At 41.6% G+C, this 132194-nt stretch overlaps 2 protein-coding genes and 3 long non-coding RNA genes across 8 annotated transcripts in view; 3 read left to right on the top strand and 2 right to left on the bottom strand.

The window, feature by feature from the left end:
- The first annotated feature begins 29803 nt into the window (after window positions 1-29803).
- On the top strand, window positions 29804-31859 carry LOC134032469 (putative ATP-dependent DNA helicase Q1). Its single transcript, XM_062476438.1, has 3 exons — window positions 29804-30273; window positions 30413-30492; window positions 30789-31859. The coding sequence occupies exons 1-3, from the start codon at window positions 30053-30055 to the stop codon at window positions 31136-31138; spliced, it is 651 nt and encodes a 216-aa protein (XP_062332422.1). The 5' UTR covers window positions 29804-30052; the 3' UTR covers window positions 31139-31859.
- A 71-nt stretch (window positions 31860-31930) lies between these two features.
- LOC134032434 (uncharacterized) lies at window positions 31931-35706 on the bottom strand. 2 transcript variants are annotated; one of them, XR_009932019.1, is made up of 7 exons: window positions 35646-35706; window positions 34723-34946; window positions 34505-34581; window positions 34165-34342; window positions 33929-34005; window positions 33434-33814; window positions 31931-33231 (listed from the first exon to the last, which is right to left on the bottom strand). It is a non-coding gene; the product is annotated as an uncharacterized LOC134032434 (long non-coding RNA). The 2 variants fall into 2 exon arrangements; XR_009932018.1 differs by having other exon boundaries at window positions 31931-33814.
- An 829-nt stretch (window positions 35707-36535) lies between these two features.
- On the top strand, window positions 36536-114706 carry abcb7 (ATP-binding cassette, sub-family B (MDR/TAP), member 7). Of its 3 annotated transcripts, XM_062475800.1 has the most exons (16): window positions 36536-36721; window positions 37396-37473; window positions 39353-39430; window positions 40413-40532; window positions 48217-48349; window positions 57251-57519; window positions 58166-58254; window positions 58483-58570; window positions 69632-69806; window positions 70058-70215; window positions 81397-81560; window positions 86351-86480; window positions 86988-87159; window positions 93708-93811; window positions 113176-113283; window positions 113865-114706. In XM_062475800.1, the coding sequence occupies exons 1-16, from the start codon at window positions 36572-36574 to the stop codon at window positions 114087-114089; spliced, it is 2241 nt and encodes a 746-aa protein (XP_062331784.1). In that variant the 5' UTR covers window positions 36536-36571; the 3' UTR covers window positions 114090-114706. The 3 variants fall into 3 exon arrangements, with proteins under 3 accessions (XP_062331784.1, XP_062331785.1, XP_062331786.1); XM_062475801.1 differs by lacking the exon at window positions 39353-39430; XM_062475802.1 differs by lacking the exons at window positions 69632-69806; window positions 70058-70215.
- A 12767-nt stretch (window positions 114707-127473) lies between these two features.
- The window catches only part of LOC134032466 (uncharacterized), an 18158-nt gene continuing 13437 nt past the window's right edge, over window positions 127474-132194 (top strand). Inside the window, exon 1 of the long non-coding RNA XR_009932025.1 lies at window positions 127474-127576. This is a non-coding gene — a long non-coding RNA (uncharacterized LOC134032466). The remainder of the gene's footprint in view (window positions 127577-132194) is intronic.
- LOC134032510 (uncharacterized) overlaps window positions 131857-132194 on the bottom strand; it is a 4627-nt gene continuing 4289 nt past the window's right edge. Inside the window, exon 3 of the long non-coding RNA XR_009932026.1 lies at window positions 131857-132002. This is a non-coding gene — a long non-coding RNA (uncharacterized LOC134032510). The remainder of the gene's footprint in view (window positions 132003-132194) is intronic.

Here is a 132194-nt window from a genome sequence, read left to right as displayed (position 1 = left end):
CTGGTCAGAGATTGCTTTTTGCTTTGGAAAGTTGCTTGTTTAGAGAGTTGTCAAGTCAGAGAGACTTCTTGTTGAAATCATTGTAAATGTTGTTATTATTTTGTTAGAATGGTTTGCTTCATAGTGAACCCTTTTAATAGAGCAGTTAGTGGTGCAGCGTTTATTCGAGGGTGGCGTTCATTCAAGGGCAACGTTTAATTGGTAAGAGAGATTCAGTGAATTGTAGCTGCAGTGCAGCCATAGACAAATACAGAATAGACAAGGAAGTCAAACAAAAGCCCAGTGTAAAATGTATGCCGCGCGTGTCTCTACTTTGTGTACAAATCTGACGCAGCATGCCGTAACATTCTTACAGCTTTCAAACAGAAACCTGTGCAGAAAGCACTCACCACCAGCAACAGATCTATAGCACGCAAACTTGGTGTTGATGAAAAGCACATTCAGGAATGGTTAAGTCAGCTACCTCGCCATATTGTATACAATATGTATAACTATCTATAGGCCTGAATGCAATTGTCGCAATTGCATTATAATAATGTATAATTTTTTTTCAAGCAATGTCTTAATTTAGAATTATATAATTGTATTCAGAATTATTACGTGACTTTATTTTGAAGGCCTTTTGGGACGCTCATGAGTGAGAGAGTCGACAACAGCAAGCGAAGCACAGACAATTTAAAGCTCTGATAAAAGTTTCAAGTTCAAGTTTATTATCATATACTCATAAACAGCATTTATAAGTAATGAAATTCTTTGTGCTCAATGTCCGTTCAACTTGCAGAATAAAAAAATTTAATACTAAAGAATGGAGAAAAAGGGTAGAAAAAATAAGAAAAATTGTAGTGCAAAAAGATATTTCAAGGACAGTTCAGCATCCTGATGGCATGTGTGAGAAAACTATCCCTGTATCTGCTGGTACAGGACCTTATACTCTTGTATCGCCTTCCAGAAGGCAGGAGGGAGAAAAGACTGTGGCAGGGATGACTAGGGTCAGAAATGATCCACTTGGCCTTTCTCCTGCACCGCTGGCTGTAAAGGTCCTGAATGGATGGTAATGCAGTCCTTGTAATACGCTGTGCAGATTTGACCACTCTTTGTAGTGTCTTCCTGTCCTGGGCAGTGCTGTTGCCAAACGCCACCAGTCAGTATGCTCTCAATGGTGCACCGGTAAAAATTGGTCAGTATAGTGCAGTCCATGCCAAATTTCCACAGTCGCCGCTGAAAAAAGAGCCTCTGTTTCGCTGTCCTTGTAACCACACCAATATGGTGGTCCAGCTCAGATCCTCACTGATGTTGATACCAAAAAATCTGAAACTTTTGACTCTCCACAGCTGTGCCCGCGATGTGAATGGGTGCATGTTCTCCCTGCAGCCGCCTGTAGTCCACTATCGACTCCTTGGTTTTTGCTACATTAAGCAACAGGCTGTTATGCTGACACCAGGATGTCATTGTTGCCACCTCTGCTCTGTAGGCAGACTCATCACCATTCTTGATGCAGCCGATAATGGTGGTGTCATCAGCAAACATAATGATAGTGTTGGACCTTTTTGTGGCTGCACAACCATAGGTGAACAGAGAGTACAACAGTGGGCTTAACACACAACTCTGTGGGGCACCAGTGCTGAGTGTTAGACTGGTGGGGTGATGTTACCTAGCCGTACTGCCTGTGTCCTGTCCAGCTGCACATGGAAGGACTGATGTTCCGGTCCTGTAGTTTTATGATGAGCCTGGATGGTACTATGGTGTTGAAAACGGAGCTGAAGTCGATGAAGAGCATCCGCACGTATATGTTGTTCTGATCCAAGTGAAAGAGAGCAGTGTTCAAGGCCAAAGCTACAACATCATCTGTAGACCTGTTTGGCCTATATGCAAACTGGAGTGGGTCTAATGCAGGTGACAGGCAGGATGTAATGTGGTCTTTGACTAACGTCTCAAAGCATTTCATCACAACAGGGCAACAGGGCGGTAATCATTGAGACAGCTCACTGATGGTTTCTTAGAGACTGGGATGATGGTGGCCCCCTTGAACCTATTGGGGACGACAGACTGCGACAGGGAGAGGTTAAAGATGTCAGTGAACACCTCTGCCAGTTCAGGAGCACAGGCCTTGAGAACACAGCCAGGGATGTTGTCAGGTCCTGGAGCTTTATGCACATTCACTCTAAGTGATAAGTTTAAGGTTGTTATAGAGGTTGTTAGCAATCTAACGAAACCTCTATTCCCTTGTGTAGGCTACAGCATGCAGCCAACAAAGTATGTTGTTTTGTGTCTGTATTTGACTTTGGTGAATGTTATTTACATGCTGCGCATGTCATTGCATGTTCATATTAAGCTAATGTGGTCTTTATTTTCTCATTACAGCGTGAGTTTAGTTTTAACGGTGGATTTGGAGAAAAAGCTTCAAATAAATCTGTAGCAAGAAAGACACTTGTGCCTGCCAGTGTTTCATGGGATAATAGTATGCTACACTTGTAAATTACTTGTGTAATAAATACTGTGTTTTAATTTAACCAATTAAATAACCGTTTTCTGATTTTTGTGGGGAGGCGTTTAATTGAAGGTGCCATTTATTACACAATGTTCATTTTTGGTGCAGCGTTTATTCAAGGTCAACGTTTAATCAAAGAAAAACTGTAGTTTTCTTCCCAGCATGGGAAGGCCAAAGGATGTTTACAATTGTAGTAGGCCATTGATATGTTTTAAAAGTTCAGGGATGTAATTTGTTGGATAAGAAGCCCCCATCCCCCACTCCAGAGACAATTGATGACAGAGAGGTGCTGACATTAAGTTAAACATAGTCATGCGTTAAAGAGTAGAGTAAAAAATAGAGACAAAATGTGTACATGGATGTTGAAACTCAGTGCTCTGAGTTTGTGCATGTCAGTTTAGACAAACGTAGCCTTTTAAACCTCTAGGTTTAATTCTCTCTTTTATACATTTAAAGTTGGATTTGACATTTAACAGACATTTAATCATTTAGCAAGTTGTTTGACTCAAAAACCATAACGAAGTACATATGGTGTAAAAAGTCTGCAGTCAAATTTGGCGAAATTGCTAGCTTGGATGTTATCTTTACATATAGATGGGTTGGTGGTTACAAACAATGAGGATGCGCACGCAGCTTCAAGGCAGAACAATGCCTACCATTTCACCTCTAGTTTATATGTTCCCACCCCCCCCCCCCTTCTGAATAAAGTTAGATTGATCTGATTTGTTGATATCTGTTGCTATGAAAACCATTTTAGCCAAGCTAACTAACATTGTTTTTAGCTAGCTGACATTACCATTCAATCACTAACAAAACACGAATAGAAATACTTTGCTAACAGTCCTCACGTGTAATCAAAAGCTTGTAGTGAGATCACATGCATGACCCCCCGAGACAAGCTTTCATGTTTGCATCGCTAGCATCTCGTCATATTACACAGCCGGAAGACAGCTAGATAATAAATATTGTAGCGTCAGCGCCCTTGGGTACCCAGCATGCAGTGCACACCAAAAACGCAAATAGCTGTGGAAAATAGTTTGGTTACAACAGCTGTGCAAGGGATTTCAGTTGTTGTGTTCGTTCACTTAAATGTGTGTAATGTTATTGTTTTTTACTTAAGATAATACTGTTGGTCACCCTGATTGTGCATGTTGTGTAGTTTAATGGGATCAGAGAGTCTGACCATGACAAAGTATTGTTAAGCTGCTGTACCATCACAAGGTACACTTGCTAACAGCTGGACATTAGCTATACCTTGGTCCAGTTCCCTACATGACTCTTGACAGTTGTTTGACTGAGACTCTAGAGAGAGCTCAATTCAGGTAGAGTTCTAATAGCCATGGTCTTCTAACCAGTTTCAGTTTTGAAAACAGTGTGACTGTGTATGGTATGTTTTTTGGGCTACTTCTAATACTCATACGGCTGCCGCATTTATGCCTTGGCATGACCTGCGCTGGGATAGAGGGAAACAGCATGGATAGGGAAAGTGTGTGGGCAGAGCAAGCAGTAGTAGTACATAACCTACACACTTCCTTTAGTGAAGTGTATCCTCACTTTCATAAAGTTATTGTTGTAATCAAAGCTTTTAAAGAATGGATCTCTGCATGATGGGCCTGACCAGAGCACAGGTGGCCTGACACAACACGCTTCAAAGTTGTCACTTTCAAAAGGGTGGCATTTTAACCCTGTCAGTCCAACATTTCTAAAAGTTGGTACGCATGCCTTATTGCCAATGGGGAACAAATAAGTCTCAAGAACCCATAATGTCGGCAGCATGGATATTTCTCTACAGTGACAATTTGTGAAGAATTTCAAAAAATGACTTCAAATCAGCCATTCATCCAATTGTCTTGAAATGTTGTGTACATGTATGAAATACATGTCTGTGTCATGTCAATTTTGTAATGGTTTGCAATGCTGAGGAGGAACCCGCCATTGCTGCCTGCAGCTATATTTATTATTATACTTCTTAAGACTGGGTGTCTATGGCAGGCCCTAGAAGCGCTTGGTCGAAAGTTGTGAAATTTGGCACACTCATTGGGGACAGTCCCCTGGTCCAATTCACAAAGTTTCATGTCCCATACTCGGACACTCTAGCGCCACCAATGGGTCAAAGTTGGACTTGTGTTTACACACGCAACTTTTAAACCGTATGACCCATTTTCAAAAATGAGGTACCATTGGATTCCCTGGATCAAGCCGAATTCAATGCACACCATGGCGTCAATTTCCGGTTTATAGATTTTCCGCTATTTCCGGTTTTATCAAAAACCTTTGAAAGCCTACTCCTCCTACAATCTTTGTCAAATCTTCTTCAAAATTACCAGATATGCTCTTCAGACCAAGCCGCACAAAAGTTATGGTAGAGCATTTTGATACCCACAAACGTTTGTCCGTGACAGCCAATCAAAATCAGCAGAAAAGCCACCAAACAGGAAGTGAAGTCATATCTCAGCAGTTGTTTGAGGCAGTGAAACTAAATTTGGTACGCCGCCTCGGAACCTTATTCTGAGGATGTCCTCCAAAGATTGTGTCATGTGACTAAAAGGGGGCGTGGCCGGAAGCATAAACGTGTTTACGCTAATAACTGTTGAAGTGTTTACCTTAATAAAGTAATTTCTTTGTCTGTTGATGTCTTGTGAGATATCAAGCCTGACTATTAATAACTTTTCATAAAATTCGAACGGACGTGGCCGCCATTTTGGATTTCATGGAAAAGTGTAAAAACCTTTTGCACGCCACAATTTTTGTCCAATGTTTACCAAATTTGGCAAAGATGATCTTTAGACCCAGTTTGACAAAAGCAATCAGATGAATTTTCAATTTTCAAAAACGTTTGTTCGGTAGAGACGATCAAAAGCGGTGGCGAAGCCGCCAAACGAGGCGCAAGAGCATATCTCAGCAACCATTTGCGCGATTGTCACCAAACTTGGGTTTCATCGTTCCCATGAGGAGCAGAGGAGGCCTGCAGTGTTATACCAGAAAAATAACTTTGAACTCTCAGTACTCTTGAACACAAACATATATTTCAACCAAACCAAACTATGGAGGCCATGTCCTGCTCTGGACTGCTTGGCCCCTCCATTGCTGCTTGCAGCTATATTTATTATTACACTTCTTCTGCCATTGGAGTCTATGGCAGCCCCTAGAACCATATGGTAAAAAGTTGTGAATTTTGGCACACTCATTAAGCACAGTCCCCTCTTTATATTCACCAAGTTTCATGTCTCTCATTGGAGCACTCTAGCGCCACCAACTGGTCAAAGTTGGACTTGTGTTTACACACAACTTTTGAACCGTATGACCGATTTTCAAAAATGAGGTACCGTTGGATTCCCTGGATCGAGACGAGTTCAACACACCCTATGACGTCAATTTCCGGTTATATAGATTTTCCGCCATTTCCGGTTTTAGCAAAAACCTTTGAAAGCCTACTCCTCCTACAATTTTTCTTCAATCTTCCCCAGAATTGGAACACATCATCGTCAGAGCAACCCTCACAGAATTTATCCAAAGATTTTTGATTTTCAAAACCGTTTGTCCGGTACAGCCAATCAAAATGGGCAGCAAAGACACCAAACAGGAAGTTGGGTCATATCTCAGCCAATCCTTGAGAAATCAACACCAAACTTGGTATGATGACTCGGAACCCTCATCTGAGGATGTCCAAACAATTTGGTGTCATGTGATCACTGGGCGTGGCCGCAGGATGCAAAAATGTGTTTTGGCCAATAACTGTTGATTCGTTTGCCTTTATTAAGTGATTCCTTTGTCTCATGATATCTTGGGACATCCCGTGTGTGACACATGATAACTTGTGATAACAGCCGAATTGATGCGGCCGCCATTTTGAATTACTGAAAAAACGTTTTTTCTGTACTCCTCCTACAAATGTTTTCCAATCTTCACCAAATTTGGCAGAGATCATCTTCAGACCAAGCCTCACAAAAGCCATCATATGTTTTTTGGATTTTCAAAACCATTTGCCCGGTACGGCCAATCAAAATGTGCCGTTAAGCCAGCAAACAGGAAGTTGGGTCGTATCTCAGCAAATCTTTGATGGATTCGCACCAAACTTGTTGCGTGTACTCGTAACCCTCTTCTGAGGATGTACAACATGTTTTATGGGTCATTCGATTGCTTGGCCACCTCATTGCTGCTTGCAGCTATATTTAGGGTTCCTCCGGTAGGAGAACCCTATTGTTATTGGTGGTATTATTATTTTTTACCCATGGGAGTCAATGGCAGCCCCTAGACCAGTACCGTAAAAAGTTGTGAAATTTGGCATGTTGAAACTGCAGACCATTAGTAACTACCATACCAAACATGGGCCGTGTGAGACAATAGGTGGCGCTACAGGCCACGCCCCAATATGTCAATTTTCAAATTGATGCCATTTGCAGGCCATAAGTCCCAAAATTCTGAAATTCATTACATATGCCTTATTTCTCATGAGGAATAAAAAAGCCTCAAGAAGCTATAACGGCCGCCATATTGGATTTTTCTGTACAATAAAGATTAAGGAAACGCGTTTTTTCCCTACTCCTCCTACATTTTTGGTCGAATTTTCTTCAAAATTGCCATAGATGATATCCAGACTGAGCCTCACAAAAGTTATCGTAGGGATTTCTGATTTTCAAAACCGTTTGTCCGGTAGAGCCAATCAAAATCTGCAACAAAGCAACCAAACAGGACGTTTGGTCAAATCTCAGCAAATCTTTGAGATATCAACACCAAACTTGGTATGTCACGTGGAAGACACTACAACATGTTACCATGTGCAAAGGCAACTTCATACCTCAAAAAATGATTGATATAAAGCAAATTGAATTTATTGCTAATGCTAAAATAATGCTTTACACATCCGCCGGCCAAAAACTGATACTCTGATTCAATCACTAGTTCATATGAAGACTCTTGAGAATGTTGAGTACACAAATCTGAGAAAAAGTTGACTGTAACATGAAAACTCGATTTTTAGTGAATATTTGAAACATGCATGCTTGGCTAATTTCTAGGGCTGTTTCCCCAAATCCTCTCTCCCTTTGCTCCTGTGCGCGCGTGCTCCACATTCTCACACACACAAGGGGCCAGAGCCCCTTGACACACGCGCGAGCTTGGTACGACGCACAAGAAGAAGACCATTTTATAGTTGGAGAAGACTTGAAGACAACGACTGACGAGACTCCTGCAGCCCTCAGAGATTTTCATTGTTACATTTGACAGTGAGTAATAAGAGCCTACAACGGCAGTACAAAACATGTATTTTAGCGTTTGTATTCGTATGATAACTTGAAGACTTTTATACTGTTGTAAACAGGATAGCAGCTAATCTATCTAGGCTAGCTGAGCAAAGGATTTCTCTTTGTACAGGCAGTATTACAGGCTAGCAAGCCGTACAATCTTTAACATTATACTTGCTTCTGTGAGACGCGTTTGAAATTTGTATACTGTGCATAACTATGCGGTTGGGTTGTTCTATTTCTACGGTCTTCACATCGTAAGTTATTCTTTTCCAAACTGTAGCTAGGTAGCCTAGTTTGCTGCACAGATAGAGCTACCTAGCATTAAACAAGTAGCAATGGTACCATGGTTGTTTTGCTTGCTAGCTTTGTTTGGGTTCATGGTTTGATCGTTTAGGAGTTCCATTGAAAGCCTATAGAGCTACAATACGTTTGTAATCGGCATGTTGTACTATGCTGCACGATTTCCCATCTCTTGATAACATTTTATATTTGTATCAATTTTATACACTAAATTGCCAAAGTATTCGCTCGGTTGCCTTTACACGCTCATGAACGTGAGTGACATCTCATTCTTAAACCATAGGATATGATGTCGGACCACCCTTTGTAGCTATAATAGTTTCAACTCGTCTAGGAAGGCTTTCCACAAGGTTTAAGAGGTTTATGGAAATGTTTTACCATTCTTCCAGAAGTGCATTTGTGAGGTCCAACATTGATGTGGAACAAGAAGGTTTGGCTCGCAGTCCCTGCTCTAATTCATCCCAAAGGTGTTGTATTGGGTTGAGGTCAGGACTGTGTGCAGGCCACTCAAGTTCGTCCACACCAATCTCGCTCATCCATGTGTTTATGGGCCTTGCTTTGTGCACTGTTGCACAGTCATGTTAGAACAGGAAGGGGCCATCTCCAAACTGTTCCCACAAAGTTTGGAGCATGAAATTGTCAAAATGTTGGTGAATTATTGCATTTCAGGAAATTAACTTATGGGTAGGAAATATTTAATGGATTGGGCTCGGCGGGGTATTTTGTCATCCATCCATTCCTACTCCATGCTCTTGATTATGTAATTGACCTACAGGTACATCTTCTAGGCTATGTTTATTTGTTTTAATTTTCTAATGTGAGTCAGTGGCTTGGCAGTATTTTAACAGTAAGGTTTGGTTATTTGTGTTAAACTGTGATGATTCTTTTGGTGAAACATGAATTTAAAGTAAAAACCATTTGCAAGATAAATTGTTCTCAATTGGTCTTAATTTGTATTTATAGTCGAGTCCGTTTCTCTATGTTTACATTTTACAGACTTAAATTTGAATGTAGACAGTGTAAATTGAATAAAGGTAAATAATGGATGTCTAAATATTTTTTTTAAGTACAGAGATTGGTGTTTTGAGAATCCTAACCCTTTCAATATTTTCTTAAAGGTCTGTATACTAGAACTGTTGAGTATGAAGTTATGATAATGTAAGACTATGAAATTGTTAAGCAGTAGTGTGGTATGTTACATTTCATAGTTTTTGATGGTTTTTCTATGTGTTTTTTAGATGCCATGTTCCAGCAAGAGATCCAGGGACCAAGGATCCACTGTTGAGGTTAGACTTCCTTGTGGGAAAAAATGCTAAACCAGTGTGTTTAAGTGATAAGATTAATTGAGAAAAATGAATGTGAATGAGCATTTTTAACAACGTCTTTGTTACGGACCCATGTTTAAAATGTCCTAATTCAGTCTGTATAGTTGTGGTTGTGTGTTTTTTCTTTTCTACCCTCTTTCTTTCTATTCGCTGCATGCAGGTATGGTCTAGTCAGCGTTTGTTGGCGGTTGGCTATCAGTCTCCCTATCTCGTGATTGGCAATCAGCCGCGCACTTCCAATCAGCGGTTTAGTTGTCAACATAAAATTACCACACTGGTCAGCTGTTTCAGAGATTGCTTTGGAAAGTTGCTTGTTTAGAGAGTTGTCAAGTCAGAGAGACTTCTTGTTGAAATCATTGTAAATGTTTTTATTATTTTGTTAGAATGGTTTGCTTCATAGTGAACCCTTTTAATAGAGCAGTTAGTGGTGCAGCGTTTATTCGAGGGTGGCGTTCATTCAAGGGCAACGTTTAATTGGTAAGAGAGATTCAGTGAATTGTAGCTGCAGTGCAGCCATAGACAAACACAGAATAGACAAGGAAGTCAAACAAAAGCCCAGTGTAAAATGTATGCCGCGCGTGTCTACTTTGTGTACAAATCTGACGCAGCATGCCGTAACATTCTTACACTTTAGCTTTCAAACAGAAACCTGTGCAGAAAGCACTCACCACCAGCAACAGATCTATAGCACGCAAACTTGGTGTTGATGAAAAGCACATTCAGGAATGGTTAAGTCAGCTACCTCGCCATATTGTATACAATATGTGTAACTATCTATAGGCCTGAATGCAATTGTCGCAATTGCATTATAATAATGTATAATGTTTTTTCAAGCAATGTCTTAATTTAGAATTATATAATTGTATTCAGAATTATTACGTGACTTTATTTTGAAGGCCTTTTGGGACGCTCATGAGTGAGAGAGTCGACAACCTAACAGCAAGCGAAGCACAGACAATTTAAAGCTCTGATAAGTTTCAAGTTCAAGTTTATTATCATATACTCATAAACAGCATTTATAAGTAATGAAATTCTTTGTGCTCAATGTCCGTTCAACTTGCAGAATAAAAAAATTCAATACTAAAGAATGGGGAAAAAGGGTAGAAAAAATAAGAAAAATTGTAGTGCAAAAAGATATTTCAAGGACAGTTCAGCATCCTGATGGCATGTGTGAGAAAACTATCCCTGTATCTGCTGGTACAGGACCTTATATTCTTGTATCGCCTTCCAGAAGGCAGGAGGGAGAAAAGACTGTGGCAGGGATGACTAGGGTCAGAAATGATCCACTTGGCCTTTCTCCTGCACCGCTGGCTGTAAAGGTCCTGAATGGATGGTAATGCAGTCCTTGTAATACGCTGTGCAGATTTGACCACTCTTTGTAGTGTCTTCCTGTCCTGGGCAGTGCTGTTGCCAAACCATGTTGTAATGCCACCAGTCAGTATGCTCTCAATGGTGCACCGGTAAAAATTGGTCAGTATAGTGCAGTCCATGCCAAATTTCCACAGTCGCCGCTGAAAAAAGAGCCTCTGTTTCGCTGTCCTTGTAACCACACCAATATGGTGGTCCAGCTCAGATCCTCACTGATGTTGATACCAAAAAATCTGAAACTTTTGACTCTCCACAGCTGTGCCCTCGATGTGAATGGGTGCATGTTCTCCCTGCAGCCGCCTGTAGTCCACTATCAACTCCTTGGTTTTTGCTACATTAAGCAACAGGCTGTTATGCTGACACCAGGATGTCATTGTTGCCACCTCTGCTCTGTAGGCAGACTCATCACCATTCTTGATGCAGCCGATAATGGTGGTGTCATCAGCAAACATAATGATAGTGTTGGAGCTGTTTGTGGCTGCACACCATAGGTGAACAGAGAGTACAACAGTGGGCTTAACACACAACTCTGTGGGGCACAAGTGCTGAGTGTTAGACTGGTGGGGTGATGTTACCTAGCCGTACTGCCTGTGTCCTGTCCAGCTGCACATGGAAGGACTGATGTTCCGGTCCTGTAGTTTTATGATGAGCCTGGATGGTACTATGGTGTTGAAAACGGAGCTGAAGTCGATGAAGAGCATCCGCACGTATATGTTGTTCTGATCCAAGTGAAAGAGAGCAGTGTTCAAGGCCAAAGCTACAACATCATCTGTAGACCTGTTCGGCCTATATGCAAACTGGAGTGGGTCTAATGCAGGTGACAGGCAGGATGTAATGTGGTCTTTGACTAACGTCTCAAAGCATTTCATCACAACAGGGCAACAGGGCGGTAATCATTGAGACAGCTCACTGATGGTTTCTTAGAGACTGGGATGATGGTGGCCCCCTTGAACCTATTGGGGACGACAGACTGCGACAGGGAGAGGTTAAAGATGTCAGTGAACACCTCTGCCAGTTCAGGAGCACAGGCCTTGAGAACACAGCCAGGGATGTTGTCAGGTCCTGGAGCTTTATGCACATTCACTCTAAGTGATAAGTTTAAGGTTGTTATAGAGGTTGTTAGCATTCTAAGGAAACCTCTATTCCCTTGTGTAGGCTACAGCATGCAGCCAACAAAGTATGTTGTTTTGTGTCTGTATTTGACTTTGGTGAATGTTATTTACATGCTGCGCATGTCATTGCATGTTCATATTAAGCTAATGTGGTCTTTATTTTCTCATTACAGCGTGAGTTTAGTTTTAACGGTGGATTTGGAGAAAAAGCTTCAAATAAATCTGTAGCAAGAAAGACACTTGTGCCTGCCAGTGTTTCATGGGATAATAGTATGCTACACTTGAAAATTACTTGTGTAATAAATACTGTGTTTTAATTTAACCAATTAAATAACCGTTTTCTGATTTTTTGGAGGAGGCGTTTAATCGAAGGTGCCATTTATTACACAATGTTCATTTTTGGTGCAGCGTTTATTCAAGGTCAACGTTTAATCAAAGAAAAACTGTAGTTTTCTTCCCAGCATGGGAAGGCCAAAGGATGTTTACAATTGTAGTAGGCCATTGATATGTTTTAAAAGTTCAGGGATGTAATTTGTTGGATAAGAAGCCCCCATCCCCCACTCCAGAGACAATTGATGACAGAGAGGTGCTGACATTAAGTTAAACATAGTCATGCGTTAAAGAGTAGAGTAAAAAATAGAGACAAAATGTGTACATGGATGTTAAAACTCAGTGCTCTGAGTTTGTGCATGTCAGTTTAGACAAACGTAGCCTTTTCAACCTCTAGGTTTAATTCTCTCTTTTATACATTTAAAGTTGGATTTGACATTTAACAGACATTTAATCATTTAGCAAGTTGTTTGACTCAAAAACCATAACGAAGTACATATGGTGTAAAAAATCTGCAGTCAAATTTGGCGAAATTGCTAGCTTGGATGTTATCTTTACATATAGATGGGTTGGTGGTTACAAACAATGAGGATGCGCACGCAGCTTCAAGGCAGAACAATGCCTACCATTTCACCTCTAGTTTATATGTTCCCACCCCCCCCCCCTTCTGAATAAAGTTAGATTGATCTGATTTGTTGATATCTGTTGCTATGAAAACCATTTTAGCCAAGCTAACTAACATTGTTTTTAGCTAGCTGACATTACCATTCAATCACTAACAAAACACGAATAGAAATACTTTGCTAACAGTCCTCACGTGTAATCAAAAGCTTGTAGTGAGATCACATGCATGACCCCCCGAGACAAGCTTTCATGTTTGCATCGCTAGCATCTCGTCATATTACACAGCCGGAAGACAGCTAGATAATAAATATTGTAGCGTCAGCGCCCTTGGGTACCCAGCATGCAGTGCACACCAAAAACGCAAATAGCTGTGGAAAATAGTTTGGTTACAACAGCTGTGCAAGGGATTTCAGTTGTTGTGTTCGTTCACTTAAATGTGTGTAATGTTATTGTTTTTTACTTAAGATAATACTGTTGGTCACCCTGATTGTGCATGTTGTGTAGTTTAATGGGATCAGAGAGTCTGACCATGACAAAGTATTGTTAAGCTGCTGTACCATCACAAGGTACACTTGCTAACAGCTGGACATTAGCTATACCTTGGTCCAGTTCCCTACATGACTCTTGACAGTTGTTCGACTAGAGAGAGCTCAATTCAGGTAGAGTTCTAATAGCCATGGTCTTCTAACCAGTTTCAGTTTTGAAAACAGTGTGACTGTGTATGGTATGTTTTTTGGGCTACTTCTAATACTCATACGGCTGCCGCATTTATGCCTTGGCATGACCTGCGCTGGGATAGAGGGAAACCGCATGGATGGGGAAAGTGTGTGGGCAGAGCAAGCAGTAGTAGTACATAACCTACACACTTCCTTTAGTGAAGTGTATCCTCACTTTCATAAAGTTATTGTTGTAATCAAAGCTTTTAAAGAATGGATCTCTGCATGATGGGCCTGACCAGAGCACAGGTGGCCTGACACGACACGCTTCAAAGTTGTCACTTTCAAAAGGGTGGCATTTTAACCCTGTCAGTCCAACATGTCTAAAAGTTGGTACGCATGCCTTATTGCCAATGGGGAACAAATAAGTCTCAAGAACCCATAATGTCGGCAGCATGGATATTTCTCTACAGTGACAATTTGTGAAGAATTTCAAAAAATGACTTCAAATCAGCCATTGATCCAATTGTCTTGAAATGTTGTGTACATGTATGAAATACATGTCTGTGTCATGTCAATTTTGTAATGGTTTGCAATGCTGAGGAGGAACCCGCCATTGCTGCCTGCAGCTATATTTATTATTACACTTCTTCTGCCATTGGAGTCTATGGCAGCCCCTAGAACCGTATGGTAAAAAGTTGTGAAATTTGGCACACTCATTAAGCACAGTCCCCTCTTTATATTCACCAAGTTTCATGTCTCCCATTGGAGCACTCTAGCGCCATCAACTGGTCAAAGTTGGACTTGTGTTTACACACGTAACTTTTGAACCGTATGACCAATTTTCAAAAATGAGGTACCATTGGATTCCCTGGATCGAGACGAGTTCAACACACCCTATGACGTCAATTTCCGGTTATATAGATTTTCCGCCATTTCCGGTTTTAGCAAAAACCTTTGAAAGCCTACTCCTCCTACAATTTTTCTTCAATCTTCCCCAGAATTGGAACACATCATCGTCAGAGCAACCCTCACAGAAGTTATCCAAAGATTTTTGATTTTCAAAACCCTTTGTCCGGTACACCCAATCAAAATTGGCAACAAAGCAACCAAACAGGAAGTTTGGTCATATCTCAGCAAATCCTTGAGAAATCAACACCAAACTTGGTAGGATGACTTGGAACCCTCTTCTGAGGATGTCCAATCAATTTGGTGTCATGTGATCACTGGGCGTGGCCGCAGGAACCAAAAATGTGTTTTGGCCAATAACTGTTGATTCGTTTGCCTTTATTAAGTGATTCCTTTGTCTCATGATATCTTGGGACATCCCGTGTGTGACACATGATAACTTGTGATAACAGCCGAATTGATGCGGCCGCCATTTTGAATTAATTGAAAAACGTTTTTTCTTTACTCCTCCTACACATGTTGTCCAATCTTCACCAAATTTGGCAGAGAGTATCTTCAGCCCAAGCCTCACGAAGGCCTTCACACGATTTTTAGATTTTCAGAACCGTGTGCCCGGTACAGGCAATCAAAATGTGCCGTTAAGCCAGCAAACAGGAAGTTGGGTCGTATCTCAGCAAATCTTTGATGGATTCGCACCAAACTTGCTGCGTGTACTCGTTACCCTCTTCTGAGGATGTCTAAAATGTTTTATGGGTCATTTGACTGCTTGGCCACCTCATTGCTGCTTGCAGCTATATTTATTATTACACTTCTTCTGCCATTGGAGTCTATGGCAGCCCCTAGAACCGTATGGTAAAAAGTTGTGAAATTTGGCACACTCATTAAGCACAGTCCCCTCTTTATATTCACAAAGTTTCATGTCTCCCATTGGAGCACTCTAGCGCCAGCAATGGGTCAAAGTTGGACTTGTGTTTACACACGTAACTTTTGAACCGTATGACCGATTTTCAAAAATGAGGTACCATTGGATTCCCTGGGTCAAGACGAGTTCAACACACCCTATGGCGTCAATTTCCGGTTATATAGATTTTCCGCCATTTCCGGTTTTATCGAAAACCTTTGAAAGCCTACTCCTCCTACAATTCTTCTTTAATCTTCCCCAGAATTGGCACACATCATCGTCAGAGCAACCCTCACAGAAGTTATCCAAAGATTTTTGATTTTCTAAACCGTTTGTCCGGTACAGCCAATCAAAATCGGCAGCAAAGACACCAAACAGGAAGTTGGGTCATATCTCAGCCAATCCTTGAGAAATCAACACCAAACTTGGTATGATGACTCGGAACCCTCATCTGAGGATGTCCAAACAATTTGGTGTCATGTGATCACTGGGCGTGGCCGCAGGATGCAAAAATGTGTTTTGGCCAATAACTGTTGATTCGTTTGCCTTTATTAAGTGATTCCTTTGTCTCATGATATCTTGGGACATCCCGTGTGTGACACATGATAACTTGTGATAACAGCCGAATTGATGCGGCCGCCATTTTGAATTACTGAAAAAACGTTTTTTCTGTACTCCTCCTACAAATGTTTTCCAATCTTCACCAAATTTGGCAGAGATCATCTTCAGACCAGGCCTCACAAAAGCCATCATATGTTTTTTGGATTTTCAAAACCGTTTGCCCGGTACGGCCAATCAAAATGTGCCGTTAAGCCAGCAAACAGGAAGTTGGGTCGTATCTCAGCAAATCTTTGATGGATTCACACCAAACTTGTTGCGTGTACTCGTAACCCTCTTCTGAGGATGTACAACATGTTTTATGGGTCATTCGACTGCTTGGCCACCTCATTGCTGCTTGCAGCTATATTTGGTGGCCAAGCCGCGAAGCGGCGAAGCCACTTAAGTGTTTCTACCTTTTCTTATTGGGTGTGCTCAAGCCTTCGGCGAGAGCACAACCTTTGTTCTCTCACATATATATTATTATTATTTTTATTTCTTTTTGCCCCCCTAAAACTCAGTCCATATTTGGCCTACATAGACAACGTAGGTGTCAAAAGTTTAGTCTTGGTAGCGATTGAGTTTCTTGTATTGGGATTTATGTTCCGTTGCACGGTTTAAGTAGAAATGACGTTTTTGTGTCGAAAAGTGAAGCTAACGGTGGCTAACTTGCTAACCACAGTCAATGACGCTACTTACGTCACTAACGTCACGAAAACTCGCGTGACTACCTCTAGCAGAATATTAGTTTAGCAGCTCGTTAACTTCTGGGAGATAGCTAGGCTAACTATAGCTTTACTGCAAGGCAGCTGCAGAAACCCCACAAGCAAAGAGGCCAGGTGATAACTATTTACTAATTTTACTTTGTGATATGACACACAATTGTGATGTGTAATGTACAATATAAGCTGATATTATTAAGGAAGTACATCTACTTTCGGAAACAGTAGTCTACTATGTCACTGAAGTATTAGCATCATGACATTAGCCTGTGTTGCCCGGGCAACACATACTACAGTGGTCTATGATGCATCTGTTTTCAATCGTTAAAATAAACATTCCTCACAAATACATTTTCGTTGTAGGATTTATTATGACATTACATTACAAGTAAACGATTTGTGGGTGAAATTATAATTACCTGTGGTTTCAAACCAGTGTTGCTCACTGCAACGCTGTAGCCTACCCGAGACACTACAAAAACATCTACACAGCTGTACAGTAGGAAGTCAAACGGCGACAGAACATGTTCGGCACTCCCCTTACTTAAACCAAAAGTCTATCTAACTACTAACCTTAACTTCATTGCCACAGCCTAAACTTTGTCAATCTGTTCATGAAAATAATTAATTTCAGCCTAAACCGTACAACGGAACGTTAAATCCAATTCAACCAACGCAATCGCTACCAAGACGAACGAACACAGGAGTAGTCTAGTACTGTACCGTAGTACCGGGGCAGCTTCTCCACACAGGGCTATATCGCACTTGGCGTTGTTACTGACAATGATCGCTACCACTGAGCTTTTTATGAAAGCGATTTTCCACTAAATAAATGTCAAGCTTATTTACGTTTTTGGGGGCATATTTTCAGTTAGCAGATGGTACTGTTTGAATCGCGATTCCATCTTCTACTGCCGGTAACGTCGTAGAATAATCTTCAAAGGGGGTTCTTTATTCATGAATGAATGCAATATGAGTAGACTAAATTCCTTAAAATATCACGAGAAGGGAAAAACTTAAAAGGACGTTTAAGTCATAGAGATTAGGTCAATTTTTACACCGCTCTGCCAAATGTATTCGTTTTGATTCAACGATGAGGCTGCCTCTTGCAGGGGAAATGAGAAGACATCTATTTCATTCTACACTTCACTCGTATTTTCAGTTGTAAATGAGCAGCAAAGAAAAAAGCTTTTAAATCTATGTAATCTTTATAAATAATAAGTATGCATTTTTATATAAAATATACAGAAATATCAGTTGTAAAAATGTCATTCAAAAACGGACCCCTGTGCAATCGACGCAAGCAAGCACACCCTACAATTTCCCCAGAAATTGTACCCTCTCTAGTTGGTGGCCAAGCCGCGAAGCGGCGAAGCCACTTAAGTGTTTCTACCTTTTCTTATTGGTGGCCAAGCCGCGAAGCGGCGAAGCCACTTAAGTGTTTCTACCTTTTCTTATTATTATTACACTTCTTCTGCCATTGGAGTCTATGGCAGCCCCTAGAACCGTATGGTAAAAAGTTGTGAAATGTGGCACACTCATTAAGCACAGTCCCCTCTTTAAATTCACCAAGTTTCATGTCTCCCATTGGAGCACTCTAGCGCCACCAACGGGTCAAAGTTGGACTTGTGTTTACACACGTACCTTTTGAACCGTATGACCGATGGTACCTCAAAAATAAGGTACCATTGGATTCCCTGGGTCAAGACTGAGTTCAACACACCCTATGGCGTCAATTTCCGGTTATATAGATTTTCCGCCATTTCCGGTTTTATCGAAAACCTTTGAAAGCCTACTCCTCCTACAATTTTTGTCAGATCTTCTTTAAAATTACCAATGATGATCTTCAGACCAAGCCTAATCAAAATAATTTTGATTCTCACAACCGTTTGTTCGGTACAGCCAATCAAATTCAGCAGAAAAGCCGCCAAACAAGAAGTGAAGTCATATCTCAGCAAATCTTTGAGATATCAACACCAAACTTGGTATGATGACTCGGAACTCTCTTCTGAGGATGTCTACACAATTTGGTGTCATGTGATCACTGGGCGTGGCCACAGGGAGCAAAAATGTGTTTTGGCCAATAACTATTGATTTGTTTGCCTTTATTAAGTGATTCCTTTGTCTCATGATATCTTGGGACATCCTGTGTGTGACACATGATAACTTGTGATAAAAGCCGAATTGATGCGGCCGCCATTTTGAATTCATTGAAAAACGTTTTTTCTCTACTCCTCCTACAATTTTTGTCATATCTTCTTCAAAATTACCAGAGATGATCTTCAGACCAAGCCTCACAAAAGTTATCCCATGGCGTTTTGACTTTTAAAACCGTTTGGCCGGTACAGCCAATCAAAATCGTCAACAAAGCAACCAAACAGGAAGTTGGATCAAATCTCAGCAAATCTTTGAAATATCAACACCAAACTTGGTGTGTCACGTGAAAGACACTACATTATGTTCCCATGTGAGAAGGCAAATTGATATCTTAAAAAATGATTGAAATAAAGGAAATCAAATTTATTTCTAACGCTAAAATAATGCTTTACACATCCGCCAGTCAAAAAAATCTGATTCAATCACAAGTTCATGAAAACTCTTGAGAATGTTTAGTACACAAATCTCAGAAAAAGTTGACTGTAAGATGAAAAGTTGAATTTTGGTGAATATTTGAAAAATGCATGCTTGGCTAATTGTTAAGGAAATATCCAATGAAATGTCTCCCCTGCTCCTCAGCGCGCGCTCCACATTCTCACACCCTCAGCCTTTCCCTTGACACACGCGCAAGCTTGGCGAGACGCATACTCAACATTTCAGGCAATTGTGGGCTGACCAAGCCCCCACTCATTGCTTGGTCTTTAGCAAAGGCCCATGTGGATCTTGATGGTATTGCATTTCCGATTTTGTATGCAATGGTAAAAAGTTCTCAAAATCCTGAAACATTGATAGTATAGGCCAAGAGTAACTACCACACCACAAATGGCCCAATATCACCCATAAGTGACGCTACAGGCCACGCCCTCATACACAAAGATACAAGGCTTTCTGGAATGGGTAGGCTCACCAAGCCCCCTCCCTTCACTCCTTGGCTTGAAATAAAAGCCCTTGTGGATCTTGATGGTATTGCATTTCAGATTTGGTATCCCATTGGTAAGTCTACAGCATGGATGTTTCTATACAGTGACAATTTTTGAAGAATATACATTTTTCAATGGTTCGCAATGTTAGGAGGAATCCGCCATTGCTGCTTGCAGCTATATTTAGGATTCCTCCGTAAGGAGGAAACCTATTGTTATTGTTAGTTTTATTATTATTATTATTATTAGGATTCCTCCGTAAGGAGGAAACCTATTGTTATTGTTAGTTTTATTAGGGTTCCTCCGGTAGGAGAACCCTATTGTTATTGGTGGTATTATTATTTTTTACCCATGGGAGTCAATGGCAGCCCCTAGACCAGTACCGTAAAAAGTTGTGAAATTTGGCATGTTGAAACTGCAGACCATTAGTAACTACCATACCAAACATGGGCCATGTGAGACAATAGGTGGCGCTACAGGCCACGCCCCAATATGTCAATTTTCAAATTGATGCCATTTGCAGGCCATAAGTCCCAAAATTCTGAAATTCATTACATATGCCTTATTTCTCATGAGGAATAAAAAAGCCTCAAGAAGCTATAACGGCCGCCATATTGGATTTTTCTGTACAATAAAGATTAAGGAAACACGTTTTTTCCCTACTCCTCCTACATTTATGGTCTAATTTTCTTCAAAATTTCCATAGATGATATCCAGACTGAGCCTCACAAAAGTTATCGTAGGGATTTCTGATTTTCAAAACCGTTTGTCCGGTAGAGCCAATCAAAATCTGCAACAAAGCAACCAAACAGGACGTTTGGTCAAATCTCAGCAAATCTTTGAGATATCAACACCAAACTTGGTATGTCACGTGGAAGACACTACAACATGTTACCATGTGCAAAGGCAACTTCATACCTCTAAAAATGATTGATATAAAGCAAATTGAATTTATTGCTAATGCTAAAATAATGCTTTACACATCCGCCGGCCAAAAAACTATACTCTGATTCAATCACTAGTTCATATGAAGACTCTTGAGAATGTTGAATACACAAATCTGAGAAAAAGTTGACTGTAACATGAAAACTCGATTTTTAGTGAATATTTGAAACATGCATGCTTGGCTAATTTCTAGGGCTGTTTCCCCAAATCCTCTCTCCCTTTGCTCCTGTGCGCGCGTGCTCCACATTCTCACACACAAGGGGCCAGAGCCCCTTGACACACGCGCGAGCTTGGTACACGCACAAGAAGACGACCATTTTATTTTATCGTTGGAGAACTCCTGCAGCCCTCAGAGATTTTCATTGTTACATTTGACAGTGAGTAATAAGATCCTACAATGGCAGTACAAAACATGTATTTTAGCGTTTGTATTCGTATGATAACTTGAAGACTTTTATACTGTCGTAAACAGGATAGCAGCTAATCTATCTACTGTAGGCTACCTGAGCTAAGAATATCTCTTTGTACAGACAGTATTACAGGCTAGCAAGTCGTAAAATCTTTAACATTATACTTGCTTCTGTGAGACGCGTTTGAAATTTGTATACTGTGCGTGACTATGCGGTTGGGTTGTTCTATTTTTACATGTCATTGTTGATGTAATTTAAATTAGTACGGTGAGTTCCAAATGTGTCTTTCGATTAAACACTGCAGCGTGTATTACACAATGATCATTTGTGGTGCGGCTTTTATTCGAAGGCAACGTTTAATTAGTAAGACAGATTCAGTGAATTGTAGTTGCAGTGCGGCCATACACAAACAAATAGACAAGGAGGTCAGATAAATGCCGAGCAAGCTATAACCCTTAAGGCTAGTTTTTGCTTTTGTGGACGGCGTTTCAAATTTATGTACTGTACCTACCTACGGTTGGGTTATTCTATCTTTAGCTACATGTCATTGTTGATGTAATTTTGTTTGTTCGTTCCAAGTTTTTCTGACGGTCTTCACATTGTAAGTTATTCTTTTTGAAACTGTAGCTAGGTAGCCTAGTTTGCTGCACAGTTAGAGCTACCTAGCATAAGCAAGTAGCAATGGTACCATGGTTGTTTTGCTTGCTAGCTTTGTTTGGGTTCATGGTTTGATCATTTAGGAGTTCCATTGAAAGCCTATAGACCTACAATACGTTTGTAATCGGCATTTTGTACCATGCTGCACGATTTCCTATCTCTTGATAACATTTTATATTTGTATCAATTTTATACACTAAATTGCCAAAGTATTCGCTCGGTTGCCTTTACACGCTCATGAACGTGAGTGACATCTCATTCTTAAACCATAGGATATGATGTCGGACCACCCTTTGTAATAGTTTCAACTCGTCTAGGAAGGCTTTCCACAAGGTTTAAGAGGTTTATGGAAATGTTTTACCATTCTTCCAGAAGTGCATTTGTGAGGTCCAACATTGATGTGGAACAAGAAGGTTTGGCTCGCAGTCCCTGCTCTAATTCATCCCAAAGGTGTTGTATTGGGTTGAGGTCAGGACTGTGTGCAGGCCACTCAAGTTCGTCCACACCAATCTCGCTCATCCATGTGTTTATGGGCCTTGCTTTGTGCACTGTTGCACAGTCATGTTAGAACAGGAAGGGGCCATCTCCAAACTGTTCCCACAAAGTTTGGAGCATGAAATTGTCAAAATGTTGGTGAATTATTGCATTTCAGGAAATTAACTTATGGGTAGGAAATATTTAATGGATTGGGCTCGGCGGGGTATTTTGTCATCCATCCATTCCTACTCCATGCTCTTGATTATGTAATTGACCTACAGGTACATCTTCTAGGCTATGTTTATTTGTTTTAATTTTCTAATGTGAGTCAGTGGCTTGGCAGTATTTTAACAGTAAGGTTTGGTTATTTGTGTTAAACTGTGATGATTCTTTTGGTGAAACATGAATTTAAAGTAAAAACCATTTGCAAGATAAATTGTTCTCAATTGGTCTTAATTTGTATTTATAGTCGAGTCCGTTTCTCTGTTTACATTTTACAGACTTAAATTTGAATGTAGACAGTGTAAATTGAATAAAGGTAAATAATGGATGTCTAAATATTTTTTTTAAGTACAGAGATTGGTGTTTTGAGAATCCTAACCATTTCAATATTTTCTTAAAGGTCTGTATACTAGAACTGTTGAGTATGAAGTTATGATAATGTAAGACTATGAAATTGTTAAGCAGTAGTGTGGTATGTTACATTTCATAGTTTTTGATGGTTTTTCTATGTGTTTTTTAGATGCCATGTTCCAGCAAGAGATCCAGGGACCAAGGATTCACTGTTGAGGTTAGACTTCCTTGTGGGAAAAAATGCTAAACCAGTGTGTTTAAGTGATAAGATTAATTGAGAAAAATGAATGTGAATGAGCATTTTTAACAATGTCTTTGTTACGGACCCATGTTTAAAATGTCCTAATTCAGTCTGTATAGTTGTGGTTGTGTGTTTTTTCTTTTCTCCCTTCTTTCTTTCTATTCGCTGCATGCAGGTATGGTCTAGTCAGCGTTTGTTGGCGGTTGGCTATCAGTCTCCCTATCTCGTGATTGGCAATCAGCTGCGCACTTCCAATCAGCGGTTTAGTTGTCAACATAAAATTACCACACTGGTCAGAGATTGCTTTTTGCTTTGGAAAGTTGCTTGTTTAGAGAGTTGTCAAGTCAGAGAGACTTCTTGTTGAAATCATTGTAAATGTTGTTATTATTTTGTTAGAATGGTTTGCTTCATAGTGAACCCTTTTAATAGAGCAGTTAGTGGTGCAGCGTTTATTCGAGGGTGGCGTTCATTCAAGGGCAACGTTTAATTGGTAAGAGAGATTCAGTGAATTGTAGCTGCAGTGCAGCCATAGACAAATACAGAATAGACAAGGAAGTCAAACAAAAGCCCAGTGTAAAATGTATGCCGCGCGTGTCTCTACTTTGTGTACAAATCTGACGCAGCATGCCGTAACATTCTTACAGCTTTCAAACAGAAACCTGTGCAGAAAGCACTCACCACCAGCAACAGATCTATAGCACGCAAACTTGGTGTTGATGAAAAGCACATTCAGGAATGGTTAAGTCAGCTACCTCGCCATATTGTATACAATATGTATAACTATCTATAGGCCTGAATGCAATTGTCGCAATTGCATTATAATAATGTATAATTTTTTTTCAAGCAATGTCTTAATTTAGAATTATATAATTGTATTCAGAATTATTACGTGACTTTATTTTGAAGGCCTTTTGGGACGCTCATGAGTGAGAGAGTCGACAACAGCAAGCGAAGCACAGACAATTTAAAGCTCTGATAAAAGTTTCAAGTTCAAGTTTATTATCATATACTCATAAACAGCATTTATAAGTAATGAAATTCTTTGTGCTCAATGTCCGTTCAACTTGCAGAATAAAAAAAATTAATACTAAAGAATGGAGAAAAAGGGTAGAAAAAATAAGAAAAATTGTAGTGCAAAAAGATATTTCAAGGACAGTTCAGCATCCTGATGGCATGTGTGAGAAAACTATCCCTGTATCTGCTGGTACAGGACCTTATACTCTTGTATCGCCTTCCAGAAGGCAGGAGGGAGAAAAGACTGTGGCAGGGATGACTAGGGTCAGAAATGATCCACTTGGCCTTTCTCCTGCACCGCTGGCTGTAAAGGTCCTGAATGGATGGTAATGCAGTCCTTGTAATACGCTGTGCAGATTTGACCACTCTTTGTAGTGTCTTCCTGTCCTGGGCAGTGCTGTTGCCAAACCATGTTGTAATGCCACCAGTCAGTATGCTCTCAATGGTGCACCGGTAAAAATTGGTCAGTATAGTGCAGTCCATGCCAAATTTCCACAGTCGCCGCTGAAAAAAGAGCCTCTGTTTCGCTGTCCTTGTAACCACACCAATATGGTGGTCCAGCTCAGATCCTCACTGATGTTGATACCAAAAAATCTGAAACTTTTGACTCTCCACAGCTGTGCCCGCGATGTGAATGGGTGCATGTTCTCCCTGCAGCCGCCTGTAGTCCACTATCGACTCCTTGGTTTTTGCTACATTAAGCAACAGGCTGTTATGCTGACACCAGGATGTCATTGTTGCCACCTCTGCTCTGTAGGCAGACTCATCACCATTCTTGATGCAGCCGATAATGGTGGTGTCATCAGCAAACATAATGATAGTGTTGGACCTTTTTGTGGCTGCACAACCATAGGTGAACAGAGAGTACAACATTGGGCTTAACACACAACTCTGTGGGGCACCAGTGCTGAGTGTTAGACTGGTGGGGTGATGTTACCTAGCCGTACTGCCTGTGTCCTGTCCAGCTGCACATGGAAGGACTGATGTTCCGGTCCTGTAGTTTTATGATGAGCCTGGATGGTACTATGGTGTTGAAAACGGAGCTGAAGTCGATGAAGAGCATCCGCACGTATATGTTGTTCTGATCCAAGTGAAAGAGAGCAGTGTTCAAGGCCAAAGCTACAACATCATCTGTAGACCTGTTTGGCCTATATGCAAACTGGAGTGGGTCTAATGCAGGTGACAGGCAGGATGTAATGTGGTCTTTGACTAACGTCTCAAAGCATTTCATCACAACAGGGCAACAGGGCGGTAATCATTGAGACAGCTCACTGATGGTTTCTTAGAGACTGGGATGATGGTGGCCCCCTTGAACCTATTGGGGACGACAGACTGCGACAGGGAGAGGTTAAAGATGTCAGTGAACACCTCTGCCAGTTCAGGAGCACAGGCCTTGAGAACACAGCCAGGGATGTTGTCAGGTCCTGGAGCTTTATGCACATTCACTCTAAGTGATAAGTTTAAGGTTGTTATAGAGGTTGTTAGCAATCTAACGAAACCTCTATTCCCTTGTGTAGGCTACAGCATGCAGCCAACAAAGTATGTTGTTTTGTGTCTGTATTTGACTTTGGTGAATGTTATTTACATGCTGCGCATGTCATTGCATGTTCATATTAAGCTAATGTGGTCTTTATTTTCTCATTACAGCGTGAGTTTAGTTTTAACGGTGGATTTGGAGAAAAAGCTTCAAATAAATCTGTAGCAAGAAAGACACTTGTGCCTGCCAGTGTTTCATGGGATAATAGTATGCTACACTTGTAAATTACTTGTGTAATAAATACTGTGTTTTAATTTAACCAATTAAATAACCGTTTTCTGATTTTTGTGGGGAGGCGTTTAATTGAAGGTGCCATTTATTACACAATGTTCATTTTTGGTGCAGCGTTTATTCAAGGTCAACGTTTAATCAAAGAAAAACTGTAGTTTTCTTCCCAGCATGGGAAGGCCAAAGGATGTTTACAATTGTAGTAGGCCATTGATATGTTTTAAAAGTTCAGGGATGTAATTTGTTGGATAAGAAGCCCCCATCCCCCACTCCAGAGACAATTGATGACAGAGAGGTGCTGACATTAAGTTAAACATAGTCATGCGTTAAAGAGTAGAGTAAAAAATAGAGACAAAATGTGTACATGGATGTTGAAACTCAGTGCTCTGAGTTTGTGCATGTCAGTTTAGACAAACGTAGCCTTTTAAACCTCTAGGTTTAATTCTCTCTTTTATACATTTAAAGTTGGATTTGACATTTAACAGACATTTAATCATTTAGCAAGTTGTTTGACTCAAAAACCATAACGAAGTACATATGGTGTAAAAAGTCTGCAGTCAAATTTGGCGAAATTGCTAGCTTGGATGTTATCTTTACATATAGATGGGTTGGTGGTTACAAACAATGAGGATGCGCACGCAGCTTCAAGGCAGAACAATGCCTACCATTTCACCTCTAGTTTATATGTTCCCACCCCCCCCCCCCTTCTGAATAAAGTTAGATTGATCTGATTTGTTGATATCTGTTGCTATGAAAACCATTTTAGCCAAGCTAACTAACATTGTTTTTAGCTAGCTGACATTACCATTCAATCACTAACAAAACACGAATAGAAATACTTTGCTAACAGTCCTCACGTGTAATCAAAAGCTTGTAGTGAGATCACATGCATGACCCCCCGAGACAAGCTTTCATGTTTGCATCGCTAGCATCTCGTCATATTACACAGCCGGAAGACAGCTAGATAATAAATATTGTAGCGTCAGCGCCCTTGGGTACCCAGCATGCAGTGCACACCAAAAACGCAAATAGCTGTGGAAAATAGTTTGGTTACAACAGCTGTGCAAGGGATTTCAGTTGTTGTGTTCGTTCACTTAAATGTGTGTAATGTTATTGTTTTTTACTTAAGATAATACTGTTGGTCACCCTGATTGTGCATGTTGTGTAGTTTAATGGGATCAGAGAGTCTGACCATGACAAAGTATTGTTAAGCTGCTGTACCATCACAAGGTACACTTGCTAACAGCTGGACATTAGCTATACCTTGGTCCAGTTCCCTACATGACTCTTGACAGTTGTTTGACTGAGACTCTAGAGAGAGCTCAATTCAGGTAGAGTTCTAATAGCCATGGTCTTCTAACCAGTTTCAGTTTTGAAAACAGTGTGACTGTGTATGGTATGTTTTTTGGGCTACTTCTAATACTCATACGGCTGCCGCATTTATGCCTTGGCATGACCTGCGCTGGGATAGAGGGAAACAGCATGGATAGGGAAAGTGTGTGGGCAGAGCAAGCAGTAGTAGTACATAACCTACACACTTCCTTTAGTGAAGTGTATCCTCACTTTCATAAAGTTATTGTTGTAATCAAAGCTTTTAAAGAATGGATCTCTGCATGATGGGCCTGACCAGAGCACAGGTGGCCTGACACAACACGCTTCAAAGTTGTCACTTTCAAAAGGGTGGCATTTTAACCCTGTCAGTCCAACATTTCTAAAAGTTGGTACGCATGCCTTATTGCCAATGGGGAACAAATAAGTCTCAAGAACCCATAATGTCGGCAGCATGGATATTTCTCTACAGTGACAATTTGTGAAGAATTTCAAAAAATGACTTCAAATCAGCCATTCATCCAATTGTCTTGAAATGTTGTGTACATGTATGAAATACATGTCTGTGTCATGTCAATTTTGTAATGGTTTGCAATGCTGAGGAGGAACCCGCCATTGCTGCCTGCAGCTATATTTATTATTATTATTCTAGTTCAATGGCAGCCCCTAGAACCCTTGGATAACTTTTTGTGAAATTTAGCACACTCATTAAGGACAGTTCCTTATATACCTACACCAAGTTTCATGTATCCCATTAGACCACTCTAGCGCCACCAATGGGTCAAAGTTGGACTTGTGTTTACACACGCAACTTTTGAACTCTGGTTTTGGCAGAGTCTTGGGTCTCGGAAAATATCCTTATATTTTGGATTGGACGTACAGTTTTGCGTCTAGGTTATCTTGTTTGAGGTGTGGATTCTAGCTACATTTCTCTTATTCTCTGCCCTCAGCGCGTTAGCAATCATAGCTGCACCATCACCGTAACGACAGACACGCACCACTCAGTCTCTCACACAGGTGATTGGTACGTTTACTTGACCATGAGAAACACGATTACTAGCAATTGTCGGTTTATGCCAATAATACGATTACTCCGTTTACATGTGTAATTAGTTATGCGATTACTCAATAAACACGTCTACATGATTCTTTTTTATTAATCGTTGTATGCTCCACGGACAAAACTTGCACCATCATCCTTCTGCAACAAAGTGTCGCCGTGTCTTCCTGTATCGGCCCTACTGCTGTATGTTTCATTCCATCAACACATTGAATCCAACTAAGAAAGCCGAGTAAACGCATAGGCTACATCTGCTACTGCTAATACTATCCCAACTATAATTTAATCTGTTAAAACGATAATATTCTTGTTACGACTAGCTAGCCTACTTCTTCTTCTGTTTAACAGTTCAGCTTTCAGCTTCTCCCACATTGTAGGCTATTTTAGCTCTTAGCTTTGTTAAGATGATGCAGTTCAGCTTCCACACTGCCTCTTTTGTGTGACTCACACATTTTTGAAATTCATTTCAGCTTGCGGGTATTTTCTAATTTCTCACTTTTATACTTTTTAAAATATTAAGGTTTTTGTGCAAATTATTCTCCCTTTAAAAGTAATGGTAAATCCTTTCAAATCATTGTTGGAATGCTGCTCCAGTCCCTTTCAAAAATACCTTTCGGTTGCTTTGAAGCTTCAGCTTATAACTTTCTACTAAATTTTCACTATTTTCAGCTTTTTTAGCATGGTCAGCTATCACCATTCAGGTTTTCAGCATTCTCACTGCTGTTTCGCAGGAACAGCCTTTTCTAGTTATTTTTATTGTTTATTTTCGCCCCCCTAAGGATCAGTCAATATTTGGACTACATAGACAATGCCTGTGTCAAAATGTTCGTATTGGTCTCGATTGCGTTGCTTGTATTTTTATTTATGTTCCGTTGCACGGTTTAGGAGGTTACAATGTTTTTGTGGCAAAAAGTGCCTTTAGTCAACGAAGGGTACTCAGTGCTAGCTACGTCACCACGTCACCACACGTTGGCAACGATGCATAGGTTGATGTGCAGTTGCACAGCGAGTATCGTGCTGTGGTGTACTAGCAGCACATGTACATTTAAGCAAATCAAGACCTGCATGTACAGTAAGTAACATCACATTAAATAATGTATTTAAACTCAAGCTTGTGTGGTGCGTCGCTGTCTTCAATGCCACAGCCTAAACTTTATGTCAAAAGAAACATTCTAATTTCTGGCGCTTTCAAACAATCCCCTCAGTGACGTTTGGCTAGCAACAGCAGCTAGCTTTCTCGTAGACGGTACTGTTTGAATCGCGATTCCATCTGAAATACTGCCGGTGACAACGTTGTTACAGTAGCTTGTTTCAAAGGGGGTTCTTGAGTAGGCTAAATGCTTGAAAATATCACTAGATGGGAAAAACTTAAGGGGACCAACCGACGCAAGTGAGCACACCCTACAATTTCCCCAGAAATTGTACCCTCTAGTTTAAGTTGGACTTAGAATTTTCACCCCACAATGGCGGTGCGCTAGCCTGGCTCTGCCCTCCTACGTACTTCCGCTCAAATGTATTTTTGCTTCTGTACATAGGTCTGGCCATGAGGTACGTAAGTCAGATTCTTCAGGTTGATTTTCTACCGGCGAATCAGCGAACCAGCGAACAGAGGGAGTGGCTGAGAACGATGATGTTGATGTTGTGCGCTAGTTTGTGTTGTAATTCCGTAACGGCGGCGGAGAAAGATGCGAGCAAAGCCATTCGGTCCGTTGTGGCAACGCTGCCGAATATCCAACAGCTAAAGCCGGAGCAAGAACAAGTTTTGCTGAGTTTTGTTGGTGGCCATGATGTTGTGGCCCTCCTCCCACGGGGTTCGGGAAAAGTTTGATTTTCCAGCTCACTCCGTTAGTGGTGAAGGAGTTGGCTAAGGCGAACGCTAGCGATTCAAAGCCGATAGTTGTTGTTGTCTCCCCTCTTGTTGCACTAATGGAGGACCAAGTAAAGGAGGCAGAAAAGTTGGGAGTTTCTGCTGGGCAGCTTGGTGTGCACGATGACCGTGACGTTTTGGCTGGACGCTTGAGCCTGGTGTTTGGGAGCCCCGAGTCCTGGCTGCTAAACAACAAATGGCGACGAATGCTAGGCTCGACCATATACCAGGACAACCTCATTGGTATCGTCGTGGACGAGGTCCATGTTACATACAAATGGTAAGTTATCACTTAATACGGCAAAACAATATAAGTAGGGCTGTTTTTTAATACTCGATAGCTTAGGCTAATGTTGTCATTCGAACTTATGATATAAGATTCATGAGGAATATTGTACTCCCCATTTTGTTTCACTAAGGGGCGAGGCTTCCAAAGGCGAGTCGGCATTCCGAGACAGTTTTGCAAAACTCGGAGAGCTGAGATCTATCACCAAGCAGGGTGAGTTGAATGCACTGCCCTCGGTGTTGCTCCTATCTAACGTGTTGTGGAATATCTCATTTGTATGCTATTTTAACGTCAATATTCTGTGTATGTATAATCTCAGTTGCAAATATTAGTTACTGTCCCTGAAATGAAACAGAATTGCGTGATTACCTGGTTTTAGTGCATTCATGTTCATAGTGCTGTTCATTAAGTCCTCCCTGCCATAGCCTATAACACAAACACTTGACAACTTGTTTGGAATGTTATAAAATGGGGCAAGTGTTTATCTTGTTAATTTTTCATACTCCCAGGTAAACCTGTTTTGGCGCTCACTGCCTCAGCTGACATCAAGTCCAGAAGCAGAGTCATCAGACTACTCCATATGGACAATGCCTTTCAAATCATCGCTAGTCCCAACAAGACAAACATCCGTCTCGGATTCTGCAAGGTGCCCAGCCATCAAATGAACTGCCTAGACTGGATAGTTCAGCATGTAAAAGACAAGGGTGCAACCATGCAACCTGTCTTAATTTACTGTGGTAATGTACGGGGCTCCAGGGGACCTAGAGGCAATTGTACAACAAGTGGGCAGAACTGGAAGGGATGGTCAGCCATCATATGCCATCCTTTACAACACCGGACAGTATTTGAAGGTGGATGAAGAGGTTAAACAACTGCTTGCTGTTGGAAAAAACACGTTTTAGGAAATCTCTCTATGCACATTTTGAAGCAGAACCCAGCTATGTAGAGCCATGTCATCTCTGTTGTACATACTGTCAGACTGTTTGCTCTTGTTCATCTGGCACATGTACAGAACCCACGCCAAATTATGAACGGATTGAAGATGAACCAATTAATCAGAGATCTAGGTATGTGGATGCAAATGACAAATCTTTGATTGCAGATTTGCTGAATGACTACAGGGGTAGTTTAATCAAATCCTCTAATCGACTGTACACCTCACATGCAGCTTGCACTGGATTCAGTCAGCAACTGGTGGATGCAGTGTTGACCCATTGTCAAAACATATTTGACCTGTCGTACAATATTGCTAACCTTCCTGTGTTTAGATTGGACGATGCAAAGAAGATTTTAACTATCATTAGTGATGTTTTTGGGGATATTGATGTGGATCTGCAATATGATTCAGGCGGGTATTTAACTGACCCAGATCTCTATTACAGTAACTACTTTGACGATGATGATGCTGTTGTTGAAGATGCACTTAGTGGACATGTCAGTAGCTGTGATGAACAGAACACTTTGAACCACTTTGTGTACCCGTGCAGGAACATGGTTGGTGTGTCAGTTGTACATATTGTTTTAAATGTGTGTTTAGGTGTAATTTGTGCTTTTCTACAAAACTGTACATATCCAAAATAAAAGAGTAAAATCACATGCTTGTAAGACCATAATTAAGGTATAAAATAAGCGATAAGACATACTATGAAAAGGTGTTTATTATAACTGCAAATGGAGTAAGAATATTCATTACAAATTATTTAAGCAAAAAATACTAACATTATATACAAGGACACTTAGTGTATAGACGTTATTTGTCTGTACATAACACAATAAACTAAACAATATTTACACCAACATTGTTTGTAGGCATTCTATGACAGAGCTTCAAAGCTGGCCCATTACTAACCAGGCAGGTAACAGATTAAATTGCTACAGCCCTCCAGTCTTTCAGCCTGGAATGCATCCATTGCCATAAGTGCTTATAATTTAGCTGGGACAGAATGTTTTTGTCAAAGTTAGGTAATGCAGAGACGTGTCTTCCCGGTTGGTGGATGAAAACTTCTATCTTCTGAAATACCTCAAGTACAGTTAAAATGTTTGTTTTTTTTAGATCAGCTGCATGGTGGATGCCACTAGGCTTGGATAGCTGCAGCTCTCTGTCTGTTGTGTCCATCAGGGTTTTTAAGACACCAACAGATCTGCTGACCCTGTCAGCTGTTTACTCAGTAAGGTTAGTGCCTTTGTTCTTCAAAAAGGATTTCAGAAAGTTGTTGAGGTGCTCGAGGTGCAGATCAAGAGGTATATTATTCCCTTTCCCACCCCTGCTATTCCAGAATCGGTTCCAGGTTACATCATGTGCAACCCGAGGGGACAGTGTTGCATTGATTTGTACTGTTAAGAGGAAAGTGCTGTAGGCATATTGAGTGTGCCCGTAAGCCTTGTAAATCAGTAGTGCCACCTTGTACAGCCTTATCAAGTGCTCCCCATCTCCCTCTTTCACCGCATCCAACATATCAAAGATCAGAAATCCAAAGCTAAGCCTCAGTATGATCTTTTTTGTAGTCATTCGAGCCAGAAGAAGCAGGCTCAACAACTGGCATAGCTGCCACCACAAGATTGTGGACTTTCTTCTCGTGGGTCTCTCTGGCCTTTTTATAAATGAACCCTTTGGTGCAACCTGGCTCACGACAAGGGAGCATCTCCTTCTCAGTGCGTTGTGCCCTTGCTGCTTCAGTAACACCAGCTGACAGTCCAGAAATGTCTGTAGACATCAAAAACCTGTCAACGACCTCTGCCACAGAGTCATGGAGCCAGGTCCTCTTCTGTTCTGCATCCTTCTGATTCCTTGATGTACTCCTTTAAATACAATGTAACAAATACAAACCTGCAACATCATCCAAATGGAAATGTTCCATTGCTGCTGCAAGGAAAAGTGCTGTGGTGTCAATCTGCACAAACTGTTTGTAAGCGTTGTATGCAGCATTTGGGCCTTTTTTCACATTGCTGCACCTGCAAATCACATAGCAGTTATTAAAAAGGCGTATGAAAAATCTGCTTGTTAAATTTAATTCATAGTTTTTAAATTCATGACAGCATGTTTTTGTTAATAGTACCAATAACTCGGGATGCAACGATACAATTTTTTAAGGACCGAGTACGAGTACCGATATTTTTTTTAAAGGTAATTGCCGATATAGATAACGATACCTACATTTATTGATTCCGTTTTTTTTGGTGATGTGGCAGTTTTCCAAGCGCAACACAGTGAGACTAAAGAATGTAGCACAGCTTATTTGTTACACAAATGAAAAAAGTATTATTTTTATGTGCTTATCACAAATTCTGTCAGTTACTTCACGGGAGGTATTGGTCTTTGGTATCGGGGGTATTATAACGAGTACAAGTACATGAGCTTCGTACCGCGCCCGATACTGGTATCGGTGCATCCCTACCAATAACACCTTTTTTACATAAAGCATCAACGAAAAGTAGCCAAATTCATGGTGGCTGGGCTCTCTTGGAAACATGCACACAGTTCATACATCCACGCCAACGTCATGGTTGGCGAAGACCATTTTTAGGGGAAGACTCCCTGGGAAACATGTAGAGAGAAATGCATTTTAGAATAAGATACATACACAGTAATGAAAGGCAATATGACATTAATCTGCAGACACATGGTTTCTTTTGTTTAGTGACTGAGTACCTCAAGAGATTCATGTTGGCGAGGATTGTGCCATGGTCTTTGGCAGAAGCTTCATTAAAGAAGATCTGATGATATATCTGTAATGCATTTCAAAAACATCATCTATGAACCAGTCCTTAGAAAACAGAAGACATCATTACTTCTTTAAGCCTTGGAAAGCAGTATTTAAAGTGTAATTTTAGTAAATTACAATAGTATATCAGGGTGCATGTAGTTAATGATTACAGTATACTGACCTCTTAGAGATTTCGAATTGCGTGCCAGTCTTCGAATTTGAAAACGAGGCCTTCCAGGCGGTCCTCCTCGGTCTCCCCATCAGCAAACGCCAACTGGATATTCCGGCAATTTCCCTCTGTGAGCCTATCACCACCGATCAAAATCTTCTCAAGCCCATCAGGACATCTTGGAACATACCTAGAGAGGAGAGAACATACCTAGTTAGAACTAAAAGACTAAACGCTTTAGACTAAAAGCTTGATTTTCACTAGCGCTTTCAGTCAATGGATACGTCTAATCCATGTATGGCAAACTGTCCCAGGGTACACAAAGCAGTTATTGATCTTGCATGATATTTACTCTTTTTGAAGGTGCTGGAGCACATCCACCAAGTCAGAAGTTTTGGTTTCATCCTTGAGTAGAAGTCCAAGTGGGTACTACAAAAGTGTAATATTACAATTATGTGTCAGTGTGTGAAAAAGTTAAAGCCTGCTAATAAGTGCATTTCATCTGCAACTTGAACTGTGAAATAACAAAATTATTAGTTTATTTTCTTATTTTAAAGACATTAAACTTACATGAGTGGATGGCTGGATCATTTCTTCAGAGAACTGGTGGGGGATGTGGTGAACAACCACACTGGAGAGGGTCTTGAATGATTCCAAATAAGTTGTTAGGATTCGGCTCCCCAAAACAACAAATTCCAGACGCATACTGGCTTGTGTGTTTGGTCCAATTCCCGAGATCATAGTTGATTAAAGAATTTGTCGGTTTCAACTTGTCAAGGTGTAGTGAGATGACTCTGTTGATGACACACATGTGGTGGATCCAGTGTATTAACTTGTAGGTTTGGCTGGTAGACTGATGATGCGTCTGAATGTAAAAGTCCAGGTTGTCGAATATGATCGAATATGTTTGAGGTGCCGATGAGGTTAGAAGTGCTGAGACAGACAATGGAGCAACACCCAAATTGGTCATGTCTTGGTCTGACACTGTACTGAATGTGAAGGCATCAACGGCATCCACCTCCTTACCATAACTCAAGCTTATTTACGTTTTTGGGGGCTTATTTTCAGTTGGCAGATGGTAGTGTTTGAATCGCGATTCCATCTGAAATACTGCCGTTGACAGCTTTATTACAGTCGTTTGTTTCAATTTTTTTTTTATGAATTACGCAATATGAGTAGGCTAAATGCTTGAAAAATGTGACTAGAAGAGAAAAACTTAAGGGGACGGACCCACCTGCAACCAACGCAAGCAAGCACACCCTACAATTTCCCCAGAAATTGTACCCTCTCTAGTTTAGCTTGCTTTGCCGAGCTAGAACAACGACGGACCAGATATTCAAGTTTACAGTTTCTTTAATCCGACACAATACTTAAGCAGGAAAACACGAAGCAAAAAGAACAACGTATACGCCCTGCACGTATAATACTACAGTACTAATGGTATTGATTTTCGTAAAGTTCACATGTATCTGCGCCTTCTTGATCGGACTTACCACATTCTGACAGTTTTCTGCAATGCCTTAGCTCCAGCTCACAAGCTCGCGACTGGTTGTCGCAAAGTATGACGTGTACAGCTAGTTGCAAGCTATGGTTGCAAACATGCACGAGTTTCGGAGCTAGGAACAAGCTTCTGCGCAAGACCGGACGACTCAGTCTGGAAAGATGGCGCGGTCCATGCATTTCGCGCTCTCGCTTGCCTCACTGCGCCACTGAGCACTTTTCATAGAAATGAATGGCAGAAACAATGGTGCACCTTTTCTGGCAGTGTCCCTACACCACCACTTTCTGGAAAGATCTCTCTCGATACATTTCTGATAAACTTGTCTTTGATTTTTCTATGTTGTGGAAATATGTACTGTTTGGTTTCCATGACAACGAAAGTAAGAAACAGAAAGAAATATACCTAATTAATTTATTGATCATTTTAGGGAAATATCATATCAACTCTAAACCTGTATTGCTTTTGGTAGGGAAACGGAACAGTACATCAAAACCATCTATGATTCAGAAAATAAGAAAGCTGCTAAAACCATTCAGTTATGCTCTATTTTTTATGTATATATTTGAAACTCCCCCTGGCTCTCCTCGACTTTTTTTTGTAATGACTCTGTTTGCTTGTCTTTACTGTTTGTATCGTGAAGATTTAATAAAGATTTATATATATATATTTTTTTAAATGAATGGGGACGTCATGTTGGAAGAAAAATCTAGCTGTGTCTATTAATATATAAGTCTATGGCCTCACTGCGCCACTGAGCACTTTTCATAGAAATGAATGGGGACGCCATCTTGGAAGAAAAATCTAGCTGTGTCTATTAATATATAAGTCTATGGGCCAAACACAAGGAAGAAGGAAAAAGCTGACACACCGGATGTGACGATGTCAATTTGCCTGTGAGAAACGCCTTCTTTCATCAAGATGGTGTCACTGTTGGTCCCTCTGCACCGTGGTTTTTGCTTTCAGAAGCGAAAATTGACACTATTACTTCATCAGACTAGTTCATATCATGTGTGTTGCCAAAGCTACAAACAAAACGCGAGGCATCAGAAACAACAAAGAACCTATTCGGTAAGCCTTTTTCCGAAAGTAGAAGAAGGACACTGTTTTTGCTAGAGCAGTCCTATCAGGAAGAACATATTGTTTCCTAGCAAAATTATACTTATTGTCAACACAACTTTTTTCAGTGCAGATTTGCAGAATAGCCACCTGAGACTCATGATATGTACTTCTGCTAAATGTCTTTGTTATTCTAATCAAGGAAATATTTAGCGTGACAACAGGCTGGCTAGCTAGCTACCTACCTAGCTAATATGGCACCGGCAAACGTGTTGTGGGCCCCAGTCACGTGTTTTCGAACTGTCAAGTTAACTTTTCTGTACAAATTCTACACAACGTCCCTTTAGATAAGGCAGTGGCGGTACCACCCCTGGTCCCGCAGACATTGCGTACACGTGACAGGCCTCTGGACTGTGATATCAATTACACGTGTGTGTGCACTTGGACACATTTCTGTGCCCAAATGTTCAGCAATACAGATCTCACCATGAAAACATTATTGTCATTATTGTTTAACATGAGCTTGTTTTTATATTTCAATGAACATTGTTTTTTGAAAGTTTAGGTAGCCTACTGTACGTAGAACTCAAACAAGCTGAACTAGACTAGTGCACATTCACCCTTTTATCTGTTCCTTTTGGTCCTGGGTAGATGTTTGTTAAACCAGGCTTTTGTTTGTCTTTCAGCTGAGTCCTAACCTAAGAAGAGCAGTATGGACGGTCAACAGAGTGGAAAATAGTTTACACATTTTGAAGGCAGCTAAGGTAAGAAAAAGTAGGCTACACAAATAGAATCCTCAGGGTTGGGATGGTATCTGCACATTAATTAATCATAACCTGCTCATTAGTTAATTACTAGGTTTGTACTGTGCACATTTTATAGTTTCTTTATGTTCAATCTGAACGACAAAATTCTGCACTCTATAACCATAGCGGTGTAAGCATCAGTTTTACATTACAACGTAATGGCCATTGACAGCCATCCATGTAATACGATCTAGAATATTGTTTTGATCGGTACAATAACTTAATTGGAAATTATAGAATGCTGGTTGTAATATCTCTAAATAATCAACATAGGTTATAGGCCATGGTAAGGCACAAGCTCCAGGAATCTCAGGTCCTTTGATTTATGCATCAAGATGTTGTATATTTACAAACAAATAGTCCTACCACATTTAGATAATTATTTTGAACCTTACAAAAAGGGAATAAGGAAATAATCCTAAATGTCTAAAAAGTGAAGGGTCTTAATTAGGGCTGGGCGGTATGGCCTACAATGTATATCACGGTATAATTTTTAAGCGTGGATGGTAACGGTACATATCACAATATATTATTTGTACATAATTTCTAGTCCACTCGTTTGAATAAAATGCAATCCGCACTGCTGCGGCTAATCTACAGCACTTGGACGGATTTGGATGAGGTACGGCATGAGTACGGCATGAGTTGAATTTTTCCAACTTTTGCAGTGCTTTGCCACAGAAGATTAGCTAATATGTAGCTTTCAATGTTTATGGGATCACAAGAGAACTTTAGTTCAATATTTGTAGTGAGCTATCTATAACAAATTATGACATGGCTGAATACTCTATTCTGTTGGCCTACAATAAAAATGTCACAATTCAAACCAACCTTGCTTGCATGGCTAATCTTCTATGCTGCATTGTTGACGTCTGTAAACGTTGGAAGTTGCGTCACAAAAGAAAAAAGAAAAGAAAAGCCCAAAAACAATGCTCTACGTCGGCAATACTCTTGATGGTGCAAAACATTGTTTGCTTGTTTTGCTTGTTGCTTGCTTTTTTTTCCACAGGTACACTTGCACTTATAGCAGTTCATGTTGTTTAATTGTAACTTGTTTAACTACATGCTCTTATGGTTCTTCCCTTTGGCACTTATTTTTGGTTGTTCACAATGTGTGCTTCATGTTTTGGCTACTCGCAATGTTTTGTGGCTATCTCGTTGTTATGATCAGTGACCTATGCACTTTGTAAAGCTCTCTCTTGGAAGTCGCTTTGGATAAAAGCGTCTGCTAAATGAATAAATGTAAATGTAATGTAAATGATTGCGTAGATTGATTGCTATTTGCGTTTAAAGTTCCGTATGGTAATTTGATGCTGTGCCTGGTGTGAATGGGCCAATGACAAATCAAATTTCTGGAAGGCTCTGCCGTGGTTAGAACGGTCTAGTCAAAGTCTATATCGTAGGCCAAATTCATACTGGTATTTTTCAATACCGTTCATACTGACCAACGCTAGTCTTAATTTTTTTCTGAATGCAATGTATGTCTTTAAAACATGTCATCAAAAAATTATAGCAAGAAAACATTGTTTTCTGGTCATGATTGTTCTTTTACCCCAGTCTCTAACACAACCCTCCATTATTCTCTCATTCATAAAATTTGTAAATACATTTGTCCCCCCCAAAAAAACACACACAAAAAAGAAAAACAATAGATTTGTTATTATTGGATTACTTTACAGAAATCCATGTCTGTGTTTACATGCCTTCACCAAGTTGATGTAGTCTATTAAAACTGTGATGACTTTTAAATCAGTTAGGTATGAGCCCAAGTTCATGGCCCTGACAGTACTAATGTGTCATAAATATACCTACATTGCATGCTTTTTGTTTGTCTCAGAATTTGCAGGTCACAGAGAAGCGAACATGTTGGCATGGACATGCAGGGGGAGGGCTAAATGCAGATCCCAAAAATGTGGTAATTATGCAAACATACATTAATTTTAAAAAATTAACCTTTTCCAAAACCACACTGATGGTCCCTAGTAATTACACTTTTTGGAATAGGGTGTGCAAGCAGTTGCACACCAAACCTCCTAATCTGGAGTAGTTCAGGAAAGTAGCTAGCTGTATATAAAGCTAGTATTGGTGTTTAAATGCAGAATGTTGGAAAAAGAAACACAGATATTAGTAATCATATGATCATATGTCTTATTATTATTATTTTTTCAGGCAGTACTGCATCACTTATAACATGATAACAGTAGATTACATTTGTTGGCGTTGTTTCGTGTGTCTTGTGGAGGCGCCATGTGGCATTGCTGTAGCGCCGTGATACCATATTGGCTGGATTAGAAGCATTACACCCTGGTCTCAGAGACAGGTGTCAGGTGTCAGGTTAAACCCAGACAACCATGTTTGCCCCAGTGGGGAAGGTCCCTTAACAGGGGTGACAGCCCAGGTGCCTCTTGGGAGCTGTTGTGCCTGGCAGCATCTTTGAGTCAACCTGGAGACTGAGCTGGTTTTGCAGCTCACCGACCTCCCAGGGGACCAAAGCTGACATTTGCCGTTTCATGTGGATGTCCAAAGAGCAGCTTGCTGCAGCGTCTGTGTGTGTGGTTGTCTCCAAATTAAAGAGAATAAAAAAATACAAATAAACTATGGAAGAACTGACAATCATTAAATGTCTATGAAATGTCAGTATTGTTGTACAATCAACTGTAGTATTTAATGAGAGGCAGACACCATTAGAGTAATTTACCTGAACCTGAACTTCTTGCTTGACAAATTATGAGAACTTATTCCGGAGAGGGTCATTTACAATCAATTACAGATTTGCCTTTTTTACTTCTTTACTTTAAGCTCATATTTATATGAACATTTTTTTTTTCAGTTGCACATTCTTAAACAAAGAAACAAAAGTCTTATCTTAAAGGGTTGTCTTTGTGTTCTGTGTTTAGCTGAAGGAGGTGAACTCAGCCACCATCTTGTCTGCCATGCTGTCCTATGTGTGGCCCAAGGACAGACCAGACCTTAGGGCTCGGGTTGTAATTTCCCTGGGCCTGCTAGTTGGAGCTAAGGTAAGGGTTAGGGACAGCACACAACACTCACACAACAGCCCACACAGTGCAAACAACCCACTCGAAAGTCTGACTGGAGTCTGGGTAGGGTAGGCTAGGACAGCATACACACTGCTCACACTTTTAGCATGTCAAGGCAATTATACCTCATTACCTTATTTACTATAGTTAAAATGTCTACTCTTAATTAGCTACTACTGTTACGTATGTTTGATCGTATATCAAATATAGCTTGACGATCCTATAAAGCAAATTCCATGATTTGCTTCTCAGTACATTATATACAGTACGTGTGAAATGAGTTCCTGAAGCATGTGCAAAGCGCAAAAACTTTGTCGCACTGAAATGTGTAGTTGAAGTGAAGACCGTAGAACAGTTTCTCTTCCGTTTTCAGATCAGGTTTTAATGGGCGGAGACAAAAAATGACCGTTCTACGTCACTTTGACCGATATACGTCAGATCACTGGCTCCTCCTGCTGTACTGTTATTGTAGCCTACATCAGCTAGCTAGCTAGCTTCAGGATGTCTCCCTCCACCCACAACTGCATCTTCCTTGGATGCAAGAACTTCAGCTGCGCTGCAACGCAAACATTTCCCTATTGATGAGGAAAGGAAAAATAGGTGGATTGATTTTGTGAAGAGCCACGCTGATGGAAAGCTTCGGATAAACTCCACTCTCTGCAGTGACCATTTCACGGCGGATAGTTTTAACATTGACCAGAGACAGATGGGGTTTACGGACACACGGCTTCTCTTGCAGCGCGGAGCCGTACCGAGCATCGCCCTCCCGGCCGTTCCTCCTCTGGTCGCACCTGGACCATCCACCGCCGCCAACAGTTCATCACTCAGTTCTGTGTCCTTGTTGGGTGTGCTCAAGCCTTCAGCGAGAGCACAATCTTTGTTCTCTCACATATATATTTATTGGGTGTGCTTTGCCTTCGGCAAGGGCACAACCTTTGTTCTCTCACATATATATTATTATTGGGTGTGCTTTGCCTTCGGCAAGGGCACAACCTTTGTTCTCTCACATATATATTTTTATTATTTTTATTTCTTTTTGCCCCCCTAAAACTCAGTCAATATTTGGCCTACATAGACAACCTAGGTGTCAAAAGTTTCGTCTTGGTAGCGATTGAGTTGCTTCTATTGGGATTTACGTTCCGTTGCATGGTTTAGGCTCAAGTTAAGTTTCTGTGGCGAAAAGTGAAGCTAACGGTGGCTAATTTGCTAGCCACAGTCACTGACGTTACTAACGTCACTAACGTCACGAAAACACGCGTGACTACCTGTAGCAGAACATTCGTTTCGCATCTGTTAACTTGGGGGATAGCTAGGCTAACTATAGCTTTACTGCAAGGCAGCTGCAGAAACGCCACAAGCAAAGAGGCCAGGGTGACTATTTACTCATTTTACTTTGTTATGTGAAACACAATTGTGAAATGTAATGTACAATATTAGCTGATATTATTAAGGAAGTAGGCCCACATCTACTTTCGGAAACGGTAGTCTACTATTTCACTGAAGCATTAGCATGACATTAGCCTCTGTTGCCCGGGCAACACATACTACAGTGGTCTATGATGCATCTGTTTTCAATCGTTAAAATAAACATTCCTCACAAATACATTTTCGTTGTAGAATTTATTATGACATTACAAGTAAACGATTTGTTGGTGAAATTATAATTCCCTTTGGTTTCAAACCAGTGTTGCTCACTGCAATGCTGTAGCCTACGCGAGACACGCTACAAAAACATCTACTGTACACAGCTGTTTAGGAAGTCAAACGGCGACAGAACATGTTCGGCACTCCCCTTACTTAAATCAAAAGTCTTTCAATAGGTGAAACTATCTGACTACTAACCTGAACTTCATTGCCACAGCCTAAACTTTGTCAATCTGTTCATGAAAATAATAAACCTAAACCGTACAACGGAACGTTAAATCGAATTCAACCAACGCAATTGCTACCAAGACGAACACTGCAGTAGTCTAGTACTGTACTGTAGTAGTAGAATTTACCGGGGCAGCTTCTCCACACAGGGCTATATCGCATTTTGCGTTGTTACTGACAATGATCGCTAGCAGTGAGCTTTTTATGAATGAGCGATTTTCCACTAAATAAATGTCAAGCTTATTTACGTTTTTGGGGGCATTTTTTCAGTTAGCAGATGGTAATGTTTGAATCGCGATTCCATCTTCTACTGCCGGTAACGTCGTAGAATAATCTTCAAAGGGGGTTCTGTATTAATGAATGAATGCAATATGAGTAGGCTAAATGCCTGAAAATATCACGAGAAGGGAAAACTTAAAAGGACGTTTAAGTCATAGAGATTAGGTCAATTTTTACACCGGTCTGCCAAATTTCTTCGTTTTGATTCAGCTATGAGGCTGCCTCTTGCAGGGGAAATGAGAAGACATCATATTTAATGCTACACTTCACTCGTATTTTGAGTTGTAAATAATCAATCAGAAAACAAAAGAACACGCTCACACGTCGAATTGATAGGCTCCCAATTTGATAGGAGCTCTGAAAAAGAGCAGTTCTGAGCATCAAAAAAAGATGCTTTTAAATCTATGTAATCTTTATAAATTATAAGTAGGCCCTATGCATTTTTATATAAAATATACCAAATATCAGTTGTAAAAATGTCATAAAAAAACGGACCCCTGTGCAACTGACGCAAGCAAGCAAGCACACCCTACAATTTCCCCAGAAATTGTACCCTCTCTAGTTATAATTATTAGTGCTGTCAAACGATTAAAATATTTAATCGCGGTTAATCGCACATTTGTATCTATTCTAAATGTCCCTTGATTTCTTTTTTTGTCCAATAATTTTTTTTAATGCTCTTATCAACATGGAAAAGTGGATCGGATTGCTTGGTGCAAATGTTTTTTTTTTAATTGAAAACAACATTGCAATCGCCTGGCTTTGACGAGGTGGCGGAGAATTCGCATCAGCTGTTTGCTTGGCCATCAAGTGGTATTTCAGACTGGACGTGCTGCGATGATAGCTCAGTTCACAACGACAAAACACACAGATCACTTTGGTCTTGTCAATGGAACCATTTGGCAACTTTTTAAAAGTAAACTTTCCATTCAGAATCTTATTGGCATCCATTTCGGCGTCTCGCGCTCGCCATCCACTCAAAACGTAACGTTAGCTTACTACTCTTTAGCCGGCTCGCAAGCCCAAACAAGTGTGTGCGGCGTGCCTGTTTTGTTTCCGGTCTAGCTAGATCCAGTGTGGTGTTGTAGTTTTTCTAACGTCAGTAGTTGTTGCAACAGCATGTGAAAAAAACTACAACGTTTGCTAGGCCAAAAAGAACGTTAGTCGCGCGATAAAAAAAATGTACACCGTTAAAATGGGTCTGCTTTAACGCCGTTAATAACGCGTTAAACTGACAGCACTAATAATTATACTAATTTAACATATTTGTCTTTTTTTTTTTTCATTTGAATTTGTACGTGTAGTTAATAACACATTCTTCTGTAGTGTGGTGAACTTAAAACTCGTTTTCAATTCCACTTTACAGGATCTTTAAAAGCTCCTGGCAGAAAAATAAATAAAAATAAGGCACACATTTACAGCTTCCAAATAGTCATATTCTGATCCTAATCAGCATGATGTCTCAGATCTTCAAAGGATCTGCAGAAAGACGGGGTTACATGTAGTGCAGGTAGTCCAAAACCACTATTACTCCTCATACAAGATCCACAGGTTTTAACGAAGTGAAGTTAGATACATAGAATATCTTAAAGTATAACTGAATAGGCATCCCTCTGTGAATTGAGGGCAGGTAAATGTTTTGGGGTGTATGGATTTATGATTTATTTTGGGCCACAGGTTATTGGGTGTGCTCACGCCTTCGGCGTGAACCTTCTCATGTAGGTTAGTGCATGACATGTGCATCAGCAGATACTATTTTAAAGAAATTCCTGCATTAAAATAATGTATCATGACAGTTTGTATGATTTGGTCATTTATTATCACACTAGCATTTAATTATCACGGCAAACAATTACACTGCACTAAACTGTAAGTGTAAATGTAAAGTGAAAACTAGAGAGGGTACAATTTCTGGGGAAATTGTAGGGTGTGCTTGCTTGCGTCGGTTGCACAGGGGTCCGTTTTTTAATGACATTTTTACAACTGATATTTCTGTATATTTTATATAAAAATGCATAGGGCCTACTTATTATTTATAAAGATTACATAGATTTAAAAGCATCTTTTTTTGCTGCTCATTTACAACTCAAAATACGAGTTAAGTGTAGAATGAAATATGATGTCTTCTCATTTCCCCTGCAAGAGGCAGCCTCATAGCTGAATCAAAACAAATACATTTGGCAGACCGGTGTAAAAATTGACCTAATCTCTATGACTTAAACGTCCTTTTAAGTTTTTCCCTTCTCGTGATATTTTCAGGCATTTAGCCTACTCATATTGCATTCATTCATTAATAAAGAACCCCCTTTGAAGATTATTCTACGACGTTACCGGCAGTAGAAGATGGAATCGCGATTCAAACATTACCATCTGCTAACTGAAAAAATGCCCCCAAAAACGTAGATAAGCTTGACATTTATTTAGTGGAAAATCGCTCATTCATAAAAAGCTCACTGGTAGCGATCATTGTCAGTAACAACGCAAAATGCGATATAGCCCTGTGTGGAGAAGCTGCCCCGGTAAATTCTACTACTACAGTACAGTACTAGACTACTGCTGTGTTCGTCTTGGTAGCGATTGCGTTGGTTGAATTCGATTAAACGTTCCGTTGTACGGTTTAGGCTGAAATTAATAATTTTCATGAACAGATTGACAAAGTTTAGGCTGTGGCAATGAAGTTCAGGTTAGTAGTCAGATAGTTTCACCTATTGAAAGACTTGATTTAAGTAAGGGGAGTGCCGAACATGTTCTGTCGCCGTTTGACTTCCTAAACAGCTGTGTAAGTTAGATGTTTTTGTCGTGTGTCTCGCGTAGGCTACAGCGTTGCAATGAGCAACACTGGTTTGAAACCACAGGTAATGATAATTTCACCAACAAATCGTTTACTTGTAATGTAATGTCATAATAAATCCTACAAAGAAAATGTATTTGTGAGGAATGTTTATTTTAACGATTGAAAACAGTTGCATCATAGACCACTGTGGTATGTGTTGCCCGGGCAACAGAGGCTAATGTCATGCTAATGCTTCAGTGAAATAGTAGACTACCGTTTCCGAAAGTAGATGTGGGCCTACTTCCTTAATAATATCAGCTAATATTGTACATTACATTTCATAATTGTGTTTCACATCACAAAGTAAAATGAGTAAATAGTTATCACCCTGGCCTCTTTGCTTGTGGCGTTTCTGCAGCTGCCTTGCAGTAAAGCTATAGTTAGCCTAGCTATCCCACAAGTTAACAGATGCGAAACGAATGTTCTGCTACAGGTAGTCACGCGTGTTTTTGTGACGTTAGTGACGTAGTGACATTAGTAACGTCAGTGACTGTGGCTAGCAAATTAGCCACCGTTAGCTTCACTTTTCACCACAAAAACGCAATTTCTACTTAAACCATGCAACGGAACGTAAATAAAAATACAACCAACGCAATCGAACCTTTTGACAACGCCGTTGTGTATGTAGTCCAAATATTGACTGATCCTTAGGGGGGCGAAAATAAACAATAAATAATATATATGTGAGAGAACAAAGGTTGTGCCCTTGCCGAAGGCAAAGCACACCCAATAACAAAACCAGTCAGTATGATGACTTGAGCGAATATCATTCACGTCTTACTAAAACAGCGGCCACGCGAAAGGGAATGAGGAAACTGTTTCCTCTACTAAAAAATACAATGCGGGTCACGTGAAAAAAGGATCCAGAGACTCGTAGAAAGACCGAGTCGGGAAATGAACGAATCGTTTGTTTCCTCCAGTACAGAGCCTATGCAGGTCACGTGAAAAATGATCCAAAGACTCGTAGAAAGACCGAGTCGGGAAATGAACGAATCGTTCGTTTCCTCAAGCTACCAGTACAGAGCCTATGCAGGTCACGTGAAAAATGATCCAAAGACTCGTAGAAAGACCGTTTCGGGAAATGAACGAATCGTTTGTTTCCTCCAGTACAGAGCCTATGCAGGTCACGTGAAAAATTATCCAAAGACTCGTACCCTCTCTTTGAGAGGACTCGTTACTCCCGAGTCCTTGTAAGGATTCGTTCAAAATGAACGAATCGTTCACGAACGACACATCACTAGTACTAGCAGCACATGTACATTTAAGCAAATCAAGACCTGCATGTACAGTAAGTAATGTCACATTAATGTATTTAAACTCAAGCTTGTGTGGTGCATCGCTGTCTTCAATGCCACAGCCTAAACTTTGTCAAAGGAAACATTCTAATTTCTGGCGCTTTCAAACAATCCCCTCAGTGACGTTTGGCTAGCAACAGCAGCTAGCTTGCTCGTAGACGGTACTGTTTGAATCACGATTCCATCTGAAATACTGCCGGTGACAACGTTGTTACAGTAGCTTGTTTCAAAGGGGGTTCTTGAGTAGGCTAAATGCTTGAAAATATCACTAGATGGGAAAAACTTAAGGGGACGAACCCACCTGCAAGCGAGCACACCCTACAATTTCCCCAGAAATTGTACCCTCTAGTTCTGTTGTCCTGTTCGGTTGTTGAGGTGGCAGAGTGACTGGTGTTGTCTTTTGCTTTCATGGGCCTCATTGTCTAGTAACTGTAAAGGGATATGAGGAAGCTACAGAGAACGGCACCCTTTATTACACATTCAGCCCTAGAGATTTAATGGTTACATTAAATATTCCTCTTTACTGTAGGCTATATGTAGCCTGGCTCTGCCCTCCTACCTACTTCCGCTCAATTTTTCTTTTGCTTCTGTACTAGGTCTGGCCATGAGGTTAGTAAGTCAGATGTCTCCGCTTAATTTTCTACCGGCCAATCAGCGAACAGAGGGAGTGGCTGTTGTGCGCTAGTTTGTGTTGTAGTTCCGTAATGGCGGCGGAGAAAGATGCGAGCGAAGCCATTCGGTCCGTTGTGGCAACGCTGCCGAATATCCATAAGCTAAAGCCAGAGCAAGCTCAAGTTTTGCTGAGTTTTGTTGGTGGCCATGATGTTGTGGCCCTCCTCCCTACGGGGTTCGGGAACAGTTTGATTTTCCAGCTGCGGCAGATAGTTCTCTTACAGTAGTGGTGAAGGAATTGGCTAAGACGAACGCTAGCGATTGGTTATGGCAGATCAGAGTGGCTCTGGGCAGATCCAATAGTTTTAAACTTCAACAGAGTACCCGCCTACAAGGAAGTCAACGCTTGTCAATGGAGCGAGGCCAGACTCTCTGTACAAATGAAATGTACGAGAGTCTGGTTAGGACCAGGCTAGGCTATATGTGCCTCAATTTCAAGTTTGACAAGTATAGTCTTCAACTGAAATTGCGCTTGATTACAAAAATTGCTGTTTTCTCAGACTTTTTTGTATGTCAGTCCTTGTCTCACACAGCTGTCTGCCCTTTTAATTAGCCCTAATAACCATCTTTGGCTCCAGAACAACACACACACACACAGCCATAATACACACCAATACACAGCCTAGAAGCACACAATGGTACACAACATTACCCAAAACACTTACTCATTTACTCACTTACACTCTCTCTTGATATCTTTCCCTCTCTCCAGATGACCAACATTATGGTGCCCTTCATGCTTAAGTATGCAGTAGATGAGCTCAACCAGATGTCGGGACACATGTTGAACCTGAGTGACGCGCCAAGCACTGTGGCTACCATGGCAACGGCCGTGCTGATTGGCTGTGAGTCCCAGACTGTGTGTCTGTTTGTCTGTATGAGCAGGTGGCACGTTCATCATAGAAATTAATCAAGGGGACTTCATATTTCATATTTTACAAATGACCTCTCAACACATCAGTGCTGCTCTGCTCCTCCAGTCCTCCACTCTATTATTTACTTCCTTTTTGTCAGGAGTTGAGTTAACTTCAGGTAGGCTGCCTGGGCTGACTTTATCCAGCCATTCAAACCCGACAACATACGCTTTGCTGCAGCACACATTTTATTAGTTTTACCAGATAAATCCAGTAGGATGGAGAGTCTTAACAAAACCCTGCACTGCTTCCAGCCATTTAAAATGAGAGCACTTACAGTGAGGGAAATCCATTAGCATTTTAACGAGTGAAATAAGTATTTGACTGCCACCTTAATCAGATTTCTGGCTCCCAGGTGTCTTTTATGCAGGTAACAAGATGAGATTAGGAGCACACTCTTAAAAGGTAGTGGGAGGGAGTCAGGTGGCTGAGCGGTGAGGGAGTCGGGCTAGTAATCTGAAGGTTGCCAGTTCGATTCCCGGCCATGCCAATGACGTTGTGTCCTTGGGCAAGGCACTTCACCCTACTTGCCTCGGGGAGAATGTCCCTGTACTTACTGTAAGTCGCTCTGGATAAGAGCGTCTGCTAAATGATTAAATGTAAATGTAAATGTCCACAGAAGCAATAAATCAGATTCCAAACTCTCCACCATGGCTAAGACCAAAGAGCTGTCCAAGGATGTTAGGGAGAAGAGATCTGACTTGCTCTGGTGAAAAGGGGCCGTTGTCGGCATTCCGTATTTTCCGCTAGGAGCCGTAAAAGTTGTATATATTATTTCAGTTAAATTTCTTGCATATTACAAAAGTTAGTGTTGAAGTCACTCAATATAATAAACAACATGTTTAGGATCACAGAATACTCGTATACCTAAGCTTCCAGTTCAGTTGTGGGCGCGTCAAGTAGGGCTGAACGATTAATTGCATTTGCGATAATATCGCGAAGTGACAAAACAAGATTTTGTAATCGCAAAGGCTGCGATTTTACTTTGGTGCACGACACGTTACACTTTACCTTGACCGTACGATGGCTTCAGGCTCGACAGAACCTGACACTACAGACACTTTGCCAATTTTGCCTTTAAAAAATATGCTGCGTAGTGTCAAGTATTGTGCAAAACCTGCCTGGCTAACACTGCTACCTCACAGGGCAACACCACCAACCTAATTCGGCCCTAAAAAAACACCACAAAGCAGGGCTCAAGTGTCACGCATTGAGCGTGACAGTCACTCATTTCGCTCCTTTGTCACGCACTCCCGCCACACATTGTATTTCTCACGCGGAAAAACTATTTATAATATATTTAATATGCCGCAGCGCTCAACCGATCAAAAAACAGAAAGGGGCTACACAATAGCCAATCAGAAAATAGCACTATTGTATCTGGGTAAGATTTAACTCAACAACCAATGAAAAAAGCATATCCTGGAATTGTTCACGTGATTCTGCTACAACATCTTCCGAAAGTTTCGTTCACCCACAGAGGAAACCACTGGAGCTCAAGCATCACTTTGAGCACAGAGTGGGCTAAGTCATGATCTCCTGTTTTAATGTTACAACACATTCACAACTTGTTTGACACAAACAATGACAACTTGACTGCTGTTAGAAAATGTTTCACAGATAATTAGCATCAGTTTTTCATGTGTCTGTAACTTAGCCAACAGTTTTACAGCCTGTTCACTGACAACACCTGCTCAGAACAAGTATTCTAGGCCTAGTCATATTTTCGTTATCACACGATGACTGACATTGTCACATTATAAACATCTCTCCAAATAGGCTTAATAATTTTATTAGCACTAAATACATTTAAGTGTATTGCATAGTTGATGTTATAGGTCACTTTTAAAATCATGTCATATTTTATAATTATATCCTGGCCATGGATGCATTAATCATTGCATCTGTCTTTCAAAGATGTCAGGTAAAAAGTAATTAATTAATTAATTGGGGTGGGGGGGCGGAATGTCACTCTTGCCTGTCTTCAAAACTTGAGAGCCCTGACAAAGCCATGTACGATGCATAGCTAAAATGCTGAACACCAGTGTGTTTCAACGCCTAACTCCATATTCATGTACGAAATTACTCAAGCAGTAACAGCATTCATCACGAAAGATATGATGCCCCTCGGTGATACACATACAGTAGGATCACTATGGCTGTCAGTGCTATTATGTTTCTGTTAGACTACTGACAGGATCAGAAATGTTCAGACAGTGTTTATTTTAATTTTAAGATTTAACCTTTAGATGCGTGAGTTCTAAATATTTCCGACAGTCCCCACAGCGCAAGGTTTTTTCTCACTCAAACGGTAGCTAGCTAGCTTGGTTAAGAAAGTACAACCCACATATTAGCCTACGTTTAGCTTTGATTTACCAAAATATTTTCGAAGAGGTACAGGCGGAATGTTTTCCTTAATTTTTCTGAACTTTGTGTGTAATGTTGCTGACTGGAGATCAGTAGTATATAGCCTATCTATATTTATTAATAATAAATCATATAATAATCGTATATAAAATCGCAATTGCAATATTAGTCAAATTAATCGCAATTAGCTTATTTTCTGAAATTGTTCAGCCCTAGCGTCAAGCGTGATTGATTTGGATCACGGTGCAGCCGGTTTTCACTAGGCTACTTTTAGCGCATTTGATAAATCAAGCCTATCTACAACAACTAGAAGGGCAAATAATAGACGGTTAACATTATGTCATAACAGAAGCAAACTCTACCCCTATTTCCCAACTCCATTCAGCAGGCTATCTTTCTAGCACAGTTCCCTAAATTGATCAGCCTAAAATAGCTGTAATGTGAAATGTAACGTATGTATGCTGTGTTTGTCTGTACAAAGTGCGATATCCCATCCCCCCCTCCTAATCATCAGTAGTTTTGTCAACTTTCAAGCATGCCTTCTGCTTACATTTTTATCATACATTTGTTTTAGCCTACATCCACAGACTAAATAGAATGAATAGGCAAATGTCAAAAAAAATACTGGGTGATAAAACACAAATCTAGGATAAGTCAAGAAAGCAGGATCCTGGAATTTGATAGAAGGCGAATATATATCTTTTTTTTTCTTCTCTGTGGTGAAATGATCGATGCTTCTAATGACTAACACAAAAACATCTAGCGAGGGTACAATTCCTGGGGAAATTGCCTTTTTATTTCTGGGGAAATAGTGGGGTGTGCTTGCGTCGGTTGCAGATGGGTATGTTTTCAGGTTGTGATATCAACACCCTGTATTTTTGTACGGCCTTCGACTGGTTAGCTCCTGCGATTCCCACACAGCAGAAGTCTAGTAGTTGGCTAGCTCTACAATTTACCGTGGCTAGGTCGGAATCTAGGAGCAAAACGGAACACAGCTGCCAGCTGTAGGTATATGCAGGTAGCAAAATGGTGTTCACTTCACTTAAGTACTGAACCAGACTATTTTACTTACTGTAATATAATCCTAAACCGTGCAACGATACAGCGACACAGCACATAAGCTTGAGTTCAAATACATTATTTAGGTGTCAGAAAAGTTGAAGATGTAACCCTTTATTCTCTATAGCAGGGATGCCAGGGTGAAATTTGGCAGTGGGCCAGATTTTTTTCAAGTGAGACCTCAGGGGGCCGGATTACACTTTCGGCCAAACACTGACTCAACACATGGATAGGTAGGCTATTTGAAACTATTCATGAAGGCCTACACATCAATAAGAAATTGCATTGGCACCAAAATATTCTCACAATGAGGCCTACAATTACATAGCCTAAAGCAGGAGACAGTTACCCTCTAAAAACGTACAATTTTCGTATCCATGCAAGTAGCCTACATTTATAAATTAGAAAAGCACATTTCCTGTAAATGACACAAGCGTAAACTGTTAATTGCTTTTATTATATTTATTTAAGGCCTGCACATGAAAACACTTCAGCTACTTGTCGAAGCCAGACACCTTTTAAGTTTCACCAGCTTGTCCATATCGGGGGACAGTTTCTGGGCAGTGGCTATTTTCATGAAATCATTCAGATGTCCATGAGTCAGGCGATTTGCGCACTTTCGACTTAATAGTATTCATCACGGAAAAGGCCTGCTCACATAAATATGTTGTCCCAAACATACAAAGTATTTTACCTGCAAAGGCCGTGAGCATTGGGTACTGTGGTGGCAAGGATTGATAGAATGATTCGATTGCAAGAGATGCGTAGTTATCCTTCAACGGTGCGCAACACTGCAGTTCCATTTGGATCGCCTCTGGGACCTCGGAATCGTGAATGGAGAGCGAAAAAGCGCAAACTCCTTTTCCAGTTCAGTAAAAACCGCAAATCGATTGTTAAACTCATGCCTGAGTCCGGAAAGCAAGTTTGCGTACTTGTCCATACTCTGATGATTGACAGGCTGAGATTTTAGACAGGGGAAGTGGGCTGCATTGCGCTTGGAGAGCTACGTCTTCCATAACTCGAGTTTACTTTGAAAAGCACGAACACTTTCATAATACTCTGTGACGAGTTTGTTGCGGCCCTGCATAGTAACATTCAACACATTTAGTTGTTCCCTAATGTCCACTAAAAAGGCAAGATCTCTGGTCCATTCTGGGTCGTCCAATTCCACCACAGGCTTCTTCCCTGCATGAACTCGGCTATCTCTGTGCGTAATTTGTAGAACTGTTTGAGCACTGCGCCTCGGCGTGATAGGGAAGGCCATGATGAATGTCGTTTTCCAATAAAAAAGCGTTGAATTGCCTATGGTTAAGTCCTCTGGCTCTGATCAAATTCACATTGTCAATAACAACACGCATGACATGGTCCATTTTCAGACTGTTGCAGCACAAAGCCTCTTGGTACATTATACAGTGAAAGTTCCAGAATACTTGCTCTAGATTAGCCGCATTTACCTTTTCTCTCAACTTCACAACTACTCCTACTTTTATTCCTATCATAGAAGGCGCACCGTCGGTAGCCACACTGACAGCGCGACTCCAGTCCACCTCCAGTTTGTCCAGGGCCCTGACAAGGCTAACAAACAAGTCGTTAGCTGTGGTGGTGTCTTCATTGGCATGACACAAACTCCTCAGTGACATTCAGGGAAACACCCCCCCCCCCCCCCTGAATAAATATCACTAATTGGGCTACATCAGTCACGTAAGTGCTCTCGTCGAGAGCAATAGAGAATGCGATGAATGACTTAACCTTGTCTTTTAGTTGACTCTTCAAATCACCAGAAAGTTCTTCAACTCTCTCCGTCACTGTAGGCCTCGATAAGCTTATGTTAGCTAAAGCTTGTCGCTTGTCAGGACACACTAGCTCGGCTGCCTTTAGCAGGCAGGTCTTGACAAATGCACCCTCTGAGAAAGGCTTGGATGCCTTAGCAATTTCCCAAGCGATGATGTAGCTTGCCTTCACTGCCCCTTAAAATGAAATGTATTGTCATTTATAGGTATAAGAAATTGAGACACTTCTCTTTCAGAAACGGTGAAATAAAAAACTAGAGAGGGTACCATTTCTGGGGAAATTGTAGGGTGTGCTTGCTTGCGTCGGTTGCACAGGGGTCCGTTTTATAATGACATTTTTACAACTGATATTTCTGTATATTTTATATAAAAATGCATAAGGCCTACTTATTATTTAAAGATTACATAGATTTAAAAGTATCTTTTTTTTGCTGCTCATTTACAACTCAAAATACGAGTGAAGTGTAGAATGAAATATGATCTTCTCATTTCCCCTGCAAGAGGCAGCCTCATAGCTGAATCAAAACGAAGAAATTTGGCAGACCGGTGTAAAAATTGACCTAATCTCTATGACTTAAACGTCCTTTTAAGTTTTCCCTTCTTGTGATATTTTCAGGCATTTAGCCTACTCATATTGCATTCATTCATTAATAAAGAACCCCCTTTGAAGATTATTCTACGACGTTACCGAAAGTAGATGTGGGCCTACTTCCTTAATAATATCAGCTAATATTGTACATTACATTTCACAATTGTGTTTCACATCACAAAGTAAAATGAGTAAATAGTTATCACCCTGGCCTCTTTGCTTGTGGCATTTCTGCAGCTGCCTTGCAGTAAAGCTATAGTTAGCCTAGCTATCCCCCAAGTTAACAGATGCGAAACGAATGTTCTGCTACATGTAGTCATGCGTGTTTTCGTGACGTTAGTGACGTAGTGACGTTAGACGTTAGTAACGTCAGTGACTGTGGCTAGCAAATTAGCCACCGTTAGCTTCACTTTTCGCCACAAAAACTTAACTTGAGCCTAAACCATGCAACGGAACGTAAATCCCAATAGAAGCAACTCAATCGCTACCAAGACGAAACTTTTGACACCTAGGTTGTCTATGTAGGCCAAATATTGACTAAGTTTTAGGGGGGCAAAAAGAATAATAATAATATATATGTGAGAGAACAAAGGTTGTGCCCTTGCCGAAGGCAAAGCACACCCAACTAAGAGTTGAAGAAGATATCATGTATAAAAATAAAACAAACCTTTGTGTGTAACCTCGACATTTGGAGAATACGGCTTGCTGTTTCTGTAGCGATGATGCTAGCTTGTTTAGCTTTTGAGTCCGAAGTTGCCCTGTGTACTCGCCGTATTTCTCGGCGTGGGTCTCGTAGTGTAGTGTTGTACTCTTTTGCTACAGCCACTTGTTGAGAAAAAATGAGGCACACGGGTTTGCCTCCTACTTCCCAAAATAAATACTTTTCTTTCCATCTATCCTGAAAGATGCAACCTTCAGTGTCGACCTTCCTCTTTTTTGATAACATCTCGATCAGCACTGCCGGCGCTGCTTCAGCTGAGGCGAGAAGTAGCAACAGACCAACTGACGGATTCCACCGAAAATTTAAATAAAAATAACATTTAAAATTATATTCTCCCCTTATCACCCGTGGGCCGGATGAGAGGTACAGTTGGGCCGGGTCCGGCCCGCGGGCCGTAACCCTGGCACCCCTGCTCTATAGAATGATACTGTGTTCAACATTCCATTTGTGCAGAGAGAAGCTACCTCTAAGTTAACTGTAGGCTTACTTAATCATAAGGGGGAAGGGTGAGCATTTGTTACTGACTAAGACTAGAGGATCTAGCACAAAAACTATCAGACAAACTGTTCTGCAAGTAATAAACTTCCTTGACTTCTTCGCCGACTGACTGGTCCCATCCACTATTTGCCAAAAATATCCATCCATGTTGACAAAAAGCAGCTACCTTATTGGTGTAGAACGATCACGTGTCGAACCGTGCCACCAAAATCCTATTACGCTCTGAAGAAACTAGTTCTGCATAAAACATAGACGCAACGATAATCGACTGGAATTTCAGCGACAAACTTTTTTTTGGTAGCTTAGCACGAATCGTTCTTTTTTATATGCTAAAGATTGTGTAGATGCCAGACTGTGGAGCGGGAATCATTTTCTAAGAGACTTTTCCTGGTTCACCTTGCAGCCTATTTGAAACAAGTTACTGTAACAACGTTGTCACCGGCAGTATTTCAGATGGAATCGCGATTCAAACAGTACCATCTGCAAACTGAAAATATGCCCCCAACAACGTAAATAAGCTTTAAATCTATTTAGGGAGAAATGGCTAATTCAAAAGAAGTTTGCTACGAGCAAGCTAGTTGCGGTGGCTAGCCAAACTTCACTGAGTGAGGGGATTGTTTGAAAGCGCCGGAAAAGAGAATGTTTGTTTTGACAAAGTTTAGGCTGTGGCACTGAAGCCAGCGACGCACCACACAAGCTTGAGTTTAAACTTTACATACATTCTTTAATGTGACATTACTTACTGTACATGCAAGTCTTGATTTGCTTAAATGTACATGTATGATGCTGCTAGTAGTAGCAAAGAGTCAATATAAGTTCTTTGGTAGTAGTACACCACGGCACGATACGATACTCGCTGTGCAACAGCACATCAATCCATGCGTCGTTGCTAACGTGTGCTGACGTAGATAGCACTGAGTACCCTTCGTCGACTAAAGGCACTTTTTTGCCACAAAAACTTTGTAACCTCCTAAACCGTGCAACGGAACGTAAATAAAAATACAAGCAACGCAATCGAGACCAAGACAAACATTTTGACACAGGCGTTGTCTATGTAGTCCAAATATTGACTGATCCTTAGGGGGGTGAAAATAAACAATAATAAATAATAAATATATATGTGAGAGAACAAAGGTTGTGCCCTTGCCGAAGGCAAAGCACACCCAATAAATATACATGAGAGAGAACAATGGTTGTGCTCTTGCCGAAGGCAAGCACACCCAATTACACCCTGTCTGAAGGCGTGAAAAGGTCTAGAATCTAGGTCTATGGATTTCTCTGCTAGAGAATTCCATGTTTACCAACATTCAGCTACGTTTATCTTCTTAAACTATTTTCAGATTTCAATGTATGACACATAATTTGAAATCTTACAATCTGCACTTTCACAGTCCACACTCCACTCCACTCCACACAAATTGGAGTGGAGTGGAGTGTGGACTGTGAAAGTGCAGATTGTAAGATTACCTTGGCCGACAACGGCCCCTTTTCACCAGAGTGTGATCTGCGCTTTAAGCACGCACATACACACTGTACTCATGAGTCAGACATGTAATTCTCAGACAGACCGGGTTTGGTTTGTAGTTCTACATGCCCATTTGTGTATAGATTGTGTATTCAGTAGTGACTGTGATTTGGCAGGGTATGAGACGATAAATATGGCAATGTTAGCTGCAACTTGTGTCTTGTTAGTTACTTGTGTCCTTAGTGTCACTCTTATTCCCTACTGTCTCTCTGAACACTATGACCTCCTCCCTATCTTTGACCTTGCATCTACAACCCCCCCCCCCCCCCCCCCTTCCTCCCAGACGGAGTTTCGCGGGCTGGTTCTGCCCTATTCAACGAGCTGCGAAACGCTGTGTTTGGGAAAGTGGCTCAGAATTCCATCAGGCGCATTGCCAAAAACGTCTTCCTGCACCTGCATAACCTTGACCTAGGCTTTCACCTGAGCCGCCAGACAGGGGCGCTGTCCAAAGCCATCGACAGAGGCACCCGCGGCATCTCCTTTGTGCTCAGCGCCCTTGTGTTTAACCTTGGGCCCACCATGTTCGAGATGGGCCTCGTCAGTGCAATTCTGGTGGGTACAGAAGGGCAACAACTACAGGCAGGAAGTGCGGTAGACAAGGGTATGGTAGGAGTAGATGGTCAACCTGGGCCTCCATAGCACCATCCTAGTACAAAAAGCTAGAGCGGTCAGCTGTCATGGACGGCAACTCGGTACAGGTTAAGGTTAAAGTTAGTCTTAACCACAGTTAGGGCACAGAGCTGCAAACACCAATATTGTTTATGGATTCAAAAGAAAAAACGGAGAGAGAAACAAGAAACTGCATCCAGCCTGTTCTCTTATGTTTATACAATGATATGATATTCTCCAAGTTACCCCATAGAGCCAGATGGTACAACTATTGCTTGTCAGATGGGTCAGACTTTTATGGTCTCACTTCCAGTCAGGAAGGTAGATACTGCAAAAAATATATAATTCCAGGCCTTTTTGCCTACTCAGCAGTCCACAGAGTTTAGTGGTGATGAGTCTCAATATGTATGAATATATCAGACTTTTTATATAGAAACATTTGGTGTTCTAATTTGGTTGTTGGACTCATTTACTGAACGTCAGTTTATTCACACTACTATACGTAGCTAATTACATCCCTACTTGATTTCCCCCTCTTTTTTTCTCTCCATCTTGTATTTTTGCTTCCGCTGTTGTCTTTTATCTTCAGTATTATAAGTGTGGAGGCCATTTTGCTGCGGTTACCCTGGGTACCCTAGGTGCATACACTGCATTTACAATCGCAGTCACACAGTGGAGGTAAGTTGTATTATCGTTATTCTATAGTATACTTTTAACCAGGCTATTCAAAGATAATGATTCGCCTGTTTATAGGGGCTGTTTCTGCAGCTCAATCTTGCTAAATATGAACTATTGTAAATTGACATGGGAATAAATAGGGACACCAAAAGAGTAGGGTGTTCAGCAGATTCCACCTGACTTGTGCAGTAGTCATATTGTCCATCAGTCATTCATCTTGTTTTTCAGGACTCGTTTTAGGATAGAAATGAACAAAGCTGATAATGAGGCAGGAAATGCTGCCATCGACTCCCTCCTGAACTATGAGACTGTCAAGGTGAGACTCCAATCATCCCCCCTTTTCTCTCCTTTCTCCCCTTCATATCCAATGTCAATGGTCAAGAGCTGTGTTCAAACCAAACATCAACCTCGCTACGTTTAAACACATGCTTGTAACACGTTGTTGAGTCTTTTGAAGATATCTCTCTAATCATGCTAGGTAGTGTTGTCACGATACCAAAATGTGGACTTCGATACTGATACCAAGTGTAATATCGCGGTACTCAATACTGAAACGATACTAATGATTTTATTGAAATGGAGTAATTTGACAAGGGTTTAGTCTTTTATTTTCAATTGGAACTTTTTACAATGTGTATAGAAATGTAAGCATAAATAATATGGTTCTATTAGAGACTGTGGTAAAGATTAAACTTGTTATACATAATGATAATTGTAAAATAATGAATAAAACGACTTTTCTAGGTGTGCTTCTCAGGAGTAAATCCTAGTGCGTAACTGGGGGGGTGGTGATGTTGTTCCTCTTATGTCATTTCACAGAACATTTTTGAACTTTTGGAAGACAAGTTGTTGGTTGGTTTATAATTTCTTTTTTTATAACATGAACAAACAACACAAATGCTAGCCAAAAAAAAAGATTTGTATTTCTGAAAAAAAAAATTCTAAAGTGGCTTTTGAACCGGCTATTATCCATCTATTAGTTCCTTTCTCTAACCCAGGGGTGTCAAACTCATTTCGGTTCAGGGGCCACATACAGCGCTATCTGATCTCAAGTGAGCCGAGCCAGTAAAATAATTTCAAAATAACCTATAAATAACGTCAACTTTAGCTTTGTTTTTCAATATTATGCCTTAATTTATCATTTAGCCTACATATGTGCATTATAACTCACAGATCACAGTGGATCTACAAAGGCACAAAACATTTATTCACAGATAGGCCTATGGAACTGAAAACATTGCATTTCACTTTGATTAAAACAATTTGTTTATTTTAATGTACAGTAGATACATTTTCACATCTGATCACCTGAATTATGACACTATTCACAAACTAAGGTGGGAGCTATGAAGAACGTTATCACCCTGCCTTGTAAATGTATTAAATTTGTACATTTCAAAAACCCATAAAGGTGATAGCAGTGCATGAGCAATAGTGTTACACCAGACCAAACTATTTTGTGCTGAAGCTGCTGACAGATATTATACTGCACAATGTTCATGGTCTTTAAATATTACCTTTCCACAGTAAATGTTATTTTTCACAGAACTGTATTCTTCAGTGCAAAACATCTCTTAAATAGCATTACAGGAATTAGACTTGACCCACTCGCTGTTTAACCCCCTCCCCTCTCTTTCCTGTCACTGCGGCCTTCCGGCTGCTCCTGAAACTGGGCATATTTTAGCCTTCACGATTGCATCAATATCAGCAGCCAATTTCATAATTTCATTTAAGTGCTTGTGTGTTAGCCTTGAGCACAGCTTTGTTTTATTGATGTTCATCACAGAGAAAACCTGTTCACAAAAATAGGTAGTACCAAACATGCATAAAACCTTTGCAGCCAGGGCTGTTAATTTGGGGCACCCTGGCAAGAGATACTGATAAAATGTGTCCAAGCCCACCGAGGCCAATTTGTCCTTCATACCTGAATCACACTGCAAGTCAATTATTTCGAGTTGGATGTCAGCGGGCAGATCAGAAGCCTTGACTGTGAATGGCGAGTGAAAAACTGCAAATTCTGTCTCAAGTTCACTGAAGACTTGAAACCGTCGCTCAAACTCCCGCAGCAATCCTGTAATCTTGTCTTTGTATTGATCCATGTCAGCATTAAGTCCGGTGGCACGCACATCTCTTAGACAAGGGAAATGAGCGGTGTCACCACTAGATAGTTGTGTCTCCCAAAGTGACAGTTTCAACTTGAATGTGCGTATGCTGTCATAATACTGAGTGACAACTTTTTTGCGGCCCTGCAACTGAGAAGACTGTCAAACTGACGGTGATTAAGACCTCTTGCTCGGATGAAATTAACAGTGCGGACAACCACCTCCATGACATGATCCATTTTTAATGATTTGCAACACAATGCTTCCTGGTGTAAATAATATGAAATGTCCAAAAATCTTGTCCTCCATTTGTGGCCTGTACTTTTTCTCTGAATTTTGTCACAACGCCTGCTTTTCTCCCGATCATTGATGGCGCACCATCTGTAACCAGGCTGACGGCACGGGACCAGTCCACTCCGACCCTGTCCAGCGCTCCAACGAGAGAGCTGATAATGTCATCCGCTGTTGTAGTATCCGTCATGGGTACCAACCCAAGGAACTCCTCGGTGACTCTCAAAGTCTCATCAACACCACAAATGAATATGGCCAGTTGAGCAACATGTGTAATATCGGTGCTCTCATCAATTGCAGCCGAAAATGCAACAAATAACTTGACTTTGTGATTCATTTGGCTGTCCAAGTCTGCCGAGAGATCTGAAATTCTATCTGCGACAGTGTTCCTGGTTAGGCTAATGTTGGCAAAGGCCTGTCGCTTTTCAGGGCACACTATTTCTGCAGCCTTCAGCATGCATTTTTTCACGAACTCACCTTCAGAAAATGGCTCGTTTCCTAACGCTATTTCCTTAGCAATAAGGTAGCTAGCTTTCATCGCTGCATCACTGACCTCTCAGCTACGTGTAAAAACAGACTGATGTTTCTTCAGACCTGCTAACAATTCATTTATCTTCTCTATTCTCAGTTGTCCTCGCAAATGGTTTTATTTTTCACCATGATGAGTCTCATAGTGGCGCCGAATATTATATTCCTTGAGCACTGAAACTTGCTGATTACACACCAAGCACACAGATTTCCCATTAACTTCTGTGAATAAATAAGAATCAGTCAATTTTTCTTGGAAAACTCTTCTCCTTTTTGACAAAGACATTGTGGTAATGAGGGTGCAACCGTGGGTGATTTTGACAACGAGCTTAATAACGATAAGGCAAGATTGCCAGCACGTGCTGTTTATTTCCGGATCTCTCGTTATGTCAGTGCGACCTCTGCTGGACAAATTTGGAATATCTGTTCCTTATTTTAAATTTTGGATGTCGTCTCGCGGGACGGATTTAACCATCCAGCGGGCCGGTTTTAGCCCGCGGGCCGTATGTTTGACACCCCTGCTCTAACCACTGGGATACCTAGCGGAACATTTGCACTTATCCTTGATCTTTGCCTTGGGCAATCGAAATCCAGGATCAGTTCAATGTTTAAAAAATAAAATAATGACTGATTAGATACAGATAGGAGTTTCCATCTTCTCCAAAATCAAACATTACTAAATCATTGTAAAATAAATTTAACAAATGTAATTACTGTCCCTTTGTACTTTATCCCGAGGCTGGGGACATTTGGGTGTTGTAGCAGCAGAGAGACATGCAAAAGATAGGGCTAATAAAATTATGAATACAAATGGACAAATAGTAAACATAATATAAAACAACTATATATAAACTATTAAGCAATAAAACACCTTAAGAATATTGTCACATATTGGCCCTGTATGATCTCTTTCCCTGCCTGATCCCCACTTTCAGCTCTTTCGACACTTCTCATCTCATCACCTTCTCTTCTCGTTCAACAGAGGATTCAGATTGCTGGTAATCCAGTGTTTATTATGAGGCAAACGGCCAACTCAAAATGTAATTTTGATGGCAGACCTTAATACAGGGTTCCCGCAGGGTCTTACAAAGTCTAAAATTCTGAACTTTAAATTAAAGGACTTAAAACGTCTTAAAAACTGCCAGATTTTCATCCCAGGTCTTAAATTTCATTAACCCTTGTGCTGCCTTCGGGTCACATGACCCAAAGGTTCACAACGAACCATCGTTGTGTTTACCCAATTTTACCCAATACAAAAACAAATAAATAGCATTTTCTTTTAACCTTCGCAATGTGGGGGGTCTGAGACAGCCCGACGGTTAAAAGAAAATTCCTCACTTTGTTTTTGTATGCGGTAAAGTTGTCGCAATACGACGGTGGGTCACAATGACTGATGGGTCTGAATGACCCGAAGATAACACAAGGGTTAAGTCAGGTCTAAAAAAGTTTTACTCTCGTGCATTTCCAGAAACGCTGGCCGCAGAAAGTTATTACAATGTAGAAAAAAAGTTGTAGCCTACAAAGCGGACCTCTAGAGTCTTTGCTACAAACAAAACCAACAGAACGCTGCCCTCAGAACGTTGGTTCTGTGTGTTTGTAGTTCTTTCTGGGTGATATTGGTGTTGGTACGTACGCTGTGATAAAACTACAAATCCCGTGATAAATGCAATACCTGCCCGCGAAATACGTCTGCATCTCAGAGTTTGTTAAAGTTTGGCTACGTGTGGAAAATGGGGAAAGTATACATTCATCGAGACATTGCTCGCTGCAAACTTTGCCCCAAAAATATTCAATTAGGTTACTAATGTGATTGCTTTATCTGTAAATTAAATTTATGCTTTTTCAATGACTGAATTCATTGAAATAAAAAGATTTCTTTTTTTGGTAATGCGTCGTGTTGGTTTTAAAATTTAAATCTTTATGGTCTTAAAATGTCTTAAAAAGGTCTTAAATTTGACTTACTGAAACCTGCAAGAACCCTGTTAATAATGCACATTCTGACGGCCAGGGGCGGACTTACCCATTAGGCAAACTAGGCAACCGCCTGGGGCCCCCAGCTGCCAGGGGGCCCCTTGAAAGACTCCATAAAAATACTATATGATCAATAATGACTATAATAATACAAATCAATTAAGTCATAACCTTCCCCAAAAATATCAACAAAGAGCGTTTATTCTATTTGTGTAAACGCAGGCTTCCCCTCCCACCCGATACTACTGTGGACTATTCCATCGATTGCAGCAACTGCGCAGCAAAGCACGCAATTTCAGTTGGTTAATGCAAAAAAAAAGAAATGCTAAATGAAACGGAACTCCCCGAGCGGAGCACAAAAGAGAAAGACAAAAGAGGAGAGTAAACAAGTAGTTGCCAAACTGAAACTACTGAAGGAAATGTCATTTTTCTCTCCACTGGTATCCAATGATGCAGCAGCTAGCACAAGTGCTGCTCAGTGAAGTTTGGCTAGCAACAGCAGCTAGGCTAGCTTTCTTTAGCACAATTTACCGCTAGCTAGATAACGACCCATTTATTTGAATATGGTGTGTTGGAGCAGGGAAACATCTAAAACATGCAGGACAGGTGGTACTTGAGGACCGGTTTGAGAACCACTGTTCTAGGGGATTCAAAATCCAGGTACTTTCCATCATAGACAATTCTCCCATATTAGGCCCACTCTGACCTTGAACAGCCAGCTGTAGTAGGCTCCTGGGCATAAGGCCACAAATGTCTCATAAGTTATAGCTGGGCTTCCTGGTTCTTTATGGAAGCACAGACATGTTCTTCTACCCCACATATTCTTCTCCCCCACTCAGCCCCTAATTATCCAAATCTTAATATTTGGGCTTTATTTCTTCTACCATTGTCTAAGGATAACAATAATCAGTCAACAGCTTTGCATCTGGTTTCCGATAATATAGCACGTACTAAAAGTGATTACAAGTTTCATTAAATCCATAATCATTACCCATCTTCATAATTACAACAGTGTGATGTTTTTACTACAACACCGCCTAAATAAGTGTCAGTCAGCAGATGGTACTGTTTGAATCGCGATTCCATCTGAAATACTGCCGGTGACAATGTTGTTACAATAGCTTGTTTCAAAGGGGGTTCTTAATGAATTAATGCAATATGAGTAGGCTAAAAGCTTGAAAATATCGCTAGAAGGGAAAAACTTGCCATAGGTGTCATAGAGGTTAGGACCGTTTTACACCGGATTGCCCAATATCTTCGTTTGATCCAACTTTTCAACTGAGGCTGCTATAGCTTATCACTATTCCCTCTTGCAGGGGAAATGAGAAGACAACCGTTTCATTCTACACTTCACTTTTTGTATTTTGAATTGTAAATGAGCAGCAACAAATGTATGCTTTTAAATCTATGCAATCTTCATAAATAGTGTAGGCATACGCATTTTAATGTAAAATATACAGAAATATCAATTGTAAAAATTAGTTAATAAACGGACCCATCCTCAACCGACGCTAGCAAGCACACCTTACAATTTCCCCAGAAATGGTACCCTCTCTAGTTATTATTAATTATTATATTAATAATTATTATATGGATTGAAACCAGTGAGAATAGGAGTTAAGGGGGCCCCATGCCTGTCTTCGCCTGGAGCCCCCAAATCACTAAATCCGCCACTGCTGACGGCATTTGCAGTGCCCGTGTCTTGACATGGTTGAACTAAGAAGCTCTTAGCGTTAAGAGCTTCTTAACGAATCTGGCAAACGCGGCCAATGCCATTACAATGATTTTAAGGGTGTGAGTGTTATCAGACCCTACGTTTTACCGTATTTTTCGGACTATAAGTCGCTCCGGAGTATAAATTGCATCAGTCAAAAAATGTTAAATGAAGAGGAAATAAACATATAAGTCGCACTGGACTATAAGTCTCATTTATTTCGAAATTTATGACACAAAATCCAAGACCAAGAACAGACATTTCATCTGGAAAGGCAAGTTATTCAACTACACAATACCACACAGAACAACAGGCTGAATAGGTGTCCGGTATGTTAACGTAACACATTAACAGTTATTCAGCTACACGATAGCATAAAGGCAGGGGTCGTCAAGTTTGATCAAAAGTGAGATCCACCGAGACGAGCTTTCACGTGTGTTTGCGTCTATTGTTGCTAGTCACGAACGTACGGTCGCAGAGAACCTTCACTCGTGCGACCATTAATGAATACAATGTTAGCAGGACAACTTGGCTTGCGTTGCCTTCTCAGCGTGAGAAATGCTAGGTGTGGCGTGAGAACGCGTGAAAGGGCTGAAATGCGTGTGTCTCACGGTCAATGCGTGAGGCTTGAGAACCCTGAATAAAGAACATACCTGGGAGGCTGAATAGGCTAAATTAACATAACAAGCTAGCGAGTCCAACAAGCAAGTTACCGGTAAGCTAGTTCACCAAGCTCCCGATCTCATTCCACATTATTGAATCCGTTGAACTCGTTGGTTACATTTAGTCATTTAGCAGACGCTCTTATCCAGAGCGACTTACAGTAAGTACAGGGACATTCCTCCGAGGCATGTAGGGTGAAGTGCCTTGCCCAATGACACAACGTCATTTCGCAGGGCCAGGAATCAAACTGGCAACCTTCTGATTAATAGCCCGATTCCCTAACTGCTCAGCCATCTGACCGGTTCATGTCAGTCAATATGAATTAATATTTAGAAACATGTTAAATTATATATATTTTGATATATAAGTCGCACCTGACTACAAGTCGCCGGACCAGTCAAACTATGAAAAAAGTGTGATTTATAGTCCGGAAAATATGGTATATTTATTCTATTTTGTTGTTGTAAATGAAAAAAACTTAAGAATAATCTTTTATTATGATTATTCTACGAGCAGGCAGATGTGGCGAACATAATATTTGTACATTTACCCCAAAATGGCGTCTCAGCATATCATTGCACTCTTGATGTTCTACTGTATGGACATTTGTATAAACAAAGTTTTTAGCGTGTCAATAGTATGTGTAAACATTATTTGGTCAACGAATGTTCGAATGGGTAAAGCTTAATGACTTCCTGTCTCTCTTTCTCCAGAGTTCTCCCCTTAATAGCAAAGAGTTTAGTATGAACTAGAAATAACGTTTTATTGTTGCTTAATGGCATAGAAACACACCCATTCGTCTGGTGCATCTTGTTTTGCTTGATCATCCAGAGTTTCTTCAACTTATTTAGAGTCAACATGTGGAAAAGTCCAATTTATTGGGCATGGTTTGGAAAGGCACACACCTGTCTGAGGTCGCACAGTTGAAAATGCACATCAGAGCAAAAACCAAGCCAGGTTGGTCTAAGGCAGTGGTTCTTAACCCTGGTCCTCAAGTACCCCCTGTCCTGCATGTTTTAGATGTTTCCCTGTTTCAACACACCTGATTCAAATGAATGGTCATTAACAGGCTTCTGCAAAATTATATTATAAGTTTAGCTAGCTTTCAAATCCTGAGGATAGCCTACTGTAGCAGACCTTTGTATGTGACAACGGACAAGGGTGTTTTGTCCCTCGGGAGTTGCCGTAGGCTTGATGCTTAAAGCATTACGTGAAATCAGTGAGGGCTGTTCGAATGGCGATGTCAAGAAGAGCAGTGGTAAAATACAAGTTATGAAAAGAGACCGCGTCCGTGTCTTATTGTCCACACTATCATATACAATTACATCTAAAACGAACTTACAAAGAGCTTGGTTAGACTACCAAAGTTGAATTAGTAATGTTGTTAGCGATGCTAGTGTTATTTTGCTAGCTATCCTAGCCTATAACATTTCACTGGGTTTGCAGCAGTTTGATTAACTGAAATTATTATGAAATGTTATGTTCTACTAGCCATTTGCCTACTTTAGCAAGTCACTGTATTTCCAAGCCCTGATAGTGTAACTGAGAAAACATTAAATAATTCCTCTTTCAAGTAATAAGCCCCCGTTCAAGTGTTGAGCATATAATTAGCTGCACAGTCAGTAGAAATCTTGAGAGAAGCCACTTGTTTGTTCTAAAACCGGACTATAAGCCACTTCGAAATATAAGCAGCACAAACACAAGAAAACTGTAAAATCGGAGTACATGCCGCGGCTTATTTTCCGTAAAATACTGTAACTACCCATTCATTAGAATCAAGTGTATTGGAGCAGGGAAACATCTAAAACGTGCAGGACAGGGGGTACTTGAGGAGCAGGGTTGAGAACCACTGGTCTAAGGCAGGGGTGTCAAATCCTGGTCCTCAGGGGCCGCTGTCCTGTATGTTTTAGATGTTTCCCTGCTCCTGCACACCTGATTCAAATGAATGGTCGTTATAACAACTCATTCATTTGAATCAGGTGTGTTGCGGCCCCTGAGGACCAGGATTCGACACCCCTGGTCTAAGGAATCTAGAGGAGGGTGCTGAAAATGATCTGCAACAGTGAGGATCCTGAAGAACATCATAAATTCTCAAACTCTAACCACTGAATTTTTAAAATGAAATGAAAAAGTGAATGGGGTTTAAAAAGTGCAATCATCTTTGTCTTACTATCCAAAAGCCCTTCATTGGATACATATATGGTTTGTGGTACAGCTGCAGTATGTCATCAGCTATGTCATTGTTACCCTTATCTCTGATGTTATGAATGTTTTTGCTGTGTTATTTTGGAACAAATGTGTCAGTGCAGCTGGATTTGGCATCAAGCCTTGGAGAGTGTGCTGTATATGTAATAAGATATCGCCCACTCAGAAATCTGTTCCATTTTGACTAAGGGGCTTGTTCAGAACCTGAGCCCTATTCCTCTCACTATCTCTGTCTTGTTTGCTTTCTCTCTCCTCTTTTTTCTCTAGTTCTCCTTCCTTCTAGTTCTCTCTCCTTCTTTTCTGGTCTCCCGGTGATCCAGCCTCTGTTGAAAGTCAATCAACTTCTCGTTTGCATTGTGGGAAATAAACTTGACCAGATGAATCCTAGATACATAGAGACTTATAATTTATATATATATATATTAGTGCTGTCAAACGATTAAAATATTTAATCGCATTAATGTCATAGTTAACTCGCACATTTTAATCTATTCTAAATGTCCCTTGATTTCTTTTTGTCCCATAATTTTTTCTAATTTTAATGCTCTTATCAACATGGAAAAGTGGATCGGATTGCTTGGTGTAAATTTTTTTATTTATTGAAAACAACATTGCAATCGCCTGGCTTTGACAAGGGGGCGGAGAATTCGCATCAGCTGTGTGCTGGGCCATCAAGTGGTATTTCAGACTGGACGTGCTGCAATGATAGCTCAGTTCACAATGACAAAACCCACAGATCACTTTGGTCTTGTCAATGGAACCATTTGGCAACTTTTTAAAAGTAAACTACAGAATCTTATTGGCATCCATTTCGGAGTCTCGCGCTCGCCATCCACTCAAAACGTAACGTTAGCCTACTACTCCTTAGCCGGCTCGCAAGCCCAAACAAGTGTGAGCGGCGTGCCTGTTTTGTTTCCGGTCTAGCTAGATCCGGTGTGCTGTTGTAGTTAACGCCATTAATCACGCGTTTAACTGACAGCGCTAATGTATATAATTTCTGTGGTTGTTGTTTCTGTTTTTAAAGGTCCCATGGAATGCTGATTTTGGATGCTTTTATATAGGCCTTAGTGGTCCCCTAATACTGTATCTGAAGTCTCTTTCCCGAAATTCTGCCTTGGTGCAGAATTACAGCCACTACAAGCAAGTCCCACAATGAGCTTTCCTTAGGACGTGCCGTTTCTGTGTCTGTAGCTTAAAATAAAATGCGGAGGACAGAGGCGGGGCTAACTGCCATGCTTCGGTCGTTTGCAAGCCATGATGTCTCTCCAGAAAAACAGTCGTGCCTGCACGGTCGTAGCTCATTTTCTCATTGGCGGGCCAAATTCTCTGGGCGGGCAAAGCAGAGAAAGGGGAGGTAACATTTCCCCTTAGGACGACATAAGGGGAAAATTCCAAAACGGCGCATTTGAGCTTTCATTTTCTCAAATGCGGAGCAGGATACCCAGGGCTTGGTTTACACCTATCGCAATTTCTAGCCACTGGGGGACCATGGGCAGGCTAGGGGAACTCATTAATGTAAAAAAAAACTCAGTGAAATTTTCATGCCATGGGACCTTTAAGATAAATGATGAAATGCTTTTTCTACACCCACTGCTACAAATTTGTATATCAGCGTGTGCGTACAAGCATTTGTGATGCAAATACATTTCCAGGGTGACTGGTGTGTCTACTAAGTAGATTTAGGCTCTGTGTTTTGATCGGCTGCTGGCCTGCAGATGACCATGCTATCAGATTACTGACAGACAAACACATAATTAGGCTGTCTTATTCGAAATACATTGACCATCCTATGTGTAATAATACTTACGTGATTTAGGCTAGTCAACTGATTTCATTTTCTGTTTTCTTTCCCTCTCTGTGCCCATCCTCCTGTCTCTGTCATCAATCCTTGTCTCTCCTCTAGTATTTCAACAATGAGAAGTATGAAGCCGAGAGGTACGATGGCTATCTGAAGACTTATGAGTCCTCCTCCTTGAAGACCACCTCTACTCTGGCCATGCTTAACTTTGGGCAGAGTGCCATCTTTAGTGTAGGACTCACTGCCATCATGGTGCTGGCAAGTAAAGGAATCATGGCCGGTGAGTTACAGGAGGAGAAGTGGTTTTGTAAGGTTATTGGAACCCTTGTAGAACTACACACTTTAGAATCATTTTAGAGATATCTGTTATTGACAGGCTACTTTTGGAACCAGCTTTGATGTGGAAGTATCCAGACTGCATCCCAGTTTAGTTGAGGTTACTCACACCCCCTTTTGTCACCCCAGGAATGTGGGCATGGTTGGCACTATTTGAAGTTGTTCTGTTGATAGTTTTCTGTATATTTGTTGCAGGGACAATGACGGTGGGAGACCTAGTAATGGTGAATGGGCTACTCTTCCAGCTGTCCTTGCCTCTCAACTTTTTGGGCACAGTCTACAGAGAGACCAGACAGGCCCTCATAGACATGAACACACTCTTCACACTGCTCAGTGTGGACACCAAGATTAAGGTAATGGAATGGAGGTTGGAGGACTGGAGGATTAGCAGCTTGATGACTGGAAGGTTAGTGCTGGGGCAGGGACTGGGTTTTGGCTAGCGGAGGGCTAGAGGGTGGGGAGGAGAAACTGTATGGTATCATCAGGTGAGTGTGATTTGATGGCCAAGGTCAGTGATCTGATGAAGATTGAAAAGAGAAGGGGTCTCAGGACAGATCGCTATGAAACTCATGTAGCAAGGGGTAAGGTTAGGTGCTGAAGTTGACATTTTATGTAGACTTGGAAGGACCTACCAATCGGGTAAGAACTGAACCAGGAGAAACCGGTTCCAGAGATTTCCATTTTAGCCATCATGGAAATGAGAAGCTGGTGGTTGACCATGTTGAATGCTGCACACAGGTTCAGTTTTACAATGAATGAGAGGTTGTAGGCTCTAGCTGTGTTGGGCATCAGTCACTACCAGGAGAGCTGTCTCTGTCAGGGCTCCAGACTAACTTGTTGCCTTGGTTGCACTGGTGCGCCTAACTTTTTTATTTAGGTGCACCAGCACAAAATTTAGGTGCACCCAAATTTTTCCTTGCGTCGCCACAATTTCAAGGTCACCTTTTTATCACGCTCCATATACATTCATATAAATATTCTTAAACAAGAATAAGGTGTAGGTAAATATTTTTTTTATTTGAAGCACAATCATACTGTATATATATATAAAAAAATATTTTAAGTGCTTCACTGAGCTACCAAAATAAAACATTTTCAAAATAGAAAGTGCTACAGTTTAAAAGTGCTTCCCTGAACTGAGACCTAACATTTCATGGCTCAAAGTCTTATAGCGGGTCCCACCTTGCTGTCCCATGCCCTTCAGATGGCCAACACCTGTAATTTGGCCTTCTTGCCCTATGGCCTTGGCTAAATCATCTTGCCACACTCTCCCTAGCATCAAAATCCTAGCTCCATGGGTTAGCTCCATGGCCCAGCTTTGTAACTCAGGGGTCCGCAATTTCAGTTTTACAAGGGGCCACATGAGAAACCTGAAATGTGTTGGAGGGCCTCATCAATTTGCTCACTATTCATTTTCTCCCATTGTAAAAAGCAGTAAAGTATATATTTTGATTAGCTTCTACTGGTTATCAGAAGAATAAGGATATTCTGTAAATATTTATATAAATTTACATTTAGTCATTTATCAGACGCTCTTATCCAGAGCGACTTACAGTAAGTACAGGGACATTCTCCCCGAGGCAAGTAGGGTGAAGTGCCTTGCCCAAGGGCACAACTGGCACGTCATCTGGCACGGCCAGGAATCGAACTGGCAACCTTCTGATTACTAGCCCGCTTCCCTAACCGCTCAGCCATCTGACTCTGAATATTTTAGATTTTGGTGTAGGTCAAATAGGAAAGATTATAGAAGTAATAAACAGTATAAACAACAACAACAGTGTTTCATTTTATTTGTAACCAGTTAATCTTCACAAACACTGAAAAGTTGTTTTGCAGTATGTTAAAGATGTGGAATTGATCAACTTTATACAAAAAGCAATACGTTTTTTTCAGTTCATTTTGTTCTGTGAGACAAATCCACTGGGCTTGAACAAGTGCATGGAAATCTGCCTGAATGTCTGAGGTGGATATGCGAAGGACAGCTGACAGGTAATGATCAGGGTCTGCAGTTCAACTAGCAAACCATCAGCCCGCGCCCACTGAATCAGTCAAGTTCTTATTATGTCCGCGTTAGTTTATTTTCTTCACAGCTTTCACTTTGACCTCAGTAAACAGATACTTAGAAGTCCATGTCTTGTTAAAAGTTAATCAGTGGCAAAGTTTTTCATTTTCGAGGGCTAACCAACAGCTAACTCTCCTGTCGGTGAGGTTGCGCAAGCGCACATATGTAAATCGCCTGATCACTGTAGTCTTTCAGGACTACATATTTACTACCGCTCAACACATTTATTTATTTTAAATTTTTGATTTACCTCACGCGGGCCGGATTGAGACAGCCTGTGGCCGGTTATGGCCCGCGGGCCATACAATGCCCAGGTCTGCTAAACTGATTCTCTGGTGCTCAGGTCGTAATTTCAATCACACAGCACGGAGCTACAGGAATATCTGGACCACAGCCAATCAGAGGCAAAGACCCGCCCCATCTCTGTCTCTGATTGGTTTAGACCACGATATGATCCAACCATGAGTGTCAGTTCCGTCTTAGGATAACAAACGCTTCGTTTGTGGAGAGACCGCGGATGCGAGGAGGTTAGGTGCACCGGTGCGACCTAGGAAAAAATTTAGTCGCACCCGTACACATTTTGGTCGCATAGAGCCCTGTCTGTATACAGATGTTCCTCATTTAATTGGAGGGTCATGATGCAAGATTCACATTTACATGTATTCATTTAGCAGACGCTTTTATCCAAAGCGACTTCCAAGAGAGCTTTACAAAAATAAGTGCATAGGTCAATGATCATAAACAGCGAGATGGCCCCAAAAACATTGCGGGTAGCCAAAACATGAGCATACATTGTGATAAGCAAATAAGTGCCAATAGGAAGAAACACAAGAGCATGTAGTTAAACAAATTACAAATTAAACAACATGAACCTCAAAAGTGCAAGAGTGTACCTGTAGGAAAGCAAGCAACAATAATATAATTTACAGCAAGTACAAGTACCGTATTTCTTCGAATAAAAGCCGCCCTTGAATAAACGCTGCCCTTGAATAAACGCCGCACCAAAAATGAACGTTGTGTAATAAACGCCGCCCTCGAATAAACGCTGCACCAAAAAAATCTGAAAACGGTTATTTAATTGGTTAAATTCAACCCCAGTATTTATTACACATGTACATAACTTTCTGCACAGCTTTCTGCTTGAAAGCTAACGTGTATGAATGTTTAGGCATGCTGCTTCAGATTTCTGCACAATGTAGAACACTTGTATTAAAGACAGTTGTATTACCAACGCACACCTAATTGATAGCCAATGAGAAAGGGAGTCGCCGCACTCATAGACAAACAAAGAATGGACAAGGAGGTCAGCGGTAGTAGCCTAAATAAAACCTGCGTTTTTAGCTGCACGATTCATTTGTCACAATGCCAGAAACGAAGTTGTCTGTGGCTGCACTGCAGCTACAATTCACGAAATCTCTCTTACTAATTAAACGCCGCACCAAAAATGAACGTTATTTAATAAACGCTGCAGCGTTTATTCGAAGAAATACGGTTGTTAACTCAGTTACTAATAACCAACAAGTGCAACAAGTCCCTCAATAAGTGTCATTGTGTTCCTGGAGGAAATAAACTAACATCGGATCCAACAAATCTTTCTTAAGTGGGTCAGATTGCTGAGCGGTTAGGGAGTCGGGCTTTTAATCAAAAAAGGTTGTTGGTTCGATTCCCGGCCATGCAAAATTACGTTGTGTCCTTGGGCAAGGCACTTCACCCTACTTGCCACGGGGAGAATGTCCCTGTACTTACTGTAAGTCGCTCTGGATAAGAAAGTCTGCTAAATGACTGAAAAAGTACCGTTGTACTCCCGGAACAAGTGCGTCTTTAGCCTTTTCTTGAAGGTGGGGAGACAGTATCTCTGATTGAGGTGGGGAGATGATTCCACCTTTGGGGGTCCAGACAGGAAAAGAGCTTGGATTGGGAGCGGGCGCTCTTGAGAGGTGGGACCTCCAGACGATTGTCAGAAGAAGACCAAAGGTGGTGTGTGGGGGTGTAAGGCTGGAGGGAGAGACTGGATGTAGGCAGGTGCAGTCCTGTTCACCGCTGCACCTGCCTACGGATGTTGTAGAGGGTGAATCTACACGACCGGGAGACCGCAGCAATGTGGGCTGTGAGGAAGAGCTTGTCATCCATGGTAACCCCAAGGTTCCTGGCAGAGGATGGAAGGGGTCACCGTCGCAGATCCCAGGGTGATTGAGAGATTGTGGGAGATGGAGGGTTTGGCCGGGATGATGAGGAGTTCTGTTTTGGCGAGGTTCAGCTGGAGGTGGTGCTCGGTCATCCAGGCGGAGATGTCTGTGAGGCAGGCCTCGATCCTAGCTGAGATCCCCGGATCGGTCGGGGGGGAACGACAGGTACAGCTGCGTGTCGCCAACGTAGCAATGGTAGGAGAAGCCATGGGAGGTGATGATTGGTCCTAGTGAAGTGGTGTACAGGGAGAAGAGGAGGGGTCCAAGGACAGAGCCCTGTGGGACACCAGTGGAGAGCTGGCGGGGGCCTGACACTTTGCCTCCCCAGGAGACCTGGTAGGATCTTCCCGACAGGTAGGATGTGATCCACTGAAGTGCAGTGCCAGAGATGCCCATCTCAGAAAGTCTAGCGAGCAGGATCTGATGGTTGACCGTATCAAATGCTGCATCCAGCAGGATGATAACGGATTACCTTGGAGCAGCTCTGGCTGACTGGAGGGCAGTTTCTGTGGAGTGGCCAGTCTTGAAGCCTGATTGGTTGGGGTCTAGTAGGTTGTTCTGAGAGAGAACGTTTGACAGTTGGTTAGATACAGCATGTTCAATTGTTTTTGAAAAGAAGAGTAGCAGTGATACTGGTCTGTAGTTCTGGAGTTGGAGGACGGCAGGGTTAAGGGAGGTTTTTTTTTAGTAGAGGGGTAACCCGGGTCTGTTTGAAGGCAGAGGGGAAGGTGCCAGAAGTAAGAGAAAAGTAAAGGACATCGAGAAGAAAAGTTATGATAGAGGGAGAGATGGATTGGAATAGAGGGGACTGGATCAAGGGGACAGGAGCTGGGGCGATGAGAGAGGATGAGGTCAGATATCTCTGCCTCGGACAGGGGAAGGAAAGAGTTTAGACATTTAGTTTACATTACATTTATGCATTTAGCAGACGTTTTATCCAAAGCGACTTCCAAGACGTCACTGATCATAACAACGAGATAGCCCCAAACATTGTGAGCAGCCAAAACATGAAGCATACATTGTGGAAAACCAAATAAGTGCCAAAGGGAAGAATCATAGGAGCATGCAGTTAAACAAGTTACAATTGAACAACATGAAACTCCCCACAAGAGTGCAAGAGTGTACCTGTAGAAAAAACAATCAACAGTAAAAATATTTCACAGCGAGTACAAGAATTTGAAACCGTTACAACTAACCAACAAGAGCAACAAGTCTCTCAATACGAGTCATTGTGATCCTGGAGGAAACTAACATCAGGTCCAGCCAAGCATTCCTAAGTGCCATTGTACTCCCGGAACAAGTGCGTCTTGAGCCTTTTCTTGAAGGTGGGGAGACAGTCGGTGTCCCTGATGGAGGTGGGGAGTTGATTCCACCATTGGGGGGCCAGACAGGAGAAGAGCTTGTGTTGGGACCGGGCGCTCTTGAGCGGTGGGACCACCAGACGGTTGTCAGAAGAAGACCGTAGGTGGCGGTCGGACAGGTGGCGTAGTTGGATCAGTCATAGAGGGTGAGTGAGTAGGAAACATAGGTTCAGGGAACTGGCTACTAATATCAACAACTTCCTTCTCAAAGAAGGAGGAGAAGTCATCTGTTGACAGGGAGGGGGGTGGGGGAGGTGGATTAAGGAGGGGGTGGAGAAGGTACAGAAGTTTGTGAGGGTTCCAAGCAGAGTTAATTTTGTTCAGAAATAGTGAGTTTTAGCACCAGTTATGTGAGCAGAAAAGGATTTAAGGAGGGAGTGATACTTATCGAGGTCCAGTCCGTCTTTGGACTTGCACCATGTCCTCTCAGCTGCGCGAAGGGTGTCTGCGTTCCTTCGAGGTGGATGTTGAAGTCCCCAAGGATCATCAGCGGGGTTCCATCATCCGGGAGGACGCTGAGGAGCATTTCCAGCTCCTCCACAAAGTCGGCTAGCGGACCTGGTGGGCGATAAATGACAACTAAGAATGCTTTGATAGGATCAGTTAGCATCACAATGATTTGGCAGTGACAGACAGAGGGGTGGATGCAAACCTGTCCCACCACCTGGCCCGGTTGAGTGGGGTGAGTGAAAGAACGAGTGGTTGACAGAAAGAACAGCTGGAGTTGCGGTGTTCTCTGGGCGAATCCATGTCTCTGTCAGCGCAAGGGCGTGAAGAGAAGCATGGGATGCAAATGCCGGGACTAAGTCTGCTTTGTTCACGGCAGTTCCAGAGCCCTATAAAAAGAGGGCAGGTGGAGAAGATCTGGATAGGTAGCGAAGGTTAGAGGTGGACCGTATATACTTTGTAACATATCTACGGCTGCGAGTGGTGCAATGAACGGGAATGCTGAAGAAACACATGCTAGCTATAAATATGTTCTACATGGATCAGAATACAAATAGGGTGATACTTATCAGAAGAGGTGATCCGGCCTCATTGGCCATCCTCGGTGGACTCCCGCAGGTAGACTCCCTGTCTTTGTCCGACCGAGTAGACTCCCTGTCTTTGTCCGACCGAGTAGACTCCCTGTCATTGTCCGACCGAGTAGACTCCCTGTCTTTGTCCGACCGAGTAGACTCCGTCTTTGTCCGACCGAGTCTTAGTACACCAAGGCTGCCAGACGAGGCTGCCGCTGCAGTACTTTGCCTTAAATATGCTAAGTCACAGCTGACAACGATCCGCAGCTGACATTGGTGGTACGCGTGCCCCCTTCTAGTGGTACGCGGACGAATTTCAGAAATATTTAAATACCTTAACCATGATATCACTGAAATGTGATTTTAAAAAGTTTTGCTTTTCCTCTAATATTTTTGTTTCGAAACCAAACTTTTTTTTGGCACGCGCTACTACCTGACGGTTATCGGGTAGTGGCGCATGCAAACATCCGCGATATCAGCGAGCCCTCAGCATTAGTACCGTAGCTAAAAGTCTTGGAAAGTTGAGGCTATTTTTCGCAAGGTTCTTAAGAACATGTCTTAATCTGCCAAACCAGTTGGTTTCCCTTCGTTCTTTTGGTGAGCAGTCTCACGAGCCCTTCTCATGGAGCCGAGCAGCAAACATTAAATACTTATTTAGCATAAGCGTTGTTAGCTACTGTATCCCTGCCTGTGTTTGCGCTGTTGTGCTGTTATACTCAGCAAGTGTCGTGGTGTAGGAGGACTGTTCGAAAAGCGCCGCATCATACATTTAAGTCATTTTAAGCTAAGACTTGCATGTACAGTACGTAATATCACGTTAAACTAGAGAGGGTACAATTTCTGGGGAAATTGTAGGGTGTGCTTGCTTGCGTCGGTTGCACAGGGGTCCGTTTTTGAATGACATTTTTACAACTCATATTTCTGTATATTTTATATAAAAATGCATACTTATTTATAAAGATTACATAGATTTAAAAGCAGATTTTTTGCTGCTCATTTACAACTGAAAATACGAGTGAAGTGTAGAATGAAATAGATGTATTCTCATTTCACCTGCAAGAGGCAGCCTCATCGTTGAATCAAACGAATTAATTTGGCAGACCGGTGTAAAAATGGACCTAATCTCTATGACTTAAACGTCCTTTTAAGTTTTTCCCTTCTCGTGATATTTTAAGGAATTTAGCCTACTCATATTGCATTCATTCATGAATAAAGAACCCCCTTTGAAGATTATTCTACGACGTTACCCGGCAGTAGAAGATGGAATCGCGATTCAAACAGTACCTCTAACTGAAAATATGCCCCCAAAAACGTAAATAAGCTTGACATTTATTTAGTGGAAAATCGCTTTCATAAAAAGCTCACTGGTAGCGATCATTGTCAGTAACAACGCCAAGTGCGATATAGCCCTGTGTGGAGAAGCTGCCCCGGTAAATTGTACTACTACGGTACAGTACTAGACTACTGCTGTGTTCGTCTTGGTAGCGATTGCGTTGGTTGAATTGGGTTTAACGTTCCGTTGTACGGTTTAGGCTGAAATTAATTATTTTCATGAACAGATTGACAAAGTTTAGGCTGTGGCAATGAAGTTAAGGTTAGTAGTTAGATAGATTTTTGATTTAAGTAAGGGGAGTGCCGAACATGTTCTGTCGCCGTTTGACTTCCGACAGCTGTGTAGATGTTTTTGTAGTGTCTCGCGTAGGCTACAGCGTTTCAGTGAGCAACACTGGTTTGAAACCACAGGTAATGGTAATTTCACCCACAAATCGTTTACTTGTAATGTAATGTCATAATAAATCCTACAACGAAAATGTATTTGTGAGGAATGTTTATTTTAACGATTGAAAACAGATGCATCATAGACCACTGTAGTATGTGTTGCCCGGGCAACAGAGGCTAATGTCATGATGCTAATACTTCAGTGACATAGTAGACTACTGTTTCCGAAAGTAGATGTACTTCCTTAATAAAATCAGCTTATATTGTACATTACACGTCACAATTGTGTGTCATATCACAAAGTAAAATTAGTAAATAGTTATCACCCTGGCCTCTTTGCTTGTGGCGTTTCTGCAGCTGCCTTGCAGTAAAGCAGTTAGCTTAGCTATCTCCCAGAAGTTAACGAGCTGCTAAACTAATATTCTGCTACAGGTAGTCATGCGTGTTTTCGTGACGTTAGTGACGTAGTGACGTTAGTAACGTCAGTGACTGGCTAGCAAATTAGCCACCGTTAGCTTCACTTTTCGCCACAAAAACTTAACTTGAGCCTAAACCATGCAACGGAACGTAAATCCCAATAGAAGCAACTCAATCGCTACCAAGACGAAACTTTTGACACCTAGGTTGTCTATGTAGGCCAAATATTGACTGAGTTTTAGGGGGGGGCAAAAAAAAAATATATATATATAATAATAATATATATGTGAGAGAACAAAGGTTGTGCCCTTGCCGAAGGCAAAGCACACACAATAATAATATATATGTGAGAGAACAAAGGTTGTGCCCTTGCCGAAGGCAAAGCACACCCAATAATGTATTTAAACTAGTGGTGGGCATAGGTTAATTTTTTTAAATCTAGATTAATCTCACTGTAATCTTGGCGTTAATCTAGATTAAAATGGCTCATTTGAATTCCGCCGAAAGCATTCAGAATATGTGTGCTACCCAAATAATGACTAAAAGTAAGTCTTTGAGAACGGGTTTCTCAAGCCAGGTGGCACATTAGACCAGGGGCTCATCTCCTGTTTCCAAAATCCATCACAAACTGCTGGAGAAAGCTGTTCTACTATGATAATTGGTGATGAAAATAAATTATGTTCAATAACATGTACTTGTGTTTCTTATATACTAGTGTAATAATTGGACCAATACGCTGTTCCTATTGGTCAAGAAGACGTTCTCAAAAGTTAATAAATCTGTTTCTTATATACTAGTGTAATAATTGGACCAATACGCTGTTCCTATTGGTCCAGAAGACGTTCTCAAAAGTTAATAAATCCGTTTATATACCTCCTGAAAGTTCGCAGAGGTAAATAAACGTTTTTACAGACCTAGCAACAAGCGGTTGCCTTGGAGATGTAGCCATTGACCTTAACAACGTGGCATCTGCTCGGCAACAAAGTAGCCTAAATTGCCTAAAAAAAAACAAATATGTTTTTGCACAGGTCCGCAAACGCCCCGCAATCGCTTCCCGTTTTAAAGAAGTATCTGAAGCAGACAGAAAACGAATTGATGTTGTTGATATGTTGCCTTGGAGATGTAGTGACGTCACCAGTGCAAGTGCAGCTGATTGCTCTGACAACATGGCGTCTGCTCCAGATTCGACGTGTTTTATTTGGGATCTTCCCACGTATTGTTGTAGTATATAAGAAACCAAATGTTTACTCCTCGACAGGTCAGCAAACGCTTTGTCGCTTCGATTTGTTAAAACGTTTGTTAACCGAGACCGTAGGTCAAGGTTAACAAACAAATCGTTTACAAATCTCGGTTTACAAAGGCGTTTGCAGGCCTGTCGAGGAGTAAACATTTGCAGTTTATTAACTGTTTATTACATTAGTTAGCTTGGCTGATAGAGCTGTGCTGACGGGCTTGCCTCGGTTGCACTCAAACATCGTAGTTTGACGACGACTCTTCCCCTGCGCTACATTAAGTGCTTGGCTCGGCATCTTCCGCATTAGCTAAGGGATGCTTTGCATTTAGGTGGTATTTAAGACTGGAAGAACTCCTACAGTAAACTAATTCCGCATAGCACATGGTGCAAACAACCCTAGTCTTGTCGAGGTTTCCATTGGGAAGCTTCTTAAAAATACATTTTCCCTGAAGCAAACCAGATGGCTTCATAGCTGCATCCATGTTAGCACGTCACATTTGATGTGATAATTTCATACACACAGGTTCGAAGACTCGTTCTCGCCCCCTACAGTGCAATTCGGCTAAACAGGACGAACAGAATCCTTTGACCGCCATTGCTGTAAGTTTTCACAATTCATATTTCAGCTAAACAGTACATGTAAATCAGCATCTGAATTAAAATGTGACGATAAATGGGCAATGTAGTTGCTGAAAATGTGCGTATTTTATTGATGAAACGGCTAATTTGTAAATTTGCTCCGACTTCTCGATAACCTAGGTAAATAAACACTCCACGACGATTTACAAAAAACCGTTGCGCCACCTACTCTTCTGGCGGTGAATTGTTTTCAGCACCCACAGCCTACGGAGAACCATAAACGCAGTCTATCCGTCCGTATCTGTGCGTATCCGTGCGCCCATCCGTAAACGGAGACGCAGAAGCATATTGCGGCCTTTTCAGTAAGTACAGGGACATTCTCCCCGAGGCAAGTAGGGTGAAGTGCCTTGCCCAAGGACACAACGTAATTTTGCACGGCCGGGAATCGAACTGGCAACCTTCAGATTACTAGCCCGCTTCCCTCACCGCTCAGCCACCTGACGCCCCATATATTGCAAATTTGTTCATGGATGACAATTAATTAACAATGTTTGGTGATTTATAGTTGTAGTGAATCATTTGTAAGATGAACCCAAACTATATTCATTTATCTATTCAACTAATATTGTTTTAATAAACAATTATCAGGAATTGTCTGTGATCTGTTTCTATGTAAATTAATGTCACCATTCAGCATTTTGACCCAGCATCCAATTAGGGCAAAGGTTCACCTTTCAGTATGACAACAGCCCAAAAAAATACAGCCAAGACGATAGTGTTTGACTCCAATGTGGGACCAGTATAATAATGGAGCATGTGTGTCTGCACCCTTCATAAGACAACAGGAATTATAGCTATACTCTGACTTTTGATGAAGCAACTTGCATTCAACACTCAACACTATTAAAGCAAGCCTACAAAGTGCTAACACTTATTCAACCCTGTTGTGCATTCCAGGAAAGGGAGCTGGCTCCGCCCCTGCTGGTAACACCCCAGGAAGCCACCATCAGGTTTGAGGATGTCTACTTCAAGTACATGGAGGGCCAGAAGGTCCTAAATGGGGTGTCTTTCGAGGTGCCTGCCGGAAAGAAGGTGGCTATTGTGGGGGGCAGTGGCTCAGGGTAGGTGTATTCAACTGACTTTTTCTTTACATGTGGAAGGCATGGAATTGGATGTTTGCGGTACAGACATACTTTGTTATTCAGAAATGAATCAATATCTAACCTTGCTGGGAAGCCATGAAAGTACTTACAGTACTTTTCTATTATTATTATATATTTAAATACCTCTTAAATTGTTGGTAACCAAAGCTTTCTGAATATAAGTATCAGTACATACCATCACAAATACCATTCTATTGCTAGTATGGAATGTTCAAATCATTGTCTGTTTTTCATGCAAAGCAGTTATGAAATTATGAACGTAGATTGATGTGCTCAAAATTCTACACGCAATACCCCATAATTACAAAGTGAAAAAAGGTTTGTTTAATTGGGGGCCAAGCAGCGAAGCTGCAAAGCCACATGTTGTGTTTCTACCTTTTCTTTAGTATTACGCTTCTTTTCCCATTGGAGTCTATGGCAGCCCCAAGAACAGTATGGTAAAAAGTTGTGACATTTTCCTCCTCATCTCCTTCAAGTCTCCCATTTGAGCACTCTAGCGCCACCAACGGGTCATTTTCCAAAATTAAGTATCATTGAATTCCATGGATCAAGTCAAGTTCAATGCAATCGTGTCAATTTCTGGTTATATAGTTTTTTTTGCTGTTTGTATTTTAAGGAAATATGTTTTTTTGCTTCTCCTACAATTATTTATTGATCTTCCCCAAAATTGGCACAGACCATCTTCAGAACAAGCCGTACATGGATCATCAAATCAAATTTGGTTTAGAATTTTGAAACCGTGGTACAGTCAATCAAAATCGGCAGCAAAGCCACCAAACAGGAAGTTGGGTCATATCTCAGCAACTCTTTGAGAAATCAACACCAAACTCACAACCCCTTTTCTGAAGATGTTTAAAATGTTTTTGGGTTAATTTGACCTGCTTGGCCTCCTCATTGCAGCTATATAATTTTTTAAAGATTTGCACAAAGAACAAAAATATAACATGTACATATGTAGTCACAGCAGGGCTCCAGACTAACTTTTTTTACTAGGAGCACCGGAGCCCCTGATTGAAAATTTTAGGAGCGCAAGCAGAAAATTTAGGGGCACACCTTTAAAATCGACCTGCAATGCAATTATTAATGTAACTAGAGAGGGTACAATTTCTGTGGAAATTGTGGGGTGTGCTTACGTCGGTTGCAGATGGGTCATTTTTACAACTGATATACAGCGACGCACCACACAAGCTTGAGTTTAAATACATTATCTAATGTGACATTACGTACTGTATGCAAGTCTTAGCTATGCCTTAAATGTATGATGCACTTATCAATCAGTCCTCCTAGAAGGGGCGATTTTAGACCCTTTTTAGGGGTGCTCAAGCACCCCTAAATTTCATCTCAACACCCGTAAAAATAATAATAATAAAGACATAACAATTATTATTGTTTATTATCATTTGATGCTGGTAGTCCTTAGTTTTCATTCATGCAATATTTTGCATAATACATAAATGAATTAATTGTTATCCAGTGAAATGAGGGATTTATTACTAAGGGGGTTTAGCACTTTTGCAAGGCACTGTATTAATGTCACACTCATTGGTGGCTGAGCACCCCTGAAGGTCTGATCCTAGAATCGCCCCTGTCCTACACCACACTTGCTGAGCAACAGCGCAAACACATGCAGGGATACAGTAGCTAACAACGCTAGTGCTAAATAAGTATTTAGCTGGTCGGCTCCATGACGCCGGGTAAGAAGGGCTTGTGAGACGGCTCACCAAAAGAACGAAGGGGAACCCACTTGTCTGGCAGATAGACATGTTCGTAGGAACCTAGCGAAAAATAGCCTAAACATTCCAAGACTATTAGCCACGGTACTAATGCTGAGGGCTCGCTGATATCGCTGTCTTACTAGAACGTGGTATCTGTGCGTCGTTGCTAACGTGTGCTGACTTTGTGCACACCCAATAAATTCCAAATTTGTTGGTCGCACATGCGCGAGTACTTGTAAAAAATGCTCGCACTGTCTCAAAAACTGTTCGCAAAATGCGACCATTTGGTCGCAGTCTGGAGCCTTGAGTCACAGCCTTTGCTCAATACTTTAATACAATACGTCTTGAGTATGATGCTCCAAGCTTGGCACACCTATTTGTGGGCAGTTTCTTCCATTCTTCTTTGCAGGACCTCTCAAGCTCCATCAGGTTGGATAGGGAGCATCGGTGCACAGCCATTTTCAGATCTCTCCAGAGATGTTCAATCGGGTTCCAGTTTGGGCTCTGGCTGGGCCACTCAAGGACATTCACAGAGTTGTCCTGAAGCCATTCCTTTTATCTTGGCTGTGTGCTTAGGGTCGTTGTCCTGTTGGAAGATGAAACTTCGTCCCAGTCTGAGGTCCAGAGCGCTCTGGAGTGGGTTTTCATCAAGGATGTTTCTCTACATTGCTGCATTGATCTTTCCCAAGATCCTGACTAGTCTCCCAATTCCTGCCGCTGAAAACATCCCCACAGCATGATGCTGCCACCACCATGCTTCACTGTAGGGATGGTATTGGCCAGGTGATGAATGGTGCCTGGTTTCCTCCGGACATGACGCTTGGCATTCAGTCCAATCTTTGTTTTATCAGACCAGAGAATTTTGTTTCTCATGGTTTGAGAGTTCTTCAGGTGCCTTTTGGCAAACTCCAGATGGGCTGTCATGTGCCTTTTACTAAGGATTGGCTTCTGTCTGGCCACTCTACCATGCAGGCCTGATTGGTGGAATGCTGCAGAGATGGTTATCCTTCTGGAAGTTTCTCTTCACAGAGCAATGCTGGAGCTCTGTCAGAGTGACAATCAGGATCTTGATCACCTCCCTGATTAAGCCTCTTCTCCCCACTCATTTTGGCCTGCCGGCAAACTCTAGGAAGACTCCTGGTGGTTCCAAACTTCTTCCATTTAAGGATGATGGAGCCCACTGTGCTCATTGGGACCTTCAATGCTGCAGAGATAGTTCTGTACCCTTTCCCAGATCTGTGCATCGATACAATCCTGTCTCGGAGGTCTACAGATAATTCCTTGGACTTCCTTGACATGCACTGTCAACTGTTGGACCTTATATAGACAGGTGTGTGCCTTTCCAAGTCATGTCCAATCAACTGAATTGACCACAGGTGGACTCCAATCAAGTTGTAGAAATGTCTCAAGGATGATCAGTGGAAACAGGAGGCACCTGAGCTCAATTGTGAATGTCATGGCAAAGGCTGTGAATACTTATGTACGTTTTTTATAGATTTGCAAACATTTCGCAAACATTTTTCACGTTATCATTATGGGGTATTGTATGTAGAAAAAAAAAAACATTGGAATATGGCTGTAACATAACAATATGTGGAAACGCTGAAGCACCGTGAATACTTTCCGGATGCACTGTATTTATAGACCTTTTTTGATGAATATTCTAGAATTTTAATTCGTCAAGTTTGGCCCTTGAAAGCTTCCGGTTTCAGACGCGCGAATGATTGTTTTGATGGAAGTCAGTTTAGAAGCATAAGTGAGCAAGTTACTGTGGCAAAAAATGTTGCCGTGTTTGGCTGTTCGTTGAGATTGGGGACTAACAAGTTGTCAACAAGTTTAAATTTCCTATAAAAACGGGACAAGTGGGTTGCTGCTGTAAAGAATAATTGTTGATATTTCAACGTTGTTTCAATAGTAATATTGGTGGAAATACCATTAGAATCGCGTTGGTTTTTCAACGTTGTTTCAATATTAAATAAGGGTGCAAAATTATGATTGGTGAACATCAGAGTCTCACGTTGTTTCAATGAAATTAGCGTTGAAAGCGGATGTTGATTCAGCGTAGTTTCAATGAAGTTTGCTATCTGGGTTAGTGCTTTAAAAAGGTGGTTTGGGTGTATAACTTGTCATGGAAGGGAATTTCCAATCATGCCTAGCATCAGTGGCAATGTGTCCTTTCTTAGGTTACTGAAATGAATTTGCGCAACAGGCAAGGGATCCACCTGAACAATAAATATACTTCAATAGAGATAACTCGGTTGTGGATCTGACACTGCATGCGTAGTCCTAAGCTATGGCTAACTCTCATATCCACCTGTTTTTTTAACCCTCGACCATACACTGGGTTCAGGTGGGTGATGTAAAAACAGCAGATCATATTGAACATTTATCGTTGCGTTTATTAATTACTACAATTTCACAGCAGTTAAGTAACCAGCAGATAGCCTATGCTGCACACCTCCCCGACCGTTAATTTTAGTATGCAGGCGTCACAGCTGGTCTAGGTCTTTTTAAGGCGTAATGTCTTAATATGTACATTGTTTGTTGACTCCCATAAAAAAAATAGTTGTAGGCATCAGACTTTTATAGGCTCCAATAACCTCTTTACTGACTGTAAACGCACTATACCAAATACTATTTGGTAGGCTAATGTAGCTTCTATTTGAAATAGTGGTACAGTAGACATCGGGATAGATTAGCTCTAGCTCTACCTTAGGTAGGCTATCAATTTCAGATCAGCCTAAAATAAATTATAGCCTAAAATAAATAACGTTCTGATCCAGTGGGTCGGTTAGGCCGTTAGGGGACACTAGTCGATGTATCGCTGCTATCCACAGCCAGTTAATTGATGGTAATATGCGCTAGTCATGTTAACTCGATGGTAAAGTTGCTAGCGATAGCCGGATGCAGTTCAGGGCCTTGCGTTCTAAACTGATCTGTTATTGTTTACGTTCCCAAAAAGGTCTATACTGCATTCGGCACGTGCCTGGTGTTCATTTTTATATATTTTTTTGTGGTTTTGTTTGCTTATAGGAAGAGTACCATTGTCAGGATGCTCTTCCGTTTCTACGAGCCGCAGCAGGGCAACATCTACATTGCGGGTCAAAACATCAGAGATGTCAGTCTGAACAGCCTGAGGAAGGCCTTAGGAGTGGTTCCCCAGGTAAGAATGGAGGAAGGAAAGTTGGGCAAGATAGAATAGGTGGGGCATGTGGAGGTCCAGGTGGAACAGTAAAAATTGGGAGTGGGGGAAAAGCGGGGAGGGGTGAAGCAGGTGACATTGTGAGTTGGTTGATCATGGGAAATAATGTATTGATTGATTTTCTTTACAAAACGTGAAATGAGTTTTTTATGACTTGTGTAAATGTGTTACAGATTAATTTAATTTCCAGTGGTGTTATTCAGCATAAAATTCTCAGTGCACGACTCGGCATCATTGAACAGTACAACCACAATGAGGAAGACCAGCATCGAAGTTATACAGATGTCATCCAAGCTAGTTTGACGCAGCATATTGATGTTTAATATGTATTTGATTTATGAACTAATTGTCTCACTTCTGCTTTCTCTCACCCCTCTGTCTTTCTCCACGTCAATCCCATCACTCTCTTTATCTTCTTACCTGCTTCATTCCCTCTATCCCTCCCACTCTGTAACTTTTCTCTCCCAGGATGCTGTTCTGTTCCACAACACTATCTTTTATAATCTTCAGTATGGCAATATACATGCCACCCCAGAGGAAGTGTACAAGGTGGCTCAAATGGCAGGCATCCATGACGCAGTCCTCCGGATGCCCCACGGCTATGACACGCAGGTTGGCGAGAGGGGTCTCAAACTGTCTGGTAGGCTTCCAACACATAGGGTATTCACACACCCACTCACACAGAGGAAGAACATTTGTCCATTAGAATATAGGTCCATGAGGTGGGAATGCTAGCGAGGCCTATTCTGTACCAGCCAATAGCGAAAGAAGCGTAGAGAGTGAGAGTCAGAGTCAACACTTTCTCTACTTATAGTGCGGTTACCCCTGAGTCTTCAGACAGGGACGTTGTTCCTGAAACGTAATGATCGCTAGATGGCGCTTCTTACACGGAGCTAAAGGCAAGGTCGGAAAATGAACTTGCCTTTGTCAATCTGTCATTCATTTCCGTTTTGTCGTTTGGTGATTATTTCATTACAACGTATGGTAATGAATGTAACAAGAACTGTTGAGACCAAATCCATTGATTCACTACGCGATCGTTCATTAGAAGGGAGTCTGGGATATGGCACCTTTGAAACAGCCTGAAAGATGCATTCATGGTTTACCAGCCCGCCCCAAAAAAATCCGGTGCACAATGCAATACCCGAGATTAGCCTATTTATTACCGTATTTTTCGGAAATAAAGCCGTGGTTTATACCCCGATTTTACATTTTTCTTGAGGTGGTGAGGCTTATATTTCGATGCGGCTTATAGCACGTTTTTAAACAGTAGAAACACTTTTTTCGTGAATGCTGTGGAACGGGTTAACCGTTTGAACATTCCAACTGAATATTTTCCAACGGACAAAAACTATGCCACAAACGCTTTAGGATGGCTTCAAAATGTATTAATGAGAAGGCTAACAAGTAATACTAGTATGGTAGTAGCATTGCTAAGAGTATTGTGCTAGCTAACTTAGCCCGGAAGCTAACTAAAGCTAGCTAGCTACCATTTAGGAAAAATAGCTTGCCTTTTGGGGACCGTCGGAAATATTTAGAACTCATGCGTCTATCGGTAAATATTAGTTAATTCCCGGGCAATAGAAAACATATATTACACACTTGTTTACTTTAGTTTTTCGAAGTGTGTTACACAACGGCATGCTGTAAGATCGCCTATACTCGTGCATTGCTTGGTATCATTGTTCCCGTATCAAGTGCGGCATATATTCCATTGCGGTTTATACTCAGATTTACAAACACAAAGCTACCATTCTGGTGGGGTGCGGTTTATAGAAAATGTGGCTTATTTTCCAAAAAATAGGGTGTATTTAGTCCGTAGATGTAAAGGGAACAAAATCTGTCCGGCTAGTTGTAGTAGATAGGCCGCCTACTTGATTTATCAAATGCAACTTCAATTTGATATGCGCTAGTGCCCTGGCGTAACCTGCTATCCACACTTGAAACTGGAGTCCCAATGTTACAGTAGCTTAATAGTCGACATAAAACCAAAATACACATTCTCAACCAGTATGTTAACATTCACTGCCTATTATAAGCTACACTGCTGTCTTTGTTTTGGTATTTGTTTTTAAATGCACGGCCCGCCACTGCGGTTTAGCATGCACCGCTAATAGCCTACTACAAATCCTAGAATGCTCTGCTAGTGCCTTGGTGCGTCAAGACCCTCAAACATCCTCCTATGTTTTCATTCATTCGCAACATCATGCTACCAACCCCTCCCAAAAAATTGCCAAACGGAAGGTGGAAAACAGGAGCTTTCTAGACGGGTGGGAGACAGAATATCTGTTCACGACCGTAAAGGACAGACCTGTTTGTCTTGTGTGCGGAGCCAACGTGGCTGTAACAAAAGAATATAACATAAGAAGACACTATGAAACGAAACACTTAAGTTTGTTCCCATATGAAAAGGTGCATTATTATATCTAGAAAGATGGGACAACAGCTTTTTTTTCTAAATATGAAATCTGGCCCACGACTTTGTCCCAGTTTTTAATTTTGAAAACAAATTATAGGTAGTCTACCTTTTATATAATGATAATATTGATAGCTAGTTAGCCAATTGTCTCCCCCCCATTTGATTAAATGGTCGTCAAATGACAAGTGTGAAAGAAAGAGCAAGTTCAGATAAGACAGAAGACTCTATCTCAGGGCAATTCATTGAAAATTAAGATGATTCAATTTGAACCGCTCCCACTCATCTCCTGAAAATTGCAATTGTCATTATTATGAACAAATTCGTATTTACAATAACAGCCTGGCAAAAATCACTTGAGGGGGAATAGGGTTGCAAGATAAAAACAATGATTATTATAACAGGAATAAGACACCAAGACATTAAAGAATACATGGACATAGAGAGACAATCACACAGAGTATGGTCACGTCGGAGCCGTAATGCACCACTGGTGTAAATAAGGGTGTAAAACTGTCAATCCACTGGCAGCGACTACATTTGGACAGATCCGCCTATTTGCTCCTTGCTAGCAGCTGGATATACTTCCTTGCATATACTTCATTGTTGTGCTAGTTAATTTAGTTTTTACTGGCAACATGTGACATGCTCTGGTGAAAAGGGGCTGTTGTCAGCTTTCCGTATTGTCCACTAGAAGCCGATAAAAAAATATTTTTTTTTATAATCTTGCATATTACAAAAGTTAAAGTGTTGAAGAAGTCACACAATATAATAAACAACATGTTTAGGATCACTAAATACTCAAAATGTGTTCTTGTTTACCTAAGCTTCCTGTTGTGTTGTGGTGTGGGCGCGTCATGCGTGATGTGATTTGCATCACGGTGCAGCTGGTTTTCCCTAGGTTACTTATAGCGCGGATGGGGAGTTAATGGTCCCCTAATGATCGCTAGATGACACTTCTTGCATGCAGCCAAGGCAAGGTCGGAAACTGAATTTAATTTCCGTGTTGATAGTCGGTGACTATTTCATTACAACGATTGTTGTGTAGCCCTTCAATCATTCAGCAAAATGTAATGTATTATAAAGATCTCACACACGTTGAGAGTCAGACTGCAGATGTTCTAGACATTATCAACATTCTATTGTCGGCTGACAATGATCATGTCGTTGTCCCGAGTCAAATGTATAAACAAACATTTACTGTTCTGATAGATTCAGTTATTGTCAGGGCACGGTCCAAGTAGGCCTATTGCAAATATGAGGCAAGTGTAACTTGTTTGGAAATTCTCAAATTTCTTCTCAAATTTCACTTTTATTTTGTTACTGTAGCATTGGGACTCAGGTTACACATGAGCAGTCGTGCATTATTTATGCAAACCAAATTTTCATTTGATAAATCAAGTTGGTGGCCTATCTACTACAACTAAAAGGACAGATAGCCTAATTTACATGAAAATTGTCATAACAAGCAAACTCGACACTTATTTCCCATCTCCATTCTGTAGGCCATCTTTCTAGCGCAATTTCCGTTTATGTCGATCAGCCTATAATAGCTGTAATGTTGCTTAAGTAGGCTGTGTTTATCTGTACAAAGTGCGAAGTCCCCCCTCCTAATCACCAAGTAGTGAATCGGCATATTTGGTCTCGAGTCAAGTATCCTTGAATAAAATGTTTCGCAAGTAGTTGTCAACTTTCAATCTGAATCAGAATGGGTTTTATTTGCCATGAAAGTTTGCACAGACAAGGAATTTGCTTTGGCAGGAAGGTGCAAACATTAAACATATAGGAATCAAAAATGTAAATATGAGGACTAACTATACTAAGGGTACATAACTAGCCAGGGCCGGGGTGGGTAATCGGGAGAGTTCCCGGTGGGCCGCTTCACTTTTGGGCCGGTGGGCCGCTTCACTTTTGGGCCGGTCGAGGAATTTTGTTGTTGTTGACATTTGTCACGTTATCTTCTCTTAAAGTAGGCTACACACGTTCCGCATTCTGACACCTCAGCCTCTGCATGGGTTGTACCATGTGAGGGAGTTCTCCCCTCCCAAATAGAGTTGGTTGGGTCCATAGCCCAACTTTTCCCAAAAGTTTTCTCAGATCGGCTACCGATAGCTGGGACGGGCGACGCTACCATAACGATACGCGTCAGGGAGGATGGATGGGAGCAGGGCCGGAGTGATGGCATCACTAGACAAGGTTTTACCAATTGAAAAACATCTGTTTATTTTACATAAAGCTCAAACTATTTTGCGCTCAAATAATGGCCCAAATATTTTGCGCTCGGATCAAGTGCAGAAGTCCATATCTTGCATCACATCAAACCCATACGTCTTAAATTGGGGCTCCGAATGTTTACAACGTCTGGCTCCGTGCCTGATTAACACTCGGATCGTTAAGCAGTCTCAAAAATTGTATCAATATAAAAAATAATACGATCCCTTTCTGTAATCATGATACCCCCCAGAAAGGGCCGGTCTTGGGCCTGAAACTCCCGGGCTGAAAAGTGCCCCCACTCCGGCCCAGTGACTAGCAATACTAAGTGGAATTAGATTAAAATAAACTATACAATAAGAAATAAAATATAAGTTGCAGTAATTTACAATACAAAAAATACAAATGGTACAAGATTGTATTGTGCAGTGCAAAAAGCAGTGTGTTTTAAGGGCATTGAGTCATGAAGTCAGTGTGAACCCTTGGCCTTGTGGAAGAGGCCAACAGCTGAAGGGAAGAAACTGTTTTTGTGGCGTGTGGTATTGGTCCTGATGGAACGCAGCCTTCTGCCGGAGGGGAGTGACTGAAACAGGGAGTGACCAGGGTGGGAGGAGTCGGCCACAATCTTCCTTGCTCGCCTCAGGGTCCTCGAGGTGTGCAGGTCCTCGAGGGCAGGCAGATTGCAGCCAATCACCTTCTCAGCAGTGCGGATGATACACTGCAGCCTGCTCTTGTCCTTGGCAGTGGCAGCAGCGTACTAGATGGTGATGGAGGAGGATGGACTCAATGATGGCTGTGTTGAAGTGCACCATCATTGTCTTTGGCAGGTTGAATTTCTTCAGCTGCCGTAAGAAGTACATCCTCTGTTGTGCTTTCTTGGTGAGGGAGCTGATGTTCAGTTCCCACTTGAGGTCCTGGGAGAGGATGGTGCCCAGGAAGCGGAAGGACCCACAGTGTTGACCGTGTTGACTGTTCAAACATGGCTTCTGCTTACATTTTTGTCATAAGTTTGTTTTAGCCTACATCCACGGACTAAATAGAATGAATAGGCTAATCTCAGGCATTGCATTGTGCACAGCATGAATTTTTCTTTGTTTGACCTGGTAAACCCGTGAATAGCCTACATCTTTCAGGCTGTTTGGAAGTTGCGATTTCCCATCCCCCTTCTAATGATTGATCGCGTAGTGAATCAATGGATTCCCTCCAACGTATAGTCTACTCAAGTCTTCCGTCAACATTCCAAGCATTCCAATGCCTACACAGCTCTTTCACCACCTTAAGAATAGTCCTTTTCCTTTCGCTTTCTATGTTATTTCTATACTCATTTATTGAAACTCACTTGATTTATACCTCTTGATATTTCAGAAATGCATTCATTTGTTATGTGTATCCGCTTTACAAAACACAGGCTAATTCCTTTTTACGTCTACAGTAATTGTTGCTGCTAATCATAACATTTGAATTGCGCTTACCTGTCTACACGCAAACGGCTGTTTTGTGAAGCTAATTAATTTCATACAATGCACTTAAATTGTTGTCGTCATTTTTCATAAGTTATAGGCCTACTTATTTAGCAATTCATATCAATCTTATTTAGGTTGTAAATGTCTGAATAAAATATTTGTGAAAGGAATCCCTTGCGACATCTGATCATAGAAAAGTGAATCGCAGCCTTGTAAGGCAGGGAATAAATGTGCAGCCGGCAGCAATTGAACAGAAACAGGGAAAATGGCTTTAAAGCAGGATCCTGTTGAAAACGTATTTAGCACTTGCAAATCAATGTGTCCATGAAAGGTAGTGAATGCTGCACACTGTTACGCCGGCAGGCAGTAGGCCGATGAGGCCAAACAAGGGGCCTCCAAAAAAGTTGGATTCCAGGGGACCAAGGTAGGATTAAATTGCCTCTGAACGTTGCTGACAAATTGAGTATTTAGCGATCCTTAAACTGTTGTTTATTATATTGAGTGACGGTATAACTTTCGTAATATAAAAAAGGGAAAGTGGTTAAAAAAAATCATTAGTCCTCGCGTGATTTTAAGATTGCTGACATGCAGACCTTTTTATCAGCACATGTCACATTTGTCTACCCAATGGGTTTGAATGTACATTTTGAATATGTAGAATACAAGTCTAATCCAATTTGGATACACTTTATTTACAAAATATGGAAAATAATAAATACAATCCTGAATGTAGCTGTGAATGCTGACAAGTGACAGAGACTAATAAATTATTATCGCATGGAAATATAGCTGAAGTGTATTTTCTCAAAATAAGTCAACTTTTTACTAATATGTTGTGAATTTTGTTAATTAACACAATACCTTTATATGTTGTCTCTCCTGAGCAGAAAATGGGGGTCTGTCACATTGGTACGGTGGGCAGAAGCCTGTCCTAAGGGCCAGTATTGAACATGATCATTAGAAATACAGTTGACTAACAAGGCTACAGTGTTTTAACAGGTGAAATAGTTTTATGTTGAAAAAGCATTGATGTTGCATCAATAATATTAAGGTTATGCGGCTCATTTAAATGTCTTCTGTCGTGTATGTGTGTTTCAGGTGGAGAAAAGCAGCGTGTGGCCATCGCCAGGGCGATACTGAAAAATCCCCCTATCTTACTGTATGATGAGGCCACATCCTCTCTGGATTCGATCACTGAGGAGGTGCTACACAGTCATACGAACACTCCCTCACATTCAAACACACATCTCTGAGTAAAATAATTTGAATACTAGAGGGTACAATTTCTGGGGAAATTGTGAGGTGTGCTTGCGTCGGTTGCCGATTGGTCAGGTTTGTTACAGAAATTTTACAACTGATATTTCTGTATATTTTAAATAGGTATGCATACCTAATATTTATAAAGATGGCATAGATAAAAAAAATCTAAGTAACAGTCAGTATCTGCTGTGGCTCCCAACCACATTAAGTACTGCAGTGCATCTCCTCATGGACTGCTCCTTATATACTAGTTCTTGCTGTGAGATGTTACCCCACTCCTCCACCAAGTTCCCAGACATTTCTGGGAGGAATCGCCCTATCCCTCAGCCTCTTATCCAACAGGTCCCAGACATGTTCAATGGGATTGAGCACTGAGCACCATGGCAGAGCACTGAGAAAACCCATCTTGCAGGAAATCACGCACAGAATAACCAGTATGGCTGGTGGCATTGTCCTGCTAGGCGGTCAGATTACTGGTCTTGATGTAGCGCTTCCTTCAATGATAAACGCAAGTCCGACCATCATCCCTGGTTAGACCACTTTTTGTCAGTCCTGTCCAGTGTTGGGGGAAGTTGACCCCCCCTGATTGTCATTGTATAATTCGCACTCTGCTTTTACTACTGATAACAACATAAATGTATTTGTAAAATGTGTAATGTCAATATGGTGTTTAATGGGGAAAACCGGGCGAGACTGTTAATTGATTGTGACGCACGTCATATGGTATCGTCCAGGTGGATAAATATGTGCCGCATAGCTCAGTTGAGAGAGGTTGCTGGCGTGAGCAAGACCTATGGGAGTAATTGAGATTAAAATGAAAGACTATTTCTGTCAGAAATATTTATTAAGCCTTGCACAGTCAGTTGGTGAAGAAGTTAAGAAAGCTTTATTGCTTGCGGCCGCAAGGAGACAAAACATCACACGCTATGGTGCTACAAAGTTTGTCCGCTAGCATGTTGTGCTAGCTAACGATTTAAACATCATCGTTCTCAACAGTCATTGGTTCATACAAAGACATGCAAAAGTCCCATGGCTCTTCTTTCATTGGCTCCCTTGCATGGACCTTGCGCGCGTGAGTGCGCGCTCTCTGACACCTCTAAGCTTGACCATATGATTAACATATTTTATGGCCTCTCCAGTAAGATAGTGGTCAGCCGAACACTATCTTACTGGAGGTAAACAGGTCCCCTTGTTTACGTAAGCCTAGTGTTACCCAGAGTTCAGATTTGGGTTTAGGCCTCTCTGCACACAAAGAATGCTGAACACAGTTTCATTCTTCAAAGACACTTGTCAAGGGAGCAGTCGCACTCACGGAGAAGTGCTTTGAAGTTTCAATCATTTGGATAGTTTTTGATGATATTACTCAGAATCAAGTACTTCTGATAGGGACAAAGTGGATCGACTACAACCACAAAAAGGTACAACCTGAGGGACTGAAGCCCAAGGAGAACAGAAGTATTTTTGGCCGCTCTCCCACACTGACCACAGGCAAGCAAGCTAAAGCTTGTTGCCTGTAGAACTGTGGCTTGCGACGACTGCAAAAAAATTACTCCGAGGATAGCCAAACTGGATCTAAGAGTCAGAACCCTCTTAGATATCAGAGAGACCGAAGACTTTATAGATTCCATGCTACCTTCCATGCTACCTAGCTCGGAGGCTAAGCTACCGGCTAATGAGCCACCCTTGGAACCGGCTTTCTCTCCACTGGCCGGTGGACCAGATGAGTCATGGCCTGCTCTCGGCACTAAACCAAAGAGGCCTAGCGCCGCTTCTACCTTCATCGGAGATGGGACTGGCAACAAGGATAAAAAGCAAAAAAGGCGATGGCAGAAACTCTTCCCGCATCACCTCTCCTCCTGTCCCACTCAGAAATAGATTCAAACCACTGGGAACTCTCTCTCCCTTGTGTGTGGAATTCAAGGCGAAGAGGCACAGGAGTGCTAGCCGCGCAGCTAACAAACATGAAGGGCCCAGATCGCCGACACTCCATGATGGTAGCTACTACACAAATGCAAATCCAACACAGACACATCATTGTCTGTCCCCAATTTCACTCCAAGCTCCTCTCAGACAACTCGGGGCGCTATTCGACCCCCTATCAAGCCTAATCAGACAACAATACCACAGGATTATCAAGAACTAAGGTATGCTAAGACTACCCACAGCCCATTAGCACTTAGAGGAGCTAATGCTGCTAGCACTATAGAATCTACTGCTAGCACTGACACAGTGGCTAACCTTGGTCTAGCACAAGGTGCTATCATTGCTAACCCAAATAACCTAAGAACTGGCTCCGTAGCTACTGATAAGGCAAACGTTGGAAATGCAAACAAAACACCACAGATGGCCACTATCTTGATCGGAGATGCCATGACAGCACATGTTAAACTGGCAAAGACATAAAATATTTGTCTTAGCAACACATCTGTCGTCAGAGGTCCAAACAATCCTCAACAATAAACCAAACAACCCCAAGATTATCATCCGCACTGGCTCGTTTGATATCCTACACAAAAAACCGGCACTGTGATACTTAAAAAACATTTCACCCAGCTACTGAACACACTCAACAGATATCAAGATGTATTCATCATTGGCCCGATTGCATGCTTTCGCAGAGGAAAAGAAGCCTTCAGTCGACTCCTATCTTTCAACACATGGTTGGCATCTGTCTGTTTGGAACACAAACGGAGATTTATCGATAATTTCAATGTGTTCTGGAACTGTGCAGTCCGTTTTCAAGCTGACGGACTCCACCCAAACCGTAGAGGGTCTCGACTACTAACAGCAAACATACGGTGGCCCTGAAGTGCAAATCACACCAACTAACATTTGTTTGGCTATCGAAGCATGTAGCAAATAGTAGGCTACTTATGCAAAAGTATGTATTGCGTGTTAAATGTAAAAATCGATAGCCAAACAATTATCCTGGTCCACGTAACTGTCATTGTGGCATTTCGTTCTTCTGTTGTGGACTATTATTTTTTTCTTCTGAAAAGTCCTGCTTCCTTCAACTGTGTTTTTAGCGTGCGCATAGGCTACTTTTTTTAATGTTGTGAAACGTTAACAGCATATCTAAGATTATTTCATAGGAATGTCCCTGATTAAAATAAAGAGTAGTGCAAGTCATGACTCTGAATTGTTAACACAAATGTTTCTTCTTTTCTTCCAACCAAAACGATCAACTTCATGGTAATGACAGAGTTACATGGACCAGGATGGTTGTTTCGCTATCAATTTTGACGTTTAACATGCAATTTATACTTTTGCATAAGTAGCCTACTACTTGCTACATGCTTCGATAGCCAAACAAATGTCCTGGTGCACGTAACTCTGTCAGGCTATTGCATTTTGTACTTCTGTCCATCAATTTCTTGTTAGTTACTGCATCCATTGAGCAACAAAGTGTAGTACCAACCCTTTCCGTTTTGAGTTAATGTAATGTGTTTTTGAGTTAATGTAATGTTGTTTCCCATTTGGGGGAGCGTGTCCTTGTATTGGGGGGAGGTGAGCGTGTCATCCTATTTGGGGGGAGTTGACTCGTATTTGGGGGGAGTGTTTTCATTTGGGGGATGCACTCAAGTTAGTGGGTGTGATTTGCACTTCAGGGCCACCATACAAACATCAATCACGTGCTCCTGACCACCAATCAACTTTCACTCCCTATCCCTGCTGTGTTTAAGCTGACTGACGCATCCCAAACAACCTCCCATGGAACAGAACATAACATTCAAACAGCCTTCTTCAAGGACATGGGCCCTGCACAGATCTTCACCCCCCTGACGAATTCCCTTGTGATGGAACAGCTCAGTGATATAAACTTTCCCAAAGAAAACCTACGCTAGGACAGCCACCATGCTATTTCATTAGACATACCGGTCATCATCATAAACAGCAAATGGCATGGTAAAATGCATGGTTACAAACCTGAAACTTGTGTTCGAAGTCTCACAACTATCAGTATTCTTCCTACAAATCGATCTACCCCTGTTTTATCTGTTAATACCCCACAGATGAAACTGGCCCTTCTAAATGTTAGATCACTAAATAAAAAATCATTTTTAGTTAATGATCTGGTCAAAGAAAACAACTTAGACTGCATCTGTCTAACAGAAACCTGGCTAAACAATGACACAGCAACAGCAACATTGATAGAAGCGTGTCCGCCCGATTACAGCTTTAACCAAGTTTCTAGGAAATCAAAGAGAGGAGTCGCAGCTATTTTCTCATCTAAACTGTTGTTCAAAATCACTGAGCTAGGTGAATTTACATCAATTGAATATCTTGCTATAGAGCTCAAAACCGAATCAATACTTTTTGTTATTATATATATCGGCCACCCAAGCACTCGCCAATATTCATACAAGAATTCTCTGAACTATTATCACTGTGTCACTAGATATGACAAAGTAGTTTTAAACAGAGACTTAAATATCCAAGTAAATAAAAAAGCAGACCCAATAACTATTGAGCTCTTAAATCTCCTCGACAGTTTCGATCTAACTCAACACATAAGACCCAACACACCGGCATGGAAACACACTAGATCAGGGGTGGCGAACCTGCGGCTCGCGAGCCGCATGCGGCTCTTTGCCTGCTCCTGTGAGGCTCTTACTGAGCGGCTGGGGGAATAAAAGGAATACAAAAAATATATACTGTGTATATATATATATATATATATATATATATATATATATATATATATATATATATATATATATATATATATATATATATATATATATATATATATATATGGACCCTTTCGTATTTCATATCGCGTATCACATCATTGTTTAAGACTTGAACAAACCACACAGAGCTGTCGCAGGGAGGGTGCCAGGCCGTGTGCAAACTTAACATGCGAGGCACTGATTATTGACATACACGTGATGCACGCGCAAGAATCACTTTCAACCCGCACGGAGACTGTCCATAATTCCGACAGCCATTGTCCTGCGCGCGCGCGGAGCCACACCATTTCTGCAAGACGTGCTGACAAATTTATCCAGCGATCCTCGAATCGACTTGTGAAATTCTTGCTTCTTTTTAGTTTTATTCCTTTTCTCAGCACCTGACTCGTTCACCTGTCTCTGCTCTCTTGTAGGTGACGTTTGTTTCTCCCGATTGTCTCCTTCCTCCTCGCACTCTCACAGGGCATGCACTAACGCCCTGTGGTGTAACGTAAATGATGAATGAAAAAATGAGATTTCTTGACAAACGGGAATTTCATTTTACATCGAGTCAAGATATTGAAAATAGAACATATTTTTGTGATTGCAAACCAGGTAGGCGTGAGGCCCCCAGTGGCGCAAGGCCCTGTGCGGTCGTATAAAAACGGTTATGCTTTGTATTATGACTGTCATTAGATCTGTAAGCCGCTGTTGTAGTGCTGGCGTGCATGTGTGGCTCTTTGCTATGGTGAGTTTTTTTTTTTGGCTCTTTATGCTGGACTGGTTAGCCACCCCTGCACTAGATCTAGTAATAACAACTGGACTAAACATCAATAATATTTCAATAACTGATCTACCCCTCTCAGACCACCATTGTATACTTTTTAATGTGGAAATCATCCCAACAAAAACAACAAAAGAATTCTTAGTCCAAAAAATACATCTAGACGATAGAGCTATGATGACATTTTCTGAGCAATTTGCTCTATATGAGCCAACTAATCATGAATGCTCTCTGAATGAAATGGTAGGGAACCTCAATGATGCACTATTATCTGTGTTAGACTCTGTTGCACCACCTGAAAACCAAAAAGAAGTCCACAAGCAGAACCTCCCCATGGCTGAGAAATAAAAATGTTAGTGAAACGAAAAGAAAATGCAGTGCAGCAGAGAAAATGGAGGAAAACAAAAGATCACTATCCACTACAATATCTACAAAGATACACTAACCACCTATAACAAAATGTTGTCGAAATAATAATCTAAGTTATTCGAGAGTTCCAAACGGGCAGGGTTGGATTACTTTGACCAAATTACAACTTGTGTAAACTGGATATGAGTTTGTTTCTCTATTTACGGTGATATGTCTTTATATGACTTTAGTCTAATATCTACACATTCGGTTACATAAGCGAATTTACATGCATTAATTCTGGCCACTGGTGTTCTCTATCGCTGTGTGCGTTTATTCTCTACTCTATCGCTGTGCGCGTTTATTCTCTATCACTCGAGAATATGCCGGCTAAGAGCTTCACTCGCTCTAAGGACCTCTTGTCCTTCCTCCCTGTCCTTCAGGGGAATCAGCTGAAAACTTTTACAACTTTTATTTCACACACTAGAATCCAAATGAGAATATACTATAGATTGCTAAACTACTTTTTCTACACGGACGACCATGGGTGTCCCGTCTGAGCCACCTTCGCTTCACAAAATATGCACTTCAGCAGTTGCTAGGCAGACTCTCCAGATCAAGCGCACAGCAAAGGTTAATTAGCCTACTCCGTATGTTTTTAACCTAAATTCTGCGTTTTGCTGCTATGGCGATCCAGATTAAGCAAATGGCGAATGTTAGACATGCGAAAAGCCAGCAAACTATAGCTGAACGTGACATATTAATCATTCAATCTTTCTGCACCATGGCTTACAAGACATACACAATACATACAGACATACAAAATGACAAACATACAAATATGTTTGCATCAAACTTTGGTTGCAGTGCTCTAGTTTATTAATTTAATTAAAAGAAATAGGTTATTTTGAAGGAGAGTCTTACCGGAACCTGGCCCGTGGATGAACATGCACTCGGAAAACGCATAGAATTAGCAGATGGAAAGGTTCTGCCCTACCTTCTAAGTTTTGTGGCCAAAGCGGAATCCGACTGCTTGTCCCCCACGGATCCTAGGCTGGTCTCATCAATCTCCTGGTCGCTGAGCTCGCCAAATTGTTGTCGAAATAATAATCTAAGTTTTAACCAATATCAACATTTAAAACGGAAACGGCAGCAAAGTATGATGCAAAGCGTTTATTCGAATCCAACACAAAGGATTGATTCCAACAAACGTGAGTAGACCCCGGGGTCTGACTGGAATTTTTCTCCAGACATTTCACTTATATATTTACTCTCTATTATTTTGTGATATTTTGCCATTGGTACGTTATAGTTGGTCGCAGATGCATAATGCATTTGTCACACCATTGGTCTCTTACTCTAGGGGCTTCAGAATACAGTTGCATAGAAATCAGGCCTGCTCTGGCCTTGAAGACCAGCTGCACTAGATTCCTGGGTGTAGGGTCGTAAATCTGTCCCATGATATCTGGGCCTTGTAGTCCTTGATATCTGGGCCTTGTAGTTTTCTATGGAAGAAGCCTATACACACCGTCTTCTCTCGCCCTGAGCCCCTAAATATCCAGATTTGCACTTTGGGCTTAATATCGTCTACATATTAGTGGCAATACTAATCAGTCAACAGCTTTGCACCTGGTTTTCAGTAATATAGCGTTTAAAAGTAAAAAAAGGTGATTAAGAGGTTCATTTTCAATCATATAATCCATAATCATTTTTCCATCGTCATAATTACAGCAGTGTGATGTTTTTTCTACAACAAAAACCATCCGTCTAGCAAGGCCAACATTATTACAGAAAATGCCAGAAATTCCAGAGTTCTCTTATCCACCATTGACCAGCTGCTTAACACTGTCCCTGCCCCCCCTCCATCCTCAGCAGTTAAATGTGAAGAGCTTGCTTTGTTCTTTAATAACAAAATAACTTCGATCAGAGCTAGTATTATTACTAGTGGAGGTGAAACTGACATCAGTAGATCCTGCAACATGACCATGAGCACATTTACATGCATCACACGAAAGGCCGATTTATACTACTCCGACTCCGTTATGGACAGAAGGACGGAGTTGGACGGATTTGTTGAATTTATAGTACTCCGAAGGCTGTGGGTGCTGAAAACAATTCACCGCCAGAAGAGTAGGTGGCGCTGCACTGCGATGCTAGCTAGGTTATCGAAAAGTAGTAGCTAATTTACAAATGAGCCGTTCAATCAATAAAATAAGCACATTTTCAGCAACTACACTGCCCATTTCTGGTCACATTTTAATTCAGATGCTGATTTCCATGTACTGTTTAGCTGATATGAATTGTAAAAACCTACAGCAATGGCGGTCAAAGGATTCTGTTCATCTTGTTGGTCACGGCAACCCCGCCCCTGACGCAAGCGGTTCTTAATACGGACCAATCACAGCCAAGGAGTCTCCGTAAAATGACGGACGGACGGCTAGTCAGGAAAATCAGTAACATATAATCAGACAACATAACATAGATTTCCATAGCTATGCGGATGACACACAACTATATATATCCACTGAACCCAACGATGCAACATCCATAAATTCCATTACTAACTGCTTGTCAGCAATAAACAAATGGATGAATGATAACTTTCTTAAATTAAATGAAGACAAAACTGAAGTCCTATGTGGCCCCAAATCCAAAAGAGAGATGATAACTAAGAATCTAGGAGGTTTAACCCCCTGGCTTAAACCAGAGGTGACAAGTCTCGGTGTAATCCTGGACTTAATTTCAACTCTCACATTAATAAAGTGACCAAAACAGCTTTCTTTCACCTGAGGAATATAGCGAAGGTACGACCATTCATAAACCGAAATGATACAGAGAAGTTAATTCATGCTTTTATATCCAGCCGGCTGGACTACTGTAACGCACTTTTCGTTGGTCTTCCCAAGAAAACCACTGAAAGACTACAGCTCATTCAAAATTCTGCAGCTAGATTATTAACACAAATAATGCCAATACAAATATAATTATAGTTACTTGACTCTGAGTTTAATCAGAGCAAGAATGGTCAAAGGTTAAAATGAAATACACATTTAATTACATTGCAAATGAATGAAATCAAGGCAAACATGTTACAAAATTAAGGTTTTAAATCTTACCAACTCTACCATGATCATTGTAAATCACAGAGACAGCAAGAGGTGAGCAAAGAAAATGAGTACAAGGACAAGCCAGAGCTGAGGAGAAGGTCTCGGGAGAACAATGCTTCACATTTCCCTTTATACACAAGGACAACCAATCAGACCAAGTTCTGACTTACTTATAAACATATGACTAGCAATGCCAAGAAAGTTACACACTGGGGTGTGAGAGCCATCAAGTAGAGAGTCCGTCCAGAAACTCCAGACTTTAGCATATGAGAGGTGGGGGCAGGTTGACACCCACCCTTACAGTGCCATGATAACAACATAATCAATGTAATTAACATCACCTGTCAGCAATGTTCCCTCTAAGCTGCGCGCCTGCGCAGCCACGCAGACCAGTTGCGCACTAGATTTTTCAGACTGTGCACAAAATAAAATCAGTATTTTTTTTATTATCATTTTATAAAAACTATAAATGTTCAGTTGATCGGTCAAATGCGGTGAAGCCCACGCAAGCTTTTAACAAAACAACGTACCTGGGGCTCAGCTCAAGCTTTGACTAGCAACGAAAATCAGGAACGTTACCTTTGCAGGCGCGAAAAATGTATGTACATTTATGCATTTTGCATTTAGCAGATGCTTTTATCCAAAGCGACTTCCAAGAGAGAGCTTTACAAAAGAGCATAGGTCACTGTTACGCCTCCCGATGGCTCGGAGTGGAAGTACGCAACAGGGCTACAGCCAAAGCCAGTGAGGGTGCAGTCACACAAACCAGATACTCAATATGAATAATGTAACGTTTATTCGTTACACACAGCAACACCGGGATCAAAGAGGACAATCAGTGGCACCAAAGAAAAAAACATAAACAAACCCGCCCGCCCCTTAGACCGGTGCTAAGCACCTAAAAAAGACAGTGGGTGGTGCTCACTGATAACCTGGGGAAGTAACAAAAGGTGCTACTATGTGGGTGTGAAATGTAGACCCCGGGGTATCTTACCTATCCCCTTTTGTCCCGGTGCGCACAACAAAACAAACAAACAAAAGAAACTGAAGACAAGACACAAGCAGGCCTCTAAACCAAAGTAAACGGTAAAGACAAACGCATAAACAGAGGTAAGCCAGGAAAACCAATACCAAACGTACCAGAGCTCTGCCACAGCTCAACACAAAACCAGTCCTCTCTCACACTAAACACACAGAAACAAAGGGCTTTTAAAGGGAACCGGTTGATGGGAGATCTGGAACAGGTGTGGCGACAAACTGATGACCAATTGGACCCAGGTGTGCACATCTGATGACCGATGACGTGGGAGAATGAGGCAGTAGGAGGAAACAGAACACAAAACAACAACACAAAACAGAACACAAGACAGGCAGGGCAAACACAACGTGCAAGCACGTAACACTCCCACCCATAAAGGGTCAGCCCATGGCTGATGACACCCCAAACATACCATACAACCAATCAACACGACCATTACAGACCCCCCCAGTAACCACCTACCAGCAAGTGTCACACACGAGAAAGAGCGTCTGCAAATACGTTCTCTGTGCCCTTCTTGTGGCGTATCACCAGGCTATATTTCTGCATAACCAGAGACCAACGCATTAGTCGCTGATTGTGCTTGTGCATCCGGTGCGGGAACACCAGCGGATTGTGGTCCGTGTAGACCACCACAGGCTCTGCACTAGACCCAACGTAGACCTCGAAGAATTGTAGTGCGAGCAACAAAGCCAACGTCTCTTGTTCTATGGTTGAGTAGCGCGTCTGGCAGCGATTAAACTTCTTTGAAAAGAAGCCTACAGGGTGAACCAAACCCTCAGAATCCATCTGAGTCAAAACCGCGCCGGCACCAATGCAGCTGGCATCGACCTCAAGGGAAAACGGCTTACCAAAGTCAGGAGCACCAAGTACCGGAGCGTTCGACAGGAGGGCTTTACAGCTTTCAAAGGCGGTTTGACACCTATCCGACCACACAAACTGCACCAGGGGACTGATCAAGTCAGTCAGTGGGGCTACAACAGCGGAAAAGTTCCTACAGAACCCTCGGTAGTAGCCAGTCATTCCGAGGAATCTGCGCAACTCCTGCCGAGTGGTCGGCACTGGGAAAGATGCTATGGCTGCGACCTTGGCCTCCAAGGGACGCACCTTGCCTCCTCCCACCTGTTTACCCAGATAGGTTACCGTCGCCTTCCCAAACTCGCATTTTGCCAAGTTCAGGGTCAGGGACGCGTCAGCCAGTCGCTGAAACACGGTTCTTAGCGAGTCCACATGAGCACCCCACTCTGTCAAGTGTACCACCACATCATCCAGATACGCAGTACAGTTAGGCACACCCCTAAATACAATGTTCACCAACCTCTGGAAAGTGGCCGGAGCATTCCTCATCCCGAAAGCCATCACCGAATACTGCAGGAAACAGTCAGGAGTCACAAAAGCACTGATAAGAGAAGCTCGATGTGAAAGGGGAACTTGCCAATAACCTTTTCAATAGATCCAATTTTGTGACATAACAAGCTGATCCTATAGTATCAACACAGTCATCCACGCAGGGCATAGGAAACGAGTCAGGTACGGTGACATGGTTTACCTTACGGTAGTCCGTGCAGAACCTGACAGTAGCGTCAGGCTTCGGAACCAACAGGCACGGAGAGCTCCATGGGTAAGTAGGTAATCAACCTCTTTTCTCATTAGGGATCTCTTAACTGAGTTCACTCTGTATGGGTGCTGCTTAATGGGCCTAGACTCACCCACATCTATGTCGTGCTCCAGCACCGTGGTACGGGTAGGCACATCTCCAAACAGACAGGAGAACTCAGAGATAAGGCGGAGTAGGTCAGCTTCCTGCTCCGTGCTTAGATGAGGCATTAAGGACGGAAGCCTCAACAACATCTGAGTTGGACAGCCGAGGGGTCTGTTGCTGGGCATGTCGCATGCTCAGGCCATCCTCGTCACACAACGTGAGAGGAGTAGAGGAGCTCACAGCTACCGACGCTACAGCAGTGACCACAGGAGGCTCACCGCAGGTCTCAGTATGGACGTCACCTCTCGGGTGGTAGGACTTCAGCATGTTGATGTGACACACTCTGGTTTTCCATCTCCTATCAGGGGTTCGGATCACGTAGTCAGTGTCGCTCAACCTCCTGTCGACGGTGTATGGGCCTGTGAAACGAGCACTCATGGAATTCCCAGAGATTGGTAGTAACACCAACACCAGGCCACCCGGCTGCAGAGACCGTGGGAGTGCTTTCCTATCGAACTGCTGCTTCATACCCTGTTGTGCAATACAGAGGTTCTCTTTAGCGATACGGCAAGCCTCGTGCAGTCGTTCCCGAAAACGACTCACGTAGGTCAGCACGTTTCGCCGTGTGGGCGAGCTCTCGCCCGTTAGCCGGTCCCTCAAAACTCCCAAAGGGCCCCTCACAGTGTGACCAAACACCAGCTCTGCTGGACTAAAACCCAGGGACTCTTGCATTACGCCCCTCACTGCAAACAGAGCCAGGGGAACGCCTTCATCCCATTCCCTACCGCTCTCCATGACGTATTTGCGGAGCACTGATTTAAAGGTCTGAAGCCACCTTTCGAGTGCTCCCTGCGACTCCGGGTGATAAGCACTAGAGGTCCGGTGTGTTATGGACAGTGATGATAGTACCTGTTTGAATATACCAGAGAGAAAGTTGGTACCTTGATCGGTTTGTACAGTCTTAGGGAGGCCAAAAGTAGAAAAGAACTTGATCAGGGCCCTTACTACTGACTGGGCTGTTATACTCCTAAGAGGGACCGCTTCAGGGTACCGGGTAGCAAGGCACATTATTGTTAGGAGGAACTGGTTGCCAGATTTTGACTTCGGCAGAGGACCAACACAATCAACCAGTACGTGTTCGAACGGTTCCCCTACAGCCGGGATTGGGTGAAGAGGGGCAGGCTTGATGACCTGATTAGGCTTCCCCGTGATCTGACATACATGACATGTGCGGCAAAACCTAGACACGTCTTGTTTCAGACCTGACCAGAAGAAATGTCTCAACACTCGGTCATAAGTCTTTGTGATACCAAGATGACCGGACCAGTGATGGTCATGAGCCAGCGACAGAACGGACTGTCGGTACCGTGTAGGCACAACAAGCTGAACAACTTCACCCCACTCATTATCAGAACCAGCATGCGGTCTCCACCGCCGCATCAGGAGACCATGCTCCATGAAATAAGCCGCTGCTGTGTTTTTAGCTCCCTCCGGAGCAAGAGCAGCATCAAAACACCTGGCTAGAGAGCCGTCTTCCTTCTGGGCCTCGATAAGACTATCACGGCCCATAGGTAACCTGACTGCCTCTGGGGTGGGAGTATCACACTCAACCCCAACCTTAAGCTGGACACTCGGCTCAGCAGTAGCCTGCAGAATCTCAGGTCGCTCTAGGACCTCTAAAACTGGCGTTACTTTCCCACCAGCAATGTTGTTCCCTAGCAGAAACGTAACGGGCAACGATGGGCGCACGCCCACTTTGAACACCCCATTCGCCAAGCCACAGGTCAGATGTACCTGATGGAGCGGTACAGATACGAAGCCCATTTCGATGCCTTGCACCAGCACACAAGAGCCGCTTAAAGTGTCGTTAGAGAAAGGTAATACGTCAGACAATATAAAAGACTGGGCTGCTCCAGTTTCCCTTAGTATGCGCACAGGGCACTGGTTCATCGCATCCGCCTTGAGGGAAACCAACCCGTCCAATGTAAACGGAGCATAACAGGGTTCCAATGTGTCCACCTCCATCTCCGGGGTTAGTAGCGACACCGGACCCACCAACTTTCGCACTAGACCAACCTCTTTTGGTCGTTTATTTGGCTGTGACTGCTGCTTGCGTTTCAACAGAAAGCAGTCAGACTTAAGGTGTCCTGTTTGGTGACAGTAGTAACACCCCCGTTCCTCGTTGGAGCGGAGAGGCAACGGGCGTGGCGGACTGGATTGCACTCTGGCCGGGGCAGAAGGGGTAAAAACCCTACTCTCAATCCGGGGAGGTCCAAAGGACTGCTTGTGCGTTAACACAAACTCATCAGCGAGCACAGCAGCTTGTGCTATCGTCCCGACTTTTTGCTCTTTCAAGTAAGTCACCAACCGATCAGGCAGGCTGTTCTTGAACTCTTCGAGGAGAACCAGCTCCGACAGAGACTCAAAGTCGGTTGCCCTACTTACCTTGCACCACCGAGTAAACAGGGACTCTTTCTCGCGAGCGAACTCCATAAATGTTTTACCGGATGCTTTCTTAAAAGTCCGGAACTTCTGTCTATACGCCTCAGGCACTAGCTCGTAGGCACGAAGCACCGCTGTCTTGATTGCTTCATATGACAAACAATCCTCCAAAGAGAGAGCAGATAAAACCTCCTGGGCTTTACCCGTCAGTCTACACTGGAGCAGTATAGCCCAAACCTCTTTTGGCCATTTCAGGGAGGTAGCAACCCGTTCAAAAGCACTGAAGTACGAATCTACTTCTGCCTCACGAAACTGGGGAACTAACCCTACGTTCCTGCCCACGTCGAAACCCCCCCAGCCGCGGAGGAGTCCGCACTTGTGGACCTAGCAGGACCAAGGGCTGCAGCAGCCTCTAGGTCTAGGCGTTTTAGCATTACCTCTCTTTCTGTTTCCATCTCCAACTCCAGTTTCCTCATAGCCAACCGGTGTCGGTAATCAGCATCTCTCTCTTTCTCTTGTGCCTCAAACTGCAAACGTGCCAAGCGTAGCCTAAGGCAGGCACCATCGCCGGCGTCATCACTGGAAGCCGAAGTTAACCGGGGCCCAGCATGAAGAGGCTTAAGCTCCGCATCTGAAGGACCCGCCTCAGCCTCAACCAGCGCTGCCTCTTCCTCTTTGCTGTCCAGCACCCCGTTGTGCACCAACAGGCGCACCACAACCTCCTTTAGCTCAGCCTTTAACAAACTAGATGAGACCACCAAGCCAAAGTGTGCCGCAATAGCATACAAATCCTCTTTTTTGCAGGCGTCAATCTGCTCCACAGAAGGATACCCAAGAAAACCCTCCATCAAAAGAGCTCATGGTGAGGCCAAGAAAACCCCAACCAACACCACCGGCTGACGTGTGCACTGCACACCAACGCTAACCAAACCTGTAGCACAAGGATCAAGGATCCCAGACGAGCCCCCACTTTATGTTACGCCTCCCGATGGCTCGGAGTGGAAGTACGCAACATAGGGCTACAGGCAAAGCCAGTGAGGGTGCAGTCACACAAACCAGATACTCAATATGAATAATGTAACGTTTATTCGTTATACACAGCAACACCGGGATCAAAGAGGACAATCAGTGGCACCAAAGAAAAAAACAAACCCGCCCGCCCCTTAGACCGGTGCTAAGCACCTAAAAAAGACAGTGGGTGGTGCTCACTGATAACCTGGGGAAGTAACAAAAGGTGCTACTATGTGGGTGTGAAATGTAAACCCCGGGGTATCTTACCTATCCCCGTTTGTCCCGGTGCGCACAACAAAACAAACAGAAACTGAAGACAAGACACAAGCAGGCCTCTAAACCAAAGTAAACGGTAAAGACAAACGCATAAACAGAGATAAACCAGGAAGCCAGGAAAACCAATACCAAACATACCAGAGCTCTGCCACAGTTCAACACAAAACCAGTCCTCTCTCACACTAAACACACAGAAACAAAGGGCTTTTAAAGGGAACCGGTTGGATGGGAGATCTGGAACAGGTGTGGCGACGAACTGATGACCAATTGGACCCAGGTGTGCACATCTGATGACCGATGACGTGGGAGAATGAGGCAGTTGGAGGAGACGGAACACAAAACAACAACACAAAACAGAGCACAAGACAGGCAGGGCAAACACAACGTGCAAGCACGTAACAGTCACTGATCATAACAACGAGATAGCCCCAAACATTGCGAGCAGCCAAAACATGAAGCATACATTGTGGAAAACCAAATAAGTGCCAAAGGGAAGAACCATAAGAGCATGCAGTTAAACAAGTTACAATTGAAAAACATGAAACTCCCGACAAGAGTGCTAGAGTGTACCTGTAGAAAAAACAATCAACAGTAAAATATTTCACAGCGAGTACAAGAATTTGAAACCGTTACAACTAACCAACAAGAGCAACAAGTGTCTCAATACGTCATTGTGATCCTGGAGGAAACTAACATCAGGTCCAGCCAAGCATTCCTAAGTGCCGTTGTACTCCCGGAACAAGTGCGTCTTGAGCCTTTTCTTGAAGGTGGGGAGACAGTCAGTGTCCCTGATGGAGGTGGGGAGTTGATTCCACCATTGGGGGGCCAGACAGGAGAAGAGTTTGTGTTGTTCTTCTGACAACCAGAAGACGTAGGTGGCGGGGGGGGGGCGGGTTTAAGGCTGGAGGAGAGACTTGATGTAGTCGGGTGCAGTCCTGTTCACCGTTCGGAAGGTCAGTACCAGAGTCTTGAATCTGATATGGGCCGTGATGGGAAGCCAGTGGAGGGAGATGAGGAGTGGGGTAACATGGGAGCGTCTGGGTAGATTGAAGACCAGACGGGCCGCCGCGTTCTGAATCCTCTGGAGAGGGCGGGTTGCGCATGCTGGGAGACCGGCGAGCAGCGAGTTGCAGTCGTCCAGCTTTGAGAGGACAAGTGCTTGGACTAGCAGCTGGGTGGAATGCTCAGACAGGTATCTCCTGATTAGGGATGGGTATCGAGAACCGGTTCTTGACAAGAACCGGTTCCCAGTGAATCGATTCCTTGGAATCGTTAGCAAAATTCCTTAACGATTCTGTTAACGATTCTCTGTGCCATTAAACAATTAAAATGCTAAGTTTAATAATGGATTAAAAATTTATATACTCAGTTTAATAATGGGACACGCGAACGTCTGTCTGAATAAACTATAAAAGTTTGCGCATGCAGCGAACATGGCAACTAGGAAGAAGCGTTCTAAAGTTTGGTTGTATTTCACACGACAAAATAACAACAACGCCACTTGTAACGCGTGTAAAAAGTCTATTTCGTCGAAGGGAGGAAATACTACAAATATGAAGAAGCATTTGAACACACAGCATGGAATTAAGTTACTGGAACGTCATGTGTTCGATGCATGCAGCAGCGCAGCTAACGTTCGCGCTTCATCTCTAAGGTAGAGCTAAACTGCTCTAAAGTGATCACAACCACTTGTTACTGTGTGAAGCAATTTGCCTTTATTGTGTGTAGTCGATCTAGTTCTGTCCCGTCGTTTGAAGCATACATTTTAGCTCTGGCATTCGTCTCCCATTAGTATTGATCTTATTGATCATTTCACGTTATCGGGGCGGCATGTGTTATCAGCAAACGTTCGCATGTCGCATTATTAAACTGAGCATATCGATTTTTAATCCATTATTAAACTTAGCATTTTAATTGTTTAACCTTTTAATAGTCCTGTTAAATGTGCCTGAAAACGCCTAAACAACATACCCAAAGTACATTGAAAGCTGTTGTTGAACCATTTGGAGTACATGCATATAAATGGTCTCTTTTGAAAGGTGACACTGAAATTATTTCCCCTGTTGTTAGGACCCCTGTAAGTCCTACTGGTGTTGAGTAATAGAAGCTTGAACACAAGGAAACTGAAAGTTTCTATCTCCGACTAGATTTTGTTTTGAAAACAGAGGCCTGAAGAGGCCTAGAGGTGGTAGGTATTAGCTCATTTCAGAGCCAGTCAAAGCCAGTTTGAGAAATTAGTTTAGAACGAGTGTGTGTAGGGGTTGCAGGATGCACAGACCTAGTTGGCTGTAGAGGGGAACATCGATAAGAGAATTGATAAGGAATCGAATCGATAAGCAGGAATTAATAAGGAGTCGGAATCGTTAAAATCTTATCAATACGCATCCCTACTCCTGATCTTCCGGATGTTGTAGAGGGTGAATCTACACGACCGGGAGACCGCAGCAATGTGGGCTGTGAGGGAGAGCTCGTCATCCATGGTCACCCAGAGGTTCCTGGCAGAGGATGAAGGGGTCACCGTCGCCGATCCCAGGGTGATTGAGAGATTGTGGGAGATGGAGGGTTTGGCCGGGATGATGAGGAGTTCTGTTTTGGCGAGGTTCGGCTGGAGGTGGTGCTTGGTCATCCAGGCGGAGATGTCTGAGAGGCAGGCCTCGATCCTAGCTGAGATCCCCGGATCAGTCGGGGGGAACGACAGGTACAGCTGCGTGTCGTCAGCATAGCAGTGGTAGGAGAAGCCATGGGAGGTGATGATTGGTCCAAGCGAGGTGGTGTAGAGGGAGAAGAGGAGATGTCCAAGGACGGAGCCCTGTGGGACACCAGTGGAGAGCTGGCGGGGGCCTGACACTTTGCCTCCCCAGGAGACCTGGTAGGATCTTCCCGACAGGTAGGATGAGATCCACTGAAGTGCAGTGCCAGTGATGCCCATCTCAGAAAGTCTAGCCAGCAGGATTTGATGGTTAACCGTATCAAACGCTGCAGAAAGGTCCAGCAGAATGATGACGGATGACCTCGAAGCCGCTCTGGCAGACTGGAGGGCAGTGGTGACTGACAGGAGGGCAGTTTCTGTGGAGTGGCCAGTCTTGAAGCCCGATTGGTTGGGGTCAAGCAGGTTGTTCTGAGAGAGGAAGTTTGATAGTTGGTTAGATACAGCGCGTTCAATTGTTTTCGAAAAGAAGGGTAGTAGTGATACCGGTCTGTAGTTCTGGAGGACGGCTGGGTTAAGGGAGGGTTTTTTGAGTAGAGGGCTAACTCTGGCCTGTTTGAAGGCAGAGGGGAAAGTGCCGGAAGTAAGAGAAGAGTTAAGGACATGGAGAAGAGAAGTTATGATGGAGGGAGAGATGGTTTGAAAGAGAGGGGAGGGGACTGGATCAAGGGGACAGGAGGTGGGGTGATGAGAGAGAATGAGGTCAGAGATCTCTGCCTCGGACAGGGGAGAGAAAGAGTTTAGACATTTAGTTGGGTCAGTCATAGAGGGTGAGTGGGTAGGAAAGGTGGGTTCAGGGAACCGACTGCTAATTTCAGTAACTTTTTTCTCAAAGGAGGAGGAGAAGTCGTCTGCTGTCAGGGTGGAGGGGGAGGGTGGGGGAGGTGGGTTAAGAAGGGTGGAGAAGGTAGAGAAAAGTTTGTGAGGTTTTGAGGCAGAGTTAATTTTGTTCAGGAAGTAGTGGGTTTTAGCATCAGTTATGCATAACCTATAAATGTCTTATCCTCGTATGCTACTTGTGCTCTGGTCTCCTTCTGACTCTTAAAAAATCGGGATCAAACTGATGTGGATAGATTGATGGACTCATCTACACACAATACCCCATACATTGACAAAACAATATTGACCTCTTTGAAGTGATTGATGGGGTTTAGCATGATTTAGCGACAACATTCTAGTAATGTTGGTTTAACCCTTATTTGTGTTTGTTTTTATAGAACATTCTGACTGCCATGAAAGAGATGGTTATGGACAGGACATCCATCTTTATAGCCCATAGGCTGTCCACAATTGTCGACGCAGATGAGATCATAGTACTGAACCAGGTAAGGATTTGACCTGGCAAAGTTTTCTGTGTTTTGTGGTTGACCCTAATCTTAACCAGTAAGAAGTCCAGGGAAGTGTGCAAAATGTAAAAGGGCCTTGAAATTACATTGTAATTATTATCTTATACTTGAGTGATGACTGTAGCCTGTATCAAACAACCAAAGCTGAATAATGTAACTACTAAAATGACTTTACAAGATCCATAAACCCATGTTGTCTGATATGACAAGCAACAGTTATCATGTGGTAGTTATTTAAAAAGGCAATTATACTGCCAGTTATACTGATGCAGTGTAGAAGTGCTCTGTTAAATTACAGTCCCAATTAAACGTGTTTTAACAACGGGAGCGGTGATGAGCACACCATGCTGGCCTCCCAACCTTTATCCTGCTTTGCACAAACTCATCACTGAGACTTTTAATGACAACACACATGCTGGGGAAGGCAGACTCTACTCAGCTCTGTGATAATATTCTCTCTCCATCTTCATTGTCTCCCTTCATTTTCTTTCTCTTTCTCTCTAACTTGCTCTCGCTCTTTATATTTATCATCTTCTCCCTCCTCACTTTTGCTCCCCCAGGGTAAGATTGCAGAACGTGGGGACCACGTGTCTCTCTTGGCCACTCCTGGAAGTCTGTACGCAGACCTGTGGAAAACCCAGAATAGTAAGATCCTTAGCAACAATGACAGCAGCGCCCCCACCGGGCTTCTACCCAAACACCTCTCTCAGAAAGAGCAAGAGAGGAAAAAACTTCAAGAGGAGATCCTCAACAGTGTCAAAGGCTGTGGGAACTGTTCTTGCTGAGAGTAGGTACCAGCTGTCAAGGACACCTTACAAGGACAGCAGGTCTAGCGGAGTTAGGGCAGGGAGGCACAAGAGGAGGGGGGTGTCTCCCTTTGACTCACCCCTGCCAGATCCTGCATTGTGACCCTATCCCCACCACCTGACTTACTCCTCCAGAGAAGGTCATTGGCCCCAAAGAGGAAGCTCAGGAGCAAGGAGTCTGTCATTGGACGGTGTCCACATAAATGGAGAGAATGAGACTTAGCAAATCCTTCCAGACCAAGAAAATAATTAGAGATCATTTATATATGACATACATGTGCCAGTGGGTTTCTTAATCAACAGTAAGCGGGTGTTACTTCTAAACATGTATTTCCTCCTCTCTGGAAATTTACTGCGTTTGTATGCACATTCTTGTGAAATGAATATTCTACATGCCTTGAGGTTGACATATTAGTTACTTATGTTCATAGGTTTTTTGACTTCTTGACTAAATTATTCTGTCCATGTAATTGGGAGCTGTAGGTCACTGTTTTTGTATATTCTTACTCTTTATCAAGTTTGAAATGCCTCAGAAAATGTAGACGTCATGCATTATCTGAGTAAATCTGTGTTCTAAATAAACAATGATTTGATGATTCAGAATGTTGCTTCAAGTAATGTGCACAGCTCTGCTGACTGAAATGAACTGAAAGTACTTTTAAATCAAGAAAAAAGCCCTGAAATGTTTTGATCAAGCAAGTCAGCAGCCTCTTCACTCATGTCATAATGGACATGTCATTATCTATAACCCCTATTTAAGTCTAATGTTGGTCCGTTTGGTGCAGACAATGAATTGAACGCTAGGATATGCAAATGTGAACTCTTTAAGCAGCAGTGGGATTATCACCATTAGTGACTTGTGGTGAGATTTTTTTGACAACACTGATTCCACTAATCATAGCCATCACAGCCTTTTCAATCATTTGATCTCTCAGTAAATAAACATGAAAAGTGACCATATAGAAAAAAACTTTGTCTACTAACCATGTACTTTTAGGAAGGTCAGCCAGACCACACAGAGCCAACATCCTGTCACACCTGTAGAGTCTGATCCAACCACATCAGACCAACCTAATCAGGGGGGGGGGGGGGCAAGACACACCACTGCATGTCAGGCCCTCCTGCTAGCTTGCAAGCTTCAAAGGGCCTGCTTGAGACGAAACGTCAAGCACCCATTTGTGCTCTCTGTTTGTGGCGGCAATTTGAACAAAGAACATACCTTGATCAGAACCTTTTAGGAAAGTTCTTCAGGACTTCACTTTTACCACAAGAGTCGAAGGTGGAGAATTATGAGAGGGATATTTGTGTAATGTTGTTACTTTTTTTAAATGTTGTTTTACTGAAATCTTGATTCTAGTAACTACTCCTTCCTGAAAGATAACCGAGTCATCCTTGGTATCTACACAAAGCTAACAGAATAAAACAAACATTCAACAATATTTTGTAACTGTACCAAGATGTTCAGAACAATATTTGAACAATCTTATGAACCAGCCAGAGACCAGTTCACACCTTTGGTAGGTGTGAAGGAAAGAGAGGGAGTTGAGAACCCAGCTTCCCCCAATCAACTTCTGACTTGAGACAGGTCCAAATGGGCCTCGGACGCAAACCGCCCTCAACCTCATTAATCCACCCTGATCGAACGTAACTATGGCTAACGCCTTTTCCTCCCTGACATGGAATTGACATGAGCTCCGTTTATGATTTGTAAGGATGTAATCATTGACTGTACAATTTCTGTCTTTCTGTAAGTTAGACCATTTCATTATGTTCATTGAAACCAATCTCTCATATCAAATTCATAATCTAACTTGTTCTATCCATGTTTACCTTACTTTAATACATTCATTGTAAAAGATATGTTGACGTGTGCGTGTTCACTAATGTTACGATTGTCTCTACACTTAGAACAAATGCAATCCTTAAGATTAGACTGATTATTACATAGGCTATTAACAAAGGTTTCCTCAGTCCCTTTAAACAAATTCTGAGGTGGTGGATAACCCTAACCCCCAAGATACTTTATTATAAATTAAGTATTTCTATTCTTCTCAAGTAAACCCTGCTACACTCTCATTGGATAAAACATATGTTATCATGTTTTAGGTGTAGGATAACTTATTTAGCTTTAGAATATTTTCAAACCAATCATTCAACAAAGTATTTGTTACTCCTCTCGAGTTAAATCAAAGGCTAAGTTGTTCTTCGGTTTCAACTGACATTTATTGTAGCATTAATTCTCCAACAATGCCGTCAGAACTAAGAAAGTAAAAACAAACTTCAATTACCTTTCTAAACAGTGTTTTACACAGAATAAACTAAATGTACATACAAAACGAATACATAAAGTGCACATTCAACACGTACGAAAATACGCTTAATTGGCTAATTACACATGTTCACATACAGAAAAGCAATTAACACAACAAACACATACCTCATTGGCCTCTCTTACTCCAGAGGAATAAACTTGGACAACTTCTTAAAATGAACTTATTTGACTTTATATATGCGTCAGCTTATTTACGTATGAACTGCCTCGTACATGCCACCAGCACAGCACCTCGTGTGTCTCCTTTTATGTAGTGCACCGGCAAACCCATCCTGACAGCAACAATCAACAATACAAAGCAGAAAGAAAAATAGGTTCCCACTTTTGTTCATGGTTCTATCTAAATGACAAGAAATGAACCAACATACACCAACAGAAAATACACTCCTCATTCATTCAAAACCCATGCTGAACATTTAACTATTTATTAATTATTCTCTTAGCAAACAGATCTAAAACATGAGAGTTGCCTCTCTGACGGCAGCTACACAACCACCAAATCACATGTGATTTCCAACATGAACTTATGAATTATACTAATCTGCTTCCAGCAATGTTACAGTCTTGTGGATTGGTCTTACTAGATGAACTGGTTTACTCAGTCTCTTCCCATGGTCATCTAATGTTGAGTCGCTGATTAGCAGCTGCACTTTTCGTACGCATCCATCTTGACTTGGGTACACAGCAGTGATTATAGCCAGCTTCCAATCGTTTCTGGGTGTTGTATCGTCTTGTATGATCACTATGTCATTGACCTTTGCATTTCTTTTCGTCTTTTGCCACTTTTGTCTTTGTTGTAGGCTCAACAAATATTCTTTCTTCCATCTTTGCCAAAATTCATTAGCTAGGTACTGCACTCTACGCCATCTTCTACGAAGGTAAAGGTCCTCCTTTACAAAATCTCCTGGTGGAGGCAGTATTATTGACGACTTCATTGTCAAGAGAAGGTTGGGCGTAAGTGGCTGAGGTCCAGCAGGATCATTTAGTAGGTGTGCCGTCATAGGTCGGCTATTTACGATTGCCATCACTTCATACAGGTAGGTTCTTAAGGATGAGCCGTCGAGTGTTCGTGATGACTGATCCAGGATGGATGTTAACACACTTCTGATTGTTCGGATTTGCCTTTCCCAGGCTCCACCCATATGGCTGGCAGAGGGAGGGTTCATGACAAACTCGCAGCCTAGTTGTTTCAGGCATTCTTGGTCCATTTCTTTTATTGCTTCCAAGAACTCACGTCTTGCTCCAACGAAATTGGTGGATCGCAGTTGACGAACGTTTCCGCGTAGAGCAATGAAAGCACGAAGTGAGTTGAGGAATGCGTCAGTTGATAAATCATCAAGTAACTCTATATGTACTGCACGAGAGCACAAGCATGTGAACAGCAGTCCATACCGTTTTAGTTCTTTCCTTCCTTCTTTAATATAGAACAGGCCGAAACAATCCATCCCACAGTATGTAAAAGGAGGAGTTGTCTCCATTCTTTCGCTAGGCAGGTTTGCCATTTTTTGTTCTTCTGTTCGACGTCTGAATTTCCTGCATTTGACACAGTTGTAGATAAACGATGATACTGCTTGACTACAGCTGAGAATCCATATGCCATTAGATCTCAGTATGTTTATGGTCATGCCACGCCCTTGATGTCTCACTTGCTGATGATAGTGATCAATCTGTAACTTGGTGATGTGACTGGTCTTTGGTAAGATAGCTGGATGTTTGATGTGTGGATGTAAAGTTGCATGCTCTAATCTACCTCCTACCCTGAGGATGCCCTTGTGGTCCAGGAAGGGATTGAGTCGATACAATCTGTTTGCTTTGTCTTTAGTAGTTAACTCCTTTCGGGACTGAAGTTCTTTGATTTCTTTGGAAAAGACTAATCTTTGTACAATGGCAATGATTGTAAGCTCAGCTTCTTGCCTTTTTTCGAGACTTGTAGCTTCGTTAGTTCTCTTTATTGAGCCTTTAAACTCTTTAACAAATCTGATAAGTCTTGCAATAGCTTGTCCAACTGGAGAATTTCAGGAAACTTTTTGCCAAAGAATCCACTGTTACATTTACATTTATTCATTTAGCAGACGCTTTTATCCAAAGCGACTTGTTAAGGTGTGGTGTACAAGAACTTTGCGTACTTCTGGGTCCTCTGAGTGACGTTCTCCCACCTTAATCTCTCCACTGGGAAGTTGGTCTTGCCAGAGAACTTGGACCACTAAACCAGTTGGAGGCAACAAGCTCTTTAGCTTTGAGTCCCCGAGATGCATGGTCAGCAGGGTTGTCTTCTGAAGCAACACACTTCCATTGTGTTGGTTTAGTACTGTCCTTGATGCGCTGATTTGGGTCACTTGGGTGACTTGGGTCATTTGGGTCACGGAACATTTAACTATTTATTAATTATTCTCTTAGCAAACAGATCTAAAACATGAGAGTTGCCTCTGACGGCAGCTACAGTATTTAAGGGACAATGAATTCAGTTTTGTCACAGGCCTCAAAATAATTAGGGGCCAAGCAGCAAAGCTGCTAGGGCACTTATTTTTAGGGTTCCTCCGGTAGGAGAAAACCTATAGTTTTTGTTAGTATGCCTATTATTATTATTAGGATTCTTCCGGTAGGAGGGAACCTATTGTTTTTGTTAGTATTCTTATTTTTCTTCTCCATGAAAGGCCGCAAAAAGTCCTTGACCCGATTTTTTTCAAATTTGGCCCAATGATTCAACAGGGACTCACTACTCCCAGACCGCTAATGGCCCATGTACGCCCAAAGGTGGCGCTATAAGCCACGCCCAAAGTCTACGTAATTTCCCAGCGCCCCATTACTCCAAAATGCCTAGAAATTGGTATGCATGCCTTATTTCGCATGGGGAACAAAAAGGCCTCAAGGACCCATAAGGTCCACCATGATAGATTTTGCTGTACTGTCCCAATTTGGTACAACCTTCAAAACCATACTCCTCATGAACCATAGATGCAATCGACTTGAAATGTGTTACAGATGTGTAGAATACATGTCTTTATATAGGGTGAAATGGAATAAGATGTTTTTTTTTCTTTTTTTCATTTAGTAGACGCTCTTATCCAGTGCGACTTACAGTGAGTACAGGGACATTCCCCCGAGGCAAGTAGGGTGAAGTGCCTTGCCCAAGGACACAACGTCATTTTGCACGGCTGGGAATCGAACTGGCAACCTTCAGATTACTAGTCCGACTCCCTAACCGCTCAGCCATCTGACCCCCCCATCTGACCCCCCCCCCCAATACAATACAAAATGGCTGAAAGGGGTGTATTTATGTAAATGTCCACATTGCCTCAATATCTTTGTCAATAAAGCAAATATAATTTTGACTGATGGTTTTTCAAACCTTATTGGCTTCAAGATGACATCATTCTAAAGTACCATACGCAATTTCACCTTGATATTTCAAAATATGGTTGAATTACATTGAATTGCTCCACAGCGCGCTCGTTCCTAATTCTCACAGACTCATCTTGCCCCTTTACACGCACGATCTTGGTGAGACGCACACACATCCTTTCAGTAAATTGTTGGCTGACCAAGCCCACACTCTCACAAGCCCTCACCCTCACTCTTAGCATAGGCCCTTGTGGACCTTGGTGTAATTGCATTTCCGAATTTGTATGCAATGGTAAAAAGTTATCAAATTCTCAATTCCACTCCATGAGTCTAAAATGTCGGAAACTATACATGCCTTATTTATCATGGGAAACCATACAGTGGTGACCCATTCGGTCCGCCATGTTCGGTGAACATTTTGAAAAACTTACAAATATCTTCTTATGAACCATGACTCCAATTAACTTACGGTATGTATGTGCAGGAAACATATGTAGTTATGCTAGTTTGAGACCACAATAGCTATGGAAATAAGAGTGAATGTACTTAGGAGGGCGGCTTTGTCCACATACAACCAAGTAGGTCTACTTTCATCGGACGAGGCATTCCATGAGTGCTGACATTTGACGGCCTCAGACAGCATGAGTCCGCCACTGGGCCTTATGAAAAGGCTCTTGTCTTGATTTGCAACTAGGGGATGTTCTAGACTATGGGGGGCCAAGCTGGGGCCAGTTGTACTGTTAGAACAAGGTATCCGCGGGGTCTTAAAAATTATTAAAAGTTGATAAATCCATTTGGGGAAAATTAAGGCCCTTAAAAGGCATTAAAAAGTCTTAATCCCGATTTTATGAGGTATTACATTTTGTTCAAGCTTTGTCCAAAGAGTTTGACTCCAAAAAGTATGCATGAATATATTTATTTTCCTCCCCATGACTATTATAAACAACGACGTGCTCGGTCAGCGAGTCACGTATTTTGCGAAATGCACGGTTAGGTGATGTGTCGCCCTCCACATGTCGAGAAACAGACTCCGAAATGGGGAAATGTAAATTTGCGGACTCCTGGTTGGAGAAGGTTGAGTTTATACAATAGCTGTCGCTGAAAACAACCGTGAAGCTTACTGTACATATTGTAAAAAGAAGATTAGCGTAGCCTCGATGGGCATCAACGCTGTCAAGTCCCACATGCACTCTGCTAGCCACAAGGCCGCCGTTGGCCGCAGAGAGCAGCCGCAGCTGTCCAACGCCAGTTTCTGTACTCCACCAGGGACACTACTACCGAACACGACAGCTGAACTTGTCACAACAGCTACGACAGCGACCTCTGCCCCATCGTTTGCCGACATCAGGGTGGCTATGGGCTGCACATCAACAATGCGCGCGGAGGATAATCTGGTGTCTCAATACTGCGGCAGTAGCGGACTGGCCATCAGGAGCACCGGTAGAATTCCCGGTGGGCCAAAACATTTCTGGGCTGGAGGGCCAGAAACAACCCGGTCTCATCCCAACTCGTCAAATATTGACGCCTCGCATGGAAGCAAGCATGTCAAATGCACTGACAGCAAAACCTATAAATTATACAACATTATTGTAATTTTATTATTACACACAAGTCGCTGAAAAGTTTGACGCTCAAGATCTGGCTGGAACTACTTCTTGTCAACCAAACCTCCGCTCTCTCGTTCTGAAAAGGTAAGCTATTATTGATGAGGTAAACATATATTTAAGATGTTCAATCCTGGTCCTCGAGAGCCCCTGTCCAGCATGTTTTACATGTTTCCCTGCTCCAGCACACCTGATTCAAATGAATGAGTTGTTATCAAGCTCTGTGGAAGCCGGGTAATGACCATTCATTTGAATCAGGTGTGCTGGAGCAGGGAAACATCTAAAACATGCTGGACAGGGGCTCTCGAGGACCAGGATTGAACATCCTATACAGTTTTTTTTTATTGTTTTTTAGGTTGGTTTAATGTTATTATGTTTGACGTACATTTTTATTTCATTTTTTTTTATGCATATAGCCTACGTTTTTAGATCGGTTTATTTTGTATCTGTACATTTTATAAATAACTTATGTCCTTAAAACCCTGTGAAGCCTGACATATCAACTAATATCCAGAAAATTCTGTTTTTTTGTTATTATAGTGTTTATAGGACCTTAAGTCAAAACATATTTAAAAAATCCAAAATGTAATTTACATATATGATATTTCATTTGTATCACATTTGATACATCAGGCATATTCGTCAATGTATTTATCACAAAACAATTTTTTTTTAAACAATAACAAATGATTTTCACTGCTTTTGAAACATTTGAGGTGGTTTGGTTCTTATTTTTTCCCAAACAGGAACCTTTTTACAGTCTTTGTAATATACATATACCATCAGAAGCTGAACTTGTAAAGTGCAGACAGCATATCTGGGAGGTCAACACCTCCCATGAACTTGTTTTATATCTCAACAATGGCTGGTCTGGGAACTATTATGTGAGTTTTGGATTTTCATTCACAGTATTTCACACTTCCCAGGGGTTTAATGCCAAAAAATGAAGAAAGTAGGTCCACAGCTTTGTTTTAGTATATAAAAAACACGTAAATTCCTATCTAAATATGTCTTACTATGACATCCTTACTTTTAATTAGTTTAAAATTTAACAAAATAGTGTATTTGGCATTGTGATATGACAAAATCCAGATTGCATCATGAAATACAGTATATTGGCTATGCGGGAAACTTGGTAAAATATTACTTTATAAACCTGCTGTATCATATTTGATACATACATTTTCAACACGATTTTACTATAAAATAATGAATGAAACATTAAGCAATTATAGGTTGCTTCAACACAGTAAATATTCATATTGAAAAATCAGAAACACTATAAATGTTATTCTTACTGTAACTTTTTCAAAATTAGCAACGATCGTCCCTACCGAACACGAACCAGTCACTTTGTGAAGGCGGCCATTTTGGAAATGGTATTTAAATGCCTGATACTGCCTGTAGTGCATTGAAAATCTGCCAATTGGCAGAAGACATCTAGGATCGTATGCAACAGTTTTTTTTAGGAAAGTATTGCTCATGATAATGCTGTAGAGGTCTCTGAAACTCATGTATCAAATATGATACAAATGGCGCTACAGGGTTAAATAAGGTTTATGTCATTTATAACATTTGTGTCTTGGATATAACAAAAAAAATCATGTTGAAAGCACATCGGCCGGATTTTTACGAAATCACCCGACTTATTTTGGTGATGTTTCATAAAAATCCGAAAGCCGCTCATCAAAATCTATGGGAGACGTAATGCGTCAAAATATTTCACAATTTTCTACGGGAAAAGCCGAACATATTAACGTGGAAGTCAATGTGCGTCCCTAGGCGTCAAAAAAGGCGTCCCCCGGCGTCGGTATAGTGACGCCAAAGGGCTCTGCCCAAGCGTCAATATTTGACGAGTTGGGATGAGACCGGGTTGCACATACACACCCATGTAAATCTCAGAAACGGTTTGAAAAACTCATGAAACATTATCAGTGATATTAAAAAAAGTTGAAAAGATATCAAAAGGCTGAATTAAAGAAAAAAATGTTTAGAGTTTTGTCTACATTTTAAAGTTTAAATGGTGTCTGTAGCTGAAAGATTGAGGAAGAAGGATTTGAAAGTTGAAGAAGTTTAACAGGATTGAGAGGATTTAAAAAAAAACTCAATTGGAAAACCATGTTAAAAATATTATGAATATTAATATTTTCCATGAAATCCAAAATGGCGGCCGCGTAAATTAGGTTATTATGAAATATTATCGATGGTCAGGCTTGGGATCTCTCAAGACATCAAGAGACAAAGAAATTACTTTATTAAGGTAAACACTTCAACAGTTATTAGCCAAAACACGTTTATGCTTCCGGCCACGCCCCCTTTTAGAATCCATCGGTACCTCATTTTTGACAATCGGACATGCGCTTCAAAAGTCACTTGTGTAAACGCAACTCCAACTTTGACCCGTTGGTGGCGCTAGAGTGTCCAAGTATGAAACATGACACTTTGTCAAATGGACCAGGGGACTGTGCCAAATTTCACAACTTTCGACCAAGCGCTTCTGGGGGCTGCCATTGACACCCATGGCGGAAGAATAACAACTAGAGAGGGTACAATTTCTGGGGAAATTGTAGGGTGTGCTTGCTTGCGTCGGTTGCACAGGGGTCACATTTTTACAACTGATATTTCTGTATATTTTATATAAAAATGCATAGGACCTACTTATTATTTATAAAGATTACATAGATTTAAAAGCATCTTTTTTTGCTGCTCATTTACAACTCAAAATACGAGTGAAGTGTAGAATGAAATATGATGTCTTCTCATTTCCCCTGCAAGAGGCAGCCTCATAGCTGAATCAAAATGAATACATTTGGCAGACCGGTGTAAAAATTGACCTAATCTCTATGATTTAAACGTCCTTTTAAGTTTTCCCTTCTTGTGATATTTTCAGGCATTTAGCCTACTCATATTGCATTCATTAATCAATAAAGAACCCCCTTTGAAGATTATTCTACGACGTTACCGGCAGTAGAAGATGGAATCACGATTCAAATAGTACCATCTGCTAACTGAAAATATGCCCCCAAAAACGTAAATAAGCTTGACATTTATTTAGTGGAAAATCGCTCATTCATAAAAAGCTTACTGGTAGCAATCATTGTGAGTAACAACGCAAAATGCGATATAACCCTGTGTGGAGAAGCTGCCCCGGTAAATTATACTACTACAGTACAGTAGACTACTGCTGTGTTCGTCTTGGTAGCGATTGCGTTGGTTGAATTCGATGTAACGTTCCATTGTGCGGTTTAGGCTGAAATTAATTATTTTCATGAACAGATTGACAAAGTTTAGGCTGTGGCAATGAAGTTCAGGTTAGTAGTCAGATAGTTTCACCTATTGAAAGACTTTTGATTTAGGAGTGCCGAACATGTTCTGTCGCCGTTTGACTTCCTAAACAGCTGTGTAGATGTTTTTGTAGTGTGTCTCGCGTAGGCTACAGCGTGAGCAACACTGGTTTGAAACCACAGGTAATGATAATTTCACCAACAAATCGTTTACTTGTAATGTAATGTCATAATAAATTCTACAACGAAAATGTATGAGGAATGTTTATTTTAACATTGAAAACAGATACATCATAGACCACTGTAGTATGTGTTGCCCGGGCAACAGAGGCTAAGTCATGATGCTAATGCTTCAGTGAAATAGACTACTGTTTCCGAAAGTAGATGTACTTCCTTAATAATATCAGCTTATATTGTACATTACACATCACAATTGTGTGTCATATCACAAAGAAAAAAATTGTAAATAGTTGTCACTCTGGCCTCTTTGCTTGTGGCGTTTCTGCAGCTGCCTTGCAGTAAAGCAGTTAGCTTAGCTATCTCCCAGAAGTTAACGAGCTGCTAAACTAATAAGTGCGTTCGACATGACCTGACTTCATGCAGCGCTGCAGCCGGCTGACTTGAAACAGTGAATTCTGGTTAGACTTTTTGTCCGACTTGAGACGGCGCCGAGGCTAGGTCACTGTGACGTAGCCGTCAAAGTACCGTGAGATCGATTCGAGAACTGCCGGCTGTGTAGCCGAGCGCATTTTCTCAAGAGCAACTGCATGGGTTCAAATGACGACACAGCTATTTCATGATTGGCCAGACTTATACACAACAACATTGACTCGTGTTTTGTAATTATTCTGATACCTTCAGTTTCGCCAACGCACCAAACAGTTTAATTGAATTAAAAAATTGTTGAAGAAAGGGTTTTACTTCGCCTCTTCACTAACGGAAAGACTAAGTTTAATTATAAATAAAGTAAAGTAAGCAAACAGCGCTTGATCGGCCATGACTGACGTCAACGCAGCAAACCACGAGAAGCTGGAATGTCCGACTTTACAGAGACGTTTTCAACTCCTCCCCGACTGCAAGCGGCTACTCTCGCCGGTCGTTTCATGCAGCCGCAGTCCATGTCGAACGCACCTAATGTTCTGCTAGAGGTAGTCACGCGAGTTTTCGTGACGTTAGTGACGTTAGTGACGTAAGTAGTGTCATTGACTGTGGCTAGCAAGTTAGCAAGGAACGTAAATCCCAATAGAAGCAACTCAATCGCTACCAAGACAAAACTTTTGACACCTAGGTTGTCTATGTAGGCCAAATATTGACTGAGTTTTAGGGGGGCAAAAAGAATAATAATAATAAATATAGCTGCAAGCAGCAATGAGGTGGCCAAGCAGTCACATGAACCAGAAAACGTTTTAGACATCCTCAGAACAGTGTTCCGAGCACATGCAGCAAGTTTGGTGTGAATCCATCAAAGATTTGCTGAGATACGACCCAACTTCCTGTTTGCTGGCTTAACTGCACATTTTGATTGGCTGTACCGGGCAAACGGTTTAGAAAATCTAAAAAACATGTGATGCGCTTTGTGAGGCTTGGTCTGAAGATAATCTCTGCCAAATTTGGTGAGGATTGGACACACTTGCTAGGAGGAGTAAAGAACTCAAAATGGCGGCCGCATCAATTCGGCTGTTATCACAAGTTATCACAAGTTATCATGTGTCACACACGGGATGTCCCAAGATATCATGAGACAAAGGAATCACTTAATAAAGGCTAACAAACCAACAGTTATTGGCAAAAACACATTTTCAACATTTGTAATGTGTAATGTGTTTCAAATGAATGCTGTCATCAGAAGCCTTCTAACAACCCGATTCATTTTGAATCAGGTGTGTTGGAAGAGCTAAACTTATCAAACGTGACAGGGTCCCCAGGACCAGGGTTGATATTGGATACTCAACCCTTGTCGTCAGTACCCACTGTCCTATGTGTTTTTGATGTTTCCCTTCTCCAACACACATGATTGAAATTATTGGGTTGTTGCAAGCTCTGTGGAAGCCTGATAACAAGCATTAATTTGAATGAGGTATACTGAAGCATCTAAAACATACAGGGGCGTGGACCCTGATGACAGGGATTGAACACCCCTGCTCTATACTGTCATCTGTTTCTGACACCTCTATTTTAGGATGAATTTTGACAGTTGACAATATAGTACTTGATTCAGGGCTTCTTGAGCAAGTTAGCAAGCCCTTTGAGTATGACTGCAGGAAATCCAGACATTAATAAAATATAATTTATTTCTGCCCCCCTAAACACTTTCTCGCAAGAAGTCCCACAGATTCAATTTCTGTGTCTCCATTTTGTTATACTGTTGGTTTTATTCCTGTCTGAGCATTTTTGCTAATAAAGTTCACCAGTTGTGTCACTCTATTGACGTGAAGGCCTGTGCAGTTTTTTATGGAAGCAAAATAAAGTAGGATTGTTGATGACCAATTGGTGTTTTGTTAGTCTATTTACCTATCTATTTCAGTTAAACTGTCTCTGCCTGGTGGTCTATATGTTGCAATAATTAGCCTACAAATTATATTATTTTTTTGGATTGTTTATGTCAATCCTGCCTTTACTGACATACATTTTAAGTTGAAGTTTCAAGTTATTTCAATTTGCCATTTATAACAATTACAAGTAGGCTGCATTAGAATTGTTTTCTTCCTGCACCTCTTTAAAATCTCTAGCAGCCTATCTAAACTTTTAGTAACGTTTCCGATTACATATTAGTTTGGACTCAATGCAAACAGCTTGTAGGTGGTGTATGCACCTTTAAATTGCGACCCGCCAACCAAAGAAGAAGAATCCAACTCAACGTGGAAGAAGACGATCTAAACCTCACTTTGGATTCTCGACAGACAGGTGGGCTACGCTTTGAATATGTCTCAAGAAAATTAAATCTATATGGGGATATGTCGTTAGTCATTTTAGTCTTGAACAATGTATGAAAATATAACTGACTGTTAAATGTTAATATCGCTCTGGATAAGAGCGTCTGTTAAATGAGTAAATGTAATATAAAATGGTATCTTCATGAAAGTCAGTTGGTTTAGATAACTGTTAGCTAGCTAAATGTGGAAATGAGGCCTACCTCATGCCACGTGGGAAACGGCAGATAAAGTTAGAGCTAGCCTAGCTAAATTGGTCGTCCTGTAGTTAAAGCTAACAGGTTGATATCAGTTTGAACTCCGTAATGTTAAACCTATATCGTAAGGTGCTTGTTCTTTGGAATGTATTCAATAACGTCAGGTAGTTAGTCTGGCTACGGTTGGAGATGGTAGTTACATACTAGCATACATCTTAAATATGTTCATCTTTTCTATGAAATATGTCAACTAAACTAAGCAGCAAACGGTGCTACTGTTAAGGATTGTGTAACTGGGTAGTGGAGAATAATACAAGGTTAAATATCGGACCAAGTTATTTGTAGTTTAATGTAAGTAATGATGCAATCACAAAATACACAATGAAATGTGTATTTTGTGAGAATGCAACAGAAGTCTCACAGAAACAGAGTCTCAGAATAGAACAAACGAAGGCCTTCGTTGAGAAAGTGGTTGTGACAGAGATCAGAGACAGTTCTGCCCACACCAAGTTCTGTCTCCAGGAGAAGGGGTGAGGCAGACCAGGCCAGGGTCGATGATGTATGGGGGAAGGTGGGGCAGGGTCTCCAAGGGGAAGGGGTAGATCATCCAGTGTGAAGGGGGGGGGGGGGGGGGCAGGGTCTCCAAGGGAATGCAGGTGGGGCAGGGTCTCCAAGGGGAGGGGTAGTGTGAAAGGGGGGACAGGGGCAGGGTCTCCAAGGGAATGTGACCTCAGAACAGAGTATATCCAAAGGTGGTCAGTCCAGCTGATCTGACCCGTCCTCAAACAGAGAAGAGTTACTGTCCCAACATTACCTTATCTCCCAAATTGACACTTTTACTCCCAAGCTGAGAGGCCCTATTGTGGTCACTGCGGTCCCTGAGCATTACAAACTCGCCTCCAAAAACAGTCTGCCTGACATCGGCATTCTTGCCAACACACCGAAGTTACAATTTAGCATGATCTTACTTTACACAGATACATTTCAGCACGACCTTACTTGCACAGAAAGCATCCTGTTGCATGATCTCATATGTTCTTTATTAAATCAATTGATCACAATTGGATACATGTTTTAGTATAGAGCATTACATAATGTGTATAGTCAAACTACATGGCACAGGTGTTTTCAGACATTTTAAATCTGTGTTTGTTGATTCTATGAAAACTTAAAATATCTTGTTTAATTTTGTTTTTAAATGTTTCGAATCTATTTTTCTTTCTTATTTTTCTCCTCAATGTCTTCTTTTTTATTATTGCTTAACCATACCTTTCTACTCTGCTTGATTATAATTTTCTCATTTTATTACTCTTTAGCATTGATTACTGATTCTATGTGGATATTTTAAATTTGTGTTTGTTGTCACACCCTTTTAGAGGGTGTGAAAGGAGGGATTTATTTGAACTTAACAATATCTGCTTTGAATCCTCAAATTTGTTCTTGATTTCAGTATTTGTGTTTAATCATTGGTGTTCGACTGTTCGCAAACTCATCTGACTCAATTACTGCTTGCTCATGGAGATATTTTAAATTTGTCTTTGTTGTCTCACCCTTTAAAGGGTGTGAAAGGAGGGATCCTAGAAACTTTAAAATATCTGAAAATACCTGTGCCATGTAGTTTGACTATGGTTCTTAATGCCCTCTAAGTTTTGCTGTACTCTGTTTTCATTACACGTTTTATTTTTTCCAGATTCCGTGATCTTACCTGACCTCTACTGTTTGATCTCACTGGGATATTTTAAATTTGTGTTGGTTGTCTCACCCTTTAGAGGGTGTGAAAGGAGGGATTTATTTGAACTTAAAATATCCCCTTTATTACCTTTCATTTTCAGTATCTGTATTTACGTAAATTCAGTGAACTGCCTGATCATAGAGATATTTTAAAATTGTATGTCTGTTGTCACACCCTTTAAAGGGTGTGAAAGGAGGGATTCTAGAGAATTTTAAAGTATCTTTCTGTACTCTGACAGATTCAGTTATCGCTCATCAGAACTAACCTCCATTGTTTGCTCACACGGGGGCCTGTTCGGGGTCTGTTGGTTGCAATATTTTAAATTTTGTGTTTGTTGTCACACCCTTTAAAGGGTGTGAAAGGAGGGATCCTTTGAAACTTTAAAATATCCAGTTTTAATGTGTCAAAGGAGGGATTTGTGAAGGAATGATAACATACTGCTAATCAATGCTGCTATACCAATCACTACCTTATATACACATATATTAGGTAATGCTCTATACTAAAACATGTATCCAATTGTGATCAATTGATTAAATAAAGAACATGAGATCATGCAACAGGATGCTTTCTGCACAGCAAAAACGTCAGTGTTATTTCAACTCCCATAGTGTTAAATTTAACACTTTCCCTGAGTTTAAATAATCCTCACCAGTTTAGAGTTAAAGCAACACTTTGGATAGTGTTAATATTTTAACTCCATAATAGTTTTAAAAATGTAACACTCAGAGTGTTGTTTCTTAACACATTTAAGAGTAATTTTTACACTAAACTCGTGTTATTCCTTTTCACTGGAGGTGTTAATTCCTAACATTCACAGTGTTATTTTATGACACTTTAAATCGTATTTTTAACTCTTAATCGTGTTACTCCCTTACTCTGAAAGTGTTAATTTAAATCATTCAGTGTTATTATAACACTTTAAAGTGTATTCATGACAGTTGTGTTACATTCAATGTTCTGAAAATGCTTTTTCACTACAAGAAAAAGGAAAAAAATAAACATACGATTAATTCATCTTTTATAATAAAGACAAAATATCCAAGCACCATACAACTGAAGTCTATGCACATTTACAGAGACAATAATGGTACAATATAAAGGCTATCATTTCCACCATAAGCACTTTGTAAGTCAAAAGGCTTATAAAGACAGTCTGCTTGACAAATGAAACATTTAAACATATTCATATGTCATTCAAAAGTTTTGCCAGCAACTCACGAATTCTTGGAGATTCATCTGTTGTGGTAACGTCAATGTTGTAGACAGTTGTCTGCAGAAAAGTGTAGAAATGGACCAGGGAGTCATCATAAGACAAGTTGAAGATGTAGTGGGATTTAAACAGTTCATGCACTAGGTCCTGACGATGTTGAAACGTCATCTTCATCTTCTGTAATACACTTGTTTCATCAGGACAGTGAACAAGAAATGAAATGGCCTCCCTGCAGGCATCTCCATCCAGCTGCTGAGGCAGTATGGTGGCTGATCTTCGGCGCTTTGGTCCTTGTGCTTGATGCACTGAGGCTTCCTTGACTGGACGTTTTCCTGTAGTCCTGGAAATGGTTTTGAGGCGCCACGCTAAATATCCAGTGCCTTTTTCCCCATCATAGAAATGCTCCTGTTACATTTAAATGAATAAACACAAATAATCACTAAATGATCTTACAGAAAGTGCAGTTAACCAAAGTAATTTCAAATCAGGGCACTGTCATCGATATTATTGTTGAATTTTGAAACTTTTCACTTTTATAAGCAACTGTAGTTATTTTATAATGAAAACTACAATGCCAAAGCCCTTTTCTGTAAATCTGGTGCTGTGTTTTCTTAATAAGGTGGTAAAACTTACATAGCCCTTAGGAGAAAAGGGATCCTTCAGTGCAGGAAAGAGAGTAATAATTCCCAGGGCATACTTCTCCAATTGCTGACGGGAAGGAATCCTGCTATAGAGAGAACAAAGTTAATCTTTGATAATTGTTCTTCATGTAGTACAAGAAACATTAGTTATATCATTACAGGTTTACAGCCTTTAATTACATTCCGTTGTAATAAAAACCTTTTTAAATCTTACCCATGGCTCTCAGTCATATCACTCGCCAATATGTTGACAAGCTGTCTCCGAGTGAATTTTCTGACTTGTACTCTTCAAGAATATCCTCTCCTCCAGGCTTCTTAAGCAAGGCCTTTTCTACCATCTGATATTTTTTAGTAATCTGTAATAAACTTGACCCAACCTTGCCCACTGCCATGTTTGTTCCATAAAGAAAGGTCAACTGCATCAAAGAGCCCTATTCATTAACATATGTTTTCTGACTGACACCTACCTTCATCTGAAATGCTGTCACGTACTGTCAGGCACAAGTCTGGATTGCCCTCCAACAGCTCTAGAAGAATGTCTTCCTCTACTGCTGTGTCAGTTTCATCAAAAATGTAAAGTTGAGCTGCATCATCAGGAAGCCCAAACTTGTTTTTGACTATAAAAGAGGGTATGTAACCAGATAAAGTCACCTGGAGCACATTTTATATCATCCTGCTTAACTTTGTATTTCCTTATCTTGTAAATGTTAAACTGAAAGAATCTGCAGCAAAACGTATACTGCCATGTACTAACTAATGTTGATGATTCCACTATGTACTGTCATTAAAAGTAAAGCCCTGCAATTAAA

Source organism: Osmerus eperlanus, chromosome 13 (assembly GCF_963692335.1).
Source record: "Osmerus eperlanus chromosome 13, fOsmEpe2.1, whole genome shotgun sequence".
NCBI lineage: Eukaryota > Metazoa > Chordata > Actinopteri > Osmeriformes > Osmeridae > Osmerus > Osmerus eperlanus.
This window is presented reverse-complemented; position numbering and strand designations above follow the sequence as displayed.

Coding starts and splice junctions, on each gene's coding strand:
- LOC134032469 (XM_062476438.1), top strand. CDS start 30,053: ATGGAGGACCAAGTAAAGGAGGCAGAAAAGTTGGGAGTTTCTGCTGGG. Junction 30,274..30,412: donor GTCCATGTTACATACAAATG/GTAAGTTATCAC, acceptor TGTTTCACTAAG/GGGCGAGGCTTCCAAAGGCG. Junction 30,493..30,788: donor GAGATCTATCACCAAGCAGG/GTGAGTTGAATG, acceptor TCATACTCCCAG/GTAAACCTGTTTTGGCGCTC.
- abcb7 (XM_062475800.1), top strand. CDS start 36,572: ATGGTGTCACTGTTGGTCCCTCTGCACCGTGGTTTTTGCTTTCAGAAG. Junction 40,533..48,216: donor GCCTGCTAGTTGGAGCTAAG/GTAAGGGTTAGG, acceptor CCCTCTCTCCAG/ATGACCAACATTATGGTGCC. Junction 57,520..58,165: donor GCCTCGTCAGTGCAATTCTG/GTGGGTACAGAA, acceptor TTTTATCTTCAG/TATTATAAGTGTGGAGGCCA.